The following is a 144,179-nucleotide window of genomic DNA, read 5'->3' on the forward strand; positions in this document are numbered from 1 at the left end:
CCATCATTTTAATCTCTGTCAAACTGGAGGAATTGTGTAAACTATGGGATGGACAGATAGTGCATTGAAATTTTTGCTTTCATCTCACCCTCTTGTCCTATCCTGGGTTGCCATCTTAACAAATTACAGTGTTCTTGGTTATGACAATGTGCAACACTTCATTATCATTTTGTGAGCCTGATGCATGAAGTTTGCATTTTGTTTTAATTCAAACTCAAAGATAATCTAGCCATCAGTGAGACACTGAGGAGAAGTAAGTTTAGTGCTGAAGCCAGGCATATCTTTACAGTTGACCTTGATTGTAAAATGCAGTACAGCTCTTACTGAGTGCATGAACGCTTTAATAGTGCGCAAACTGTTGCTACAAGTGTGTGATAACATATTTACAGTGGCTATCGTCTGTGACGCAACATGCGACCAGTAAAAATCAACACACAGTTCTTGACCAATGAGATAACAGGGTTTTCTCTACCTGTTCATTTATGCATTCACTGCACACACACACGTTGCCATGGTTACAATCTGTATCATCTTGCATCCTGAGCAGTTATCTTGTGATGCGCTTAGAAAACGTCTGTATGAAGCGCTATGTAAGTGTATGATGACGATGATGCGTCCTTCGCAACAATGCACACAAAACATCAAAATAACAAACGTTCAGAAACCAATAATCTTTTGTGTCACAGCACAATCATTTAATGTGCAAATGGTAATCACATTCTATGAAATATATAACTTAGCTATGGACAAAAATATTCACAATCATCTGTAATAAACATAGACTGAATTTTTCTCTTTTCATTACATTTCCAGTACATTCAGTTTGATTTCATCATTCCACAAAGGATCCTGTCATTTCAGGTCACATTAGAAGCACATGATGGATGGAGGGATGAAAAACAAACAAACAAACAACAAACAAACAAACAAACAAACAACAATCAAACGAACAACAATCTAACAAACAACAAACAAACAATGAATAAACAACAATCAAACAAACAAACAAACGATGAACAAACGACAATCAAACAAATATACAGTCAAATTTTTGCAAACGGTCTCTATGATATTACAGCTTGAATATGTTTGAAGATGCATCCAGACTGCAGCAGCTTCACGATGACTGGAAAGCAAGATATTTTCGCAACACAAAATTTTTGCGAAGCACCACTGACATTCAATGCATATAGAGCAGAGAGGGACCTTCATGTGCATTTGAGTCTTGGCTCTAGCAAAACTTGCCTAATCAAAATGCATGTGAACATATCTGGTTTACCAGTAGGTGCATTCATATTGGAATAACCGTGGTATCCTTGCAGCTTACCCCCCCCCCCCCCCCCCCCCCCCAAATCTCATCAGTGTTCATATTTCATGCAGTACAGCTTGTACTACACACAATTGTACACACTATACTTCTTCATATTTTAAATAGCTCAAACAACTTTTTTGGTCTCCCTTTTAATAGTTGGCCCTCACGAGAAATATTGCCATACATGTACGTCCGGGCAACCTCTGCTATCAATACATATTGTAGTCTGAATGTGAAAATCCCTGAAAAGATAATTCTGAGACTCATTACAGTGTACAGTATGTGACCTCCCCAATAATTAAAAACAAAACAAAAACATTTTGAGGTCAGTTTCTTAATGGAATGCAAGGAAAGCACATAATATGGTCATATATCTCACCAAAAGGATACACATACACAAAAATGCTTTACTATAAAAACCTGAATGTATCGACAGCAACTCATGAATGAACTGTGACTAGATCCATGTAGGCCTATATGTATGCTATTGTAAATTCAATGCAGGTACCTACAGTGCTGGTTTCTGCTTACAGTAAACACTTTATCATATAGAAGCTAGAAGTTTACATACAAGCAATGTCTTGTGAATAAAACTTATTCATATTCTACCTTTGAAACAGCACATACTATTTAGAAACATTCCTTCTTTTTTTTAACTAGCAACATTTTCACCTTTTATTCATGGGAAGGGAAGTGATGGTATACTCATCAATCTAAATTAAGAAAATTCTCTGATGAAGGGGAAAATATGTGGGCAAGGTTATTGGTTATTGATCAATGATACCAAAGTTGCCTAAACGAAGATGCCACAAATCTATATGGTATGCCAAGTTACTTTTAATGTCACATTTGAAGAATTCAAATGAATCAGCCAAACTGTAAAAACAGGCAAAAGAATATGATTGACCATTACAGCATTCCAGCAACACATGATCAGTAAAAGGCAGTATTCAAAGAAATCTGTATCCAGCAGTGAATACTTCTCCATTATTTTATGTCTGTGAGATTTGCTTTCCTCACATTAAACAGAGATCTCTAGTGTAAAAAGTGGACATAGATTGCAAGCAGATATGCATTTGCTTAACATTTGATGTTGGAACATCGATATAGAGAATTCTAGTTCTAAAAAAATGCAAAAATGAGGATTGAATGACTAGAAAGCTGTTCAGAATGTTGACTTTTTAACTCTATATGTGCCACGTTCGCACGTCCTGCTCAGTCGACGGCGTGCCAACTTCGCATATTCTGCTCAACAAACAAAGCCGCCAAAACCGATCGATAAATCGCTTATCACTGCTAATCCCGCGGCACAATGAAAGCGTTTTTCGAGCTTTTGTTCCTCTCATATACGGCTTGCATTCTGTGTGGTGATTAACTATCAAGTGGCGTTTCCAACTAGATTTGCTCGTACATTCTAAGCTTCTGTCATGGTTTTATGTGAAAAAATCATGCCTTTACAGTAATGTAGCAACTGGTCATTCGAAAGAGAAATTGAAAATAGATTCGTCATTAAATTCATACCGAAACAAAGTTTGGCATTCCTCTTTAACTTTGCCTACTATTATGCCCATCTTAACAGAAATTTGTAGAGGTTATACAAATTAGAAAAACAGAATTCCTTCCCAAAGCACGACTTCCTTCGTGTCTCGGAATAACGTGGCACACAGGGGGTTTTCACCATGGCACATAAAGAGTTAATCATCCCACCCTATACATGTCTACCAGTGTTGGTAATCAAGGAGATGAACAGAAAATTGGGGTGGGGTGGGGGTCACATCTCAAAAGTCTAAACAGATGTGCACTATGGAACTCTATCGAGAAAAAATATAATAAAGTCTTGAAGCCAGGCTATTCAAGATGAATACACGAGCTGTACACAAGCACAAGCATGATATACATGTAGAGGCTATAATAAGAATTCCATGGTCAGACAAAAGACCTTTACAGCAACACTCGTTTGAAATACCACAACATTAAACTCTCTCAAAAAATCAAATTAAAAGAAATTGACTCCATATGCACAGTAAGGTTGCTCAAAGTACATGTAGTGCTAGACTCAATCAACTGAATGATTCATCATTCATCCCAGCCATTATAACCTCCAAACACATCAATCATTAATCCGTACTCCAAGGAGATGAATTCACTCCTATGGCATTATTCTCCCAGACAAAGATGACCCATTGACCAACTTGCACATTATATGCATTACACCACATACAGTAGAATCTGAAAGTTGATTAAAAGCCATGTCTATCCAATAGACCATTTGATTTTACCATTTAACACATTGAATATTTATGCACACCTGTATACCAAAGCTTGTTCCTGACTACAAGAAAGCTAGCCTGAGACTTCCCCAAGGCTTGTCTGACATAGCAACAAGTAATGCATGCAAACTGCTTTATATGTACCAGCTATTGAAATGCATTGAGTGTGTAAGGGTAGAGGAAGAAATAGCTTGCTTACTAGTTTGGCCTAATCTGAGGAAGAAAAATATTGGCCTAATCTGAGGAAGAAAAATATCATGATAATGGAACTACACGTTTTCACATACATGTACAATGTACATATTAAACTGGATTATTGCTGATAGGCAAGAAGCAATTTAGCACAGAGAGGCCTTTTCTACCCAAAATGTGTAACTATATCAAGCATGACATAACAAAATGGCTGTCATAATGGTTACCATCGTACTTCTCTTTGAAGTTCAACAATAGCTACACGTTCGCACCTACACGTGTAGGTACATGTGTATTGCACATGGATACAGCATATCGTGGATTTGAGACAAGCTATTGTGAACAAACAAGCAAAGAGCATTTGAGGCCTGCTCTCACGTTCACACACTTTGTACCTCTTCAGCAGATAGGAAGTTGACAAAGGAAAGCAAGCTTAGCAAGCAGATGGGCGGGGGCAGATCCAGGGATTCCGTAAAGGAGTGGTGCCTTTACAAAATTAAAGGGAGGATGCATGTGCGCCACCTTTTTTTCTTTTTATTTCTTTTGATAAAAATAAAAAATAAAGGGGGGGGGGGGCGCCTGGGGCGCCCCCTGTGGATCTGCCACTCAATTGGTTGGAAAAGTGGGAGGGACTAACATTATAGATAACAGGAGGAAGAGAGCGTTTGGGGGGGGGGGGGGGGAGGGGGCCGGAGGGAGGGAGCTACTGACGGGGAAGGGAAGGTAAGTGTCGAGGGGAGGAATAATGGGGTGAGGGTGGTAGGACAAGGAAAAAACAAGGGCGATGGGAAGGAAAAGTGGGAAAGAGAGGAAGAAGAAAAAGGGGTGGGGGGATCCTATAGCAGTTGCCAGTCCATTGTACTTTGATACACACTGACAGAGAAGTACAGTTGTACAGGTACAATATAACAGGATCCGAACTCATCATACATGTACATGAACCCTTTAGTGCACCTGTTGATATTCAAACTGCCACCAAGTTGCTGACTAACCCCTCCATAGAAAGATCTCTTTCTCTCATTCTTTCTTTAAATCGCTGGAAACAAAAGATGAAATTACACTATTTACCTCTATCAAAAGACTACGTAAGGCAGGCAGGCTGCAATAAAGTGATTCCCAGGGACAGGTAATGCACTGAGACAATGTGAAACCAGTCATGCATATAGGGTAGGCCCTACAATCAGCTAAGATCAGCATGCATGAATGAAAACTCTTGTGCTCATCCTGAGAAAAACTTGAATGTGAAATTCTGCTGTGAGCCAAAATCGGAAGTCAACATGAATAATAAAGAGCTCTGTTTGGATGTGAGTCCCACTGGGTATAGTAATGAATGCAGCAAATTATGGTGAAATCTCACTCTGGGCCACCTCCGTCAATTTTTAGAAGCAATCGTCTCGGTGGCTTCCACTTCATCTACGATGTACATATTTTTGGCAGTGACTACTTAAAAATTGTTCACAATTGCTTGAATACTAATAAACTGATGCTTATGACTGTACACATGTATAGTATAACAACCCTTCCCGTGTGAAATACCTATGCACCTATGCATGAGAGAGTCACAACTCATGCACACCACTGCTTCATTTATTCATTGCAAAGAGCAGGGTGAAGTGGTGAAGTGGTCCGGCCTGACATCCAACTGGACCCCATGGAAGACCAGTTAGTACAGCTGAATATGGTATATCCAGCCATCTTCTCAGTTGGAAAATGAAACAAACAAACTGACCAACCTCTCTCTTGGGCAATATCACATAATGATATTAGTGCCTGATGACTCTTTATGTCGTAGGTTTATAAACTCAAACAATCGATTCAGTAGATCTCTTTATACACATCCAGTGAAGTTCGGGGGCAATATCCTAGCTCTTCTGTGTAACCCTTTCTGTACTAGGGACTTTAGATAACGAGTACAGTGCTATGGGGTCTTCTGTGCTAATTGGCAGTCAAAGTACACAAAGAGTTAATCAGGCATTCTCTTGACATCTTCTACAATTGAATAGATGCAACAATAAAGACCAGTGTTGCCTCCACTAAAGATGATTTTTCACTATTTTCCAGAAGTCACGGCATAGCACTGAACCAAGTGCCTTGAGATAGTGGTAAGTGACTATGACGTGCTGTTCCGATCAATGATATGATTTATAATGTTAATCTTGAAAGTCGATGGCTTGCTTTATACAGGTGCCTTCAATAATGCTTGAGATCAGTCAGCTAAATCATGAACATCTGCAAGTTGATTAATAGATTTTCTTTTTTGATCATATAAAAAAAATTAGTGCTCAGCTTGTACAAATGTAATTTCTTTTATTTTTCTCTTTCTCTTGCCAGATGTTATTCATCTTCATTTCTGCCTTGCCTGGTGCCACTATTGTTGCGTTTTCACCTTTGTAAACCAGGTCAAAGATTAGAATCACTCGCAAGCAAATTTGCTGTCACAGATCGTCAAGAATAATCACGAGCAAACAAATTCACACCGGGAGACAAAGATGTATATATTCATCCAGGAATAGAATACCACTTCTCAGAGTGCAAGACAAATACAACCTGATACAAGAGCAAAAGAAAAACAGAGAGAAAGAGATGAAGCCAACTGGCACAAGTGCGTCAGACTGTGGACGCTGGGGCGGTATCAGTATCACGTAATTTAGTACAAGGTCTACAGTGACTGTTCATTGATACCTTTATCTAATCTGTGATACAATTGAAGAGTTCTCCGGCATAAGGTTACCAACTCTTTCCCACAGGCGAAGGCTACCATTGTTTTGTTCGGGATTAAAGGCACACAGCTACGAATGGTTTTTGAAAAGCGACCTACGTTGTACATGCTAAAAAGTCTGGTTCACATTTGCTGTATCTATTGCAATGACCTTACAGCAAGTTTCCCTTTCAAAAGAAGACAGGAAAATCTGCATCAAATAACTGCAGTAACAAGTGTGCATATTTAAAAACAAAAAAACAAAAGTCATCCTTTTCTCGTAAACCTCTTCACTGATCTTCACAGCTCACAAATTTAACCACTAGCACTCACAGAATTGTCATGAAGTCCCGATTAGCACAAAAAAATTAGACTTGGTAAAAAATAATGTATGGCGATAGAGTACTCGGCACTCTGTTTTATCCCTATCCAATATTAATAATGCCTTCCTAGAGGTCTACAAAAAAGTGCAGTCAATAAATACACCATAAAATATGGTATTCTGATATCCTACTTACCTATAAACAATCATGATTCACTGCTAGTAGATATTGAGGAACAGAATGTGAGTACACCCAAGGATCTGTTAACTCAATACAGCTGTACTTAGTGCTTTATGAGGGTAACAAGCTGACTCTACATGTCATGTGTATAGTGGCATTTGGAACACATCATAATATGTACACATAATATACCAATCAAGATTTTGATTGGAGCAAGATCACGTAACATGTTTATTCTGTCTATACCACTCTCACAAGCAGATGTGGAAACAACACAGAGCAGAAACAAAACAAAAGCAATTCATGATTGGCTAGTATAAGGCCACTTGAATTACAACAATGACCTTTAGATCTCGAAGACTGCACATGTCTTACTGACGACAGACGTTCATATCTCAAATGAGCACACACACAACACAATGCACATGTATACACACACTGACATCATAGATATGATATTAGGATCACATTTGTGACAGTTGGAAAGCACAGGTATGATAGTTCACTATTCACAGGACGGTTGCCACCACAGGTATAAGAGCAATATCCAAAGCTGCCTTTCATCATTAATTCATGTATGAGTTGACCTACGATAGATTTCATTTTTAAATACAACAGTGTAATGCCATGTACAATTGTAATTGCACAAGACAAAGAATTTACATCACATATCAATAATATATATCTCATCTGGCCCCTGTGTTGTAATAGTGACCAGAACATCAGTCAATGATTGACATAGTAAACGCCTGAATAAAATATTGAAGTATTGTGATCTTGTGAGTTGTGGCATAAACTCACAAAATAAAATGATTGACATAGTAAACACCTCAATAAAATATTGAAATATTGTGATCTGAAGTATGCCACATACATCAAAGGGCTACTACAGATAGCTCTAAATTGTAATTCTTGCCAAAATGCGAGAAACATTTCATTTAATCTAACACCATCTCTAACGTGATTGGACACACAAACAGATTGGCAGCTTCCAAGGAGGCTGCTCCCCATGATTCTAGCAGAACAATTCAGCACCCCCCTCCTTGTGTTTTATCTCTACCATGTAAATTCAACAGCTGGAATGGTAAATCCAACAGCTGGAGTCTGGTCTTGCTTCTTTATGGCATCCCTGGTGTAGTAGATTACAGTTTTAATTGTACATTTAACACCGTAGCACCCCACTAGCACTGAGCAAAACCATCCAGGTATAGGTTTTTACTACATAGCTGCTATAAACAGGAATGAATCACATCAAACATCGAGCACCATTTTGTTCCATCATTTGAATCTTTGCTAAATTCCTGATCCCAAGAGAACTTCAGAGCAGATCCATAGTGGTAAAGGGATTAGGTATATTCATACTTTATGATGCCATATGAGGTGATACAAAGTCACATGGCATATACATGACTATTTTCTTTTCATCTCGATATTCTTTGTTAGCCCCTCTGCATGACTCATTATCCAGACATTCATACGTCTTCTTAAAATATTGAACAAAAGAAAACCAGGTGCTACATGACCGGTCATCCATATCTTCATTTCGTCACAGCTGATTTTCACAGATACATCTGTGTGTATCTCAAGCGCATCACTAGAAATGCGCATTTAGGTCATCAATATTGCTTATTTATAAACCTATTGAAGACGGGCTGATTTTCCTAGAACACACATTTCCCATTCACTCATAAAGCCTGAGAATACTCGGGATTAGTCTCCAATGGGTCAATACTGCCAAAAGTTCAATAACTTCCAACTTTTCTTGACATGTGTGGTGCTGGCCAACACATCGTCAAATATAACCTCACCTTCACTCTGCCATGAATCTTTTTCACACATCTTGAACTTGTGGTTTTGGGGTTTAGTAGCGGCGACTGCGGTCTATTTCACATAGTGCAGACCTTTTCACAGCGGTTTCTTGATAACAAAGAGGAAGAAACACTATCTACAAAATCTACAATGATTCTGTTACAGCAGTGAGAGCTAATATGGACAATGCCACTTGAAAAAAAAAAAAAAAACGAGAAGAAGAAACAAACCACAAAACATACCCTACAACTTCAAACCACTGTATCCATTTTGTAACTGTTTTCAGTTGACTTGCAAGACATTGGAGCTGTTTTCTTGACTACTGCATTGATGATAACTGTCAATCTCTGAAACCCTCTACCAGCAATGATACTTCTGACATTACATCTATTAACATACATGTACTCAAATCAGTTCAACAATATCCCTCCATTACCAAGATTTGACATGACCTAATACCCAAATACTATGGTCTGTCTCCACTCACATAATCTGCTGCTAACTTCCCCATCAGGCTGTGACCTTGTATCACCATTCCTGGCATCACAGTCCGGGTGTCCCACTTTTAGCTAGAAATTGACCATCATTACGTGGCAAGAGGTGCAAGCATTATTCAACAACATGGAATCATCAAATCTTCTCTACCTGAAAGTCTGACCGCCTTCCTGTCTTCTGAATCATAAATCTACAGGCCCGATTCACACTGAAATCTTAATCTTGTTCAATGAGACAATCTCAAAACATGAAAGTTGTGCAAATTTCAGAGTTGTCAGATGTCTGCCTATTACTGTGTACCTTGATAATGTATGAACACACAACAGATTTCACGAACACATACAGTCACAAAATTAGAGCTGAAGATTTGAAATCCCTCTCACACAGACACGAATAAATGAAGGGTGCTTGTCAACAATTACTACGAGTGAGTGATGGATAAATGATGACGTGGACTGAGTGCTAAACTGCGGCATGATTTTTTGCTCTCGACGCCACAGGGGAAATCGACTGTAGGTGCAACACAGGACGTTCAGAGGCCAGTGCTTCCATGGTCACATGATTCTATCATTCCAGCAATCGATCATCGCTGCAGCTATTCCTTCCCACAATGCATCACATCCCAGCTCCACTGGTGGGTGGAGAGGGGGGTCTGGCAATCAATCCAGACGGCAGTGTGGGTGTCGGTCGTCGACAATGGGTCGGCAGGCGACTGATGGCCTCATCACTGCTTTCGCCCGACAAACGTGTCCATCGCCTTGGACGTCTCGAAGAAGTCTTCCATTGAGAAGAGAGCTTTCTGTGGCAGAATGCTGTAGATAGAGAGAGAGAAAGAAAAATAGAAAGAGAGGGGGGAGGGAGAGATGGATTAATTATCATTGCATAGCAGATATTACTTCTGATCACCTATTTCACCTACACTGAATGTCCAACATTTTTTTTTCTCTTGGTGATTGGTGATCAGCAAATCTACAAACTGGTTTGCTCTCTCCAAAAGTGGGTGAAGAAGAAGAAAAGTTTGAAAAAGGGGAAGAGAGAAGAAGGCGAATAGTAAGAGACAAAAGAGATACAGGAGAAGAGGAAAAATGAAAAGAAAAAGAGATAAGTACTAAAGACAAAAAAAAAGAGATAGAGGATAGGAAGGATAGAAAAGGAATGGAAGAAAGACAAGAACAAAGAAGAAGTATTCGTAAAGAGAATAATAAGCACAAAGGAAGGAAAAGAAGGACAATGACAGCAGGAAAGAAAGTGAAACAAGAAAAAGAGTGAAAGATGAACAAGAAAAAAAAGAAAGAAAACAAAAATACGAAGAAAAGGAAGAAAGGGAAAAAGAACAAGAAAAAGAAAAAGTAAATGAAGAAAAAGAAAGAAAGAAGAAGATAAAGAAGAAAAATAAAAAAGAAGAAAATGAAAATGAAGAAGAAAATGAAGAACAACAGTAAGAAAAAGAAAAACAAGAATAACAAGAAGAGAATGCAGAAAAAGAAGAAGAAGAAGAAGAAGAAGACAATGCAGAAGTAGATGAGGAAGAAGAAGATGATGAAGAAGAAGATGATGATGATAAAAATGAAAGAGAAGAAGGAGAAGAGGAGCAAAGCAGGAGGAAAGTGAGAGACAAGATCAAAATGATGGTGATCCCTCACACTTCCTCACTGGTGTGCAGCCTGCAGGCCAAGGGGATGTGACACACACCGAGACAGGGGTGCAGTCACAGCCCCTTGGAGAAGCAAAAGTGAGATGCCAGGCCCACTCGAGGGAGCCTTTGGAGGCTATAGACCTTTCCTCCACATGCTAAAAATATGGGATGATGATGACTAAACTTCTTGGGAAAAACTGATGCAATGTAGAGTCTGAGTTCCCTTTTTTGGTTTTATAATATCAAGTCAGCTTGCCTTGAATTGTTTGTGGGAACTATTATATCATACAGACCTCCCAATCTTTCTGACTGAAAAAAACAGGGGATGATTTGGCTCAAAAGTAGGAAAGAATGAGCAGCTCCCCTAGGAGTGTGTGGTAAAATTATCAAGCAAAATTATAGGAAACTCCTATTGAAACAAGAGCTGGGAATGGTCAAAAATTAGATTCTTTCCTAAATTAAAATTCAGAATGGCTGGCAGGTCTGTATCATACACAGTACTTCCCACAGAAAGTACAGCTCTATCTTGATAATGTATGAGACATCATAAAACCCTGAATGTAGGATCAAAACTTTTTTTCTTATGGATGAAAAAAATGCCCAACTACATTTATTCCTACATTCAAAACTGTTAAAAGACAAAATGGGTTTAAAAGAAAAAGAAGGGTGTTTGTTGGGTAATGAACTCACTCTTTAAGGAGTATTAAGAAGTGAAGGAGAGCCGGCGTTCTCACGAGGGCGGTCTCCGTCTGCACTGCTTCCACGACTTTGGCCGCGACGTAGTCTGGTTCTAACGTCGGCACTATCATATCGTACCTGCAGCACACATTAGGTGTAAAAGGCAACATGAAACGTTGAACTGATGGACGTATGAAGCCTGAAGTGTAGCCATTGCAATTACTTTGTTTTTTTATTGGTTTCATGAGGCAATTACCAGGTTCATAGTTAAACCAATAACTTTGGTCTCAGAAGAATGATGGGGATTTCCCCCCTTTTTTTTGTACAGAGGGAGTGCAGCTTCAGAGGTTTTCCTTGTTTCTATTACTCTCCATTACTTAAATGGAATTGAGTTTAAAGTTACCGAACTGACCCCGAAAAAGAAAAAGATAGATAAACAAATAAAGAAATTATGGATCTGGTTATTGATTAGTATCTTTGTGTGATGTCTCAAAAAGAAATTACAAACTGTACCTGCAACAAGCAAAAGTTTGTAGCATGTGGTACAGTGTATGCATCTGTGGTTAAATACAAATACCTGATAAACAATCATCTGATTACATGAAAGATCAACAATATGTGACCCACCACAACAACAAAAGGATCCTAGAGTCGAGAAAATCGAGTTTGAAGTCAGATTATCAAAATCGATCAAAATCATCAAATTTCTGTTTTTGACATAATTTTGTAATCTAATGTTTCATCTATCATCAGCTGAAATTTTGAAGCTAAATAATCAAAAGAAAGGAAAGAAATCAGCATTTTTCTCGGCCGTGATTTTCAGACTTTCAATGGAACAGAAATATGTCCCAAAATTTGGATTTAAAGCGCCGCAGATAGACTGCACCCCAGCAACGAGGGAGTGATCTTATTGGTCAGTGCGTGGCATCCTGGTTACTGACTGGTCGTGCGTAGACCGCCGGGGCTAAGCTAGAATGAACATCGCGGAGGTTGCTGGAAGCATACATGTACCTTCTATAGTCAAGAGGTATAAACTGTCTTGCCTCCCCTTGATCACGATAGCGTCGGAAGTGACTTTGAAGGTGATTTTCTCGAACGTTGATTTCCCAGACCACTCGATATGCTCTCATAAAATCATTGATATCCCCACAACCGAGTACTTTTATGAGTCGTGTTATATATAAAATTAAAGCGGAAGAGTAAGGGAATAATGTCATGTCATTTTCAGAAAATCAACCTCCCCCGACTTTTGGATCCTTTTGTTGTAGCAGGTCACATATGTTTTAACCCTTGAAGTGCCCAGGCTGTACATACAAGTAGTACCTTGCCATGCTTTTCTCTCAACATTCTCTTTGAATTCCTCCAAATTGTACCTATCATAAACTGTATTTTTCAAAAGTCATCCCACTCAGGACTAACAATGTGCCAAGTCACTCCAACAGGAAGGCCATGGTGACACAATAAGGGTTATGGGGATTGGGAAATCTCTCTTCAGTGGCAATTTTAATACTTTCCAGACATCTGAGCCAATCAGAGAAGAAAGCATTCTAGTTTCAATAATAGATTTTTAGATGCCAATCAGCAATTTGTACCGTAAGTATGAAATGTGTCAAGGAAGTAAGGTGTAGGGCTATGTACTAGATAATTATACAGTACAATACACAAGAAATCAAAATGAAAAAAACAAACAAAAACAAAACAAAACAAAACAAAACAAAACAAAACAAAACAAAACAAAACAAAACACAACAAATCTGCTGTTTTCTTTTTTGTTGTATGTACATGTATGTACACATACATTGTATACTGTACCATCTGAAGAATCACCAAAAGTTCATATGGGTTGAAGTCTTTTGGTGAGATTTTATCATTTATGACAAAATCAAAGCATGTTTAACCCTTTGAATGCCAGGGACTTTAGACAGTGAGTATAACACTGTGGGGTGGGGTGGGGGTGTTCTGCGGCAAGAATCAGCACTCAGGTGTGTATAACACTGAGGGGGGGGGGGGTGGTGTTCTGCGGCAAGAATCAGCACTCAGGTGTGTATAACACTGAGGGGGGGGGGGGGTGGTGTTCTGCGGCAAGAATCAGCACTCAGGTGTGTATAACACTGACGGGGGGGGGGGGGGGGGGGGTTTTCTGTGCCAATCAGCACTCCAAACACACAAAGGGTATAACAGCTCAATCAGTACAGAGCACACAAATCGCTTCTCGTTCTCTATGTCTGTTCTTCTAGCCTCTTCAACTCAAAAGGAAGGACAAATTCCTAATCTCAAGTTTAAGGACAGATTGTTATGGGCTGCATTCAAAAATAGAAAATAGCTGTGGTTATAGCTCATTCAAATTTGCACCCAAATTTATCCAGTTGCAAGCATTTGTTTGAGTTGCACTTTAACACACAAAGTTCTGCAAGAATTCAAATTGACACACGGCATTTACTTGTGATAAATCACTGATAATTAGATAAAACTAAAGCCTCAAGAACTATGACAAAGTTCACTGTAGGGACTTCGGTGCTTTTTTTTTCTAGCTTGGTTTATAACAAAATTTTATGATAGAGAAATACATACAGTGTATTTGTACCACAAATACTGGTTGTATTGGTCTTATGACATTCAAACTTATGGTCCCCCCCCCCCCTCAACAGTGCATGGCCTTGCACTATAATTATGGTAATTTCTTGTGCACCAAAACAACATTAGAGACACAAGTGATCTACTGTGGGAATTTTTGCATGCTCTTTTATACACTATTCTATACAACACACGTTAACATTCAAGAAATCCTCCTGGAATTCCCCGTCACCTCAACAACACTGAAATCAAACTGAACTTGGGCTGATTACAATGCATATGTATGCTGCATATAATCTAATATACCATTGAGCATTCATCAACTAGGCACTTTTCACATCATACATCGGGAATAGGCAACGAGTATGTCTTAATTAATCTAATCAAAAATTTAAATTCCATGACCACCATCACCAATTATATAGATAATCATTTTAATATAGGGGACTACCAAAGAGATGCAGATGTTGCCATGGATGCTGTTTCCATGGGGACAGTCTTTGTTAACTCAATCTGACAGTGAATTACTTCTCTAATCTCTGATAATTGAAACAGAAAGAAAAGTGCTGCCATTGTCATGGCTGCTATTGCCATGGCAATTCATGTCCTCCAGCCATCAGTGCCACACATACGTAATAATTAAACAGCTAGCCAAATAAATGGTCAAGAGTGTCTTGTTATTTGAAGACTGAAAATAAAAACTACACTGTAAGTGGCCAACATCCTCTGGCTGATAACTGTTAGCTGGAAGCAGGCTGGGATCCCCTGTCTCAATTTGGTGATTTTTTAAACAGCATTTCAAGATGTATCCATGCATTATTGACCTTGAAAGAGGAATTGCCCAGAGTCAAAGGGACAGTTTAGTATTGGTGGAGATGAGAATTTGGCTTTTAACTTTTTTTCGAGACACCAGGAAACCACTTATGAAATACTGTAAAACATGAAATATTCGCGGCACAAAATTTTCGCGAATTGGAGCCGACGGCCTTTTTCGTGGCAAGAAATTTTCGCGAATTTCCTCTTGCGTTCAATGCATATAGTGTAGATAAGAAATTTCGTGTGCATTTCAATTTCGCGAATCTTGGCGCTCGCGAAATTCGCGAAATTAAAATGCACGCGAACATTTCTCGTTTTACAGTAGTTAGTACAGCAGATACCATTCTAGAGGAATTCAAAGTTTATTTGATGAAAATCGGTTTTAGTATGACCGAGGCATCCCAAAACAAAGCGAAACAAAGCAATCATAATAAAAGCTGGGTCCCATGTTTTATTGGGATCGCTCTTTTTTGATATCTCAGCCATTTCAAAACCAATTTTTGTCAAATAAACACTGAATTCCTCTTGAAATTAGACGCTCTTTTAGATTTCATAAAAAGTTTCTCATTATCTCACCAAAAAAGGTTAGAATTCTGAAGTAAGGCCTCAACCTAAACTGTACATTCGTTTTAAGGTCTATTTACACCGAGCACAGTATGGCCAATGGGTTGGGTTTTTGCCATGGTGCGCCAAAAGAAACCATGTCTGGTTCTGCTACAATATCACTTCCCCGCTATTCTCCAACTTTGTTACAAAATCAATCTTCTACTGCTGATTGTGTTGCTCTTGATTTTGACATAAAAATAACATTTTGGGTGATTTTATACTGAATTACTGATTCTTTTTGAACAGAACCAGACATGGTTCCTTTTGGTGCACCATAGCAAAAACCCGGACTGTTGCCTGTACAGTGCTCGGCGTATACACGCCCTGACATTACTCTGGATAAAGATGACTGGCATACATCATTAAACTACAGTAATTGACCATTGATGATGGACTGATTTTGCTACAACACGCATTACCCATATACCTGCCCAAGTATACTCGGGACTCGTCCTCAACAGGTTAAAAATCAACCAATTTCAGTTTACATTGAACATAATTATATGCATGAACTAAACCTGCATAGATACTGGTAAGAGTACATATGTGGTTTACAGCATATAAAAGTCACTATAAAAGACAAGTGTGATTCTCTTCTTTTGCCAAGTGCTACAAAATAAAAGCATCAACAGCAGCTTCAATATTTTACGATGCTGACTTCCAGTTTTTGTTTTTGTTTTTGTTATATTCCTCCTTACAAGCATATGCAATTTGATCCCATTGTTTTATGACAATGCTCAACAAGTGTAGGAAGTCTCAAAATGCTCATTTTATGTGAACCTTCCGCCCCCCCCCCATTTTGATAATAAAAATGCCGTTATTTGATATTACAGGAAATATTAAACAGAAAAGAGGACAGAGAAAAAAAAAGAAGAGCGTAGGTGGTGCCTTTTGTCTTGTTTTTCCCAGGCCATAATCTGGCTTTAGAACAATGCATGTAGAGCATGCTCTCAATGACTGCAAGGTTTACACCCACGTAATGGCAGGCACTTAAAACATGTGCAGAGGAGCGTGCATTGATAATCATCCAGAGTTTGAACTTCACTTCTCACTGTCTTGAGCAAGATATATCAAACAACGAAATGTTTGATTTTACGATATTCAAATATTTACCTATATATTTATAGACACAAGATAACATAATTATCAAATTTTTCATCTATCAATTATCTATGATTATGAATAAGATATCTCTCATCTTATCACACAAGCTTTAAGTATTTATAGAATTATTTCATAAGTTTGTATAAAATGGCATCCCATCCCGCCAGGACCCTTGACCGTTATTCTTCGGTTAGGATGCGTCATGCCACCAACTGCACCAGCAAATTCTCACAATGTTATCATTTGGAAGATCAAACATTATCCAAACAATGTGCTAATAATAATTGCAGTGGTTTTCTTTGTCAATGTTGAATCAGTTGTGCTCTGACGAGCTGCAGATGTTTCTCAGAGTGCGCCAAATTGAGTCATTCTTCCGATTTTGGGCAGCTTTTATTTTGTTTTGTTTTTATTAAAACAATCTAGAAGGGTACATCCCACATCTCGGCTGTCCTGGGTCCCATCTCATAAAAGATGTTAGGATAGCAACTCTTGCTGGAATGGCAACTTCCAATAGCAACAGCCAATCAGGAAGCTGGATTCTTGTCATTTGCATGACAATTGCCATTCCAGCTAGAGTTGCTAATATTGTATCAACTTTTGATAAAACTGGACCCTGGAGTTCCAAGTGACTGATAAGTACTAAACGTATCAGAATCAACCAGCCTTCCGTAGAAAATTGAACGGAAAATTAAAGAACCTGAAGAAAGCAAACACACACACACACACACACACACACACACACAAACAAACAAACAAACAAACAAACAAACAAACAAAACTGCACAATGCCAATAAAATATTATCTTACAAGGACAGAAAGCAATATGATCTCAACTCATTACAAGTCAGTTGTTTTGAGATTACTGTAAAAGTAGATATTTTCACGCACAGGCAAGACGAGTTTCTCGTGTTTTTAATTCCGCGCAATCAAGACATCAACTACGGGAACATATGGCAAGGAAAAATACTTGCACGCTTTTATTTTCGCACTAGTTTCTGGTTGCGTGAAATGCGCGAAAATTTCAACACCGCCAAAAATTTCCACTTTTATACAGTAACCAACTGTAGTGTAACTAAAACATGTTGTAACTTTTATAGGAGATGTTGCAGAGACATCTACTAGAACAGGTGGAGACTGGAAAAAAAGCCTCTGAAAAAATCAGCCATGTTCAACTCTCTCACTACTCCCAGGAGACCAGACTAGTCTTCAGGAGATGTCTCCATGACCACTTCACAACCAGTGAGACTCAAGTCGCCACTAGGTCGCCAATGAGATATCCACTTCTAACCAGTTGAGGGCGGTTTGATTTTGCTACAACACGCATTTCCCACAGACACCTGCCCGAGTATCCTCGGGACTCGTCCTCAACGGGTTAATAGTAGATCATACATATGACATCTTTATCTCTTCTTTTTTTTCATGGGAACATTCAATTCATCCTCAGAGAATTCCGTATATGCCATATATTTAGCAAGTCTAAATTTTCTTGAATCAAGACTTCAACATTTTTGTGAGTGGTTAAGAATGTGTAATTGTTGGATAGTACTGTAGAATGGAGAAATGTGTTGTATGTGTGCATTGAATGTATGTATGTAGGCTATGTACTTTACAGTGTACACCTGTATCTGATAGGATTATGGAATTTCAAGGCCAATTATGGAAGAGAAGTAGATAATTTCATCTAAAAAATGTGCAGATTGAGCATTCATCAGGAGTTTGCCTTCACTCCAGCTGCTGCTAAATACCCGGATGTCCAACCATGAGAATACAGAGGTTTTGTCCAGATTCTCTGGCACTACAGGGTGGTTCACAACTTGAAATTTGAGCATGGTGCAAGCTCAGAATCTGAGAATATCGCAGAAATTCTAATAATACACAGAGCGCACTTAACGAGTACATACATGTAGTACGCAATATTTTGCAGCTTATCTCTCTTTTTGCTGCTTACATTCAATGTTCTCTCTCATGTTTTGCACACAAACATCTACAGTACTGTAAAACGAGGAATTTTTGCGTGCATTTGAATTTCGCGAGCGCCAAGATTCGCGAAATTAAAATGCACACGAGAGTTCTTGTCTGCACTATATGCATTGAATGCCAGTGGCAGTTCGCGAAAATTTCATGCCGCAAAAAAGGCTGTCGGCTCAAATTCGCGAAAAATTCATGCCACGAATATATCATGTTTTACAGTAAGTACCAGGTAGTTTGATGTTTCCTTTGTTTTGCATAATATTTTTCACATGTTTGATTACATTTTGTTTTGAGCTCGTTGCAAATTCTTGAGGATGTTGCACATGAGTTGAGGATGTTGCACAAGAATTCGGGCATGTTGCACCGACATGCTGAGACCCATCATGGACCACCCTGTACCATGACGTCCTCTCACCTGATCTTGGTGCCTTCAAACATGCCCGTGCTGATCATGTAAGGATTGACCAGTGTGAAGTGGATGCCGTCCTTGCCGGCCGCCCTCATCTCCCGCACCAGCGACTCGTGCAGGCCAACGGCAGCGAACTTGCTCATGCAGTACTCCGGCATACCGGCGGCGGACAGCTCGCCCATGATGCTGGCGATCGTGACGACGTGGCCGTGATTGTTTTTCATCATGTCTCCCAGGAAAGCCTTGAGAGTCTGTTAAGTTGGAAATTTGAATACTGTTTACTGTAAGAAGAGACACATTCACAGCAAGAAACTTTGAATGAATTGAAATGAATTGAAGTGAATTGGAACCGAGGGCCTGTTTAGCGACATGAAACTTTTGTGAATTGGCAACTGACATTCAATGCATTGTGTAGACAAAACTTGCTCGAATTTTGGCTCCTCGCAAAATTTGCAAAAGGTCCATGCACATGAACATTTCTGGTTTTACAGTACACTGCAAATACATTTTCAATATGAGCATAAAATTTCATGAGTGAAATGGTAAGAACATGATACTGAAGCGTCAACATTACAGTGTAAGTATGTCTTTTTCAGGACTAGGTTTACGCCCAAGAAAGAATACACGGAGAACCGTGAAACCATCAATCACTATAAAGAATTTCCAATTAAGGAAACCTTTAAAGATGCATGAATCAGGACTTGTTGGACTACTTTGAAAGTGGTCGACTAACTCGTGAATGAGAACCACAGCGATGGATTAACCTGTCGAGGATGGACTGATTTTGCTACAACACACATTTCCTACAGACACCTGCCCGAATATACTCGGGACTTGTCCTCAACGGTTTAAGAAACAAGTATCATCCCTATTCAATAAAAAAGTTAGTGATTTCCCATGTTTGAGAAAATGCAAATGGCAACACAGCAGGTAATATTTTCCTAAAGTTGTTGATTTTGTGAATTTGAGCCCAATTCGCAAATACTGCATTATCACTGTATGGCACAGACAAAACATGTACACTTATACAGAGAGAACCAAAATTGTGCACTGTTTTGTTAATCAGGTTATCTTAAATGTGTCTTAGCAAGTCAATGTACATGTCCCTCATAAAACTAACTCTTAACCTGTCGACATACAGCTAAAACTACTATTTACACGTATTTCCCACAGGCACCTGCCGAAGTATTATTGTAGGTACATGTGAAGAGTTTGTTCGCAAAAACCGATAAGTCCAAAATTGTCAAATGGAGATATTTGCGATTAAAGGTCAAGAAAAATAAAGAGAATAATAAGAACATTTTTGCTTCTTTTGACAATAACTCCAAAAATGTACCTTTATATGTAGTGACCAATATATCACTTAAAAGGTATTATTTTGTACTTTATGACAGAGATCGTACTTCAAATTCTTCAAAAATGGACTTATCGGTTTTTGCAAACAAACTCTTCATGTACAGTTGTACATCTACTGTACACTCAGGACTAGTCTTCAACTGGTGTTTATGTTATCATGCCATGTCGCCAAGTGACCACTAACTGCAACCGACAAACTCAAACTGGGAACATCATGACTGAAAGTTCCTGGTGGTATCCAAAGAGCCACAATACTCCATCAAATATCCATATGATGCAATAAAAGAACTTGCAGAAATGAACATCATTTATTATTAGAATATGATTAATTGGACATGGGACATCCAATGGCAAGATAGAGAGAGATTGTTTGTGTACATGGCAAACTTAGTTTCATATCCATGTAAAACATTGTAGCTAAATGTAGATTCTAGAGTGTACATTACCCCACTTGGGGTTTTACCAAGTGGCAATCTTTCTATTTTGTTTGTGTGTTGTTGTTATTGTTGTGTTTTGGTATATCAGTATCTAAAAGGAAATGGTGGAGTAGACACTCAGATGATTGCTTCAAGGCTTGGGGAAATCCTAGGTCTGTGGTTTAGATTTGCCGACAACCAAGTGAAGGTAACAGACCAACAACAAAGCCTACAGATTACATTTGACAATTTATATCAACTCTTTATGTGCCACGGTAGAAACCCCCTGTGTGCCACATTATTCTGAGACACCAGCGTAGTCATGCTTTGGGAAAACATTCTGTTTTTCAAATCAATGTAACCTTCATTAAATAGATTTCTGTTCAGCTGAATATGTAATGAGCAAAGATGTAGAGAAAATGCCAAGCTTTGCTTTGATGTAAAGAGTATGACAAATCTATGTTTGTTTTTCTTTCAAATGACCAGTAGCTTTACTGTATTAAAAGGCATGAATGTGACACAAAAATAAGTGCCAAAAACGTATAATTTACATGCAAATCCAAGATGGGACACTGCTTGCTAGTCAATCACCAAATAAAATGCAAGCTATATGTGAGAGAAGAATAACGAGAAATGGCTTCATTGTACTGTGGTATTTGGCGATTTGTCGATCAGTTTGGGCGGGTTTGTGTGTTTGAGCAGAATATGTGAAGTTCGCATGCAGTCGACTGAGTCGGGCATGCGAACGTGGCACATAAAGAGTTAAAAGCACTGGAGAGATTTGGGCATAGAAGCAGGAGCCCTACACTCTACCACTAAATCAAAATGACTACCTACAGTGTATAATTGTGGGCACGATCCAGTTTTGCTGAGAGCTACACTGTGAGGATGATCTAAATGCATTTTCACAACAGATTTGACATCTAATAATGGAATGAAATACGCTTGTAATTATGAATGAAATAATACATGTTTCCTCAGAATCATATAGGAAGTGACATATTGGGGTTTCACGCATTTTCACAAAACAGTGATATTAGAAGTAACCACATACTGTATGAAAATTAAATGAGGTGATAAAGTCAAGGCCTACAGTATAACAAAGCTCCATTAAACTTGTGAAACAATTAATTTTTTAACTGAGAGAACATGAAATGCTGAGCTCTCACCCAGGCATGGGCTAGCGAATTGACTTCAACCGTCTTGACGATAGCTTCATCTGACAGGTCCATGAACTTCTTCCCCGCGATGATGCCGGCATTGTTGACCAGTATGGTGACCTCTCCGGCCTCCTGCTTGACCTTCTTGGCTACCTCGTAAACCTGCTCTCGCTTGCTGACATCACAGACGTAGTACCAGGCCTTCTGTCCAGTTCTCCTGACCAGCTGGGCAGTCTCTTCAATGCCTATAGGTGGAAGGGTCATAAGAGTATGTTTAACCGGCAATGAAAACACATTGTGACATCACAGACACCTGAAAATAATATCTTTTTTCCCCCACGGATATTATCAAAATCAAAAGCACAGCATCATTTTCTTCACATCCAGTCATTCTACAAAGCAGTTGTAAGGACTTTCATAATTAGCATCAGAGATTTTCATTTTTATCTTTTTTTTTAAAATGTATGAGAAATAAAATGTCCCTCCTTGGAATCCAATGCAAGGGTTATGCACTAATGTCATCTCTACCTCATTATAATTTGCATTACATACAGATATGTGACCCGCTACAACAAAAGGATCCTAAAGTCGCTGACGGGCGAGCCAAGCATGGCCCAGAAAATTTCTATTTTCAGGCCTTTCCTTTGATCCTTTAGCTTCGAAATTTCAGCAGATAATAGAAGATACATTAGACTACAAAATTATGTACAAACAGAAATCCGAACGTTTTGACAGATTTTGGTGATCTGACTTCAAACTTGATTTTCTCGGCTCACCCGTCAGCGACTTTAGGATCCTTTTGTTGTACCGGGTCACATATAGTATCATACATGATTGCGAGGAAAATTGTAACTTACACAGCATTTTACTGCTTTTCTATGAAACTCTCATAGTTCTGCTTGTGCGACTGAAAATTCCTTGTGTTGGAGGCAACTTATACATCAACTTAGTCACCCTTTAACCCATCGAGGACGAGTCCTGAGTATACTCGAGCAAGTGTCTATGGGAAATGAATGTTGTAGCAAAATCAAACCGTCCTCAATGGGTTAAGGAGCCTATACCAACCACACTGGAAAGCTAACCTACAAATTATCCAATTACCACTCAACCATGGGTGAGACCCATTGGCCCATGACAGATAGATGTAACTCTCTCTCTCTCTCGATCTCTCCCCCCCCCCCCCCCATCTCCAGGGTCTATCTCTCTCTTTTTGAACAGATTTACATTTTCTCAATTTTCCGAAGTGTGCAGCTGACTGACTCAGACCACGGCAGTAGCAATGCCTTTGTTTCATCGATCAGATAAATGTGGTATATAATCCATTGTCACAAAGTTTAATACATTGCTAGTCATGATAGTCTCACCTGTGGTTTAGTATGAGTTAGAGCAGGTGTGTGATTTAATCTGTGATTATCTGGTTTTTGCATGCACTCTTTACACATATCAAATCCAAGGGCATGGTTTGGTGCTGATTCTGTTTTATGTATATTACAAACACTGTATTTCATTAATTGCTAGTGTGGTATTGCAATGTGTAGAGTAAAACATATCTTTCATCTGAGCTCCTTTTTTTTATTTATTGATATTACCATTGCTGGTTGTTTTGTTTTTGTTTTTATGCAGATTTATAAAAATCATCTTGACTACTAAATCTGCAACGGGTTGTTGATTTCCTATATCTTTTTCATTGGCAAATTGAGAGTCTATTAACTTTTTATTATCATGTGAAGATAAACTGATTGTAACCAGCTACTAGTATTCAAGTAAAAAGTACATATGATATTTTTTCAATATAACATTTGTAGGAAAATTTAGAGCTGCCAATTTAAAGCTGACTCAACATGATCCCCCTCTCCCACTCAGACCATTCACAACAGCATTACTACTGAGAAGTCAGATCTGACACACTGAGATTGGGAAATGACATCATGGTTCTGTAGGTACAATATGTAACCTGCAAGCATCTTTGTTTCTTTCTTTTTTTCTGTGCATATATTCTTTTGATGAATCAACATCTGTATTGTAATTTAGATAGTCTTCTCTTTGAGTTCCACTGAAGAAGAATATCTACATAAATTACAATAAATTACGTTGATTATGTTCTTCTCTTTTAGGGGAATGACTGGCAATATGGATTGCCAGGTGATGATACAATAAGTTTGATGAGCACTACTTGATATTTAAAGGCATAATGTACCATTTGCAGATGAAACAAAAATCCAGCATTAGTGCTTTAAAATAGTTCTAAAATGTGAGTTAGGGATAGAAACAACCACTGTAGACATTTGAATCTAGGTATAATCGGTTCAAAGTATTGTTAAATGTACAAAATGTGAACAATAGGTATAATAAAATTTTTCCAGACTAAACCGTCTACAGTTATGATTTATTGAGAAAAATACTGATATCTCCTTATATTTTAGGCTTTAATGCGAAAATTTTTATTTGGTAGGACGTTTTGTGATACAACAGACCTACACATGTGCATCAAATGTGATATCTTGAAAAATTTTTAAATCACTTCTCCCAAAGCTAAACAGAAAACCTTCAAGATTATCAATTCTTCCCCCCCCCCCCCCCCAAAAAAAAAAAAGCTGATGTCATGGTCGGGTCACCCAGTGTTTGAAGAACATGCATCCATCTCCAGACAGAATGGTTGAAACATCCCCCCCCCCCCCACTCCCGCCTTTTTGTTCTCTTCTAGCCTTGATCTACTACTGTATACCGCTATCAAAGGTTATCCCACGGCCATTTTGGCAACCTGTTGCGTTCTCCATTCATGAGTCACCAATCCGGTGCAACGCTTCTCTTGTGTTGACATTTTACATGACATTTACATGACATACTCGGCCATCCCATAAGAGAGAATCTCACACGCTACCCTTGGAAAGCCACTGAAGTGAAGAAAACGATGTGATTCGAGACAGAGGGAAATTGATTAATCCTCGCTGTGTTTGTTCCTCAATGATATTGATGAGGGCATACTCGGTCAATCGAAGATTATGCCAAAACTAAATGTCACTCACCTAAGATTCAAGCAAGGGAGGGGGAAGACAAAGATCTTATCTCCCCCCCCCCAAAAAAAAAAAAAAACAAAAGAAGGAAAAAGGGAAGAGAGGAGGATTGAAGATGAAAGAGAAGCAGAACAAAAAGGAAGAATGTAGGAAAGAGAAGGAAAGGATGGAGAAATTGAATATTACATTTAAGAGAAGATGAAGAAAGAAGGATGAGGATTAGAAAGAGGAGGCAGAGGTGGAGGAATGAAAAAAGGAACAGCAAACAGATTAGAACAAAAATGAAGAACAGGAGGTGAAGGAGGATTAGAAGGAGGAGAAGAAAGAGGAGGGAAGAAGAAAGAGAAGGAAGAGGAAGAAGAATCAGGATTTCACAGGACCTAGACCAAGTTTTCAGAAAGATAATTTGATAATCTCACTATAAATACCTCCAGATAACTAATCCCTTGACTACATTTACATTCTGACAACATAGCTCAATGAATGGAGCTAGTTAAACATTGCTCTTCATTATCACTCATACCTGGCAGATAATCAATTGCCTACAATGTTTCCTATTTAACTCTTTATGTGCCATGGTGGAAACCCCCTGTGTGCCACATTATTCTTAGACACCAACATTGTCATGCTTTGGGAAAACATTTTCTTTTTCAAGTCCATATAGCTTTTTATAATTTTCTGTTTAGAAGGACACGTACATGTAGTGAGCAAAATTTTAGAGAAAATACCAAGCTTTGTTTTGATGTAGATTGCATGACAAATCTGTTATTGCTTTTCTTTTAAATGACCAGGAACTACATTATCGTAAAAAGGCATGACTTTTGCACAGAAAAATGGCGCTAGAACTTAGACACATCATGGGCTGGGTACAGTGTAAGTAATTTGTGCTGTCATGATGTTGTACCATGCTCAAATCCATAGTGTGTGTAAACAAAGACTGCATACAAGTTATCCTGTATTACAATTTTTCATTGCCTTCCTTTTCTAGGGGCGGATCCAGGAATTCCGTAAAGAGGGGGCACGTTTACAAAATTAAAGGGGGGCGCACGTACCCCTCCCCCATTTTTTTTCTTTTTATTTCTTTTGTTTCAACAAAAAATAAAGGGGGGGGGGGCATGCGCCGGTTGCGGTCCTCCCTGGATCCGCCCCTGCTTTTCCTTTTCCTCCTCCTCCTCCTTCTTCTTCTTTTACCCTTTTCCTCTTTACTACACTGTACTCTACACTTCCTATTTCTTTTTCGTTTTCCCTTTCCCACTCTCCTTTGTCTTCTTTTCCTATTTCCTCTCTATCCCTTCTTCTTCCTTCCATCTCTTCTTGTCACTCTTCTCCTTATCTGCTGTTCATATTCACCTTCTTCTCCTCCTCCCCTCTTCCTCTTTTTCTTCTAAACTTCTTCTTCTTCTTCTTCCTCCTCCTCCTCCTCCCTTCCTCCTCCTCCTTTTCCTACAGACTGATTCGGGTTCGTTGAGGGCAGCAGACAATTTGTGGCACTGGGCGCAGCCATTAGCTCAAATTGCGGTGTCCCAGCCTACCCCCCCCCCCCCTTTCCCCCACCCCCGGGCAACATGTTTATCGTGCACTTGTAACAAAGGTTCGCGCATTTAGCAAGCGTTCGCGCACTCAGTACGAGACGCCTATTGGCTATCAAAAACAACGATGCATCAGTTTTTCATTCCGCGAGCGTGCTAATGTAGGGAAGGGGTGGGGGAGTGGGGAGGGGGGGTGGTCGGCTGGGACACCGCAGTAAAATGGCGCTGCCCATGCCGATAATACACATAGTGCATCACAGAATCGGTCAATTGTCTTCAGTTTCATCTCGCAACAATCTCTGAAAACTTCTCTTGTCAATGATGAGGTCAATGATATCACACTCAATGCATCCTATTTGCTTCCCCCTTATAAGTAAGCTTGCCCAGAACCCCTCTCAATACAGTCTGACCCCTGTTATCTGGCCATGTCAGAACCGGTGCCTGTCCAGTATTATATGCATTTTGACTGAATATTGTAAAAGGAGAAACAATCTACATTTGAGTACAAAAAAATGATAGGCTGCTGACGCAGTGGCAGTGTAATTCATGCTTGCATACTTAACCCTTTGAGGACGGCCTGATTTTACAACACGCATTTGTTAGACACCTGCCCGAGTATACTCAGGACTCGACCTCGACGGGTTACAATCATAGTCACAAAATTGAAACATTTTACTGCAAAATTCAAAACACGTTTCTGTAGGGAATTGAATGGGTAAATAGAATGAGTTCTGTGGGAGGATAGGAGGTATTGAGTTGAAATCACTTTTTTTTTGTCTTCACTACTTGGAGGTGTCCAGATGAGAGAAATTTGGAAAGAGAGGATCGGGTAATCGAGGTTGGACTGTACTTTACACATATTAAAAGCATTATGTACGAGTATGAGGCATACTTCACACTTGTCAGAACATTAACAGCATTGTGTCACTTGGCACTGTGACAGCTGTGATTTAGTAACATTGTAGTTTGTACACACAGCCAAGACAAGGATGGGCTAGTGTCATGTTCACTGATTTCAGAGGACTGTAATTTGCAGCCGCGCTTGGCCACCGAAGCGTGTGGCAAGCCTGTGTCGTGTGGCACTAATTCATCTTGCAGATATGCATGGAGAAGCGGCACACTATTTTGAGTGGGATAAGCCGCAGTGATTCTCTTTGTCCGCTCCTGTTTGACGGGATGTGCCGCTTCACGAGTTGGCCGCCAGAAATGCTGGCTGGTTGCCATCCGTGGGGTGATCGCTTGATTGGCACATAGAAATGATTGCTTTGCATAAAGAACTAAATGGGGCATCATTCATTTTGCCATTAAATTTTGTGCAGAAGATGAGACTCCATTATCTTGTGTACTACCTAGCTTTGTGTTTTCCCAGGTCTCTGTGGTTTTCTTGTCAATACTTTTTCCAAGTATAATCATCAGCTGCTCCTTCAACAACAGATAATTTGCATGAAGAAGTCATAACTTGGAGCACAAAGTACTTGGACTAAATCCCTCTGATCATATCATAAGATTTAGAGAATAAAATGAAATCCTTGAAGCTTTGCAATTCGTCGGGTGCCCGTGCATTGGCCGCTAACGCAATACAAATTGTATTGCGTTAGCGGCCAATGCACGGGCACCCAACGAAAGTCGTCAAGCAATTATCACAAATGCATTTCAAAGACTAATTTACTGGGCTGCTTGTCTCTTGGGCTGATAAAGATGAGTTTATACAAGGTAGTTCCACAAAATTAGACTGGAGCCAGTGAAACCTAAACTAGTGAATGTCTGTACTTGTGTGTATCTATGTTTCTGTGTGAGTGTGTGTATTCTGCATATATGTGTTCATCAGCATACTGGAACAAGCGAAAACTAATGAAGGTTTTATCTGTATAATGTGAGCATGTGTACAGGCATGTTTTTGTGTGTATGTGTGTGTGTATGGGTACTTTTATATGCGTGTTCATGACACGTACCAATGTGTGTACCAATGTCCATCAGCCATATTTATGAATCATATCAAATATGGAAGATTTGTTTTTGTTTTCTTTTTTTTCTGCAACAATAGCGCAATAAAAAAAATCCAGAATACAAATTCTTCACTGTCATACACTCAATGCAGTTTACTTGTTCTCTTTATCTATGTTTGAAATCTCAAATAGAAAATGCACCATGACCAAGGGATGAACAGAAAAACAAACTATAAAAAAAGATCAATTCAGCAAGATAGTTATGTGTACATTCACAAGTATGTGACAAGTTTGAACATTAAAGTACACTCTAGATGTAAAAGGAGATATGAAAACACTACATTGTTGGCATTGTTTCAATTACAGAATGCTCATAAATGCAAAGTTTCAAGTGCATAAATATTCTCATATACATGTACATGTATTTGATCTCTCATGTTTTATGATGACAATATTTTGTATAGTTTTTTTTTTCTCCCAGCAGAGCCTTGAAATGCCAAATTTAAGATGGAGGAAATTTCAAGGGCAGTAGAAAGTTACCTTCATCAATCAGAATTTATTATATGACTTTCTTTGCAGCTTAAATTACCTTTAAAAGCAATTGATGATGATTGTATTTCGGAATAAACAAAGTATTATATACCACCACCACCAACAACAACAAAAAACAAACCCAAAACAAACAAACAAAAACAAATAAAAACACCCAGCAAGCTCAAATACACTATTTGCATAAAACTATAAAAAGTATTATTACACACTACAATGTATGCATCTCCTGCAATCTCTACATTCTGTTATATACCATTTAATAGTCATTCTAGTCATAATGTGTGACTGACACTCAATGCCCTTGACCTTTGAACCTAAGGATTGACTCTGACAGTAGTGTAGCCCGTCTATATGTCAAAAATTCGACCTTGATTTTTCCGAGAAAATGGGAAAAAATGAGAGTAATAAATATAAAAATAGTATCGCTATGTATTTTGTTGAAAATCAGGTCACGTACTTTGGAGAGGTCAGAGAGCTTATAGTAATAATGTAGCCTTGAAAATAGGGAGGAGCGGGCAAATCAGAAAGTGAGAAAAAGAAAATTATGAATGTATCGATAAATTTATAGTATTGATGCTGAGTTGATAAAAATTTGTTTTGACGGGATAAAGCCCGTAGAGCTGCTGGAGGAACGAGAGCAATGTGAGGAAGAAATGTGCGGGTACGAAGTGTACACTGATGAGCGCCGGACATATCAGACAGTGACCGACGGTCAGAGCAGACAGCGAGTGAAACAGTATATCATGACTGGACGAAGTCTACTGTGAAATGCGAGGGTACGAAGTGTACTCTGATGACCGACGGTCAGAGCAGACAGCGAGTGAAACAGTATATCATGAATGGACGACGTCTACTGTGAAATGCGAGGGTACGAAGTGTACTCTGATGATCGATTTGCATATCAGACAGGGAGTGAAACAGAATATGACATGTAGTATGGAGGCTGTGTCGATGAACATTTGTTTTGACGGGATAAAGCCATAACTGTGAGAGGTACTAGGGTAATTAAGACATGTGAGGGTACGAAGTGTACTCTGATAAGGTCAGAAAACTTACAGTAAGAATATGACATTGAAGAGGACGTAGTTGTACAATAGGAGAGGAAGGAGATGTTTGATAGAAGAGGGATAATTATGCAAGAGTGAGCGAAAAATACTCTGATGAGGTCAGAAAACCGATAGTAAAAATATGTCCTCGAAGAGGAAGGAGTTGTCTGATAGAAGAGGGCTAATATGCAAGAGTGAGCGAAAAGTGCACTGCTGAGGTCAGAAAACTTATGGTAAAAATATAACCTTGAAGCTGTTAAAAATAGAGGAAAACAATGCAAAATAAGCCGATTGTGATGAGCTCTGATACATTTATAAAGAGTGAACATGAACAACATCGATCATTCTACAGGTAAAATCAGTATTGCGATCATTGAGTTAACTGAGAAAATGGCCTCTTACAGTTATTCTGATGCCAGTGCCTATGTGAATGATGAGGGGGATGTTGTTGGTGTTTCCAAGGGACGAAATGAGGACGGTGACAGTTCGGCATCAATGGTGAGTACATTATCGGTTTTTTTTTTATGGATATGTCTAACACAGATGATTTTAGAAAAGTTGATTGTCACAAAATTAAAATACAAATTAAGTATAGTTTATTACGTCTATCACTTAATTACAGTGCCGTAGGGACATACTGCATTATTATGAGTCTACGTTTCAAACGATCCTACGTTTTAGTTATTTCTATTCCTTTCATTGTTATTTTTTTGTAGAATTCCTCCACGAGTGGATATGCTGGAAAGTCAGCGACGTCACCATTTACTTTCGAGGAAGGAGCCATTCCCTTTCACTTGGGTTCAAAACGCTTTGTTGTAGTGAAAATATATCAAGGCACTGTCTACGTGAACATTCGCGATTATTATCAAAATCATCTTGGCAAGATGTGCGCGGCTTTGAGGGGTATAAACCTTACTGTGGAGCAGTGGGAAAAGATGCGTGATGCGATGTTTCCAATTTCGCGTGCGATTAACCAGTTGCAAAAAGAGGCCAAAAAGCAACAACTACAACAACAGCAGAAAAGGAAGAGGGAGAACAGCAACTCCCATTCATATTCTCGCAGCACTTCTTGGCAAGGTCCCGATTATTATCATTGATGGTCTAACAGAACTCGCGCTTCTATTTTTTACCCACCCCCTATAGAATGAATATCCACTATGACTACTTCTACTGCTAATAATAATAATAATAATAATAATAATAATTTTTCGATAGGTCAAAGCTGAACTTACCCACCACAAGGAAATGAGAAGCATAAAACCATTGCCCGCTGCCAAACACGTGTCGGTAGATGAGATTCGGGAGATGGTGACATCGAAGAGGGCCAGTGAGACGAGCGGAAAGGACGAGAAGGAGATGGGAGCAGATCAGGACGGCGAGAAAAGGAGGGAGAGATCAAACCTGATTGATATTCCCAATGATATCCATTGCATCACCCGTACGACCTATGCCGGACCGTTCATCACAGCCACCAAAGTGATCATGAAAAAGATCAATGAACTTGTACTGGAGAAATGCTACGGTTGTCAAACGAATCATCCTAGTCAGAAACACCACGAGTGTCTGTGGTTAGACTGGGAAGCGAAGATAGACACATACATGGATTCAGCAATATCGCAACTGACGGAGTCGGAGTTCATAGAGAACTTGGACGCCGTGTACGACATGGACAATTTGTGGGAGGATGAACGTTTGATAGTCCTGTGCGAGGCTGTGGAGTTTTATCACTTTTACTTGCGTACACCAGAGGTGGTGGAAGAACTATCGCAATACATAAAGTTACACTGCTAGTCACTTTTGGCACGAGTGTATGATAATGTTACATTATCGCGATGCACTATGCATTGAATAACAGCAATAATTCAATTGCCTATCTGATCTGTCAATAACGCATTAAAATTGAAGCCGAGCAATCCAATTGGGATCGAATATGAAGAAGAACTACAGTCTCGACGTGTCATACTGTTGGTATTTTCTCGTCACATGAAAGGTTGAAAGAAAGAGAGAGAGGAGGGGAAGTAGAGAATGATATTTTGTCTTTCGTAAAAAATTGCACATATATATATATATATATTGTTTGCATGTACGAGTGTTCGGTGTGATACGTTCAACTAATTAACCAAACGGGATCTTGTGTGAAACCCTATTACACACACACACACACACACACACACACACAAATAATGATTGATAGAGAGAGAGAGAGAGAGAGATAGAAGGGGAGGAACAGAGATTTAACTAATATATATATATATATATATGTGTATATATATATATATATATCTATATATATATATATATATATATATATAGCTTGCATGTAGGAGTGTACAGTGTGATTTGTTTAATTATCCAAAAGGGATCTTGTGGACATGCCATCCTATTACACACACACACACACACACACACACATACACGCAACCCTGAAAAATTATAAAGTACGATAGCCCAGGGACATCGTCCTTTGCTCCTTCGAAAATACAAAGTTCAAACGTCTCAGAGTGCACAAACAAGTTTTAAAAATAAGGGTACTTCAGTAAGGTGACCGGTGGATATCTCTTTGTCTTTCTTGAAAAACACAGCCCTCAAAAAAAAAATTATAAAGTACGATAGCCCATGGACATCGTCCTTTGCTTCTTCGAAATACGAAATTCAATCGTCTCAGAGTGAACAAACAAGTTTTAAAAATAAGGGTACTTCAGTAAGGTGACCGGCGGATGTCTTTATGTTTTTCTTGAAAAACACATCCCTCAAAAAAAAAACAAAAAAAAAACAAAAAAAAACAAAACACAAATTGTAAAGTACATTAGCCCATGGATAGCGTCCTTTGTTTCTTCGTCGAAATACAGAGTTCATACGTCTCAGATTGAACAAACAAGTTTTAAAAATAAGTGTACTATAGTAAGATGATCGGTGGACGTTCCTTTTCCTTTTTAAAACACAGCCCTAAAAAAAAAAAAAAAGTTTACGCAATATGATGTAAGAAGCTAGTACCATAATCACTGTACATAAAGCCCCTTGCTCTGACCAGTATAAATATAACTTGCGAGAACTGGAGTACGACCGTTCGAAAAAAAAATGGACAGTCAAAGCAGTGACGGAGCTGTTGCTCCAACACCACCACCACCGCCACCTCAGAAGGGGGGGAAAAACGCACCCCCCAAGAAAGAGAAAAAGAAGAAGAAGGAGAAGAAGCCAGACCATATCCCCGCGGGGACTATGGCTTTTTCCTTACCCCCGGGAGTCCAAATACCAATGTTCCAAGGACTGCCCCGTAATGGGGATGGTGACATCATCATCCCCTTAGAGCTGCTAATGGCAGTTCAAACGCCCGATGAAGAAGATTACATTTGGTAACTCTTCTTCTTCATCACACACCACGTGAGTATACCCTTACCTGTGTTTTTTTTTTTCCTAGAACCGTGTACTATTTTTGTACCTTGCATGTTCACTCGAATATAAATTGACAGTCCGTGTTCTGACGTATCATCATTATCATTCTAGCAGCATGGATTCCAATACATTTAACGAGAGACTGACAATATGCAATTCGCTTGACGATTTGAATGCATTGTTAATGGAATATGAACAGTACCAGGGTAAGTGTCATACGTTCATTCATCCCTACAAGAAATGTATGGTTTCCTGCGTGTTTGTGTCTGTGTCTTTGTGTTTTGCCAGTCAGTCTCTATTTTTTTTTATCTTTGTTTTTTCCTTCTTTTTTACCTTCACATATAGACCAACGTCTGCCACCAACACCACCACCACCATCACCATCACAACTCACATCACCCCTAGCGACCGAAGCCGGCCCCCGGACCAGCCAAACACATTTTCCACCGCTTTCCACCGAACCACCACTACCTGACATCTCTGCTGCTCCTGCCCAGCAAGGCGGCACCAACACCACCGCGGAGGAGGAGGAAAAGGAGGAGGAGCAGCAGCAGGAGCAGCAGGAGGAGAAGGAGGAGGAGGAGGAGGAAGCAGATACACCCAGCACTTCTCACGAGTCGCCATCTCCCTCATACTTTCTTCGACGAGTGAGTCAAAGAACCAATAAGAAATTTAAAGCCAATGTTGTTGATTACACCGTCTCTTTTCCTACTCATAACGAACTGACGCCACTGATAGATGCCTTGCCGCGTGCCAGTAGTTTGTTTCAACGTATAGTAGATGATATGATAAGAGATGCTAGTGATCACGACATGATTCGACTCGTTTTTAATACTCCCAAGTTAGACAAGCCCGTAAGTCTTCCTTTTGTGAGAAAAGATCAGCTAAGTCACGATGTGTTCATGCAAAAGTTAGAGGCAACCTTACAGTCCCACGAAGAAATAACCTTGGACGAAACGGTAGCTTTCAACGTGATACATATGGAAATGCCAGTAGGTGGTAAGAGGAATAGGAGAAAATGTTCGGATTACGATGAATTACTGAAAACCATGCGATGTGTGTTGCGCATTAATAATACTGACAATGATAGAATGTGTTGTGCAAGAGCGATCGTGACCATGATAGCCAAAATTGAAAATCACCCCCAAAAGCGATCTATTCAACTCGGTACTAGATTACAGAGACAAATGGCTAGACAGTTGCACGAAGCTGCTGGTATACCCATCGAGCAGTTGTGTGGTATTCCGGAAATTAAACGTTTCGAACAAACTCCCATGATGACCAATTACAGAGTAGTGGTTGTTTCCAGAAGAGCCTGTAACTACATCACCTATATTGGTCCCGAAGATAGAGATCATACGATTTATCTTCTGCAGACAGACGATCACTATGATTTAATCACCTCCATGAAAGCCTTTTTGAACAAAAGCTACTATTGCGAGAAGTGTATGAAAGGCTACGATCACAGGCGCGAACACTCTTGCCAACGCATTTGCAAATTGTGTTACGGTTCGACTTGTCCCGCAGTCAGCCGAGCGGACGAATATGTAGAATGTCACAAATGTAATCGTAGATTTAAGAACGCTACTTGTTTGAAAAATCATGTCGAAAATAAAGTGTGCGAGACCATGTACAGGTGCGTGACGTGTGACAGAAATGTCAGCGTGGAACTCTTAAAAAAACACAAGCGCGAGCATGACTGTAGCAAGAAATTTTGCAAACACTGTCAGGGCTTTTTTCCGTTCAATCATCAGTGTTATGTCTCACCCGAACCCCTCGAGAAAAATAAACAAAACAGTTATATATTTTTTGATTTCGAGTGCACTCAAGAGAGTGGGATACACGTGCCCAATTACTGCGTGGCCCAAATTACCTGTTTTGAATGTCGTGACCAAGCTATCGACACTCCTTGTACGCATTGTGGAGAAAAGAGACAATTCATTTTCAAAGGACCCACGACTGGCGATGATTTTTGTAAATGGTTGATAGACGAGCATTCCAACGTCATAGCAGTGGCCCACAATATGAAAGGGTATGATGGGATGTTTGTTCTTGATTATCTCTATCGCAATTGCATCATTCCCAAGATGATTTTGAACGGTGCAAAGATCATGAGCATTGATATCTCCTTGAATGACATCAAGATCATCGACTCCCTCAATTTCTTACCAATGCCTCTGGCGAACATGCCCAAAACTTTCGGTATTGAAGAACTGCAAAAGGGATACTTTCCTCACTTTTTTAACACGACCAAAAACCAGGCGTACACGGGTCCCCTACCCGATGTCAAATATTATGGTCCCGATAGTATGTCTTGCGCCAAAAGGCAAGAATTTTTGAAATGGTACGAGAGCGAGAAATCCAAGAACAAGGAATTTATCATGGCAGAACAATTACACGCATATTGCGTCAGCGATGTCGACATCCTGCGCAAATGTTGTATGCGCTTTCAGGACCTATTTTTTCAAGCTACCAACGGCGTCATCCCCTTTGAGAAAAGCATCACCATTTCCTCGGCCTGCCACTATGTGTACAGGAGAAATTTTCTCAACGAGAATACCATTGCTGTTCTTCCCCCTAAAGGCTATAATCTCCGTTACAAGCACTCTAAAGTCTCAATAGAATGGCTAACTTACATGAGTGAGAAAGAGAATGCGTACATACGTCATGCGAGGAATGAAGGGGAGGTAACGGTGGGTAGATACAGGGTAGATGGTTTTTGCGAAAGCAACAAAATTATCTATGAATTCTACGGGTGTAAATATCATGGATGTCCCAAGTGTTACCAATTTGATACGCCTAGTCCAGATTATGAAGATAGGATTATGGGTGAATTATTTCTAGACACTCTGGCTAGAGAAGCGTACATTGTACAAATTATGAAGGAGTATCAAGTGGTCACTATGTGGGAATGCGATTGGCAGAGAATGAAAGACGAAAATCAGGTACCGCCCCACATCAAAACACTGCCCGGTATCGATGACTATGTACCACTTGACCCAAGAGAGGCTTTCACGGGAGGTAGAACCAATGCTACTTGTCTTTTGTACGATTGCAACGAACACGAAAAAATCAAGTATGTGGACTTCACCTCTCTATATCCATGGGTGAATAAGTATGGTGTATACCCCTTAGGACATCCCGAGGTAATTACGAGCAATTTCAAACCTGTTTCCAACTATTTTGGTCTTATCCGATGTAAAATACTACCTCCAACTGACCTCTTTCATCCTGTTCTACCTAGTAAGATCAATGGTAAATTAATGTTTCCATTGTGTAGAACGTGCGCTGGAGATTACAATCAGCAAACCTGCCAACATTCTGACGAAGAGAGGATGTTACACGGTACTTGGGTTTCTATCGAACTGAATGAAGCCATAAGAAAAGGTTATGAAGTTAGCTCGATCGAATCTGTCTGGCATTTCCCCCGTAGAACGCAATATCAGAAATGCGCGGAAGAGGAGGAGGAGGAGGAGGTAGAAGAAGAAAGAGAGGTCTGGGTTGGGAAGCCACGCGACGAATCAAAAACTGGTTTATTCCGGTATTACGTAGATCAATTTTTGAAAATTAAACAGGAGTCCTCGGGGTGGCCAGATTGGTGTAAGTCAGAAGCCGATCGAGATAAATATATCGCGGATTATCTTCGTCACGAAGGTATAGCGTTAGATAAAGAAAACATCAAGAGAAATGAAGGCATGCGCGCGCTGGCGAAATTACAATTATGTTCATTTTGGGGTAGGTGGGGTATGAGAAATAACTTGACCAAAATAGAGATAACTCAGGATCCTGCAGTATTATACGAGTTTCTCACAGCGGATGACAAGCAAATATTAGATTTAAACTTCGTTTCTGACGAATTGGTAGAAATAAGATGGCAAGTGGCGGAGGAATTTGAGGAACTATCAAAACAATCTAACGTGGTCATAGCTGCCTTCACTACCGCTCAGGCCAGGCTTAAGTTGTTTCATATCTTAGATCGTCTAGGAGATAGGGTGCTCTATTATGACACGGATAGCATCATTTATGTCGAAAGAGGACATATTCCCGACGAATGGTCGCCTCCCTTGGGAGATTACCTCGGTGATCTTACTGATGAATTGGATGGTCGTTATATTGTGACTTTTGTGGCAGGGGGGCCAAAATCTTACGCTTATCAATTGAACGATGGTAGTACTGTGTGCAAAATCAGAGGGATCACTCTAAATTACAAAAATTCCCAAGCCCTGAATTACAATGTCTTGAATCGCATGGTGAAAAAATTGAATACCAAAGAAACTTACAAAGTAACGGTCACCGATAATCATCACATCACGAGAGATATCAAAAGACAGCGCATTTTGTCTAAACCACTCAGCAAAGACTACCGCATTGTTTACGACAAGAGAGTCATTCAAGATAACCTGTTTACCGTGCCATACGGATGGGTTCCCCACGAATAATAATATAAATCATACCTCTTAACAACAAGAAAGGCCATTTCGGCGTATGCCTCTCAAGAATGATGAACGTGTCTGATTCTCGCGCACGGGTGAACGAGGGGGAGGAGGAGGTAATAGGGGAAGTGGAGTATCCGGTAGAACTCACGGAACGTGACATTTTGACAGTTAAGCGAAATATGCCTTGGAAATCAGTTTTTCTATCTGCTTTCCTAACCCTTCTTTTTGTAGTCACCTTTAGTTTAACTTATCATTCGGAAGAAAAAATCTTAAAACTCCTCCAAAATGGTGTAATTCCAGATACTGACCTCTTTAAGCCTTTACGTTCATTCTTTTTCAACGCATCCAACATCCTGGTTTAGCTATTAAGACGCAACACTAAATAATGTCCATCTCATCAGAGTATAAAATAGACTGCGATGACACTAAACCGCGTTAGTTCAGACGCGATTTCTCGAAAGAAGAGGGGAAAAAACACTGTCATCGTCATGTCGTTAAAATTCATTCATCCATTTACCTGCATAGTGGCAGGACCCACGGGGAGTGGTAAGACAGTATTTGTCCGGAAAATTCTAAACTCTCACCGCGAGATGATCGATCCGCCTCCAGAAAAGATAATATGGTGTTACGGGGTTTATCAAAAAGCTTACGAAGAGATGATGCGAGAAATGCCTTTTGTACAGTTAATAGAAGGCATACCGGGCAATCTGGACGAGCTGATAGATCCGTCATTTTGTAATCTTATTATCATAGATGATTTAATGTCGGAATGCGGTAATGACGCGCGAATCACCAATTTGTTCACTCGCGGTTCTCATCATCGCAACCTCTCCGTCATATTCATAGTACAAAATCTTTTTCACCAGGCCAAAGAACTCAGAACCATCAGTTTAAACAGTCATTATCTGATTGTGTTTAAGAACCCCAGAGATAAATTGCAAATTGCTCATCTAGGTAAACAACTATACCCGGGGCGTGGCAAATACTTGCAAGAAGCGTACCAAGATGCCACTCGTTATCCTTATGGATATTTGTTGATTGATCTAAAGCCCGAAACGCAGGAAGAGTATAGATTACGTAGTAAGATATTTCCTCCCGATTTGACCGTTGTGTACGTTTGTAAAACGTAAGATCAGAGAATTACTCTCTTTTGTGCATCACGATAATACGCGGTGGTTGATTGTGACTGGCAGGTAGCCATAAAATAGACGTTTGTAGCATTTTTGCGTCACTCTTTCAATATGTCTCGTAGATTAAAGAACCACTTGCCGGAGCTGCAAGTCTTGAATAAATGTAATTCTAAACAGAGAAAGGCTCTTTTAGAATACGCCAACAAAGATCTCATTTTATGTCTATCCGAATGTTGCGCAAACTGCTTAAAAGGTAACGTTCAATTAACTAAGAGTCAGAAGAAGGCATTATCGCGGCACAAGAAAGAGCTGCGCTTCGTAGGTAACAAACGCAATGATTATAAAGCTCGAAAATCAATGTTAGTCCAGAGAGGAGGTTTTCTCACATCTCTGCTGGGACCTATTTTGTCAATGTTATTAAAATGATGTATTTTCTAATCAAAGTGATACTAATAGATTAAGTTTAAGGTGTCGAACGAGTGTATGATTGTCAGAATCGATTCTCTTTGTTAAACTTGTTGGTACTTGTCATGGCTAATAGTAGTAGTAGTATGCAAAACACCAAGAAAATGATATTGGTGCCTCACGATTTTGCTAGTTCTTTGCAAAAAGTATCTCCACAGCGTGAAACACCTACGGGTAAAGCTCTGTCTATATTGGACGAGTCTATTCGTGATGTGCTAGAAAATCACACCTTATCGGATAGAGAAAAATTGCAAAGATACAATGACATCTTGTATAGATACTTGCAATTGCAAAAGCAAAACAGTCGGAAGAAGCCGATCGAAGTGCTCTTAGGAGAGCGACACGCAGATACCCATGATCCGACATCTACAAAAGCACAGTCCGACGAATTGTCTGACCATCAATACGCTACCTTGAAGGAGGATGTGTTAAAGATTTTACCCCCCTCGGTAAAACATCGAGGGAGTTTGTTATTAGATCATTTACTGCAAAAGAAAGACAGCACCGACTGGCTGAATAAAAATAGAGAGTTGATCGTTGGTGATTCCATTGTACCAGGCTCAAATGTAGTAGATCTAATATACGATGTCATGAGGGTACGCAATACGCACGAACCAGCGGGTTGGAAAGAATTTCTTAAAATTCTGATCAATAGCAATACGCCCGAATCACTTATTGTCAATACGGCACGACGCAACGCAATGCAAGACATGAAAATTAAAGGGTTCATACCTACGTCTGTAGACAAGAGGGTTACTAAGAAAGGGTCTAAGAGCGCAAGCTCAAGGATGATGATGACTACACGTGCAAAGAAAAAAAAGAAGAGAACTCTACCTTTCAAGTGGGAAAGTCTCTGAATTATTGCGACCTAATGCATTGAGATTTGAGAGAAATGTGTTTATGATAATGAATAGTATAGTATTTTCTTGACGATAAATGTCTAAGCTAATGTTACTGAATACGTTGATACATCAAGACAATTGTTGAATGTGTATTGTGTTATATCATTTTTATATTATCTTTCTCGTCTTAACCCTACCGCGTCTCGGTAGAATAAGAGGAAACGAATGGCCATGATAGGTCACACATATTGATACCATACATGTATCGCAACGTTTTTATGCTCCTTCGCCGTGTATTGTTTGGTGTAATGTTTTGTTATAGGATAGATTACAATTGATGCCTTACATGCATCGAAACGATTTAACGAGAGTACAACGGTACCTATTGACTTTTATGACACTTGTGTACGATCGTCAAGTTTTATGTGAAGACGACTGATTTTTTTTCAGCCTACCCGATGGTATTGTGAAATGACGTTGGTAATGATTATCATAATCATATTTTATGCATTCACTGAATGTTACAATACATAACGAACCTCTACGTAAGACGTGTACACGTGAATTCAAGCAAGATGAAGACAAATGAATATGAATTGTAAACGCTTTATTTATTTATTGAGACCACAATCGTGTATTATAGTCAAACATGTACAGACAATAAATCTACCATGTACAGCGTATAAAACTTTGCAACTGTATCACTCTTGTCCGAGTCTATGCTACACATTCTATAATCTTATAGACTAAGGGAAGGGATATTTATTCTCACTAGCGTTCTACCGCGGGATCCCGCAAATTTGCGGTAGGACGATTTGCCGAACGCGTAATACGCGCTGAACGTTTTTTTCTACGCGCAGCGGCAGGGGAAAAAAATCGTGCGGAGGAACGCGGTAGGACGCTGATCGTCCTGCCGCGGTAGGACGGGCATGATTCATTCTTCGTGTGCACGCAACTACGGGCAGATACTGAAGTGGTGCACGCACATCCTTTCCCCGTCGATCGGATCATATCTCGGTGGCACAACTTTCCTAACGTTTGATGCATGCACGATACACTCGTTACATGTATCATGTTGTAGTGTATTTGGGCGGCTCGTGTGTTTCACGCGGGGTTAGTAACGGTGCGTTTCAATTTTTGAGTTCTCACGATCGTATTAATAAACATTATACACTTTCTTTCGATCTCAACATCAGCAAAACTGCGTTTGACTTGTTTGCACTTTACGAATTCTTTGAGCTCTGTCACAGCACGATCATGACAAATTTTTGTCAAATTCTTTCGAAATCATGCTCAGCAAAACTGCGTGTGATTTGTCTACAAATATACAATCTAGCAAATTCTTTGGGCTCTCTCCAGCACGATCATGACGTTTTTTTGTCTAATTTTATCTTTTTAAAGTTTTTGTTCGATCTCACTTTCAGGAAAATTGCGAGTAAATCTTTTTTCTTTGAGTTTGTACAGTACGATCATGACATGTGAAGCAATCTATCACACACTTTCTCATACTAGTAGTAAAGTTGGGCAAGCGTTTTGGAACAAGGAAAAAAAAATGCTTGACCGAATCGGGCAAGCAAATTATTTTGAAGTCATCCTTTTCCCCCACATTTTCCCTGAGCTCCAATATCAATAAACCTATGAAAATCGAGCATACGGAAGCCCTAAACTAACGACTGTCTAGCGCTGCTACGCAGTTTCAACAACTTTCTAACACTTACTTTTCGATGAAACACGAACACTCGAGAGATCGCTATGATCGGAAGTACGAGTAGTTATACAATGTACTTGAATATTCCATTGCAATTTGTTTGTGAATAGTATTCCGTAGTGACAAAGCCCAATATTTTGGCAGTAAAAGTAACCACCAGCAGAGGACTGGCGTTTTCTGCTCGCCGTAAGTTGTTTGCAGGTGAGTATAGGTGACCCCCCTCGTAAACAGCCATACAGTAACTGTTTGTGCACCACGTGTCTGTAGAGCACGCAGCGAAGTCGGAGAAACAAAACAGAACGCAGTCACGTAGACAAAGTTGTGAACACCAACTTGACCAAGAAGGAAAACATGAAAAATCCCACGATGGCAAGGTGCCAGACTTGGGGAAGGGTGGGGCGGTAGAATAGAGAGCATTCAACAAAGGAAACCGCGCGCACTGGTGCATTCCTGGAGGTTATAAACAGTCTGGAGCCTGGGGGACCCGGGATGGACAGGTAAGGAAAGCAAGTCGAAGACCGAGGGCGAAGACCAAGGATGTTAAACATTTAATACGATTCGTTATCACAGGCTACTAGTATTTTTTTCTTTTTCCTGTCATTTCTTATCTGTATGATCTTTCATTTATCGGTAAAAAGAAAAACAGTAATTTATGTCAGGATTCAAATAACTTGTTTTTTTGTGTGCCTTATTTTCTTTTCTACTAAATTATATCTTACCTGAATTATCACCACTGATCGGGGGAAAACAACAGTAACTGTTCGTTTCTCACAGTTCACAATCCGAAGTTTTTTGTTTTGTTTTTGTTTTGTTTTATTATAAAGAAAAAAAATGAAAGAGAGAAAAAAAGTTTCGGTATCCGAAGGTTCGCTTTACCAAATATGAAAAAAGAAGAAGAAAAGTTAAGTAATTTTGAAGGTTTGTTGATTCGAAAGCGAAACACAATGTGTAATTCTGAAGATTCCGCATTCCCGAAACTAATAGGCCATAAGTTTCGTACCACGCAGACCTATATACATGAGAGTTCGTTCTAAGATTAACAAACTTTTTCTCAGATTTACAAACCCTGGGGATAATGTCACATTAATATTCGTATTAACGAATCCTTACACGTTCTTTAACAAACATCTGGAGATTTTGCGTGTTTCAGATTCGAAATAACGGGGTCATCCTACGAGACCGACACCCACGACTCATACAGCCCACGAGTTCGACATTGAAAACAGGTCTATGAGTTATACAGGTCACGAGTCATAGAGCCCACGAGTTCGACGCTAGGCAAATGAAGTTCATGAGTTCGACACTCGGTAAAAACGGCTCACGAGTTCGACATAAATAAAAACAGCCCACGAGTTCGATGGATATACAACACGGGATTTAATGTGTCGGTCTCGTAGGCCTTTTTTGCTGTAAGTTCCTCGACTTCGTCTCGGCACTTATACCCTCCCTCAATGGCATTTCAAACCCTTCGGATGGAACATTCGGTATTTTCCCTCCCCCGCCAGTGGACATCATCTATGTCGAACTCAGGGCTGTATGACTCGTGAGGTGTATGACTCCTGTAATGGACTGTATATTATGTAAATATGACTCGTGGGTGTCGGTATCGTGACGTACATGCACCCGAAATAACGAAACATCAGAAAATAAAATATAATAATAAAAAAAGAAATAAATATATTAAAAAATGAGAGGAAGAAAGGATCGAAGGTTCGTTCATTTGATAACGAAAATTGATTCGCCTTTACTGCAAGTTCGTTTATCAGAAAAAGTTTCGTACGACGTGATTCATTCTCTGATCAACAAATCTTATTTCATTTCCAGAGAAACGAAACTTCGGAATAATGCCACTAGTCGGATAAACGAACCTTGCTGATTATTTTCGGATTGACAAACTTCTATAGTCGGCAGTGGGAATCTGCGTGTATCGGATTTGCAATAACGAACCATCGGCATAACGAACCTCCTCCTTCTTCTTCTTCTTTTTTTTTTGTCGGAAAATGAACACCACGCCTAGAAATCACCGATAGTGTCGATTAAGAATGAAACTGATTTCTTATACTTCAAAGATTATTCTTTTCTGAACTTTCTCCCAATGCCCGAATAAAAAGAGTTGTTTTAGAGCGTGTTGCTCTGAAAGTGCTTTATTCCAAAGGTTCGTGAATCCGAAAATGATGACTGATATGGCCTATCAAATTCTCCAAAGGTTTGTCAATCCGAAATGAAGGTTCGATTTTCTGATGGTTCGTTTGGTAGTTCATAATATATATATATATATATATATATATATATATATATATATAAGGGTACTGTTCGTTATTCCGAAGGTTCGTTAATTCGAACATTTGTGGCGTTATTTCGAAGGTTCGGTAATCCAAAAATGAAATAGGGTTCGTTATTCCGAAGGTCCGTTGATCCGAAAATGAAATAGGGTCCGTAACGAACCTTCGGAATAACGAGCTTTTATTTCATTTTCGGATTAACGAACCTTATTTCATTTTCGGATTAATGAACCTTCGGAAGAACGAACCTTTGGAATAACGAATCTTCGGAACAACGAATCTTCGGACTAAAGAACCTTCGGAAAACGAATTGTAACCATAATCTTTATGTTGAAAAAATGGTGTTATGTTGAGGCGCATGTAAACACATAATTACAAACACAAGAACACACGATTCACAAACGGGAATACAATCGTAATCTCTATTTGTGGAATTGATGAAAATGAAAAAGGGTTCGTTAATCCGAACATTTGTGGCGGTATTACGAAGGTTCGTTATTCCGAAGGTTCGTTAATCCGAAAATGAAATAGGGTTCGTTGTTCTGAATGTCCGTTTATCCGAAAATGAAATTCCTTCGGGATAACGAGCTTTGTTTTATTTTCTGATTAACGAACCTTATTTCATTTTCGGATTAATGAACCTTCGGAATAACAAACCTTATCACTTTTTCGGATTATCGAACCTTCGGAATAACGAACCTTCGGACTAAAGAACCTTCGGAATAACGAACCTTCGGAATAACGAACTACAGTCGGCAGGCGTAAATTCACACACGAATACACAATATACACCAAGAGACGAACTGGAATATAATCGTAATCTGAATATGTGGAATTGATTTTATCATTATTTTCATTTTTTCTGCTTCTTGTATATAGGTTACTTTATTATTCCACACTTGGGTGCGAAGGTAAGGTGAGGGGTACCGAGTGGTCAAGTGTCGGGGTCATCCAACGAGACATTGGACATTGGAGTAGTGCATACAGATGAGGCTTATAAATATGTCTTACGGTATTTTTTGAAAAAGTGGACCTTCCAGACTTTTATTTCATATTTATGTATTTATTTATTTACAACGTATTTATTTTTTGGGGGTGGCGTATAATGTATACGCACCCTACTTCCACCCCCGCTACAGGCCTGCTGATCCTGATCATCCTCTTTGAAATAATGGGCTGCGTGTTCCCCTTGTCATATCAGCCCCTTCTCATCATCATATAACGATGACCCCCCCCCCCCCCCTCCCCGTCTTCGCCGCAGGTTATTCACTGCTGTATAAGTTTATTTTAATTTGATTAAATGAGTGGTGTAATATATTGGGTGATTTTTTTTTCATAGCAATATACTCACAAACAACCTTTATGAAATGTTGAAGAACATAATACAATTCTACTCTCTAAAAAAAAATAGAGTGAAAATATTCACTCCTAAAAGAGTGAATAAAAAAAAGAGTGAATTTTGAATGAAAATGTTCATTTTCACTCATTTTGGAGTGACCTCAGGGATCACTCGAAGATTTTGGAGTGATCCCTGACGTCACTCTAAAACGAGTGAAAATGAACATTTTCACTCTAAATTCACTCTTTTTTGTATTCACTCTTTTAGGAGTGAATATTTTCACTCGATTTTTTTTTAGAGAGTAAGAGGAATTGAACATTCATGTGAGAAAAATCTGTTTTGAAATGGCTGATATAAAAACAGTGTAAAACAAACGATCGTCAAAGTGGGTCTAACTTTTATTGAACTGCTTTATTCCACCTCCCTGATATCTCAGCCATTTAGAAAACAATTTTCATCAATAAACTTTGAATTCCTCATAGAATTATATGTTCTCTATTATTTCATTAGAGATGTCTCATCTAAAAGGAAAAAAAAAACATCTAGTCCCATCTCAAACAAAACTGTACCATCCCTTTATCGAACCTTTCCCTGTGGAATAATGAACTGTCGGAAAACTCCACAAAGAGTCCGGATAGAATTCCGCAAAATACTAGTACGTGGTGGCCATATTTTACTCTTTTTTTACAGACCGATCTGCAATTCCAAACGGTAAAAACAAATGCCAGTCCCTTCCAGTCAAAATGGGATGATGTTCGTTATTCCGAAGGTTCGTAATTCAAAACAAATTTTCATCAAATACAACTTTGAATTCCTCACAGAATTATGTGCTCGTAAGCAGAAATTAGTAGGGACGTACTCAGCAGCTCCAAAATTCGTATTTTGCCCTAAAGAATAAAGATTCCTATGTTCAGCGTTCATTGATTGCTTTATGTTATACCAAGGACGCAATATACTGATCTCCAAAAGCTTCGGAAGGGGGGGGGGGGGGGCGGGGGGAGGTGCGGAAACTCCAACTGCCTTTCAGGGGAGGGGGATACTTTGATTTTCTCAAGCGAGCTTTTGTGAGAGCGAATGCAAAACTTTGTTGGGTATTTTTAATTATCGTTTACTATAAAACATAGACATGCGTGTCAAGCTTTAACTTTAAACATCACCATTTCCGAAGTATATTATTCCAGTTTCTTTTCCCCTAACTATAATCTGAAAGTCTGCCACATGCATGATCGCTAAACGCCACGCTTTGCGTGGATATGCAGAAGTACGAAACGGTTACAGCTCGTTATTCCGAAGGTTCGTTATTCCGAAAGCTCTTTAGTCCGAAGATTCGTTATTCCGAAGGTTCGTTGCTCCGAATTTCATTTTCGGATTAACGAATCTTCGGAATAACGCCACAAAATGTTCGGATTAACGAACCCTTTTTCATTTTCAGATTAACGAGCCTCTAGGTATAGGGAATTTGCGTGTTTCGGATTAACGAACCTTCGGAATAACGAACCTTCGGAATAACGAACAGTACCCGTACGAAACACGTGGTTTCACTCAATTCAAAGGAATGAGGTTATTGCAAGTTCGATGGATCGAATGCCCCTCATGACTTAGTTGAAGAAATCAAGAAGTCTTTTACGAGCAAAGAAATAGAAATAAGAATGAAGAAAAGGAAAACCCCGAACGAAAGTTGCTAGCCAAAATATCTAAGTAAAATTTAGTGGACATTTACAGTATACACTATATATATATAATTGTATATATATATATTTTTCACAGGTGAAGTTCCTTCGAACTTTGAATAAGGATACGCAGTTTTGAGGGGCATGAAATTGTCATGATTTTGCTGTCTAATCGGGTACATGTAGCTCTCAATAAGCATGCGGCTGCATAACATTCTCGTAGTGAATTTGTCTCGGCATACGAGACCCTTCATACTAGTAATATTTCTGTAATTCCATTTTTGATTGAGTGATTAATCAATCCCTTTTATAGTTCAGTGAGCATTAAAAATACTGGTATTCAAGTATATATAATCGACTGTTCGATGTTGTCTAGTATGGGCCAAAAGAAAGGCTATACACAATCATGATGTGTTAGAATCATGATCTTTGCCAATTACAAGCTGATCGTTGTTCGATCGATATTTCCAGGCTATGTAATACGCTGTTTATTACCAGAAGTGCGCGCATTCTTTCGTCTAGCACCTGGAGTCTGGCAACTGTTTTTGTGGAAATGTCCACAAGTGTGTGTGTGTGTGTGTGTGTGTGTGTGTGTTTGGGGGGGGGGGGGGGGTGTCAAGTTTCTTCTATCCGAAGAGACTGCATACGCACAATCAGCTCTTCGCTTTTATTTTACTGTCAATGTTTTTCCCCTTATTCTTTGCTGGTAATAGCATTCGTAATTCAACCGAAAATAAAAAAGGTCAAACGGTTGGTTATTCGGCAATTCCATCCAAGTTGTAAGTTAGTTTATCATAAAGAGCAATACGTACTAGTATTTGACAATTACAACAGTGAAAGAAATTATCAAATTTGATCCTGAAATTTGATCCTAATGGCGATGTAGAAGAGAGGGAAACGTGGCAGATGGAAGGATTTTTTTTTTATCATTGAATTTTAAGAAAATTACAGATCACCAGTATATTTCATTTCGTCAAAACTATATCGTGTTTTTGTGTTTATGCCAGTGCGTGTATGTGGGCATAATATGTTTACTTGCGTGTTTTAATTCAACTCTCATCGTGTAATATCCCATAATTATAATTACAGCAATCTGCGCATCCCGAGAAAAAAAAACTGAAAGATGTAGCATCTCCTTGCTCAAAGTCTTGCACTACGCCTCCCCCTCCACCACCCCCACCCCTCGAAAACCAACCTAACATAGTGTGTGTGAAAACACCGCTGTGCTTCTCAAAAAAAAAATAATAATAATAATAAATAGAGAAGAAAACAACTGTACATTTCGCGTCGTAACGTGTTGATTGCACGTCGGTCTCCCACCACTCAAAGAACATCTGACACCGTGGGAGCTGAACATGAAAGTTGCGTTCTTCCCCAGGCACCACTCACGCACATGTTGAATGACAGCACGTGGTTATTGCGCACCTCGCATTGGACACATACTGAGTAGACATCTTCTGCAATAGACTGTTCACAGATTCTTGCAGACTGACTTGATTACAGTTGTTCTCATCAACTAGTGTAGTGTACGCGTTTCTCTTCATATTGTTATATTATGCTGTTAATAGCCTGCAGGGAAAACAACAGCGTGTTTGAAATGGAATTGTTGGGAATATATCGCAGGTTACTACTGATTTGAGAAGAATTTGCTTTCCTGTCTTCCAAAGTGGTATGTACAGGCAATCTCCCCGAAAAGCCTAACCAATTTAACGGAAAATCCAGCGGTTTTCTTGGGATTGCAACGGTATTTTAGCACCAGCCAATACTCCTGTACTGTAATGATAGGGAGATCAGGAACGAAATTGCACATCGTTTAATACAACCTTGGGCGTCCTTACTTACACACGGGATGAGTTGCCCGTCGAGGCGTGGTAAATATTCTGTAGGTGTATGTACCATTATATACCAGATTAAGAACTAATTTCCGTAAAACAGTATCCCGACAGTGAAAAGAACTGCCGTGTCGGTAAAATAATGTCAATGTGACGATCAAGCTGTAATAACAATGTACAAAATACAATCTACAAACTAAAAGAAAGACATATTACATTTGTTCATCAGAAGTGAAATTCATCCACCAAAATTTACGTCTAAAGGCGAGTCTAAGCAAGGTGTGTGACCGTGGCACATGCTGTATGTAAATAATCATAACAGTTGTCAAAATGCAGCTTCACGATGTCCTTTTTGTGACTTGTGTTTTGTTTTGTCGGTTTTTTTGTTTGTTTTTTTCTTAACAAAGTAGCTTCGATATTTGAAGCTCACTTTTCCCATTGGCATTTTAACATGTCAAACGTTGCACTCTCGCTATTCAATTGCCTGACAAAGGATACTAGGAGTCACGTGTAGATATTTTTTTTCAGTGATTTCGTTCATTTATATCAACACAAGACTCGCGAATTGTCATGTCACATTATATAGCTCATTTCACTGTCGTTAAATCAGGATTCGGGTACTACTAGTAGACCTACTTAATCATAATCACTTCATCCTTGAATGTAAATTAGGGCCTACACTTTATTTTTTGAGTGATCCCGATAGAATAGTGTCTCAGCTTGAAGGTTGCTCGACGATATTTTTCCACCTCATTTGTGATTAAACTGGCATCCACACGGCCACAAACGATTTCAAGCCGTGTAATTCTAGTCTTTACATTATAAAAATCGCCATACGCATCGTAGTACATGTACACCCAGCTTCTGGCTCTCGTTGGTTGCGTGTGCTGCTCGAATTCTCTCTTCTGTTGATTGGGATCACACGGCGTACGACCAAACCGGGCTCCCACACACACGCACAAAGAAGCATGAGACGTGACCAATACTAGTATGTGGCGGTAGAACGCGGAGGGACGCCAGTCGTCCTACCGCGGTAGGACGATTTCTCTCTTACAGAAAAAAATCACCAGCGCGCACATCATGTCAGATGCGCCTATATACGCGTAAAATCGTCCTCGAGCGTTCCATGCGTCCTCCTGCGGTAGAACGCTAGTGAGAATAAATATCCCTTCCCTAAGCTGCAATAATTCCCACAACCGAGGTTTTGCATGTTTGCGTGTGTGTGTGTGTGTTAGTGTGTGTTGATTAATACGGTTAGACTAATACATTATAAACGTGTAGCTTATGTGAAGTTGTGTGTGCGTGTATGTGTGTGTGTGTGTGTGTGTGTGCTGATGTGGTTAGGTTAATACATTATAGCGTACAAAAATGTACATTTACTATATATATATATATATATATATATATTATTGTTAACATGCAACACCATAAACTCTATAAGATAAAAAATAACTATACAAATAGTCTTCAGGTTATAACATTCACGCCGTAATTCTTAATAATATCAACTATCACAGAGACAGAGCTATACATCATACATTTTGAGCATACAATATCTACGCCTGACTTTATGGCACCTATGTACATAAAAATCTTAGCAATATAATCAGAAGATACATAGCGTAATATACCTACGTGTGTGTGTGTGTGTGTGTATTTGAGATTTTATTTTCTTGACAAGACAGTACGATTTATATTCTACGAATATACTTCTTACTGATACCATCATATCAGACAATGACATTATTCTGCACGCGTGTGACATTGCTAACAGAATGCAAGTTACTATATCGCGGTCAGTTAAATAGGATCAAGTCACGTCACGACATAATCATTACAGTGTACAAGACGACACAGGGAGAGAGAGAGAAAGAGAGAGAGAGAGAGAGAGAGAAAGAGCTATATCTTATACGTACAAACTACGAACATATATGAACAGCTTCGCGGTACTTATGAGGGTACCAAAGACAACACGCTTCGTTAGGTTATTATGTAGCAGTACAGTCAGACATCTAATTACTACGGCATGCTTTGACGTACCACGTTAGAACCAGCATATCTTTCATAGCATAGCATCTATTTCAACATCCACGACTTTGCTATTTGATTGTACAGAAAATTCGCATCTACTAGTGGTGGCGGAGAGTGTAAATAATTGTTGATGTAATGGTACACTCTCTGATCATTCTGCCCCCGTGTGCGAGAATTAAATTCAGACAAAATGCTACTCATCGAATCACCTCTGGCTCTACGTATAAGATAATAAAGACAGTACTGCCCGCACACTGTAGACCAGCTGGATTGTAGCGATTTTCTATTGTACGTCCACACATCGGCATTGGCATTCAAAAACTTGGTAAAGTAGGGCGAACATAAAGTAGGGTGTCTACCATATGAATCAAAAAATTCACCACGCCCTCTACTGTCGATGTAAATAGCAATCCAATGAGAACCTATTTCTCTGTGACCATCTACATTCGCAATCAATGACACGGTTTTTTTCTCAGTCTCTCTTCTTCTTTTTCTTCCATTCCTTCTTCTTCTCGTGGCTAAAACTGGTAATTTATCGGCGGGAAAAACACCAACAAAAGTCCCGTTTAGTTTGGGTTCTTTCTGAACAACTCCCAAGAGTTCACGCGTGTTCATCTCGACAGATATCTAATTACCATAGTCGAGAGTGACATTACGATTACGATCAACTTCTAAGATAGATTCAAATTCGGAATAAACGACGACATTCACAGTTTCGGACAGGGGAGAAGCAAAAGTCAATTCCAGTCGAACTGATCCGGAAGTCTTGGGTTGAAAGTAATCGTCGGTCGACAGATCTGGGGTCAAATCAAAGGCGTAGAGGGCGTATCCCTTTCCGTAGTCGTCTCTAGTGATATGATTTCCCTTGTCGTGAAACATACTATTGGTACCAGAAAACAGAGTCTGATAGGCCAAAATGTAATTGGGGGAAGATCCAGTAAACTGAGGACGGAGCGGTTTCCACGGAACTTGTTCTGAATTAGCATACAACGCTATGTAATTCAGGTCATAATGATGAAAATTGAAGGGATTTCTGGCGTAAGATCCATTGTAAGCCGTGTTACTGACACAACCAATCACCATTCGCTTGGGAATCTGTCCTATAACCAGGCTCTCTCGGGTAAAAGACAACTGTCCTTTAGGAATAGAAAAAGAGGTTGTCACGACTCGTCTGATAGGATACTTGGCCGTTTCCGTTTCCAATGTTTTAGCGTGCAGTAGCGATGTGGTCGGGCTCAATTTCACGCGTCTCACCAAGAGACTGGCTTCGGTGATTTTGATTTTGTAGCTTGCTTCAGGGGTAGACGACATGAGACTAAATGCGTTCTTGCTGCGATGAAGTTTGAATTTAATGTCCACCCCTCCCATAATCAACCGATCTTGGAACGATGCATCCACGTGTAGCCTTCCTACCATGTCTACCGTTTTAGACAATTTGGTAAACTCGTGGCGTTTATTCAGCCCTTCGTTGGTATTACTCGAGGCCAGAGGATCATTGATTTCCATATATCCCGCCGTGTCTTTGTAAAACAAGGACGAAGTTAGCTGCGACAATTTTGCATCGCGACCGTAGGTGAGAAGATTTTCGAACATAGCTCTATAAGGATAGGTGTTCGTGGAAGGGGTGATGAGTGTATCGTTGAACATCACATCTACCTCGCTGAAGAGCGAATGTAGAAAAAGATTGACTGGTGCTACAGAGGATTCATCGGTGAGGGCGGTACCATCCGCATTAACAACTTTCGCCTTGAGATGTAGCAGCGTTTGAGAAAGATCAGTATACTCTTCCGGCGAACTTTGCAGATGAAATTGTATGGGCGTGGCATCGGCTATGCTCGTCACGGGGAAGAACTCGACCCATTTTCCTTGCTCTATGGTCGTCTGAGTCGGGGGGATGCTGAACAGGTCAATTTCCGATTTAGAACAGTCGCACGATAACTTGTGTAGCTTTTCCATTATGCCCTCAACTTTAGCTTTCACTCTCTGTCTTCGGTTAAAAATAGTAATAGAGTGATCAGGACCGATCAAAAATATCGTTGCTTCTTTTCACCGGTCGAGAGCCAGTGTAAATGAATGCCTTCTTCTTACGTCTGGTCTTTTTATTCACTTTCTTGTCATTCTTCTTCTTCGTCTTTCTTTTCACAGGAGGTGCGTCCATACTCTCGACCATCCGACGTTTAATTTTTTTCGCTTGTGCGGCCGAAGCAGTTTTCAAACTTTTTCCCGCCATGACATCTTGAGCTACATTAACACCTGTTTGCAACGCTCTTTTCCCCAAGTACTTTGTACCAGCTTTCAGGAGTGGTACGGCCGATTTCCAGATACCTTTAAGCATACTTCCCAGCCCATATCCCCGTTGCACTCTCGCCCCTCGAAAATAGGGCAGAGATCCACTCCCATACTGGGGATGAGACCACACTTGTTCTCGATGGCGCGGCATTACACCGTTAATGTAGATAACGACAAGCTCTAAAATGGAGTTTAATTACCAACTTTCCGGACTGAAATGGCACTTTTTCCCCAAAGTCACTTCTTATATCAACTTGTATAGTGTCTATGTATTTTGATTTTACGGGCAGATAGTGAGGGGTTTGGTAAGTAAACGTGACGATCTCACCAGCCCTTCTGTGGGGAACGGGAACAATTCTCAGGAGAGGGGCACTGATGTCACCCACGGGCTGATTGCAAATCACGTCCGTATACAGATAAAGTGTATTGATCCCTCCATTCACGTTCGGAGAAAAAGGCGCCTGTGCGTGACCGCGAATGATGCCGCGGGGAAATCCCAACAGGTAACCTAATCCCTCGCTTAACTGTATGGCGCTGACTTGATCGAAATCAAAAATAACTTTGCCCGAGCTCGAATCGCGTTGTACAGTGAAGTTGTTACGAAATCGTTCAGGTAGAGCAGCTGTCAGTGCCTCGCATATACTACCTATATCTTTGTAATGTCCTTCAGGTATAACGCAATGGCTGACCACCTCTTCGGACAGTAGAAATTGAAATGTGTTGTTCGTAATATTCACGTTATACCAAGAATAGGGATAAATTATTTCCACCAATGCCACCTCCCACTGCGCGTGAAATATGAGCGGCGCGGCTAATTTAGTCTTAAAACTGGTGACTGTATTATCCGGAAAATAATCGAACGAACTATTACTGGGTAGAGTCACGTAAAATTGTTCCTCGCCTTCCATACTGATTCTTTCGTCAAAATGATGCCCTCCCTCAATTGCGATAGGTTTTATCGATGTTATCTACCCAAGCATTAAACGTGTCTGGATAGCCTAGAAATTTCACGAAATATTCGGTTTTACCCCCTCGCTTTCGCCGTCTCAGTATCTTTTCCACCCTATACATGTCCGCCTTGTCCTTACGCACCCTCTGCAATTCAGGTTCGTAAAATGTACCTTTCAATTGTTCGTTATTATCATCGGTTAAATGATAGACGGGTAAATCACGATGTTTACGACCAGACACTGTGTACACTTCCTCTGTCCAGTTGGGGAGGTACCCCTTTTCAAAAGTTCGTTTCATCTTACTGATGCGTACTCTTTCACCTTTTTCGTAGCGAGGTCTGTTTTGTTTACGTAATGCCCATGATTGATCACCATACAATCGCTGCCAGATGATACCTTCATTTTTCTTGGTGACGAGCACGGGTTTTGTTTTGATCGAACGGTGCTGGGCATTATTGTAGGCTCGGAGGAGTTTCGGGAGTATGCGGGTATACTTCAACGTGTTGGAGTGAGTAAAATATTTCCACATCTTTTCTTTCAACGTTCTGTTAAAACGTTCGACGACACTAGCCTTGGTTTCGTTTTCAGTTGTAAAAAACTCAATGTCTTTCTCTTTCAAGAAGGCTTGAAATATTCTGTTGGTAAATTCAGTGCCTTTGTCCGTTTGAATCTTTAGCGGAGACCTCTGCGTTTTGAAGATAATTTTCAGAGCACTGACCAAGCTTTTGCCACGTTTGTCTTTGATGGGCACTACCCAGGCAAATTTAGACAAAATGTCTATACATGTAAGGAGATACCTATACCCCGAATTGTAACGGGAGAGCGCAGACATATCTACCAAATCCATTTGCCACTGATCATCCATACCGCCAACAATGACTCTGCTTCTACTAAACCGACGTCTGGCCGGTTTGTGCAACGTGTAGGTGTCAATACCCTCTAACCATTCTCGTATTTGTTTCCTACTTAAGCGATATCGACCATCTTCTCGCACGAACTTGTACAATTTTTCTACCCCGCCAAAACTGGCTTCGTGTTCTGGATTGAAATAAATGTCATTCAGATATCGATTCATGTTCTCTCGTGTCACTCTTAACGTGTCAGTGCGAGCACGTCCACAATACCTATATACTCCCTCAAAAACAAATGTTTATCAACTCTGCCTCAATACTACGTATTTATCGTGACAGTCATATTCTGTATTCACTCGCTGTCTCATATGCCCGTCGGTCATCAGAGTACACCTCTTACCCTCACATTTTACAGTAGACGATACTGTTTCACTCGCTTAGACTTCGTCCAGTCATATGATATACTGTTTCACTGGCTGTCTGCTATGACCGTCGGTCACTGTCTGATATGTCCGGCGCTCATCAGTGCACACTTCGTACCCGCACATTTCTTCATCACATTGCTCTCGTTCCTCCAGCAGACGATACTGTTTCACTCGCTTAGACTTCGTCCATTCATGATATACTGTTTCACTGGCTGTCTGCTCTGACCGTCGGTCACTGTCTGATATGTCCAGCGCTCATCAGTGTACACTTCGTACCCGCACATTTCTTCCTCACATTGCTCTCGTTCCTCCAGCAGCTCTACGGGCTTTATCCCGTCAAAACAAATTTTTATCAACTCAGCATCAATACTATAAATTTATCGATACATTCATAATTTTCTTTTTCTCACTTTCTGATTTGCCCGCTCCTCCCTATTTTCAAGGCTACATTATTACTATAAGCTCTCTGACCTCTCCAAAGTACGTGACCTGATTTTCAACAAAATACATAGCGATACTATTTTTATATTTATTACTCTCATTTTTTCCCATTTTCTCGGAAAAATCAAGGTCGAATTTTTGACATATAGACGGGCTACACTACTTCTGACCAAGTTTTTCATTCTGAAGGAAGTCACTACAGGGCAGGGTATGAGGAGGTAGTGCAGAGAAAAATATGAGTGGTATTATTATTTCTGGTGTCTGCATCATTAGGTTGTGAGCATTACATTCATTCTATATTTGTCATGTTTTGAAGAAACAAAATGTGCGGAATGTGTTTGTAGTCCTTGAAAGAACTACTGTTGTGAACAAGAAGACCCTAGAAAGATGAGGATGGGGAAGGGAAGCAATATACGGAGTGTGTAAGGAAAGCAAATAGTGATCTCGACAGTCAAAGGAAAGCATTATAAAAGTTTGTCACTTCAAATCTTCTTCATTCTTTGGAAGCTATAAATTTGGGGCAGTTAACAGGAGGAGCACGCAGTGGTATAATGGATAAAGTGCCCAAGAGACATACATTTGTTTCATTACCTCTTCCAGGGATGCCAACTTTGTAAGCAGCATTGCAGTGTTATTCCGTGGGCTGGAAGACTACTGACTCGACATAACAAAAGGATCCTAAAGTCGCTGACAGCTGAGCCGAGAAAATCGAGTTTGAAGTCAGTTTTTGGCATAATTTTGGCGTAAGTTTGTAGTCTAATGTACACGCTACAATGTATCATCTGCCAAAATTTTGAAGCTAAATGACTGAAGGAAAGGAAAGAAATTAGCATTTTTCTGGGCCATGATTTTCCGACTTTCAACGGAACAGAAACATGTCCGAAGATTTGATTTAGTGCTGCGGATAGACTCCGCTCCTAGCAACGAGGGAGTGATCTTATTGGTCAGCGCGTGGCATCCTGGTTACTGATTGGTCATGCATAGACCGCTGGGGCTAAGCTTGAATGAACATCGCGGAGGTTGCCAGGAGCATACCTTCTATTGTCAAGAGGTGAAAACTGTCCTGCCTTCCCTTGATTGCGTTGGAAGGAAATTTTTTCAGGTGGTTTTCTTGAAGTATTGATTTCCACTCGACATGCTCTCATGAAATCATCGATATCTCAGTAACCGAGTACTTTTATGAGTCATGTTCCATATGAAATTAAGGCTGAAGAGTATAAAGGGAATAATGTCATGTCATTTTCAGAAAATCGACCTCCCCCCAACTTTTGGATCCTTTTGTTGTAGTGGGTCACATACTTTATGAAGAAAAACAGTACTTTTACGCCTCCTGCAATACACTGAGTACTACAATGTGTGCGCACTCCCTACCTTGAATGTTGATGTCCCAAAGGACCAGGTTGCAGCCCGCGGCCGCAAATCGGATGGCCTGGAGTCGACCGATGCCGCTCCCGGCTCCCGTGATGAGTACCAGCTCTCTTTCTAGAGACTTCTTGCGAAAGTAAGCGGGCACCACGAGGCGGAACAGGGCCTCCCCCACATAGAACAGGACCAGGTACATCATCTGCACCAGGTCCACGATGAAGTCAACCACGATCATGACTGCTGAGGAATGGATTCTTGGTCGTTGATATTCTTGCTATTGGTGATGCTGTGGATTGGCAGTGGTGGTGATGTTTCTGGTGCTGTTGCTGGTGGTGTTGGTGATGTTGCTGCAGGGTGTGCGATGTTGTAGGTAGAGGTGGTGGTGGTTATCTTTGGATCTTGCTGGCAGCAATATGCTGGGATGAAATTTAGAAAACATAACAAAGAGATGACTTGCTATCACACTGAACTCAAGGATAATCCTTATAAATAATTAACCTGTTGAAGACAATTTCCGAGTATACTCGGGCAGGTGCCTATGGGAAACATGTGTTTATAGAAAAATCAGCTCGTCCTCAATGGGTTAAGAGAGTATTTGTGACCATGTATCAAAAAACCAACAAAATGGCATACAACCTGATTTTGCATGAGGACTCAAAATAGGGATATAGGTAAACCCAGTCAATCTTTAGTTCTTACATTTTCTAAAAGAGCAACAAACTTCTGCATTTAATTCCAATGTTTGGGATTCTAAAGAAAAATCCATGTCTGTTGACTTTTTGGTGGTTTTGCGATGCAAGGTCACATGCATTCGGATGATCTTTGCAACTGAACACATTCCTGTGATGACTACAAAGAAAGAAACAGAGCACAACATACAACAACAACAACAACAAGACCCAAAAGTAATCAGCATTAAAGGGTGTGTACAGTTCTGGTCGAAGTGAAGATTTAGCTTTGAAGGTTTTGTGAGATATTCAGAAACCACTCTATGAGATGTCAAAGAGCATGCAGTTCTAAGGGGTATCAAAAGTTTATTCGATGAAAATTGGTTTTGAAATGGCTGAGATATCCAAAAACAAGGTGAAACAAAGAGATACTAATAAAGTTGGGGCATGTCGCCTTTTATTATTAGCACTTTTTGGGATATCTCAGCCATTTGAAAACCAATTTTTATCAAATAAACGTTGAATCCTTCTTAAAATTACATGCTCTTTCATATTTCATAAGAGGCTTTTCATTATCTCACATAGGAATGTTCAAAACATGAATCCCTACCTCAACCAGTACTGTACAGGCCCTTTAACCCCTATATTGCACTTCATTTACGCACTTGCATGCATACTGGAGTGCTTTCTTTTCTGATTGGGACATAAGTCTAAAAATAGAGATGACCTAATCCCCTAATCCCATCTATTGTGTCAGCATGGCCTTCCTGTTGGACTGAGGCACATTGTTACACCTGAGTGGGTGTGGCAAATTCACAACCAGGTCAAGATTGGATGGTTTTCATACTGAATACTGATGAAAAAGCTTAGCAAGTTGTTAGAGTTACTAAGATTAAAAAACAAAACAGTACTTTGAATATCAGCCTATGCAGTGTCATGAAGGAGACAAGGCTAAAGTCCACATAATTGTCTTCAAGCATCAGCTTATCTTGAAAACAAAAGAGATTAAAAAACACTCGACAATCACCCTTTACCAAGATTACATACCACTGCTGCAGGCCCTTACAAAAAGTAACCATGAAATTTATGGTATTACCATTGTAAAACCGCAATTGCCATAGTACAATTATGGTATCCATGGTATTACTACTTGTACCACAGAAAAACCATGGTGATGCATGGTGATACCACAGAAAAACCATGGTAAACTATCATTACCATGGCAAGACCATGGTACTGATACATTTACTATAGAATAACCATGAAGTCTATGGTATTTCCATGGTCTTACTTCAGGTGCCACAAAATAATCATGGTAATAATATTATAATTTTTATACCATAGCATGACCACGGTATTACTACTTGTACCATGGAAAAACCATGCCATCTACTGCATTTCCTTGGTATTACTACAGGTACAATTAGATAACTATGGTGATGCCATATGTTTTGACCATCATACCATAGCATGACCATCAGGCGCGCCGGAACCAGTTTTGGATTGGGGGGGCAAATATTGGAGGGGGCTCACGATAGACCATACATATGTTACACAATATACACATACACACACATACACACACACACACACACACACACACATATAATTATATATATATATATATATATATATATATATATATATATATATATATTATGTACAGTGGCGTACCGATGGTCGAGACATGGGGGGGGGCACCTTGTGGAAAAGTAATTTTGAGGGTATGTATGCTTGTGCGTGTGTGCGTGCGCTGTCAGTCTGCAAACTTAATGGGACTACAATACATTACGGAATGTGATACGTGTATTCAACAACGCAGTTATTGAGCAACACTGTAAGTTTTCCTTACATCGATTATGGAATGACGGTGTGAAATGACATATTACTGTCAGCAACATCAGGAGAATTGCATAACAATAAAATGCGAGCGAGCGGAGCGAGCGAGCTTGAAAATTTTGACATTTTACAGTCCAAAAACTGCCGTTTGTAGCTATACCTTTCGCTTTGGAAATTAAGGGGGGCGCACCAGGCGCAACTGCTGGCAATTACTGGCAGCAACATTAGGAGAATGGCATAACGATTCAATGCGAGCGAGCGAAGAGAGCGAGCTTGAAAAATTTGACATTCTACAGTTCAAAAACTGCCGTTTGTAGCTATGTTTTTCGCTTTGGAAATTAAGGGGGAGGCGCACCGGGCTCAACTGCTGGCAATTACTGGCAACAACGTTGGGAGAATGGCATAGCGATTAAATGCGAGCGAGCTTGAAAATTTTGACATTTTACAGTCCCCAACTACCGTTTGTAGCTACATTTTTTTTTTTCGCTTTGGAAATCAAGGGGGGGGGGGACGCACCGGGCGCAACTGCTGGCAATTACTGGCAGCAACATCAGGAGAATGGCATAGCGATTGAATGCGAGCAAGTGGAGTGAACGAGCTTGAAAATTTTGACATTTTACAGTCCAAAAACTGCCGTTTGTAGCTCTATTTTTTCGCTTTGGAAATGAAGAAAGGGGGGGGGGGGGCGGTGCGGGCGGGGGTTACAACTATTTTCCAGGAGCGCTATCTACGTCAGGTGTCACGTTAGTAACAACTAGCGGTGGAAGAGGGACGTATGGCAGATTTTTTTTTTCCTCGGGGGGGGGGGGGGGGGGGGGGCACACGTATAAAAATTACAAAACAAAGAAGAATTTTTAAAAAGTTGCTTCAAAAGGAGGGTTGGCATGGGCCAGTTGTGCCCGCCTCTAAATCCGCCAGTGCTTCAATCTAACATTTTGATATTTATACGATTTTCCATGGCCAAAGGCCTCTAAAAACTGCAACGGTTACCGTTGAATGCGGTTGAGATAATCTGCTCACACGCAACGAAAAATGAATGTCTAAACATTTATGAGAGTTAGAATTACTAGTCTTAGCTAATAAATTTCCCTATTTGTATTTCATATATATATATATATATTTATTCTATTTCATTATTTTACCTATTTATTTTTTTATTTTTTATTTATTTATCTATTTTTTTTTTTTTGGGGGGGGCTTTTTGGGGGGGCAAAAATGCGTTTTGCCCCCCCCCCCCACTTTTTGGATTGGGGGGGCGGCCGCCCCCCCTGCCCCCCCCCCCCCCCCCACTTCCAGCGCCTATGATGACCATGGTATAACCACTTGTACCATAAAATAACCATGGTACATTGTATCTATGGCATACCCCCAGTATCGCTGCAGGTACCATAAATTAACCATGGATATACGATGTAATAGCCATTATACCATAGCACGGCTGTGGCACTACTACTGTACTTGTACCATAGAATAACCATGGAGATACCATGCATGTAATAACCATCATACCATGTACTACAACCACAGGGTCTTTAATTGTACTGCAGCATTATAATCATAGTTCTTATGGTATCTTCTGTACTTCTATAGGTACACAAAAATATCCATGGTGATACTGTGGTTCAACAGCAACATATCAATTATGATAACAATGTTACTTTGTTTTTAGATATCTCAGTCAAGAATATCAATTATGATATTCTTATAGGTTATAGGGATTTATTGTACAGTAGTAGGCACTGGTTGAGATGAGGATTCAGGTTTGTAATTTTTTTTTTCTGTCAGATGAGAAACCTCTTATAAAATTTGAAAGAGCATGTAATTTCAAAAAGGATTCAACGTTTATTGGTGAAAATTGGTCTTGAAGTGGCTGAGATTTCAAAAAAGAAAGCATTCCTAATAAAATTGACAGGCCCTGACTTTTATTAGAAGATCTTTATTTTATTTTGTTTTTAGATATCTCAGTCATTTCACAGCCTGCTTTCATCAAATAAACGTTTGAATCCTCTTAGAATATTGTATGCTCTTTATCATTTCAAAGAGTGGTTTCTCAATATCTCTCAAAACATTACAAGCTGAATCCTCACCTCAACCAGTACTGAACAGTCCCTTTAAATGTCATATAGCAAAAAAAGTTAATTCTCTACTGGTATCACATGGAAAAAAATGGTCTCATTTTAGCAATCTGTTTGACCCAACTTGTGAAAATAGTTGCAAACTGGAAGTAGGTCGATACTCGTTCACATTACCATGGTGTGATTTACCATACAATTAAAGATAAAAAATAATACCAACTCACACCATTCCAGTTGAAACTAGATTGAATGAGCTGGCACACTCTGAAAAACACTGATCAATTCCAGTTGAATATAGGCCCTCAATTGAATACTGTATGAAGTTTTATGTGTACCAATTGGAAACCATGCCACTCAACTGGCAGATTCACTAGCTAACTCCACTGTAATAGACAAGTTGACTGACCTTATAAATACTTCAAACTAACATTTCATTCCAACTGAAACAAATAAGATAAAGTAGGCAATTGTCTATGGAATATACCAATTAAAATTCCTTGTCATAACTGACAGATTCACCACTTGATTCCAATTGCCAGAAACGGAATAAAGTGTCATACTGAAATATCAAACGCCTGATTCCTGTATAGAAACAGCTAGACATAAATGGGCCCTTAACAATTGCATTGAAAATGACAAGACGCAACTGGCAGAATTATCATTGATTCCACTGGAAAGCGATGGATTGGACTGGTACGGTGAGAAAACATACAAGCTGACTTCAGTTTGAACAAATGTACCAAACTGAGTGAGTTGATAATAATACACGTAATAGTAATAATAATAATGAAAATAATAATACAAATAATAATAACAACAACAACAACAATGATAATAATGATAATAATAATAATAATAATAATAATAATAATAATAATAATAATAATAATAATAATAATAATAATGTCTTATCCAGGGAAGCCTCTCCAGAGTTGCCACTGCTCTACCACAGGGCCCTGCCATACAACTACCAGTTGAACTGTTCTGGTGAAAATGACAGATAAAAAAAAAATACAAGTAGGCCTATCGTGTAAATTTGAACATTAAAACATATTGGTTGATCCTAGTAGAAAAAACAAAACAAATAGACCAAAGTATGCCCTTTGACAAAGTGAGAGTTGATTCCACTTTTTATTAAAACGATTATAAACGTACCAATACTTTCCAGTTAACACCATTGGACCAATATGAGTACTTGCAACAAATGGGAAAAATCAAAATATGTATCAACTGATCCTAAAGTAGTAGAGCAGTGAAGCCCTCAAATTCATGAGAATTGTGCAAAATTTGACTATAAAAGCATGAAACTTTCACAAGTGTTAGTAAAATACCATATTAATATTCATTTTAAGATCGGGAGGTAAGTCTGATTTGACCTCTGATGACCTCCAGTTTTGTAAAGAATAGAATAGAATAGGATAGAGAGTAAAAGAAAACAGAACACTGCATTCGTTTTCCTAGTCACCCTGTGACGTCAATATGCTCAGTATTTTCCCCTTCTTGGAGTTAATGAAAACGTTCATCTTCCTTCCAGCTACTTCCTTTTGTTGTTGTTGTTGTTGTCAAAAACCCCTCTTTGGAGAGGGGTTTTTGAAAACAAACAAAAAAATATTCTTTTGGTATTCTATGGTCATAGGAATTTATAAGTTAGACATTGGCTACTTTCCCCGCTAGTGATCAGTTCCAATGGCTCTCCATCCCCAAAGTCCCGCGCCAAATTACGGGGAATGACATGATGGCGAGTTTTTACCCTTTGATCCCCAAACATATGATCTTCTGAGCTGGAAGGTCGCCCTCCTGCGAGAATTTATCCCTATAAAGGGCTTTTTATACTTGCCATTTTTTGCTTGGTCCCGCATATATATATCTATATATAATGACAATTGTCATTGTCGACCCTGAGGAAGACGAATGTATTCGTCGAAAATTTGGTCTGAATAAACAGCACTGTTGGACTGAAATGCATTATCACCCTACTTCGTCATCTTTTCTGTACTGGTACCAACATGCGGACTACAAGTATCATATATGTATATATATATATATATATATATAAGAGAAATCGTTTAAGATGAATGACTTTAATTTATGTTTGAAGACATTTCAAGAGATGTAGTCTGATTTGTTAAGGGGTAAATCATTCTGCTGTTTGCAGTCTTGTAAACATACTTGTATCTTTAGCGAAAACTGCTCGATCGAGTACGTGGACGGTGATAAGTAGGCCCCTTTAATAATCAAATTATGTATGAACCAAATGGTTTCTGTTGAACATGTATTGTGTTGAAAAGTTTTTGGCAAAATTCCAGGGAAAATTTGTACATAAAAATTCTGATGTTAAATGCATGTGATGGGAAATGTAAACAGTATGTGCGAATGTTTCTATGTTTCTTGCTAAACTTTAATTTGTTAGTGAGGAAAAGAAAAGAAAAGAGAAGTCTCGCTCTATTGACCAAGTCTACACCACAACGCCTACCAAAGCTTGAGGTGGGTTGGAATGTCTTGTTTAGAGCACCAACCGAAGTACAGATTAATTGGCACGCTATCTTTTGAAGAGAAACAAGAGTTTGTTTCACATTGTTAGTGGGAAAAGAACAGAGAAGTCTCTCTTCGTTAGAGATGTTCAGATCCCGCTCTATACCACAACGCCTACGGATGACTTTGCCATATGCCTGTTCTTAAGCATCAACCCAAAATATGGTACTCCTCTCCCCACCTTCCATGTTTAAGCGTACAAATCAGGTGCAAATTAGATAATGTTGCACATAATTTCATGCAAGCTAGGCTGCATTACTAACCCAAACATAAATATAATATTTGACGTCACTGCCATCACTGAAGACACGTAAGCTTCATTTCTGAAGTAATTGACCGCTCACATTCCTGAGAATTTTTACTATGAACCAATGCTCTGTGGAATATACGTACATGCTTTGATTATAATGTCAAGGCGTGATTTGTACATGATTTAATCATCTTTTAGGATTACACCAATGAAGCCAAACATCAATATTTGTAATCCTAAACAAATTTTGATATTCTAAAAGTCTGACCTCACATTGTCCTTAGGCCGCGTTCATGCAAATTTCGTAGCCAGAATCACAAACATGAATCATGATTCAAAACGGCGTTTCAAATCACGGTCTCAGCGGAAGAGCGTTCATGCGGGCTTTCGCAATGCTGATTCTGGCTCAGCTCATCCTTTGCCATTGCGCAGCGCACTGCGCAGTTTGATCTTGTCTCTGCAACTCGAGCCAGACCTCCTTATTTCAGCTGCACAGGCCTTTACGTTTTTATTTCGGTGAATACTTTCCGATAAGCTGTGGCATTCAGGCTCTGCCCACAGATCGAGGAACAGATCGAGGAATAATCCTAATTCTTCGTCTCTCCAATTGTTTCCCTTGGTAGACACAGCGCTGCAGCTATTACTTTTATCAACTCAATCGGAGAGTATATTACGTGTATTATTATATTATACAGTTAACGTTAGATACTAGCATAAAATCGGTGTATGGCGTTGATGTAAACAAACAAGTGCAAGTATGGTACCAAAACACACGATTCATAAGACGTACACAAGCGCGCGAACAGAACTAGAAGCTGTGCATGGGATACCCCATGAGACACGCATGCGCACAGCGCACAATGACGTCATAGAATCATGATTGAAATCACGGTTGCGTTCATGCGGTTTCTGCGATCGTGATTCTGGCAGAATCATGATTCAAAACGCCCTTTTTTCCGCGTTTCAGATCGGCGTTTTGAAACGCGTTTAAATGGAAAAATCGCATGAACGCAACGCAACTAAACACGTTTAGCGACTAAACGTGTTTAGAAACGCAGTTCTAGTTTCGCATGAACGCAGCCTTAGATGTCAAAGTCGGATATACACAGGGTAATGACCAATGTTCTGTGGATAAGCAGACACTTCTATTGTAGCATAAATGCTAATAGCATAATGCATGATTGCACACCAGGTATACGGTTAACCATTGAATATACGTCAAATATCAATATTCTGATATTTTGAGGTCATTGACCTGTCACAGTCCTCAGAGGTCAAAGGCAGAGACATGTAAATAATTTCCCTTGATCTGATGGATAGGAAAACAATTCAGTTGTAACACAAATGAATTTTAAGACATCGTTATCATGTTTATTATCAACCAATTGCACCAAATATCAAAATCTGATAATTTGAGGTCATTGACCTCTGAAGATCATCAGAGGTCAAAGGTAGAAACTGTTAAGGATTGGTGGAACAAATCAGTCGAAAGAAGTGCATTTTCACGTTGCTTACGCAAAAATGTGCGGACGGACGCGTACGCGTGGAATTGTTTGAAACGCTTAAAATTGTCTGAAACTTCGAGATTTCCCATTGGGAAGTTGTTTTGAGCCTTTTAAAATTTTGACGTGCATGCATGATGACCTGGGTAATTAGCATCAAAAAGTAAGATCAAACGTGACCTGAACTTTATGTCCACCGAAAATGATGAAAAAATGACATTTAGTTATGAAGTTATGTACGATCATGTGAGAGTGTCCGAAAATCACAAAATGGCGCCTAGATGACGTCAGAGATATGTCATTGTCATGAAAATGTTATTTTGAGTAGATATTGTCATGACATATGTTGACTGAAAATTTCATGTTATTTCGTCATGTCATTGTTAAGATGAATATACATGACACAAAATGTGGCAGAAAGAAAGAAGAATAAAAAAAAGAAATAAAGAGAGAATTTGACAATCACAATAGGTGATACGCTGATAGCGTATCACCTAAATATCAACCTTGCAACACTCTATTTAATTCTATCTTTATATGTGACTACTACATACAATGTACCTAACACTTTTAATAATTACCAGTATGCGAGATCCCCGTTTGCATGCATCGTTTCTTGCTCTGTTGGGCAAGCCTCACACCTCATTTATACATGCATTTACAGGGCATTTAGATAGAGTGCTCTAGGAGCATTCCTGAAACCCTCCAAAATCTGTGAACAGACAATCAGGCTCTGGAGGTCTCTTAGCCCGTTGAAGATGAGTCCCAAGTATACTTACGCAAGTGTCTAGATTGGAAATGTATGTTGTCGCAAAATCAGCCCGTCCTCAAAGGGTTAAGTTATGCCCCTCTGGAGGCTAGGTTCAGGAGCACTCCTGAAGCACTCTAAAGGGCTTTTTACACTTGGTCATTTTCAAACGTGAGTGACACGACAATCTGAGAGTTAGAAGGGCACATATCTTCCCACCTGGAGGTTACGAATGGATCATGACTACCATTTTAGGCTCAGTGTAGGACTGGCACGTACCATTACCAGTTGGATTTGAATTCTCCAATTAACAAGTAAATTATGATTAAAAAACGATGCGTGAGTGACACGACAAATTTCGGACATGGGTTTCTGACCATTAATGGTTACAGCTGGATTCGTGCCAAAGTAGTACTCCAAGAGAACCATGAGTACTAGTGCATGTACATCAATAGTATACCTATCTCACATATATAGTCACAATCAATCCCTCCATCTCTGTTGTAAATGGTTCACCCTTACGTGCCGTGAGTGACACGACATCCAAAACGTGAGTGACACGACAAGTGCAAAAATTCCACAATTATCTCAACAATGTAACTTTTTTTGGCATTATGTTCATGGTAACTCTGCACTAATAAACAATTTCTATTCTAATAAAAACTAATGCACACATTGTAAGACTTCAACAAATGTTCAGTACTTAATTTTGCACTGTGAAGGATTTGTTTTACTTTATTTCTTCTACACAATCCATTCTAGGATGAGAAAAGTCTGTTTAGAAAAAATGATTTGTTTGCTTACACATCGGCTTGAAGCTGCTAAAAGTGTTTAGTTGTTTTTTCTTGCTGTTGGTTCATTGTGGGAGAAGGACTACTGCTGTGACTTCATTCTGTTCTAAGAATGGCTCTCCTTTGCTGCACTCAAAGCAATTTTGATGGATTCTTGTCTTTTCAGAAATTTCATACTCCAAGCACTAGCCTCTTTACAGATCACTTAGTAAAGTCTGACCACAGTTATCACTTTTCTGGATTGCTCAAAAATCAAGACAATAGACTGCATGGCACAAGAATGTCTTTGCTTGTTCAGTACAAAATGATTTCTAAAAGTACAAAACACTTGATTCTTTTGCAAAGTAATAGTAATTCAGGATGTGTACTAAAATGTTGCTATGATACAACATTATATTTCTACAAACCAAAATACAGTTGCTAGAAGGAACAAACTGTAGACTCTGAGGAAGGGGTATTTCCAGTCACATTCCTTTTCATTTCCATATTATTTGAATGATGAAACATAAAATCATCATGTAAATAACTGGATTGAATAGTAAATTGATAATGTCTTTTGTATGCCCCTCTAAAACAAAACTTGCACAGAGTGTCATGTTTGAGCACATCTCTCTTATCTGACAAAATGTGTCGAGATGGCTACCAGTCGTGACATGGTCAGATATTCACAATGTAAGTTGGAATGTGTTTCACAGACAAGTCAGACAGCAACTGACCATAACAGGGATGTTTCTATTTCTCTTCTCAAACAATGTTTCAACTCACAATATACTTGCCAATTAACACAGTGTAATTGCTCAGCATGATACATGCTGTTGCTGTTGCATACAGAGTTGTAGGTTACATCAATTGCCTGAGAGCAGCATGGCAATGTAATGTCCATAGCACTTTTTTTTTAAATTGAATTATGCAGGTTTTTAAAGAACTGTGTGGATGTGTTGTGTGACATCACATTTTAGCTTTGCATTTGAATTTAGAACAAAATTTGACCAAAACACTGTTTTCTACCAAAACTTGTATGTCAAAAACAGTATGGACATGGCACTTTGAAAGAGGTTGAAATTTGAATGTATATAAATATTATATTTTATCAGATACCAAGGAGGATTAATCAGCTGAAAGTCAGTTTATAGTGAAATTTTTTACTTCAGAAGATCTACCTTGTACATGCAAATTTTGCCAAATATGAATATTTTCAGCAAAAGACACACTATGTCAATAGCTGAAAAATTTTTTTTTTTTCAAAATTGGACCAAAAATTGTTATATCAGTTTGCTATGACCCTTCCTAAATACTATCCACTGTGAAACAAAGTTGTTTCTGGATATTTGTTTATTTTTGTTTTTTATTCTTGTTTTCTTTTTTAGTGGAATGCCCACATGTAAAAGATTTGGTGCAGATTTCAAACACAAACACGCTGTAACATGCAGATGAACTCATCATAACCAGACTATTCCTCTTGCAATGGGCAAATTGGAAAATAAATAGGGAAAGCTAAAGGAGGCCTACTCTTACCAGGGATGACATTTGATTATATTCATTGTTTCCATTTAGTATAATGTTTTAATGATTAGTCTCTGTCCCGATTTGTGTACAATATGATATCTTGAGTGACACGACATATCGTGAGTGACACGACATTGCGAGTGACACGACAGAACTTTGACTGTAGATTCGGGCTTTACATATTACAAATTGGACAAAGTTACTACACATGAAATAAGGCATAGTGAAACTGTATTTGCTCCTGTATTGGGGTGATTTGATTTTCAAAATACACAGCTCTAGAAAACTTTTTATGTTTAAAACGTGAGTGACACGACAACCATTTTTGAAAACTTTGAAGCCCTCATTTGTTCTGAATATGATTTCTGAGAATATGTAATGCTATTCAGGGGATAAATACAATACTAAGGTTTTATCTTATCAACAAATACTCTTCAAATACAAATATTTTATCATGATTTGCAGTATGTGAATTTTGCAGCAAAAATACACATTTTATGACATTAAATTACCCAAGTACTAAATTTGCTGTATTACGAGATATAATAGATTATTTTACGTAATCTTTATGGAAGAATATGGTCTAAGATATCTAGTTTCAAAAAATATTGAAGCCTACTGATTTCTTCCAAGTTTTGATTTTCACCCTCATGTCCACTTTTGTTTGAAAATGGCCACTTGTGTTTCTTAACCCCGGACTTTCTCTGACCCAGGACTATCGTTAGTCCCGTACCAATTTTTTCAGCTTTTACACTCGCCAATTAGTCCCGTACTATCTCTTGTCCGGGGCTAAGGAGAAAACTGACCTTTTTACACTCGTATTTCTTAGCCCCGGACTTTCCAAACCCCATGAATATTCATAATTACGCTGTGTACTGTACACGTACACGCACGCACCGGCAGCACTTGATTACCTCGTTTCTGATTGGTCAGTGAGGGTCGGACTTCGTCTCCGTCGCTTAGCCCAGGATTATTTTTTTGTTCTGTTTACACTCACTTGCTTGGCACCGCAATTGCGGTGCTAACCCCTGCTATTTTGCAGGGCCAGATAGTACCGTACTATCGGTGGGGCTAGCCCACTTTGGCAAAAACGAGTGTAAACAGAAAGTGGGCTAAGGATAGTCCCGTACCAACGGTGGGGCTAAGGCCCCCCCCCCCCCCCCCCCCCTTAGCCCCACCGTTGGTCCGGGGCTAAGCAAAAATTTACAAGTGTAAAAAGCCCTTATACCCTGTATAAAGGGTCATCAATATTTAGAGTGCTCCAGAAGTGGTATGTGGTGGGTGCTGTGCATAAAGTTTATATGCTAAAAGTTCATGCACACTTTAAAAGGCCGCCATGACACTAACTCCACTCTTTAATAGCCACTCCAAAAACATCAACAGGCCATGCAAATACTATCCAATCTACTCCTTTTTTTTCAGTCGTATTCAACAGCTTGTAGACAGCCATCTAAAAAGAATAAATTAAACCTTGATACTAGGATTATGCGCGATATTAACTGATCTGCATGGAAAATTCCACCTTTGTAGTATGATACGGTCAATTACCTCCCAAAAGTTAAACTCGCACAGGTCAAAAACATTAGGTAAGTCCAAGGAAAATTTTACCCATAACAGATACAAATTAATGTATGTTTATTCTATTTTGTCAAGGTCAAAATACCTATTTACTAATTTTGCCAATTTCAATAGGATTAGACCTTAATAGGCGAGGTTGACTGGTTTATTTTGTACAGACTGACATATCACTACACATAAAAGAAATATCTCTGTAGGAGATCATTGCATTGCCTCTGTTCACTCTCTTTTTCAATCTTTTGTCTTACAGATTCATATCATATGATATATTCCTCTCTAATCTCACAATCCACAACATCTGTTTTTTCCTCAATGAGTAATCTGCTACTGGATAGCTACTGTATCCTGAAAGGGGGTGTTTCCCTCTCTGACCTGGGGAGGAGATTGAAACTGTTGATATACTACAACCTCTTCTATGATGGTGTTTGTGATGATGTTGATGATGATTATGATGATAAATTTGAGGATAATGGTAGCCTCTGGGTATCAATCACACCCACTGCTCAACTACATGTATAAGCATCACTTAGAATGCTATTGACGGAGAAAAGACAAAGGGAAATAGTTTATTTTTGAATGACATTGAAATTTATTCCTGCTCAATACACTGAGCACAGAATTATCACTGGGGTCATCTGAAAAGTAGATTGAGCATAGTTCTCTCTGGATTCCTGAAACACAATCGCATCACAATCCCAGGAGAGACGAACTGTCTGATGAAGTAGCCGTCTCCTTCAGTAAAACCCCAGAAATTTTCTTTGACAACGACCAAAACAGAGGAAAGGTGTGTACGACAGTTTGTTGATGATGTCATATCCAATCATATAGAACCCATGATCAAATTCTGGATCAACTCCTAACATCAAAATTTGCACTGGTTAGGCAGGAACTGATATGAGTGTCGGAACTATTTTTCCCCCTTTTTTTTTACAGTTGAGAATATTGTATCACTTTTGTCGTTTTTGTGACATAATATGGCTAAATATAGATAACCGTATCTACTGATATACTTTGTAAACCAATTTGTGCTGATGGAAAAAACAATTCAATCAGGCAGTGTGATCAATTCATAATAACAGCAAAATTGGTGCCTACAGAAACGATCCATATCTATGAGATAGAGACCAACCAAAAGACTACTGTAAAACATGATATATTCGCGGCATGAATTTTTCGCGAATTGGAGCCGACGGCCTTTTTTGCGGCATGGAATTTTCGCGAACTGCCACTGGCATTCAATGCATATAGTGTAGACAAGAACTTTTGCGTGCATTTTAATTTCGCGAATCTTGGCACTCGCGAAATTCGCAAAATTAAAATGCACGCAAAAATTCCTTGTTTTACAGTATTTTGTGGTCGCAGGAAAGGAAAATGAAAGTATTCTTTAGCAGGTTGGGTGAGACTGAGCGATATCTCTACAAAGCTAGTTTGCGATAGTGAAAGCTCATGTACATATTTTCCAAATAACCTTTTGGTTTTTCCCCAGTTGATTTGGCATTTCACTTGTTTTCAAAGTGACATATTAAGAGTGACAGGAATTCCTGTTCATGCAAACAATGAATTTGCAAGACCATGGTGACTGCAATAACCCATGATCAACGCTTGGGAAGAATGCTTTTCATTATTTCGTATTGAATGCCTGAATAAACTTGTTCTAAGTATTGTTTAATACTGTCACATAGGCCTAGTAGGCTTCAATGAACATTTTGTTGCTGTCAGGTGGATGTGCTGGCAAGCACCATACTACATTGTACATGGTTACATGAATAATCATTTCATCACAGACGCTTTTATAATTATCGCAGTGAATTATAAAACCAACATGTCGGTTATAAAAAACAAACTTTTATCCCAGTGAATTTCAAAACCAACGTGCCTGTTATCACACAGGACCCTTTTCTGCTCATGTGTTAAAAGTGGAACCCGAAACTGGCTTACTCTCTACATTAGTTAGACTAGCATTAGCATTAATATGGCAAATTCACTTTTGTGTACGTGCATCCTTGCTCAAGGCCATGCCCAATACTGAACTGACTTTGAATGTAATTTAGAGAAAAAGACCTCCAGGTGCCATTGCAGGTGTCATGAACACCAGTATCTACAAACTGGCCAGGACTCAGGGGCACTGTTAATAATACATGAGTGCAAGTGGAGCAAATGTAATACACCAAGTACACACAGTTCCGGTATCTGTCATTTCTAATGGTCGTCTAGGCCTTGAAGCTGACACTATACATAGCAATGGGTTCATTAATCTTTATGTTGTTGGTATGTAAACCTCCAAAAACAACTACATGAATTATGACAGGTGTATTATATGCCTACTTGTGTCTAGTCAATGCTGATGATTTTGGAAGGAAATGGCATTAACCACAAACCAAGGTACTGACTGACAAAAAGACTGTAAAATCAAACAAGCTATGTACAGTAAATTTGAAGTCAAATCACTTACATACAGAAGCCTCATAAGTTTAACGTTCAGACGGTGACCCTTTAAACCCGATGAGGATGGACTGATTTTGTTACACCACGCATTTCCCATAGACACCTGCCCGAGAATAACCTCACTTTGAGGATAAGTTCTAGGGGTGTGAAGTGTGGCACGGTCAATTTTTAAAAATAAAAAAACTGTCATTTCATTGACAGTACTAATAAATACAGTCTGTAAAGCAAGACATTTTCTCCACATGAAATTTTTACGAATTCGAGCTGACTGCCTTTTTTTGCAACATGAAATTTTCACGAATTGCCACTGGCATTCTATACATATAGTGTAGAAGCAACCTTCACATGCATTTCATTTCAAGAATCTTGGCTCTCATGAAATTAGCAAGATTAAAATGTATACAGACATTTTTTTTTTCTGGTTTCTAGGTTACACAAATTGAAGATTGTTTATAGCGACAGCACAAATGTAACAGCTCTGTCTTTTGAGCAGTGAAGTTATTGAAAAGTTATGGCAGGGTGTTACAAATCCACTCATCCACTTGCACAGGGTACTGTAAAACATGATATATTCGCGGCATGAAATTTTCGCGAATTGGAGCTGACAGCCTTTTTCGTGGCATGAAATTTTCGTGAAGTGCCACTGGCGTTTAAAGCATATAGTGTAAACAAGAACTTTTGCGTGCATTTTAATTTCGCGAATCTTGGCACTCACGAAATTCGCAAAATTAAAGCGCACGCAAAAATTCCTCGTTTTACAGTATCTTAACTCCACTTTTTGGCAAGTATGGCCTACAGGTATGGACATTTACCTGCTTGAAGTAAGAGAGCTTTGCCCAATTCTCTCCACCCCCCCCCCCCCAAAAAAAAAAAAAAATCCTTAAGCTGATCAGAAAAATACATGTACCTTGTATAGTTTGCTATTCCCTGTTAGGGCTACTGGTTCTAATGTCACACATAAAAAGTATGCTGTTTTGGCTCTGAACACGCAGGATAGTAGATGGAATGCCACCTGTCATATTGTCTGGTCTTTTGTCATCACATTGAATTGAAGCCAAAACTTGAGCCTTTCAACCATTGACTCACCATGACCAAAAGAAAGTGCAAGTCAATACATGTGCCACAGGCATAAAGTTAGAGCCTGCAGAATGTTTTTGAAAGTGTATGTGTGTTGGTGTGTATGTGTATTGGTGTGTGTGTGTTGGGGGGGGGGGGGGTAACCCCCCCCCCCCCCTTCAAGGGGAAGAATCTACAGGTGAAACCCTTCATGAGTCTTGTTGTGCTACTTTACAAGTATAGAATAACACCTTTTTCACGAGAAAAAATGCATTTTTTGTCAACCCAACCAACTACATGTACAACATGGTGATATTACTGTCCTCCTTTGTTGAACTTGAATCTACAAATTATGTAAATTTTAATGTCACTACAACCAAATTTTGTTGTCATTTGTCATACCTTTTTCTTTGAAACATATGCTCTGAGGTGGTAATAAGCACACACAAAAAATGATATGTCCTTGAAGTGACATTAACCTTTTCAGGATGGTTTGATTTTGCTATACAACATGCATTGTATAGATACCTGCCCAAGTATACTTGGGTCTCGTCCTCAACAAGTTAATTAAATGGAACCAAGTGCAAAACCGACTGGAAACTAGACTACACATGAGGAGCACCTGGCCTCCTACAGTGTGTTCTCTCTCTCCTTCTCTCTCCTTCTCTCTCCCTCTCTCTCTTTCCATTCTCTGTTTGTCTCTCCCTCCTTTCTGTGAAACTTAGCCAAGATATTATTTGAGCATGTTTGTGATTTCCTGGCTAGTTTGCTGAATCACACATCATTCCCATCCTTGGTACATGTACACAGGGATGCATTATACAGTACCTAGTGTTGTTGCTCAATTTGGGGATAAACACCAAAGCAGGGTGCCACATAAGCCAGGGCTCGACATTAACGGTGGCCCGGGGCCACCAAAAATGCAAGTCGGGCCACCAAAACTTCCGAAATGAAGAATGTGGTAGCCTGATCGGCCCACCAAAAAAGGTCGGATATTTGCCTTTGGGCCACCAAAAATAAAAGTTAGTGTGGAGCCGTGCATAAGCACTTGCCCGATTGTCCGAGGCAAGTAAAAAAAATCAAAATCGGGCAAGCATTTTGGAACAATGAGAAAAAATGCTTGCCCAAATTGGGCAAGCAAAATGTTTTGTAGCCACCTTTACTTCCCACCACACACATGGAGAAGTCTCAATGCAATCCAACACCAACACTCTACTGAACCAAGTTTGTTTACTGTAAAACGAGGAATTTTCGCGTGCATTTTAATTTCGCGAATTTCGCAGGCGCCAAGATTCGCGAAATTAAAAGGAACGCGAAAGTTCTTGTCTACACTATATGCATTGAATGCCAGTGGCAGTTCGCGAAAATTTCATGCCACAAAAAAAGGCCGTCGGCTCCAATTTGCGAAAAATTCAAGCCGCGAATATATCATGTTTAACAGTAATACTTCGCACATGTGCTGTTTATTCAAATGATTGTGTTTTATAAGCCTTGACTTTTGAAGTGATTCTCTATATCTCTATTTTCTTATACTTTGGACTTTCTTTTTAGGCACATACAATTCATGTTTGGGCAAGTGTTCTGCAACACTTTGAAACTGCTTGCCCGAATGAACAAGTGGTAAAGAAAAGTTATGTACAACCCTGCAAAGTAAAAAACAAAAACAAAAACAAAAACCCAACAAAAAAACATTACAGGTATGATATGTGCTTTATGTGGCACTAGACAGAACTGCTGTGACATTAGTTATGCTCAAACGACAAGCCTTAACCTCGAGGTTAGAGCTTGTAGTTAGGGACCGTGAAGACGCATTCGTAGTTAGCTAACCTTGAGGTTTGCTCAATGTTAGAGCCACGAGAAATCTTATGGTTAGCGCTCTAACCACGAGCCGCGGGGGGTCCCCACTCGTAGCACTGTGTGGACACAAAAATCAATGCACTCAAAGGGGCAGGAATTTGACCTCAAGGTTTCGTAACCTCGAGGCTAAGATTCGCCGTGTGGACGCACTTCGTAGTTAGGGGGCAAGAGCTTAACCTCAAGGTTTCCTAACCTAGAGGTTAGGGCCTGTCGTCTGAACATAACTAACGACAAACATTCAAGCTATACATGCTGTACCTAGGGCAAATATATACAATCATATCAAGGGGGGGGGGGGGCAGTATGAGATTGGAGCCAATATATGACGCCATCTATATTCAATAGAAAGCCATATCAATGATTCTTTTTGTACAAATACCATGTTTAGTTCTCACAATGATATAAAAAAAATACGTCAAGAATAGATTCTACTAACATAACAGTCTGGTTCTACGGTAGCTCAACCAACAACGTTTAGAAGATGTACCAGTACTTACATTGTAACACAAGGACACTATTAAGCACGTACAGTATTCATATGTATGAAACCGGCATATTTGTGATTCACAAATACGGAAACAATATCATTTGATTGAATTGATCAATGCCAAACACAAACTGTAAACACACACAACACAGAGTGTACTACATGTATCACTTAGTCTTTTTTTATTCTAATGTTCTACACTGATACTAAGTAACAGTAACAAGACACATGAAAGATCTTTGTAACAAATACTACAATTCATTCTTTTAGCAGTGTTTCTGCTGGTACTATCCAATATCTCTCAACCACCTGATGCTACGTAAAAGTTCTATATGTGACCATGCACCTCAAAACGAACATAAAGTCGCACACACTGATTTTGCGTGAGGACTGAAAATAAGTGAAATGGGTCAACCTAGCCGAACTTGACTTTTTCATATTTTCTGAAAGAGCGGGTCTTCTTTTACATTATGCTAAAATTTGGTATCATAAAATGGGCAGGAAAGTGTGTTTTTTAGCAGTGTATCTCGAACATTTTTGGTAGAATACTGTGATTAGGTGTGTCTTTAGAATCCCTTTTTCATTTCTGAAAAACCTTGTCCACACTCTTCACTTTCAACTCTAATAACTTTTGAAAGAATAGTGATACTGCTTTGAAAGTTGGCATTAATCATGGACAGAATGTGTTAATGAGGCAGGCCTAATTTCAGTTTAATCTGATAATCCCTTCATCGTTGTTACTCTGGTGGTTTACTTCCTGTTTTTTGTCCCATTCATCGCACAGCCAGCACGGTTTGGTAAAGATTAAACGCTTGAATAGACACTGTACTTCAGATCCTCTTTTCTCAGTTCACACTTTTCCTGAGTTTGTGCTTTCTTTCCAATATTTAGAAAGGTTAGGTGAGTCCATTTGATTTGAGTTATACATCATTTTACAGCTTAAAGTCTGCTCTTTCAGAATATGGTCTTAACTAAAAATTCATGTCTGGCGACTTTTTGTTTGTTTTGAGGTGCAGGGTCACATATATGTGGGTCAAGAGCTGCAGTGTAAATACTGTAAATTGTGCCAAACGTCTTGATACTGTGATAAATTCTTCAAGATAAAGCAATTGTACTGCCATGGACTTATCTGTGAGCTGGTTGTGTGTGTCCAAGGGCCAGAACTGCTATGTTTGGGTTCTGTTAATATTTACGATTGAGGTGTTTTCTGAAGTATACATACTGCCTACCCCCGGTCGTGCCCCGACCACTCCCACATGAGGTGTACCAAATCCTTTTAGATACCGGTTGTATCACATCAGTACCCTTTAGAAACAATACTATGCTTATCTCTTTTATACCCCTTCCCCCACTATATCTCATACACACGATCTAGATAAAAAAAATTAAATTAATCTCCCTCTTGCACATTGTCAAAAATGTCAAATGGCGGCGGCGTTACTAATTTCTTTATTTAAACAATGTGTCTACAATGTGCCAGTGTATAGTACAAGCTCTATTTCACTGTACACACACAAAAAAGGAACACTGTCGAGCTATCTCCATACTTCCATAGTTTTGTAAATTTTCTATGCAATTGCTACATTGGTAAAAGAAATATCAAGTTAAGCTCTGAAAATGCATAGTTGGAATTGACAATGTTTTAGTCATCATAAATATTGGAAAAATTAGCTGCGATTACAGCATATAATTTGCTCTGCCCATGCCTGATGTAATATTGCCAGAAGGGCATGGAACAAATGAACACTGAAAGTGTAACTCTGCTTGACCTCGCATGTTGCTCATGGATGCGAATGATCATGTCATTCATCTGCATGTAGTATACAGCCATCGTACAATACTATGGACCCTACCGCCAATGACTAAATGTTTACATGTGATATATGCGATTGATAGGGACAACTAATGGATAGAATCAGGCTCAGTTTGTTGAAGACAAACAGCCCAAGGTGTAACAATGCTTCATTGTGATACATCCAGAGATTAAAAAGATTACATAATCTCTTGTTTCTCTTTCTCTTTTCTCTCATCTTATTTTGTCTGTGTGTGTGTGTGTGTGTGTGTGTGTGTGTGTGTTTTGTTCTTTTCTCTTTTTTTAAGCTGCAGTCATCTCAACAAAGAACAAAGCAAACTGAGCGAAAGAAGGGTTAAAATATCTGGGGACCATGATACTGTTAAAATGCTTAAACTTAAGAAAAACATAAATGCATACTTTACACATGAATGAAGAGTTGACTATAAATTGGAAACCATCAATATTGTCACACTTTACAAGATACAAAGTAGTCCAATTCAGAGTGATCTGATATATTTCATATTATCCAGAATTTATCAGTCACAACTGTGTTTCAATAGTAGAGGCTATGGTGTCTTCAAATCAGAACTTTCCCAAACTGGTCACGGTGTACATTGTATACCAGAATATCATTAAAAATTGATTTTGGTTCAATTGATATAATATCAACTCTATCCCTTATTATTGCTATTATGTTTGGTTCATTGAAAAAAAAAAATGGATGGTGAAGATTTGTGTTCAGGCAGATGGGAAACTTTGGAGGTGTTGACATCATCATCTCCTAATTTGCATACAATTATGTGACCATGCATTTAAACAAAATCAACAAAAAGCAGAGTGGGAATCCCCCAATATTCCCCATTTTTTTCTCTCTTTTTTTTTTTTCGTGAAGACCCAACACAGGTGAAATGCAAAATCTAACTAGTAATTTAATGTTGTCTGAAAATGCACATTAAGCCATTTCACTTCAGAATCATTGTCCGACTTTAAAAAAAAAAGAACTATAATTTTGCCAATGGCAATGCAAGGATAGTTTATGAGTCTGATTTAAGCTGAACTTTCTCTTCACTTCCAGGACTCTGAAAAAGAGATGTAATTCAACAAATTTGAATGCCATGAAACAAATTCAAAGCCTTTGATGAGGAATCTGTTTGGTTCACTCTCCATGCTTTTCAGCGAAAGGTCTTGGCAAGATCAGCTTTATGTACAAGCCCCATTTTAACACAGCCATTCAAGCCAGGTACTGTGAAACGTCCATCCAATTATTTTTTGTTTTGTTTTTGTCTTACCCTGCATCTCAAAATGGCCATAGTGGTAACATTCCTTTTGATACACTCAACATGCATTAAATTTATGTGCAATTCGTACCATACACAGTCCAAACAGAATGACTCAGTGCAACCCGCAGAATTGCATTTTAGTCGCAGATGCAGTGTCATGTAGTTCACTCAGTTTTGGTGATACAGGTTGATCAGTTAGTCTATATTTAAAGAACATAGAATTCAATGTGTGTACTTAGAGGTAGTCTAGACTACGTCATTTGCCTCAAAATGTGAAACTTACTTACGACTTTTTACATCATTAGAAATTTTGAATTCATTTTGAACTTTGATTGTGTATCCAATGTTTATAACTTGGAAAGGCAATAGCAAATTTACTGCATGGTTGTATAACTTTTCTACCGTTATTGTGATTAGAGATTCTAGGTCAAGCTAGCATCTGAGCAAAGAATTAAACAAGCATACAAACAAATCCCCCCGAACTGTAGATGATTTGCCTACCTACCATACATCAAATTCAGCATATGGGGCTTTCCCCGGCCTCAAGACATACAGGTACAGCAGTCCAGGCGACGAACACTCTCCCGCGCCCCCAGCTCGCCCCAAGGTTAGGAAATCACTTTCGGCAAGTTTTCGCACGGGGCCCAGCCCGAGGGATCGGCGCGGATATACGCTCGCGTACACCTACTCCTAACAGTGAGCTCAGCAGAAACCAGCAAAGCAGCAAATGATTAACGACAATGATGATGCTAAATTCGATAACATTCACTAGTGTCCAAATTTAAGAAAGTTTCAAGCATTTCATTTATACTCACAGAGCTTTAGCTTCAATGTTTGATGAGGTACGGTCCTTCTTCACACGCGTTGTGCCAGCAGACAGCTTGCTGTGTCGATTCACAACTGTCATCAGAACACAAGTTCAGCAGTTAACGCGGCTGAGGAGGTAACCGCATATGGTATGCTATGCAATACACGCAATCAAAAGTACCAAACACACACAAGTCAACATGTGTGTTTTGATGATGCGTGTGTCTCGTGCGTACTCTGATCTCGCAGCCCCTCCCCCGTTATTGAAGATTCGCTTACAGGTTGATTGACTGAACTGCTGTGAAATATTCAGCTGGTATCAGGTATGCACTTGATAATTATGCTAATTCCGTGTTAGTTGGAACAACAAAACGCAGGTAGCGAGCACGGGTGAGGGGCGTGGTTAGCTGATCTTCACCTGCGAATACTAACTACACGTGTAGTACGGTAGATTGTTTCTGTAATTTCTATTCAAATTCTATGAATGTTTTCTTCACAAAAGTTGCCAACAACGCTTTGCAAACTGACTGAATTCCTGAAGGTAACAGGTGAATGAAATGCTTCGTTCCTACACACACTAGGCCTAGACTGTAGGAAAAGAAACATCGTCGTGGATTTTAATACGCCTCCATTACACAACGGTCTACTAGTATTGTTCACAAATGATATCATTGCTTTGCGAAAGGATTCTACAGAGATCGCTGCAAACCCGAAAAATACAAACTGGTTTGCTTACATCGATGCACCTTTTCTGTAATGTGGTAATATTAATGGTGTTTCTTCTTTTTATTGCCTAGTAAGCAGGGGCCGCGGAACCCAAGGGGATAGGGGCCTAAGCACCCCCCCTTCCGCTTAATTTTTATAAAAAAAGAAAGAAAAAGAATCCTGGAAAGAAAATCTGACAAAGAAATCACAATATTCATTAGTTTCTCTGAAGGTTCCGTGTCAGCTCAGTAGTGGGTGGGGGGGGGGGGGGGGGAGGAGGTACCATTGATCCTTTGCCCAGCCCCTTCTGCCCCCAGCCCACCCCCAGTCCATTCACTTGCCACCTCAATTAAGTTTCTTATGAAAGAATTCACCGTATAGCGTTTATCAGCTGTTGCTAGGCAGGGCAAGCCTTCGGAAAGATTTGTGGTTGTCACGGCAATATTTTGTGAACCAAGCATGGGTATAGAATATGAATACATCATACAGAAACGGCCTATTTCGAGCACATCGTTTTAAAGTGGGTGGGGGACGCACCCTATACAAGCTTTTCTTCTCAGCATTCCTTCCAATCTCCATCTGTATTTCCGTATACTTCCCATAGTTTGCAAACTTATACATTTCGTCCACTTGCATTGTAGGCCTAAAGTAATTCTGCATTCAACTTCTTTAATATCTCTCTCTCTCTCTCTCTCTCTCTCTCTCTCTCTCTCTCTCTATATATATATATATATATATATATATATATATATATATACTTGAGACTCTTTCTTTTTATATATATAATATGTTTTATATATATTATATATATATACATATATATATATATATGTATGTATATATATATGTATATATATATATATATATATATATATATATATATATATATATATATGTTTCTGTTGGAAATGGAAAATAAATGAATAAATGAATAAAAGCAAAGTTCGTTTGTTTATAATACTGTTCTAGGTTTTCTGATAACTAGAAAGCTCACTCGAAGTTGCCCGACATTGCAACGTTACAGCAGGCAAATTGAATTCCCCTGGTTCAAAGGTAAACAGGTGAACTGAATGATTCGCGCTACTATATACTAGTAACATATACAATCATTTATGCCACCAGTTTGATGATATGTGTATAACACAGAGAAAACTGTGATTGATAAAATTATATTGCAGGCATACCGCACATTCATGAACGTTATAGCTGTTAGTTTTACCCTGCTGTTAAACTTCCCTATTTTAGGTTCTTTCATCTCACTTGCAAGGGGGCCATTATTTTATAACATAATTTCTTTTATTTATGCTGTCGTCTGAACCCTGACGTATTCTGAGCAATTGGTTTACAGGTGCAGGTGGCGTGGGGGCCTTCCAGGAGACATGTATCATCACATTGGGTATGATGAGTCATCATTTGCTCTTTTAACCTGTGTTAACCTATGTTTGCTCCAAGTAAGACGAGTACTGAGTATATTATAGAAAAATACTTTTATTTTCGTTGCATGTTAGTTGCTCTGGGGGGGGGGGGTGTTTCATCAATTTAGTCAGCGCTGACAAGTTGTGAGTCTTTGACAATTTCAGCAAAATCTGTAGATTTGATTAGCTGAGAAGCTCTGGTCACTGACTGTTACCATGATGATTGTCAGAGACTGACAACTTGTCAGGGCCGACAACTTTCATGAAACGGTCCCCTGTTGTTGCGCTGTCCCTCATTTTGTTTCTGCACATATTCTCCTCCTTAACCTTCTCCGTTGAGTAGTGTAGGCCGACATAATAACTTTTATCCTGCGGAAATAGAATCAATCAATCAATCAATCAATCAATCAATCAATCAACCAATCAATCAATCAATCGATCGATCGATCAATCAATCAATCAATCAATTAATTAATCAATTAATCAATCAATCAATCAATCAATCCATCGATCGATCAATCAATCAAACAAACTTTCTCCTTCTTCTCCTTCTTCTTTTCTTCTTCCTCTTTTTTTCTGTGTCATTCCTCTTTCTCTTCCCTTTCTTCTGTTTTTTGTTTTCTTTTTCTACGGGATTTTAGGTACGCAGGGCTTGTAGGAACATGTTAGAAAATCTCTATGGAAATTAAGTTCGGCTCAAAAGAGAGAGAGAGAGAAAAAAAAGGACAGACATAATCGGGATTTAAAACTGAACCGTTCAATGTGAGGTGTGAATCAGTATCCCCTCCTCCGTCCCCTCCTTCATTCGTCCCTCTATCATTAACTTCTCTTTCTCTCGATCTCTCCTAACTCCTTGCTACCCCTCCCCCTCCAAGGACTGGTTTTGATAGCATCGTAATTCGATAGGAATTATGGGGGCCGAGAAGATAAAAAGCGGACGCGTACTTTACCTTGGCGACGCGTTACCGCCACTGGTTTCCATGGGAACAGTGATGCTGCCGACAACCCGGATTGACCTCTCGGGTAATTTTTTCCCCAGTCTCGATTTCCTTGGACTTCCTCCCTCTCTCGGTAGTTTAAGGCCAAGGTGCACCTTGACAAAGTCAAGGATGATCTGCCGATGATCTTACGTTCTTCCGCTGAGGCTTTCCTTATTTTTTGATGCGCGGTGGGGTCGGTTTCAGGAGTCTGAATTATTTCCAGAGTCGACATTCATGGATGAATCAGGGCTGTTTCCTTCCTAGATTTTCACCCTGCGAACAGACAAAACCTCAATTGAACAGACGGTAACCAGTCAATACGACATACAAAGAATAAAAACAAACTATAATTAAGACCATGACATCAAGAAAAGAAATAAATATATAAAGAATATTATTTGAATATTAGGAGTCGAATGAACATTAATTACCGTGCAGATCCATATCTGCACGGTCTTTTGAACTAGACGTAATGTTTTGATTTCAGTTGAATTGTGTAAGGGAGTTATCAATGCACTTCTTCTAGAAGAGTGATGTAACATCAGGAATCATATACAAAAAGTAAAGATATTTGTACTTATGATAATAGTAACAGTGATGGTGATGAGGGTGATGATGCTAATAACATTTATGATACTGGTGATAATAATGATGTTGATGATGATAATACTACTGATGATAAATCATCATAATTATTATCATTAGTACTAATACTATTACAGTACAATAATAAAAATGACGTAACATCCTGATGATGACAGTTAACAGATAACTATGATAATTATGCTGTCAAAGACAACAAAAATACGAGCCTTTAAGTTGGAGGTTTAAAGTTGTTGGTATGAGATCATTGTGTGGACGGTCCGGAACGAAGCCCCAATGAAAGTGAATGTCTAAATTGGGCCCGCAAAGATGTCAGGACTAGATTAGATTGCATTTAAATTGACATGATCTTTACATCCAACATTACAGACTCCTGGTGATTTTCCATATTTGATATCTATATTTTGTGGATTAGTGATGATGGGGGATCTGTGGTGTCCGTTGATAAGACTTGACTTTCAAACGGATGTCCCAACTTCTAGTCCTGCAAAGTACTTTCACATTTTTGGACGGCATGTTTTCAACCGTGAATCCCTCTCGACCGCCGTGCATGAATTGATTGGTACCTGGTAATGCTGGGGTTGCAGAGCAGAGCTAACACTGAATAGGCGTTATTAGCATTATTTTCTCCAATTACTATCGTTATGATCAACAACTTCAAACCGGCTTACCAATCGGTTTCCCCCGTCATTCAACAAGGAACTTTTGCAGTGATGTATTTACCTCTAGCGCCCTCTGTCGCTGTACTTCACAAAGCCCACTCTTTTCACTCAGTTATCCAGCAATGGCCGCGCCGATCAAAAAAAAAAAAAATGTTTGAGGCCTCTTTGATCCTATAGTTATTCATGATCTCCGATAAGAATTGATCGAATAAAGAGAAGAAGTCATTCTCAACATTATTCTTATCCGAGTTTGCCACTTCACTCAGATTACGTGAAGTTTGTGAGAGTTTGATTTCATCTCATCAGGCATTGAATAGAAAAGTCGTGACTCTCAGTGATGTGGATAGGCCCCACTCATTTTGGATGTAAAGGGGAAAATCATTTTGTTGCTATTAACAAACACACAAGAAGCTCATTTGACAGTTTTGTTGACACACTTGAAAGGAGACAACAAATCTGTTGTTTCAAACGTCCCCATTTTCTGCACTATGTCATGCCGCAGGAATAATGCTGCAAAATGAATTTGTGGTCATGCTCAATAAGGTTATAGAATCATATTTCATATCATATTGAACCTATTGTCAAGCGGATATATTTTCTATAATGGATGGGATAATGAATGAAGAAAAAAAAAATCACAATCAAATTGAATGGTAACGACATAGGTCATTGAGAACGGATGAAAGATTTTCCCCAGCTCTGTAAAGCACTTACAGGGGCAATTTTTGACATGTTCGTGTGGCCCACCTTGATTCCGAAATCATTATTACTCCGCCCGAGGGACGCAGCGATTCGATATTAAGATTTGAAAGACTGGTTGAATAAAAGTAAGAGACTCCCCGTAGCTCCGGCCCATTTGGGCGAAATTTCGCTTGGAAATGATTAACTCTTTTTTGCTTCTTTTTGTAAGTCAAAAGTCGGCTCATTCCCCGGATTCTTGTGTACACTTGCACTTTGACCCCTTTTAGGCTACCAGCGTAAGGACGGACGTTCAAGGCTGAAATGCGAGACGGTCTCACTATCGTAGTGAGTAGCTGGCGGTGATACGGGGTACATGCTTGCCTAGCACCTGTACCTCTTTGGTATAGTGAGAAGTACAGATACAACATTACATGTGTATGTGTTAAAGGGACACATCACTCCGTATCTGAGGTTGCTTTTGATATGATAAAGAGTGAAAAAATAGGAACAACAAGAGAATGAACACTTTTTTCTTTCCAAATTGGCAAAAAACGTGAGATAGTTAAGGATTTTTTGACGGTTCGAGTGTTTTCCCGAAACGGTCATCCGTCATAATCACAAAGTCAAATTATTTGATGCGGTGATTGCATGCTTTTTCTTTAATCTCCGTCACTTTTTATTGTAAAATAAAATTCATTAAATTGCTTTTTTTCCCTCCTACAATTGTAGTTCATAAACCGGAAACCACATTACCTTTATCCTCAATCGTTTCCAGTCTATAACAAATTTAATGCGAAGGAAATGAGTTGTTTAGCCAATAAATGATGTAGATTTGCATAAGCAAGCGACTGAAAGAATACCGGTATAGACGTCACAAACACCACATCTGATTTGCCTAATGTGACCGATAATCATATCACTGCAACTTGAAGTATCGTTTTGAAAATTATGCATTTCATAACTTTCTTCTTGTCAAATTTTAATTACACATTCACAGCTCTGTCTGTTGGAAATCTATTCTATCGAATCACATCAATGTGCGCATAGGGCTTCGCTTTAAAGGGATGGTATAGTTTTGGTTGAGACCTAATTTCAGGTTTCTAACATTTCTTTGGTGAGATAATGAGAAACCTTTTATGAAATATGAAATACCATGTAATTCTACGAGGAAATCAACGTTTATTTGATAAAAAAAAAAATCGGTTTTGAAATAGCTGAAATATCCAAAAAGAGCGATTCTAATAAAGTGTGGGACCCACACTTTATTACGATCGCTTTGTTTTACTTTGTTTTTGGATTTTTCAGCCATTCCAAAACTGGTTGTCATCAAATAGACTTTGAATTCCTCATAGAATGGTATGCTCTCTACTATTTTATAAGTGTTATTTTATAAGTAATTTCTTGATATCTTGCAGAAAGTTAAAAGCCCAATTCTCAACTCCACCAACACTGTACCGTCCCTTTAAAACATGAAACTGATGGGGCGGCCATACGGTAGGTTGTTATATAGGCAGCATAAGACATGGTACATGCTTTGATGGAATGTGAAACTTCAACAGCACGCAAGGGAGACATTACTCGAGTTTACGTGCATCACGCGCATAAAAGGGAAAGAAAAATTATATGGTCGTGATCTGTGTCCCAGAAATATAATATTACACAGCCGCTCCCTCTCATCTTCCTCAAGTCGTACCATTGTTGTTGTTAATTCCCAAAGAAAGTTGAAAACTTATTTGCTGTCGGACTTGGTTCGAGTTATATAGCCCATGGTATGTCCGGAGCCGGCAGAAATCAGACGGGGTGAAGTCACCGTGAAATGAAACCGATTTTCCAGTCACACAGACGAACAATTTCCCCTCTGTTTACACATAATTCGATTATAATCCGCCTAAATCTATATCTGCACAAATAAAAAAGAAAGCGTTTCCAAGCTGGATTTCAAGCTCTTCATTTCTGATGAGATTATTGAATGGTCGTTCTGCATGGATCAACCCACCGATGAAGAACTGACACGTTGTTGTCGTTGCTGTTGTATTATTAGGTATCGCCTGAACGCATCCTAAAATTACCCCATTTTTTAAAACTTTGCGCCAGCTCTGACAGCTAGATGTATGGGAAGGGGCCACTAGCATGATTTGTCTGTCTATGCCAGAGAAATAAGGGTGAGTGATTATTAGGAGTGGCGCCGTGCATACGAGGAACAAAAATGATGTGTGTGAATTTCGACCTCCAATCTTGTTCACTTTGATGTTAGGCCTATGTCTGTACTTCTCAGCACTATGCCCCACGACATGCATGAAACCATCACTCAATGATGGATACATCATCGATGTACTGCTCATCGATGGTAGATACCGGGGGGGGGGGGGGATCCAGGAATTCCGTAAAGAGGGGGCGCTTTTACAAAATTAAAGGGAGGGGGGGTTGCACGCACCCCTCCCCCAATCATTTTCTTTTTATTTCTTTTTTTGAAGAAAAAAAATGAAGGGGGGGGGGGGCGCCCGGTGCCCTCCCCCTGGATCCACCACTGATACCTAAAACATCACGTCGAAATCGTCGAAGAGTAGGCCTCTTTACCGTCATAACTTGCCGCTCCGTCCCCAACTGTCGCTATGGAAACGACTACGTCATTATACTCCATGCCAACATCTCCAACACTTGGCGATTCCCAATACGAGACAAACGTCTAGAATCGATAGAGAGAAGAGAAGAGATGAGAAGATACACACACACACACACACACACACACAAACACACACACACACAGAGGGGAGAGAGAGATAGTTAGAGAGAGAGAATAGATAGAGAGAGAGAGATGAGAAATTATTGAAATACTTTCATGTTAAATTATGAATATGGACATTAAGCCTATATCGGTCGCAATCAATTCGACATTTTTTTGTTTTCATTCGTATGAATAGATTATATCTTTGACGTCAATGGTAAACATGCTATAAAGTTGTCGCGTATTGCTCAACCAGAAATATATAACTACCAAATTTCGTTATCATATGAAAGTTTTTGTACTGTTGGCACTGAACGGCTACGATGATCATGACTAAAATGAGAGTGAATAACACAAGAATTATTTTGTCAACTTAAGACGAAAAGTCATTAAATCCCTCTGAGGCAAATATGCTGAATACTATTTTTTTTTCTACACACGTAACGGAACTTTCATACACTTTGCGAACTTTTCATGGTTGAAAATCGGGATATTTCTTCCTTTTTTTCAGTGGGAGTGCATTTTCCTATCTCAAAAGATGTAAGGAAGGATTTTTCGAATAGCAATTCCAACATCTAGCTTGTAATGCTACCAAACGACGCATCATACTCCCCGGATAATTGCAGAGGTATGAGACGATTGTGCGTGGCGTTCACACCCGGCGGAGCGCTTGAAAATGTGTTTTTACAGCTGACTAGACCTTACTTCCCTCGAGCAAGGTGCAGCGGTACGTCATCACTGTTCACACTGTTTGTTATTCGCTGGAATCTGCGCCAGGCACGCCGCACACACCAACCCTCGAGATCATTCGAGCGGTGCTCCCAGTGCAAGCCGGTGGAATTATATTCTGGCGGGAGAATCCTCCAAATCATATTCGGATTCGGATGGAAATTCATGACTGACAACTACGTAAGGTAGGAGACACGCCAAGAACTAAGCTCTTCCGCGAATTCAAACATTTTTCTTTATTTCATCTACATTTTTTAAATTATTATCAAGCAGTGTTATGAAGTGTAGCTTTTAACCCGTTGAGGACGAACTGAATTTGCTACAACACGCATTTCCCATAGACACTTGCCCGAGTATACTCGGGACTCGTCCTCAACGGGTTAATAACGAGATATCAAGAGTTCAAGTTATAAACGTTTCGAGTTGACTAGGAGCCTGTCAGACAATTAGGTGTGTGACTAGCTGAGTCTTACAATCTGCGCTTCTTTGCTGAATGTTTCTGAGCTGAAATAATTCGACATCGCAGGTAGGCCTAGGTGTATACGGACACTGTGGTTCTATATATATTCAGGTGAAACTCTCCTTAATAATTGCGAATAACATACTGATGCTCATGATCATGATGATGTGTTATTATCACCTTTAGCGGTTGGCGTGCATCCGTTTAGCACTTCCAACGAGGCTGACAAACACGTAACATCGCTTGTAGTTAATAATCACCTGTTTTGGGTAGTTTTTTTTTATTTTGTTGTTGTCGGTTCTACAGACTCCAGCTGCAGTGCTTTCCCTGTGCACTATTACTCACTCCGATAGAGAGGCCAACCCGCTGATACGTCATCGGATAGGGCGCCTCGCATTATCTTTGACCAAAATGTGATAGCGTGCACCCATCACCAGGCGGAATGTAAAACATTAAACCTACATCTCTCCAATAACGTGCCTTATCTGTGTCAAACGCTTTGCAATGAACATGTTATTATGAAAGTAAATTGACCCCAGGGCATTAATAGCCCTATACAGACCGTAAATTAATGATGCGTAAACGTTTGTCGTTGTTATTGTATTCGATCAGTGAACATGACTAATGTAGACGGTTGTATGATGGCCATCTGTTACGATCACATACTGTATGCTTTTCATGTAACACGTTTTCTTTGTTACGTGATGTAATGTTACGTAATTGGTAGACAAAACTTTGGGGATACCTGGATCTTGATACTGGGACAAGCGACATATGGACAAAGTCTCATAAAGATTAAACACACATAATGCACATGCACCCAGACGAACATATAAGCCTACTATATGTTCAATAACACTTGTCATTATCAACATATAATACACGCATCATAATAAAACATAGTAATATGATATATGTAGGCCTATAGGCCCTATATCATTTCATTCATAACAAATGAAACAGGGAAAGAAGAAAGAGAGCTAGAGAGGGAGTCCTTTGAACTACAACACCATAAATGATACAAGCTGTACATACTGCAAGTTCATTCAGGGTGAGCTTTGTGCAAGCAGGGAGGTGTGAGTCTCACCTCTCTTGTAAAAGGACCATGTATTGACCCGCCAGTCGATCTCGCACCCAAACTATATTTTTCCCGCTGAAGGATCGATTCGATCACACGCCACATAACAATCATCATCCGGAGTATTGACTTTGAGAGCGCCCTGCTCTTCAAGCTCCGCCTAGTGACCCCTCCCCTATGAAGTACGCCGATATCTACACTGTCTACGAAGTTACTCTCTCACACCTCCCTGCTCTGAGCATGATGTAAGGACATCTTATGAAGAATGAACCAGGGAGGTGGAACCCCCTCCCTGAATGGACGTAGCCTTAGACTGAAGAGAGCAGCGACATGTTTTTGGCGAATATTGGTTAAAGGGATGGTATACCCAGTTTTGGTTGAGATGGGGCTTGAGGTTTCCAACTTTTTTTTTTTTGGATGATTATTATTTGAGGTAACGAGAAACCTCGTATGAAATATGAAAGAGCATATAATTCTAAGAGGAATTCCAGTTTATGTGATGAAGATGGATGAGATATCAAAAACAAAACAATCCTAATATAAAAAGGTGGGACCCATCTTTTATTAGGATCGCTTTGTTGTACTTTGTTTTTGGATATCTCAGCCATTTTAAAACCGATTTTCATCAAATAAACGTTGAATTCCTCCTAGAATTGTATCCTTTTAACATGTCATACAGTTGTTTCTGAGTATTTCGCAAAAAGTTTAAGTTGAAATCTCACCTCAATCGATACTATACTATTCATTTAAATAATTACATAACAGGACATGACGTCAGATAGAATAAGTAACCACTTTACGTAAATATGATACAAAACATCTATAGATGTGAAGCCAAATAATATCATATTCCCATCAAATTAATCTTTGAAGTTGTTTCTTTAATCTCGACCTGCTGACGCTATGCCGTGTGAAGATGTGAACACTTTCCTAAGATACTATTCTGACTGACTCTATAGATGTGGGCGAAAAGGACACCTGTTCGTTGTGAAACTGAGCGTGACGACTGTGTATACCAACTGTCTGTGGTTGCAATCTTCCGTTATTTTTACTTCTTTGTTTTCTAAAAAGGGGCAATATTTGCTGATCATAATGTGATCGGAGCTCCGATAAGTTTGCTCAAAGAGAACACCGGAGTTGTGCTCTTCTTACCTTTTTAGCCAAGAGCTTATAATACTTTATCAAAGCATTCGAAGTCAGTGATCCAACCAATGAGATATTCTTTCTCTATGTTCCATCTGCTCATATACTTCCTTTGCTTGAATTGTTTTGTCTCAAGCTGGCCTTGTCATAGTGGGTAAAGCCTTGCTTTTTTTTGTTAAGGCTTCATGCGCAAAATTTGAATGAATTGATTTGCTAGTCTTGTGCAAACATGCAAGGAAAAATTATTTTCTTCTTCCCGTTTGGGGTTCGGATCCACCAAAAGGAAATAAAACCGTGTATTATAATACCTCTTGTCTAGACAGTGCGTGAGTGGGAATCCTCTATTCATGAACCCATGCTACACTTTTACTGTCTCATGGGCTAATTATAGTGACGTAAGCCTAATTAAAGTGAAATGTAGGTGACAACGCAACCCTCTGAATGATTCATTCGATGACGTAAGAAAACGGCTTGCGAGAGTCTGGTTAGCATGAAAGTGCAGTGCACTGACCGAGGACAAGCAGGAACTCCGGAATCGATATTGAATATTCACCTCAAAGGCAACCTAGTACTTATATTGCTAGAATGAGGTGGGATTTTCTTCAATCTGTCTCCCTCTACAAATGAAATTTGTAAGATCGCAACTGCTGATCTGTGATTTAACAAACGTGTCGGAAAGAATGAACCACGGAACTCGAACCTGTCATCTACTGCTATCCGGGCAGCGACACTATCACCAGGCTATCCCTGGTTGCCCGCAGCAGTGACACGATGAACTTGGAACTAATACCCGATCTTCGAAATTCCAACATTGTTAGGTTAAGTAGGCCAAGGGGGACAAGGCATGAATGAAAGCAAGAGAATGTTGAATTACAGATCTTACAAATTTCATTTGTAGAGGGAGACAAATAAAGAGAAAATTTGCATCTCAGCCTTCATCCCTCTGAAATCTCTTGCTTTCATGATATTACTATTGTTAATATTTATATGAAAAACCCCTTCAAGACAGAACATGGGACGTTACACTTACATAGGATGTCTCTCGAAACAAGTGATATGCGTCACCCCCGCATGCCAATGAGACGAGATTGTGTTAATACGAATTAACAAACTGCAATCCGCGTGCATACCAATATTCACTCACCTGACTTTCTTCGTTTAACAGCTATTTAAGAAAGTGAAATTATGATTATCAATTCGCATCTCATTGTTTCAACGTCCTGACAATCATTAGCGATGATGAGAATGTAAAGAGGAAGATAAACATTTTTGTCATATATAGAAATGTGATAATTTATGTCATGGCGTACGAACCAATATGACAGACCGAGGCGACCGCTATACCATCGCAGTGTCCACTTCGCGTCTTTCATTGAGACTTTTGAAACAACAACAAAAACAACAAAAACAACGACAACAACAGCAACAACGACAACGACAGCAATACTAATTATAGCAACAACAACAACAGAACGTGTTGAATTAAAAGCCCTACAATATTTTACTGTTGGTCAAATTTCTTGTGAACTACACTGCATGCTGCGATGCATGTTTCATAATCTACCCCCCCAAAAAAAAAATCAACGTGTAGTAGGAGTTTCCAAGATTGGTGGCTCATTAATCCTACAAATGAACTGAATGAATTAAAAAAAAAATTATTAGACCTCTAATAAATATATATCTCTCTTTCTCTCTCTTTCGTTACTCTCCTCTCGTAACCTCCGAGCCAGATTCATCATTTGTTATTTAATTGATTAACCGACATCAAGGCTGTGTCTCTCGGTCATGTGGCGGGAACTAGTCCAGTACACCTGTCAGACACCTGTCAGACTGACCTCGTAGCGTCAATCGAGGAAGTTTCCTTTGTCAAAACTTTTTTTTTTCTCAAGCAGTCTTTTACTGACTATCGGTAGGTATTCCTACACCTTCGATTTACACACTTCCACAATGATAACGTCGATTTTATCACAAAGAGAAATATTTCGAATGTAGGATTAACATTTTTGTTCTGCTACTTATGTACGTCACACTTTGGGTACTTTTCACAAACAATGAGCTAATTCCTTTCTGACAACTCAGCTCACGCTTCCCCTCCACTTTTTCCAACCAATATTCAATTGCGCGCGAAATTTCAAGGATGTTCCTTTCTCAAACCACTGTGCAATGAGCTACTGAGTATCACTTTTATATATAGGTTTCGCTTATTGTATTCCATTTCTAAAGTTAACAGTGTCGTCAAGCGTTTATTTTGATGTACTACAGGACGACCGAACCAATTTTCCGTTGCCATGAATAGATTTAAGTTATCAAAAACGTGATACAAGTGAATGCTTCAGTGACATTATATTTTCAGATGAAACACAAGCCCAGCTTTAGTGCTTCAAAATAGCTCTAATAATGTGAGTTTGGGATAGAAACAACCAGTGTAAAGAAGCTGATGAGTGTAATCAATGTTAAGTGTCGTTAGATAAGATATAGTATACAAAATGTGAACACTAGTTATACTAAATTTGTCTCTAGACTAAATCGTCCACAGTTATGGTTTAGTGAAGAAAATAGTGATATCTCGTTATTCATATTTTAGGCTTTATTGCAAAATTTTTGTATGGTAGGATGTTTTGTGATACAACTGACCTACACAATGCATCACATTTGATAGCTTGAACATCTTTAAAATCACTGCTTCCAAAGGAAAGCAGTACCGTAAAGGGTTACGTTCCATTTTGATCACTCGTAAGGACGACTCTGCTACTAAAATACAGTAGTCATCGACGTCATCGACGAACCATTTCATAGATAATCAAATCCTCAAACCCTGGACATAACTTCGTCTGAAAATTAGTAATGAGCACGTTGCAGTCATGATAGGGATAATCGTGATACTAACAAGACTAGTAATAAAGTTTTATTGTATGGTCCTATAAACCTACCAGGGAAGCTTTTCCGGTGCGTGTAATGTGCTTGTCAATTTTGTCCTGTAAATCGTTGTTATTATTTTGATCACCTCTGCTTGGTCATGCGGGGACCCGTTTTATTACGCCTGGGTCAAGGGAATTGTTATACAATTTTATATGTGAAATATTTTAAGAGAGTCCAAGAATGTTAACACTTGAAGGAATTCTATCTCAGGATCTATATGATTCTCAGGCCGTACACAAAATCTACCGCAATGCGTGTCACCGCTCAGATAAAAACCGGAACGAAATGAAAAAAAAAAGGCAATAAAAACTGGATAAACGGAAAGTTTCGTCATTATTGTTACCGGTGACAAACGCTCTCACACATTCTGCGCAGAACCCTGCACAATCATGACGTCACAAAAGAACTTGGAGGACAGTCGCCGCCGAGTGTAGTCTCGTAGGTCAAGATCACCCCATGGTTGTGTCGGGAAATAGGAATACTACACACAGGAATAATAAACCCAGTCGCCATGACAAGCGAGTGTATTGAACTATACTGGCAAATACCCGCATAACAAGCATGTTTTGCTCATAGCGTTATGCAACATGTCTGACGTTGTTACTAAGTATAGAGCCACGTACACACGGAATTCAATCGCATTGTCCATTGACAAAATGTTATTAATTATTGTATCACTGTATCACATGTATTTTTTCTCTTCTTCTTTTGTTACTGCTATGCTAGTTTTGCTAATGTTATTGTGTTTTCTAGGGTTTTTTTTTTGCATGAATAGCACCAGTGCGCTTAGGAACACCAGTATGAAGAGCCATATAAATGCAATTATTATTATTGTAGGAGTCACAACTTGATCATGAGGTAAACATTGATAGCGACAATGATGTCGGAGAAGACGCTACCCAATAGGACCTAGATCAGTTCTGTATTAAATCTATTCGATGTTATGCATGTTCTGTTCACAAAGTTGCCCTTGACAACCACAAAGCTTACCGGAGGCTTGCCCGAACTAGCAACAACTATGTAAATTCCTGCCAGAGGAACTTAATGGAGGGAGCAAGTGAAAGAAATGATTCGCTACTGTAAATAGGCTGTAGGAGAAGAAACATCCATAAATTGTAATGAATTACAGAAACAGTCTATGGTGGCGACTGCTCGTCACGTGACGTTGGGCAACAACTATTATTATAGTTTTCACATTCAAAATGGTGTCAAGACTAGACCCTGGATGTAGGCCTATATAAAATCATACAACTGATTTTGCTTTTTTTTCCCACTCTCACGCTATATGTTTACGCATTGAGCAGATAAGAGCGACCGAAATTCACTCTTTTTCATGAGTACGAATACTGAACGGTCTTCATAGTATATTTCAAGTTTGAGAAAAGAATATAGTCATTTTCCAGGCATTTTTTCCGAAAACACTTTGGTCATTTTCATGTATTACGACTGTGTGTATACATTGCAAGCGACATAATTTGTTGACAGGAAGTAAACGCCTCAAAAAGGTGAACGACAAAACGACGACATTTTCTGATTGAGTTAAACATGGCCTCTGGTCTTTTCTTCCCTAAGTTGCTAGTTTAATTTCGGTCCAATCTCGACTTGATAAGCATAGGTATTCAAAGTTCAAAAACTATCTGATAATAAATAAGCTGAAGCTTGGATTCCTAGGTGCAAATGTTTATTCTTAGGGCATCACAAATGCGACCTTTGCATAATTATACTGGGCATCTGTCCAATAGACGTCAAAGAATTAAACTAAACTGAACACAGTTGCTGTAGTATTTATCAGACATTTGTGAGATAATGTACTGCGTGCATTCGTCCTTCAATCTTTGTCCTACTTCTCGGGCCATAGTACGTATATCATGGTATAGGATGATAATCGATCTGAAAGTTTCCCTGCAACAACTACAATGTAACCAGTGGCGAATCATCTGTGTTTATATAGAGATAATCATTAATTGTTATAGAAACAGAGCAGATCTAAACCTTGGCTGGTGTGATGTATTGGAAATTACCACGCTGCTCACTATTCACAAATTATGTAGGCCTACCTATTACATGTATATAGATAAATAGATAGATAGATATATAGATAGATAGATAGATAGATAGATAGATAGATAGATAGATATAGATAGATAGAGAGATAGATAGATAAAAATATAGATCTAGAAAGATAGGTAAATAGATAGATAGATAGATAGACAGTTAGATAGATAGATAATGGATAGATAGATAGATAGATAGATAGATAAATAGATAGATAGATATAGGCCTATAGATACAGGTAATCGTGTAGATAGATGCATACCACACAGACCTAAATGAAGTTAGATATTATGCATGTGTGTGATTCTTGGATATCGTTCTTTGTCTGGGAATATTCTTACACCGGTTGTGTAGGCTACTTAAATGTCGACTTTCATCATCGCACAAAGCTATAGTAATCCACATTATACGTCGGGTGTATAAGAACAAGCCGAAACTTTGCTGGGGGTCGCTACCTTGGGGGAAATGTTTGTATTAAGAAACGACAAATAGTGCAAGATTAGCTTAACATGATTAGCTGTTAAATCTATCACACTTTATTCGTCACTCTCTATGAAAAATTTAAGCTTTGTATTTGTTTACAATCATCTCATGGGTTTTTTTTCGCATGACAAAAGTTAAACCTATACTAGACCTGTAATCAGATAGTACAAAGCCACTTAACTCTCCTTGAGCTTTCGTCCCAAGCATCTGAGCATTGGAGTGTTCTTTGGAATCTGTGTCAATTTGTTATCTATCGTATCGCTATAAAGCGCAAAAAAGAGCACCTGATTATTTTGTTCTCAAGAGCAAAAGCTCTAATCAACTATGTGGATATGAAGTTTAAATAACCAAACAAACAAACCGAAAAACTCAAACCACACAATTAGACATTTTACTTGTCCCTTGAGGTCAGTTATCCCAAATGTCAATACTTCCCTATGATATCTCCCCCGCTATTTTGTTACATAAAATAAATCAAAAACATATCATGATCGTTATTTTAGTTTGTAGCTGAGGAATTGCCATTACCACGACGATGTCTTTTGACATTTGATTGCGGAAATGATCAACGGGAAAAACGACAAACATTGTAAAGAATAACATGTGCGTATGTTGTGTGTCCACCATCGATACATGGTAAAATAGCTGATCCTCCCGGACCGACTTCGGCGGAAAAATGGCGCCTTTAACTTCCTACGGTGAAGGTCTGAGTGTTTCAGTTGTTGATGATGTTGTTTATGCTTTTGCCGTGATCAAGCGGAGAATACCAGCTGATTTGCGAGATCTATACTTAGCGACAAGCTATGACGTAGTCATGGTATAGTGTGTGTGGCTTGGGTTAGTTGCTGAGCGATCCGACGCACATATAGGGCGTGGAGATTTGCTGAGAGTTATATGCACCTATAATGCCACGAGTATCCAGCATACAAGGTTGCCTATCATAATGCATGTTGTCGGTTGGTGATTTGTTTGTGACACATTAATGTTCCAAGGCTCTTTCATTGACGGAGATTTATATAGCTTTGGTGTATTAGTATATAGTATCGTATTCTCACATCTCCAGCCTTGCTATGCATGGTGAATCCTTTGAAACTGTATCAAGCCAAGTATCTATTTACACACTCATCAGTGTGATGAAGAGATAGGCCTATTAACCCTCTTCCGTATTGTACTCTTTGAGATTATTATATTGCACATCATATCGAACACTGAAATAAGAATTTTGAATTTTAATCAGTGATGACGACAGTTCTCGAAGAGTGCATTATCACTCCGACAATAACCAGGTTCTTGTATTGATTGATTTGAGTTTATTTCGACTTTGTGTTCACAAAAAAATAGGAACAAACAGAACTGAGTTACAATGATTATTACGTACTATACAATCGATCGTTTTATTAAACGTATAGTGAAATAATCGAAATGTATATTCTAATAACACATACGTTTGCATCTATGCGCCCTGCCAGATAGAATCCCGTGCCAAAGATATCAATGGCCTCTGTGTCTATCAATAATATTGTCACCTACTTCTCTGGCTAATTTTATGTATTTGATTGGCGTCTACATGATATGTCACACGGTATAATTATGTACCTTTCGGAATCGTCCTCAGGCATGGGCATGGCCCTTTTTTGGTATCGAACGAGTTCGGATTTCCTTCGGCCTACATAAATTAGCGGTGCGACTCGCCACATATGAATCTGTAGAAGTGGCGATGTGATTAACACTCGCCCTACATTCCTTTCTAGGTCTATCCTAGGTACCTGGAGAACACGTTCTCCTATCCTATACCGCGGTCGAAGTGGAGATGCGAATTCCGATGTCGGTGGCGCGTTTCTAGGGCAGGCGTCAATGACAAGTCCATCCGTGTAGTTGACGTAGGCCAAATATCTTCCCTGCCCTAATCAAAGTTTGCTCTCGGTCATAGCACGAGTGTACCCGGTAAATATTTAGGTGCTTACCACGCTGTCAATTTACAGTGCACGATCAAGTGATGATGAGCAGGGGGCATGTTGGGGGTATGGTGTTGTGAAGGCGGTAGAAGGGAGACCCCATGTCCTGTTCTTTTCCAAGTGCAGAATTCTGTGTTGAAGATTTTTCGCTGCCATGGTATGCACTGTATCTTAATTGTGTGTTCACTTTCAAACTCTTAATCATGATTGCTGAATTTGTTCACACATTACATGTAGAATATCGTATTTCTTTGGTACTCTGTAGGTGTTTCAGGTATAAATACAATTAGCATCTGTGCACTATCAACATATGTGAATGACAAGCAATATACCTTGAACAAAGATCATTATTATATGTACATCCGTAACACGCATTACCTCGCCATTAATTAACCCACCAACACCCGCTGCCATGCCAGGAATATCATAAGCAACAACGATCTCCATTTTGAAACAGTTATGTTAAGAAGCTTTAGCAGCTATATCAAGGACATAAGCCCGAATTCGCGAAGGTGGTACAATCTTTTTTTTCATGGTTGAAACCATGGGCAAAGACCGTACTTTTTTTTATGGGGCGCCAAGTGTCGCACGGCCTATTTCGTTACGAAATCAGTCATTTCGTCGACGAAATGACTGACTAAGGGCCGTTCGTAGTAAAACAATGGTCTCATTGAAGCGACTGTGTTTGCTAACATCGTACTATTGTTTTATTAGATCACAATCATCATTATCACTGGTACACTGCACTCTGATATGTGTCATTATCATCCACATTATCAGCGGGGGCACCAGCATCATACGGTCTGAATTCTAGTGGCAGCTTACTGAAGACTTAACCCTATAGTATAAAGATGCTTGAATACTCAATAATATACCAGTGCAGGTATTCTGTAATCTCAAAATAGCACAACGGTTGGAAATGTATTTACATCTTTGCAGTCCACTACATAGCAGATAAGTACACTATGATTAGTTCTGAATGTGTCATTGCATGGATAAAACAATATTATGCAGAGAGGCCTGGAAAACAATATTGCGTCTATGTTTTTACATAATTGAAATGGTGCACAGGACTTTATGGATTAAGAAAACTTCAGGAGTAATGAATTAGGAATTATGATCAATAAAATGCTACTTGTTGCCATTAATTTTTGACATCTTTAAATCATCTATAGAAATTAATGTGTACTGAATCAATGAAGAAATCTTGAGTCATGTTCTGTATCCTACATGTACTGTATAATCATCTTAGGGACCTAATTCCAGGGAACCCCTTGATAATGCAAAGTTTGTATTTAAGTTCTAGTTGTGTCGAAAATCAGTATCGTTATTGTCTCTAAAAATTAGTGGTAATCAAGACGTGAACTTCGTGTTTGTATAAATGTGGGAGTGTTTGTGTTTACCAAACTGAGCACCATAGAACCAAATATCTGCAGGCTCACTTTTGAATACCCAGTAGGCCTATAACGACCTTTTATGTATAATAGCATCATACCTGGTGCACACCTGGTACATACCTGGGACATAGGCCCCAGTCAGGGAACAGAAACAAAAATCAAGGAGCATGAAAAGCAATAATAACAACAATAATAATAACAACAACACACAAACACAAACGCGAAGAAACTACCGAGCAGACGACAAAAAGGCGGCAAATTCTTTCGGGTGAATCTGCAGGTAGTTGGCATTCCACGAGTCATGTGTCAACAACATGTCATATCTGGCAACAATACAGGCTAATGTTCGGAAGTCTTGGGCACTGCCCCTCACAAAAGGTCAATACATTGTACATCTAAAATGTACGTGATGGAATCTAATGCGCTGAAGAGAGCAAAACGTGACTGTAAAAAAAAAATACCGACTACAAAACAACAAGATACCTTCCAACACAACAAAAACGTTTCTCAGGCAAAACGAAGATTGTCATACACGAACACCTCTGGGCCTAAGATTTTTAGGGAATTCAGACATTCATCCTTGGAGATTAACTGGAATCCTTTCTTGAGGGCTTCGAAAAAAGCCCCAACAAAAAACAGGTGCAGAAAAATCAGAATACACCTGCACCTGCCACGTCGATTATTGCAAAGTTGAACGTCACGACACATGACGTTTTGTTCGCCCCGACGGCATTATTTTACGGTATTCCATCCACGAAAACATAAATCATACAATCTCGCGTTTGTGAAAGATTTGAATTGAAATTCCAGTTCCTCCATTTCCTTAGGATACGATGTGCAACTCTATTGTACTGCTACACGACTATTCAGGATTTTCCCATGCAGATGGCTTTAGATGTAAAAGAAGGTGTGATGAAATGACGATAAAATTGCTCGAATCAACAGACAACTGACAACGAAAGAACTAGATTACAAGGATTAAATACTTTCTTCCAAACACGGATGATTGATAAGAATCGTAAAATAGATTTCACAGTTGTTCGTCTGTGATTTAATGGGGAAACCATGCTAGCAAGTTGAACTTTGATTAATGATGATATAGATCTGGATTAGAATGAGTCTAAGCATCCCTGTTCTTAGTTTTGTCTTATTTCTGTAACATGCTTTTCTTATCTATTACTGGACTTACCCGTTCACATGAAAACATTATTGGTGTGATGTTAGTGACATAATTATTATAAGAGAATGCTTATAAAAGACATTCAAACGTTCCTTTGTTGTCGAGAGCTATATGCTTGCCGTTAATATCGTACAAATTTTGTGTTCCCATGGTATAGACTACGAACACGCTTGCACTTGTGATTAACCTAATGTAACGGGTAATCTAAGAAAAAAAAAACCCGCCAGAGGCAGAAATGCCAGCTCTAAACTTGTCAAAGTGATGAACGTCAGAAATAATCATATACCAGTGGTAAAAAAATATTAGGACAAAAGAATGTCAGAGGTAACAGGCAGAAAAATACCAGAGATTAAAACACACACACACACACACACACACACACACACACACACACACACACACACACACACACACAGACAGACAGACAGACACACACACACACACACACACACACACGCTGGAGGTATTGATTCAGACACAAAAGTGTCAGAGGTAATAACGTGAGAAAAGGGGGACGGGGAATGCCAGCGGTGCTAATTTGTTATAAGAAATTGAACTAAATGTCAGAGGTAAAGGTGCTTGGGGTAATACATTTTGTAGTCAAAAGTGTCAGAGGTAAAATGCCTTGGGATTAAATGATAAAAGCACCCAATATTGTGCTAATATCTCTGCTAATGTGAAGATTATCAACATGCATGAGAGAGAAGGCAACACATATATCAAAATGTACATATAAACAATTCAAATGTTTAACTATTTCAAGTTCAATTCACATCCACGAATAGATAATGATGAATAATGAGAAACCAATATTGTAATAATGACAAAAAAGAAATATAGCATTGGAAAAGTGTATCATGATCTGCTGAGAAGAGGAGCTTGTAAGACGTGGACTTCTTGAAAACAATATTCCAATAACATATTATAGGCCTACCAGAAATTGATCTATGTACAGTTAGGGCATTTGATAACTTATATGACAACGTATATAATAATAAAAATAGAATAATAATAATTATACTACTACTACGACTAATAATAATAACAATAGATAAAATGATTATAGTTTTATACACTCAGCAAAAAAAGAAAGTAAACACTTTTTCAAGTTTATCTTTCTCATAGACTATATGGCTACAAATGGTGTTTTATATACCATGTTAAAGGTAATTTAATTAGCTATCAACCTAGTAGGTCAATGAACATGTCAACTTTACTCATGAGTGAACACATTCGCTTTTCTCTTCCAAGGCAAAAAAAGTAAAAATTGCAAAATGGACAAGTTGTTATTCAAACGTATTTGCTCTTCCATATAATAATGAGAACAAAAGACAAATTCAACACAATAGTAATGCACATTAATTTGCAGACATCAACCTATGATCTCAATAATGTCTCTGTAACCCTCCAAAGATAAAGAAAAAGGCAAAAAATAATGGAGGAAAATCAAACAATTTTTATCAAATCCGCAGTCAAAACACATGAGGGAAAATTATGGTAACAAGGAAACGTAAATTTTAAACGCTATTCCAAATTAAGAAAATTTGAAATAATATTTGGTTCTTGAATTTGTCTCAAGCATTCTTAAATTTTTTAATTAAAAGGTAAAATGAAGAAATTCTGTCGATTTTAACACCTTTACGGCTTACTCCCTATGTCATTTAAAGTTTGAATTGATGGAAAATGCTTATGTTCCACCTTCAGTTTCCCAATAATGTTTTTGTTTTGAATATAAAGGGAAACAAGGGAACGGAAACTTATTTCTGCTGTTTCATTCATGTCTCTCATTGCGTTGAATTGGTCTTTTGTTATTATTTGCTATCTTTGAGGGCATTTGCAAATGAATTTTGATACACTGTGTATGTCCAATTCTGCAATTTTTACTTTTCTGCCTTGGAGGACAAAGACGAATGTGTTCACTCATGCGTAAAATTTCCCTTTGTTTAAACCTACCAGGTTGATAGCCAATTAAATAATCTTTGATATGGTATATGACACATTGATATTTATCAAAATCTTCTATGAAAAATATCAACTGGAAAAAGTGTTTACTTTTTTTTTTTGCTGAGTGTATATTCTTAAATTTATCCTTCAGTTCAATGGTACCAAGCTGTTACCTATCTGTATCTTGTCTTTGGCCAACTACCAGTAGTTGCTATCTGGTATACGGTCAGTGATCATCATGGGATGACACATTAAAAAGGTGTAAATACATGGACAAGGCTCCCAGCAGGCAGAAGGAACCGCTGCCTTGAGCGCATGTTTGGCCTACCTGAAGTCAAATGAAATTGGAGTCCCCTTTACGATCTTGGCTTCAAAATTCTAGCAAGAGAAATAGATAGATGGATAGATATAAGAAAGAAAGGTAAAGGGGAGAAAAGGGATAAAGGGGAGAGAAGTGAAAGAATATGTAGTTGTCATATTTGAATGATAGAATATTTAAAGGGAAACGTCCCTGAGTCTACTGAGAGTAATGTCTTATCATAAATTTCGTGTAAAGAAGAGTTGCTTTATGCTACAAATATTTGGAAACTACTTTATTGTCTTTAAGTAACTATTTTTGAAATACGACCTTCAAATTGCTATATGCGATATAGCATTTCCTTCATGACCGATTTGAAGTCAAAGGGTTAATCTTATAGAATATATTATCATCATGTTGAACTCGAGTGAATCTACGCCGTACTGCCATAATTTCAAAGAGAGTGACTTGAGATATAAGATATTATTATGCACTGGCAGGCATCGAGCGTGCAGTATCCAGTTTTCACATGTGGAGGATGTTCGCTGTGCGAGGCCTACACTCACGAATTTTAAAGGGACGCACGACTCAGTGCTACGATACTCTTCTGATATATATATGTGTGTGTGTGTGTATTAGTTAATGTTTAACAGGGATCATTGAAATTTCATTCAAAATCATCATGTCATTCAAAAAATAAAAGAACAAGAATATCGTGAAACATTTTATGATGGCGTCACTCGTTATCACGAAACAGAGTTAAAAAGTAACGCCCCGACCCTCTCGCAAAAATGTAATAAGGTGATCACTGTTCCTCAAGTCTCGTACTAGTTTGCACACAAACTTTCACTAAATCTTTCTCTTTCTTTATAAATTTAAGAGTGAGTTATGTATGCTTCACTTAATTTTCATTTACAGAGGATATTTTCTTTCCAAATCATTGATGGAAATATCATTGTCATGACGTTCGTCTACCGAGGGAGAAATCGGATGCATTTCCCGTGATGTGTTTATACCTTTAAATTGTCCTCCCCATAAAAGTTAAATATTGATTTTGTACTAAGTATATCTTTAGAATATAATTCAGCAGGTTTATTATGAATGTATTTGTAAAGTAGAATGACGGAGGATGGTGTGTAATATCCATAGTTCTGTATTTTTGGTAAAATATGTGGTAATATTTTTGTGCTGTGTAATCATATTTAATTGTGATTTCTGATGTGGATGTTATGCTATATAATAATAATGATAATGATAATAATAATAATAATAATAATAACTGTAAACTGAACATGAGGTGGAGTTTCCCTTTAAGGGGGTGCGATATGCACGCTATTCACTTTCACTCTGAGGTGAATGATGGGATGACCTTCGGCATTAGCCTGCCGATTGTTTCTAGTATACTCGTGGCCGTGTATGTGGGCATAAATATTTCACGGCTACTTAGCATTTGTATTGATCACCTCGAGTGTTTTTGCAGGGTACAGAGTGTGAAATATATAATGGTGTCTGCATACAGTATTCGAAGTTCATGTCGCGGCCGGGTTTTTCCAATGGAGATCTCGTCGTGACCCATCGGGCTAACGTCATTATTAGTAATGACTTATTTTCCTCGAAGAGATAAAACGTTTTTACGCAGATACGCAACAAGACATTGTGGGAGGCGGTACTGTTTGCCATATAATATGTAGACCTATATATATCATTTTATATACCATATATTATATGGTGATCTGCTGACTTTTAAGAGGTCGTTATAATCATATAGGGCCTACAGATTATACAAGTCTTGATAAAGACAGTTGTAGTTATCGTGGGATAATGCCACCGGTATTAAAAATGAAAAAGGAGAATGATTGTAAGGCCTCCTGACAGCAGTATAGCATGCTTATGTCTTGATGAGAAGAAAATTTTACTGATTGTCCGAATAACGTATGAGAAGGGACAAATTATCACAGATTTGCTAAATGCTATGTTCTTCAACGACAACAATCAGTACTATCATTAACATAATCATTATTATCACTATCATCATTATGCATATTTAATAATGTTATCTTTGTCATAAATTCGTATTAGATTTTCTGCTTTTAATGCTACTACCAGTACTTCACTTTTTTTAAACTTGATTTTCTTAGTCCGTGTCCGAAAGAATCACTGGTATAGACTTGTAGTGTCGTGTTTGCTTTCTTTATCAAGATTGGTTATGATACACTGCAAAAAGTCCGGTGTTAAATAGTGAACACCGAGCTGGTGTTAGATTTTCGGTGCTCATTTATGGTGTTAAATTAACACCTCTGGGTGTCATTTCCAAATTTTAAACTGTTTTTTGAAGAGTTTCTCAGTAACTGCACTTCTTGTTGATTTTTAATTTAAACAAGACGATCAAGAATTTTACATTAAAATACTAGATTTTTGAAAAAATGTGAAAATAGATTTACACCAAAGTAACACCAGCTGGTGTGGTCTCTTATTGAAGCTGGACGGGTGTTAAACCATTGATATTAACACCAACAAATATCAAATCAACACCATGTGGTGTCATTTTTGAATTAACACCAGTACAGTGTCAAAATAACACCAAGTACAGTGTCAAATTAACACCACGAAGTGTCAGGTGAACACTTTTCAACACCATCACAGTGCATTTTTAACATCTGTGGGTGTGGTCCTTTATTGAAGTTTGATCGGTGTTAGATTTAACACCCGTGGTGTTAAATCTAACACCGATGTTTTTACAGTGTATAACACAGAATGAAAGGACCAGAGTCTATAACGATGTTTCGTACGTTTTCACAGTCGTTCCCCTAGGAAATATTTAGCAATGATAAACGGGTAAAAATGCATGACCTTGCAGTTTGAACATAGACTAGGCCTACATGAAGGAATACCTCCCCCGCTACCCATTTCGACAAGTTGATGTTCACTTGTTCCCACGTTTAGTCGTCTGCAGTCTGTCACCTACGCACAAAATTTCCATCATACGATTCCAGCAAGCCAAGCCAAGTTTAAAGCGATACACCACTTCTCCATAACAAAATAAACTCTGTCAAGTCAAGCACGGGATCCGCTTCAAAAAACAATCAAGCGAAGGAAAGAAAAACAGAGTAGTACAAGCTTTCGCAAAATCTAACATGGAAGAGGCAGAAAGTTGCATATGAAATTGTAGTAGAGTTTTCAGGAAAACTGATTGTTCACAATTATATATCTGTGAACGTGATTAGGTGAAGACTCCATGGCCAGAAAATCTCCAAAGTATTCCCCTCTTGATAATAACTTGATGATAAACAAGACAATGTTTCCTGCACAATGGGCACCTGGTTAGTTAGATATATATCCCATAGCACTGAATACATGATGAACATGACGTGTCCCTATAGTCATGATTGCTATTATCTTTGACATTAAAAAAAAAAAAAAAATTATTAGAGTTGTAGTAGCATTGCAATGTTGACTCTAAAGACGGGGGAGGAGACAATTACAGTTCCTGAATTGCTGAACGAAACATGACTCTCACTGTATTTTTCCGGAACATTATATTATTAGGTAACTTTAAAAGAGATGATATAATCATTATACCTGTCAAGGTCATCTGGAATACGGAGAGGTGTAAAATTCGAGAGCAATCCCACGCTCAAATTGACTCTGGCAAATATAGTTTAATCACAGAAACAGAATGATAGCAATAACCTATCGCAAGCTTGGCTTATAATTTAAAGGGGAAAAGAGGTTGCTTTTCTTATCATCGATTCAAAACTATTTTGTACACTATATAACCAATGGTAAAGAGTTGTGAGATGACAACAGCATCGCCCCTTCTATTTTGCTTATATTACCCTATTGGAAAGAACACAGTGTACCACAGTGTGTTCAAATAGTCAACTATGTGAAAACGCTGGAATTTAACAGTGTGAAGATGATTTCACACTGTGGTATGGTTTTCACAGTGTTCACATAGTAATGCTTTGTTTTACACTGTGACTTGATGACTCACATTGTGTTGACATTGTTAATACGCTCAAATTCAATAGTGTGAAGAGATTTCACACTGTGTTCACACTATGGTTCTCACACTGTGAGACATTATGTTCTTTCAAGCAGGGTATGGATGGTTGCAACTAATGTGAAAGAATGCGAAAGAATGCACAAGAATTTCATGAATTTGAATAATGTGAAATGTTTGAAAACTTTCAATTTCCGTAACGTTCCTACTTTGGGGTCGATCTTGAAGAAAACGTCTACATCACTCTGTTCGATCTAATACTCCATATTTTTACAGGCCAGCTGACAGATCATGTCTTACTAAGTGCACTTTAAAATCGTTCGGCTCAGTGTGACATCAACGGTGCATATCAACCTTTATTTATGTATTACTGTGTTGCTAACGGATAATATAAATCATATCGAAATGCTGCCACAGTGCAGGAAGGATACTGGACTACCGGTGTTGTTTTTTCTCCCACTTTCTCTCCTTCCTCCTCCTCCTCCTCTCAGCTCTTCCCTTCTCCGTTATCTTTTTGTCTTACCATCTGTACAGTTTATTTATCATTTTCGTCTGTCAACGGAAAAGTAGGCAGACATTACAAACCCTTTAGATTACTTGCCCAGGAAGGGGTGAGTTTGGTCAATATGACAGAGACATTTCCTCAGTCTACACGAGTGCAAACAGAGTTCAAAGTCAAGCGTGTTGTTGAAACCGACATTGCAGCAATAATAAGAGCCAAATTATCTGATCATTTCGGTCATGATATTGTCTATTCTATATGCACTGGACTTGTACTGTCACTGCCTGGCAATTTGTATGTATTTTATCTCTTATGGCGACCAGGGATGACATCTCACAGCGCTTTGAATCCAGTAGAAAGGCGCTCTAAAAATATCAACCACACTGTATTATCATTATTAAACTTTGTAGAATATGAACTCAATATCAACACGATAATCGGCAGCTGCAAGAAGTGATACTGCAGAATGTTGTCTACTTTTCATTAATTGATTGGTAATTTTTTTTTATACTGATCAGTTTATTTTTCCTATTTTGTTTCTTGTAAAGACGAAAACTCAAACACGTGTTTTTTGTGGACTAACACTGAGTTGAGAAGGGGAAGTTACATGGTTTTAGTTTACATCATGTTTCCGCCAGGAAAACTATAAAACTATTAGTACACTGCAAAAAGTCCGGTGTTAAATAGTGAACACCGAGCTGGTGTTAAATTTTCGGTGCTCATTTCTGGTGTTAAATTAACACCTCCGGGTGTCATTTCCAAATTCTAAACTGTTTTTTGAAGAGTTTCTTAGTAACTGCACTTCTTGTTGATTTTTAATTTAAACAAGACGATCAAGAATTTTACATTAAAGTACTAGATTTTTGAAAAAATGTGAAAATAAATTTACACCACAGTAACACCAGCTGGTGTGGTCTCTTATTGAAGCTGGACGGGTGTTAAACCATTGATATTAACACCAACAAATATCAAATCAACACCATGTGGTGTCATTTTTTAATTAACACCAGTACAGTGTCAAAATAACACCAGGTACAGTGTCAAATTAACACCACGAAGTGTCAGGTGAACACTTTTCAACACCATCACAGTGCATTTTCAACACCTGTGGGTGTGGTCCTTTATTGAAGTTTGATCGGTGTTAGATTTAACACCCGTGGTGTTAAATCTAACACCGATGTTTTTACAGTATAAGCTCCCGAGTCATTCGTATGTTCTCCGAGTTGAGCGTATAGTACCCAAGTTGTACATAAAGTCGTTCGTAAAGTTGCGAGTAAAGTTACAAACAACTCTTTTGGAAACAGGGCCCAGGTAAAAAAAAATGGAGAGAAAGCTGAGATTTCTTCGGAATTACATTTTAGAATTTAGAATGACAGTGGGAAACATTTGCTAGTAAAACATTCACCACGCTAATGGTAATATATTGGTAATGGTAATGGTAATATTGTTGAGGACAACAAAAGAACACAATCACATGCAACGACTAAACGAGGTCAGGTAAGCTGAAAGGTGTCGATCTGCTTCTAAACGAGTGGTATGACATTGAGCGGTTCGTGAACAACGCTTATACCACTATCGAATCTAATCTGCATTACACACTCTCTCCTCTCTCTTTTTTCTGCATGCCCACTCCGAACAGATTATCTGGTTTAATAATGGGCTAATAGTAACCGCAAAGTTACCCCCCCCCCCCCCCCCCCCTCGTGTGCGGTTTACGTGGGGAGGCGCGAGTCATAAATGTAAATATATCATGCGTGGTAGAAAATGTAGTATTCCTCCACACGCCGTTCGACTATACTCATGTATTTGTATTTGATTCTCCGGTCATCGTTTGTATCCTCCACACGCCGTTCGACTATACATGTATTTGTATTTGATTCTCCGGTCATCGTTTGTTCGTATCGTCATTAAGAATGCTGATGTCATAAAACAACAACAACAACAACAAAACTTACATCACACCCACCAGAACATTATGGAAAAAGTATATGCTTATAATTTAAAGGTAGGAACAAAATCAGACAGGTGATCGCACCAAACAGAACATTGTTTTCTTTCTCTGTTTTGTATACAAGCGTTGATATTTTCCGAGGTCGTTAGGCGTTGTGTATAATATAGTATGATTATTTTGATGGCAAAACGAGGTATATCCATTCTTGTTAAGTTAAGATATTTTCGACTAAGGCTTTTAAAGAAAGGGAAATAATAAGAAAATGAAGGATATTTTAATTATAACTTTAAGGATATTCGTTTTAATGCATCATGTGAGGTATCAGTTGAAAGGTTTCAATCTGTTCTAGCTGATGATGAAATTACTATTGAAATGCTTCAAAATCACCGTCAAAAACTGTGATCAGTCTTTTTATGAAGACCCTGATTATCATAATGGATATGCAGGGTGTTAATGAAGTAGTAACCGAAGTTCATGGTCAATTAAAAAAATGTAAAATTTGATACCGAATTAATTAAGAAAAGGGGGTAACTCTTATTTTTTGCTTTTGTTTCTTGATACCTTGTATGCATATCGTTACCGCAACGGATCACTGTAATACACGCTCCTGTAAATGAGAGGTAGGCCTACAGTACAAGATCCATTATTATTACGAAAGTTTTCCTCTCAGCTAGATACAAACTTTTAGATCATGGCTTTAGCTCAAGTTTGTCCAAATCTTCAGTCTAGGAAGCTGCGAAGTTATGCCTATCAGACTTTGAGGAGAGAAGATAAGGTACATCTGTAAGTCTTGTTATTCTGCTAGAAAGAATATCCCTCGACACATGGTCATTATTGCCATGGCAACACCACACCCCTCTTCCACCTTCTTCCTGTAAATTATATCCTCTGATTTCCTTTTTTTTTTTTTTTTTTTTTTTTTTTGAGCGCACGTTTCTTGGGTTGAAAGAGGGAGCCTGACTATCGCTTATAATTTAAGGGTTTGATACACAAATTTGACAGATACGCTTTATACCGAAATCAACAGCCAAAGCAACGAAATGAAACCATGGTGATGTGTTGTGGATACAATGTGTTCTAAAGAGTGCAGACACAAACTAATTTCTTTATAGCGCTAGACTGACCATTTCGTTGTTCCCAAAAACTAAGTATAGTGTTTTAAATTCCATAGTTGAAATATTGATCTGCTCGAATGCTTCAATGAAAATTGAAGATCTTAACATCATGACGGCTCCAGTTCATATTTGTCATCTTTGGAGACCCTTAATTATGGAGCAATCTAAATATAGATAATCCTTTATATGGCGATTAAGATTCCAATCAGTATACAAATAGTAGGTCTATACATGTCCATAATTGTACATACAGTATACTTGACATAAATGTTAGGTGGTGTTTTTTTTGTGTGTATTTTCGAAATTCTTTTTCAGTGGACTTCCATATTTCCTATATTCAGTTAATAATCATCAAACTGTTCTGTATACAGTGTCTAATGAAAGGGAGAAAGGGAGAAATTACTAACAAGTTTATCGATGAGCTGCATTTCGTCTTGCTGTTTCCAAAGGCATATTACCTATGCTCCTTAAGTAATGATACTTATCGATGTGATGGGTCGGTTTGCCTTCTTCTTCATGCCAGGGAGCCAGTTGCATTTTATGAAACCAAGATTTTTGTTGTCCCGCTGAACTTTTATTGGATTGTCTCCTGCCCTGGAACAAAGGCATTTTTTTTTTGGGGGGGGGGGGGGGGAGGGGGAGGAGGGGGTGATGGGGGAGATGTTTTAGTAGTATCTCAAGTGTATATATATATATATATATATATATATATATATATATGCTAAAGCAAAATGTCTCCTAATATCAGTATTTGTTTTACGTGTGGGGATTTGTTGAAAAACAGTGTCTATAGAACTGCACAGGTCATGAGTGTTTTTATGTGACCTGAGAAACAATACTTCAGTAATCTAACTATGGGCTTGAAAGGCCTCGTATGCGATAAGCAAAATCGTAATACCGATAGTAATAACACTGATGATAATAGCATATCATTTATCCCGAGTAGTATAGGCTGCTTATGATATATCATATCCCTAGAACTGCTTTCCCGAAGGGCCTTTTCGTCGTTTCAGCCCGGCATTGTCCGGGTAGCCTTTGTATTGTGAGGACAAGGTGAACGGAGTGAGTGAGAAGCCCTTAAAAACCCCATTACTCCTGAATTGCATGAATGGATCCTAAGACTTTCTTGCACGAATAGGATTCCAGATTTTAAAGGGATGTATGGTTTTTGGTCGAGATGGGAGCTTCAGGTTTCCAACTCTATTCTTGAGTTATGCAATGAGATACGTTTCATATAATATGAAAGAGTATATTATGATTCTAAGAGGAATTGAAAGTTTGTTTGATATAAATTGGTTTTGAAATGGCTGAGATATCAAAAACAAAGTGATAAAAAATGGGATGCAACATTTATCCGGCTCGTTCTGTTTTATTTTGTTTTAGGATATCTCAGTCATTTCATAACCAATTTTCATCAAATAAATTTTGAATTCTTCTTAGAATGGTATATTTCATGAAATGGTTTTTAAGTATCTCTCAAAAGAAAAAAAAAATAAAAGCTGAATCCTTATCTCAAATGATTTTCATCAAATAAACTTTGAATTTCTAAGTATCTCGCAAAAATATAAAGCTGAATCCTCATATCATTCTTTTCGGAAAGAGATGGAGATAGATAGTAGATATTAGAGGGACAGGGAGAGAGAGAGAGAGAGAGAGAGAGAGAGAGAGAGAGAGGGAGAGAGTGGAAGATAGAGAGATGGAGGGGAGAGAGAGATGGAGATAAAGAAAAGGAGGTGTACACTAAGAGAGGATGAACAGTGTTTGACAGCAACCGCCGATGATATCTTCGTAAAGGCCATGTTATATAGTTGTCCATTTGACACTTCATTCGAAACATTCCGTGGGAAAATTACCAGCACGAAGGACCGGACACTAATATCGCGCGAAATCTCATTATACTTAAAGTACCCAATATACAGTGGCTATTACCGGTGATGATGCTATAGCTATATAGCTGAGTGACACTGCGTGGATAACCAGGGTGGATGCGTCGGTTCGGTAGTTTCGAGTGCCAATAACCTTGACTTTAAGTGGTGGAGCCGATTTCTATCTGACTATACACGCCACGCCGTGGATCGTGATACTATAATTACACCATCAGCAGGGTTAAAAACAACAACAACAACAACAACAAAACTATATCGGACCTCAGTGTTATATTCTGAAGGTAATGGCAGTCATGGTCTTAGTCGTTTATGGTTACTCATGTTTGTTATGATTCAAGTTCTGTTGGCAGTTAGTAACAGCAGTGATAATGATATTAATGGTGGCGTTTGCATTGTATATGAATTATATACGTCACTCAGAGTGGCCACTCTAGTATTAAAGGGATAATATAGTATTGGTTGATGTGAGGATTCAGCTTTTAATTCATTGTGAGATACTTAGAAACCAATTTATGAAATGTTGAAGAGCTTACAATTCAAGAGGTATTTAATTTTGTTTGATGCAAATCGATTTTGCATGAAATGGCTGAGATATCCAAAAACAAAGTAACAAAAAGCGATCAGATTAAAAGGTGGGACCACTTTTTGTTGTGATTGCTTTGTTTTCTGATATCTCACCAATTTCAACAGCGATTTTCATCAAATAAACTTTGAATTCCTTTAAGAATTATATACTCTTTCATATTTCTTAGAGGTTTCTCATTATCTAAAAGAATAATCACCAAAAAGAATTGGAAACCTGAAGCCCCATCTCATTACATCCCTTTAATGCATTGTATTCCTAGGTTGAACAGTTCCTGTATTATCGAAGCACTGCCAGAGACTCGTTACCTCACCTTGCTCCAAGTGGACAAGGAAGTGGTTGGCGTATTAAGATCTTTAGCAGGGAGATAAAACGCACCGAGCAGGATTCGAACCGATGATCTCCTGTTATACAAGTCCCATTACTCTTACAGCTAATGCTCCAACGGAAATCCAGATTGAGCCTCGAGGACGACATGTGTTTGCCAGGGGTAGTTCTATTGTTCTAGTCCCCAACCTGCGTTGAACCAGGGAGGTGACTCTCACCTCCCTGGTTGAACACAGAACTATTAGCTGTCACCCCACACGCTTGGCTTGTCTTCCCTGTACAAGCCTAGCATGTCTAGAATCTATTTGTAAAAATCCACTTACATGTTTCCTTGTTTTGGGTTTTCCTTTTCTTCTTCTTCTTTTGCCTCATGTGGAAAGTATTATTTTGATGAAAAATATAACTACGAAGGCCCTCAAATACTTTTCTAGGCCATTAGTTATTTAGTCTGATACCTATCTGTGAAGAAGAAGATTTACTTTCGAATTTGCAAGACTAATTTCTTTGAAAATACTGCTAGAAGGCCATCATAACAGACGCGTCCTTGTTGGAGAAGTAAACCTTTAGTTAAAAAAAAAGAATTGTCGTGATTCCTTACAAGGATTGAAGTTGTCAGGCTATGTATTCTAGCACCCATAAAATGAAGCAAACCTGCAAATTATGCCTAAGTATTGACAGGATTAGATGCAGTCAAAGCCAAACAATAATACCAAATCTATAGGGTTTGTTCGATTTTAATGAAATCCTTCCAAATGAGTAATGACTCCTAACATCAACAGAGACTATCTGTTTGCGAGTGTGTCGACCGTCGTAAACCCTGAAGCAACCTATAGTTTTGTGGCGCACTTCTTGAGCTTTCAATCGCCCTGACGGGATCGCAATACCTTTGTCCTCGTTCGTTTCGAAGAAGCTTCATCTCGACAATAAGAATCAAGGTCTCAGAGCTGTAAACACAATTATTTTTTCCGAGTCATCTTTTCTTTCTTATTACATTGCTTCCTTGGTACCAAGGATAGTGGAGTCAATTGGCTATGTTCATGAAGATGAATGTACGCATGACATTGCATTATTGGGTCCATAGGATCTGAGGCTGTGTGGTTGATATAGTAGAATAAAACATAGTACTTGTCTATCTCTTTTTTTTTTCTCGGGTGTAAATATTGCCCCCATGAAGCGAAATTCACGTGTTATACCACTGGTTATTTTTCTAATCATTAAAGATATTACTTACCATTGGAACAGTGATTTTTAAAAATGTTCGATTTATCTCATATGACGAATATATGTACGTCATTTGTATAGCAAAATCCCACTAATGAATATTTCGAAATAAAGCCTAGAATATAAGGAGTTATCGCTATTTTTCTCATTAAACCTAACTGTACATGGTTTAGTCTGGAAATACTTTTATTATAACTATTGTTTACATTTTTTACAGTTAATAACACTTAACATTGATTATACTGAATAACAATTTCACATTGCTTGTTTCTATAAAAGTATTTTGAAGCATTAAAACAGGGTTTTTGTTTCATCTGCAAACGGTAAATAATACCTTTAAGGCCTTTAGTAATCGCTATTGGAAACACCAATATAGGCCTACCAGAACGGTCGACAATTCATTAATCGTAAATGAAACTGAACATACGGAATGTCTATAGCGCTTAAACATTTCAAATGATTTTATGGGAAAAAGGTGCCAGTGGCGACCACATTATCAAATTCGAAAGAGGTCGATATTGTACAATATAAAACCTATTTTGAATTCATCTGTTTTCATTATGATAAAACCCACCCAAACAAGATCAATATGATACAAATAAAATGAAGATATTTCCATACAAACGGAGAAACATGCTATTGTCAGTTTAATATTGAGCCTACACGACACATAAAGCCGATCTACCTTGGTTCTATAATTATACAGATGGGTTCATGTAAAAATATGGAGTAAATAGCAATGGACATAAAGAATAAAAAAAAAATCATTGCAAAAGCTTGAGACTTTCATGAACCAGAGAGGGGAAACCACGTAAAATTGGTATTTTGGTAATAGATGTTGGCAATTGGTATTTGGAATTATAAGAGCGTCTCAGATATTCTCTCCTATAAGGAATTATATCAGGATAAATACAGACGTATACTCCCATATTTAAAGTCAATTCTTAGCAATCGTGCCCCCTCACAATCCATTATTGGTAATACATGAAATATGATATGTTACGTTATCATCAATATATTTGTTATGATATATGATATGATATGATATGATATGATATTATATTACATTATATAATTATTATATCATGTTATATTATGTTATATTATATCATATTTTTTATTATAACATATTATTCTATTTCATTTCATATTTCGTCTTATCGTATCGTTATGATTTTGTTTCATTATGAAAAAAAATAAATTCAGAGATTCATATGTAGATTAGTAAGAGATATGAAAGGAGGTGAAATGGCATCACCAACTCATTCTATATTCATCCTATTTCGATCTTTATTCCGCCGCGAAACATAATAATGAGACCTAAAGGTTCCATAACTTTTATTCCCATATCAGTATGTCACTCTCAGAGAAAGTGTGTTTCTTATTATGGTTTGACGTGCTACGACTCTCCGAAGACTTTTGATTTGTTTTGTTTTGTTGTTTGTTTGTCTGTTTTTCGGATGGTTTTTCAATGGCTATGTAATCGCTTTCTATCCCACCTAATGAAGTCGTTGAAAGGATCGTTAAGTCCGTCGTAGCATGTTGAATCACACCAGAATTCCAGAAGGTGATATTGTAAAGTTGCACTTTATCCACCCAATATCAACAGATAAACTGCCATCAATTTTTGAAGGATGTGTGATATCGTAGCTATATCTTAAACTGAGTGCCGTTTATTTTTTGAAGAGTACTTAGAATAAACAAGGCCAATGTTCAAGTTAATTTACATATTCGAAAGCTTCGGTAAAGGTTAAATAGTTCTCTTTATCTTGACATCACTATCGTGTAAGTTCAATTTCCCTGACACACAAACACACACACACACACACACACACACACACCCACACACACAAACATACACACACAGACCTGCTGACAAGAAGAACACAGTGTCCCACAGAGTGAAACAAAATGTGAAACACAGTGTGAAACATAGTGTGACACAGTGTGGAAACATAGTGTGACACAGTGTGGAAACATAGTGTGACACAGTGTGAACACATTGCGGACTCAGTGTGAAATCTCTTTTTCATTGTTACATTCAAACATTTTAACATTGCGACCACACTGTGAGTCATCAATTCACAGTGTGAAACAGAACATCTCTATGTGAACACTATGTAACATCACACCACAGTAATGTGAAATCATCTTCAGATTCTTTACACTGTTAAGTTCGAGCGATTTCATATAGCCGATCTTTATTTTGACACATTGCGAACACACTGTGGGACGTGGGACACTGTGTTCTTTTCAGCAGGGAAAATCACCTGTCTTGTCATCATCATTTTTAGTCTTATGGCGCTTTCAAACTCTGGTATCGATGTGTGTGACGGAATGAATGTGATTGACAAGATCACGTGTATGTAAGAATGTGTATGCTAATTTACGTATCATACGTTTGTGGTACTGCGTGTTATTCACTGGATGGATGTATTCTGTGTTTGTATAAGAGTTGAATTCTGGGTCTTATTGTATTGGATCCAAGCAAGTTAGCTTCATGGTATAAGAAATCCTCAAGGATATTTGCTCCTTGCACACTCACTCTGTTTGCGTAGAACAATCGAACAGTCAAAAGGTTGGTTCATTCTCTTGTCATCGAGACATGCGCACTGGGGCGAACGGTCTGAGCAAACCAACCGACGTTGATGAGAGGGAGAAGGCGACCTTCATCCGTAAATTACAGGTCACTCTGACCGTATGGTGCACTTTGTTGCTACTTTTCCCGCCATTTCATTCAGCTCGAGGAGATTATGCTCCTGAAAGGATGACAGATCCTCAACGTTTATTGAAGATGCATTTTCTCAATTTGTTTCCCATAGGATGATAATATTCAAACGGAGTCATGCCTTTACAATGTGTGAATGAAAGATGAGAAATAAGAAAAGCCCATGGGAAATAGATGGGGGAGAGGTGGAGAGTCGTGTGTATGATTTATCAGTCAGAAGTGCGAAGTGACTTGATGCTGGACATTCTTTCACCAGAGAGAATGACCGACTTTTATTTATTTTTGTTTCCTTTGCGAGAATATATATATTTTTTTGCTACTCCATTTTCCTGTCAGTGTGATTGATACAAAACGTTTGATTTGATTCGTGCTGGCAGCACTAATACGTCCAGGCACGACGAGGGAAATCTGTCCATGGAATATGATGGTCGTTATGCGAGACAGAAAAAAAAAGAAGAAGGAAGGAAAGCGAAAAATAAACAAAGTATTTTCCACTGCTTTGGTTTCCCATTGTTGTCTAATCCTATCGCAGCTAAAGAATGCCCAGTTTGGCCTTTCAGGAAATCCTATAGAAGGCCCACTGCGCCCTGCAATGCCCTGCATCCCAAATGGGATTGCGGCATAGATGAAGCGTGTGTGCTTTTTGTCCCGACGAATGGGTCCATCTACTCTCGCGTCGGCTCACATTGAATGCATGTGGTCTGAAGGTATACACAACCTGAGTCCTTTCACTGCTAATCCTGAGGTCTTACTGGTGTGGTGGTATAATTTACTCTGTCCTCGATCGAGGTTTCCTTCTCCGTCGATCTGACATTTCCATGGTTCCTGTGGATACATTCAGATGCTGTGATCACAGAGAAAGTCAAGGAGGTGTGAGTTTTTGTCCATGTTCTCATCACATATCGCTTTTCTTCCTTGGAAACACTCATGGATACAAGTGTTAATGTCGTATAATATAATTATCATTATGGATAATTCTGTAGACTTCTCTTTTCGATGCAGTGGTTGAGAATGCACATTTACTAACTCGCAATACCGATTCCTGTGAATCTGAAGTTGCCAGGCAAAAGATAGGCAATTCTTCACTGAAGATCAATTTCTAGCAATTCTGTCTGTGAACTATTTATTTATTTTGTTAATCTATTGATTTGTTTATTTGTTTGTATTTGATATGGGCACGGTCGATCAAGGAGGCAACATCTGCATGATGGCTGACTGAATTCTAATCACTTTTTAAATTGTCAAGATAGTGAAACTGGCGGTGTATGTAGCAGTCTAACCACATTTTTTATTTTACTTCGAGGCAACACGATATTTTTGAAGGGAAGTTCCTTTAAGAAAAAAGAAGCCAGATATATCTGATTTTTTTTTCATTCACTTTGATTGCAAACACTGTTGTCTTCAAGGCGTGTTGTGATTCTTGTAACTTTTGTAGTTGGAACACATGATACGATTTTTCATACAGGAACTGAGAATATTTCAAGCGATTCAATTTCCAAATAATACACTTTCGCTTTCTCTTGCTGTGTGTGTGTTTTTTTTTTCCTTTTCCTTTCTGCTTGTATTTAGGGAGTCGAAGTTTGGTGTGAAGGGCTAATTGGGAATGATAATCTATACAATAGGCCTGTAGTACATGCCAGTATCGCCACGCTGGCTATATATATTTTGTGCTAATTTTACAAGATAGGATGGTAGCACCTTCCTATAAAGAGCGACTTGGTTGTATAAAACTCTTTTCGGAGACGAGACAACGCCCGATCGGACAATGCGACATCACTTGTATTTCTTCCCCCCCCCCCAAAAAAAAAAGTAGTCTACATGGTCTAGAAAGCATGATTTTACCCGACCACCCAACTTTTCAATGTCTCTTGGCTTCCTCTCTTCCCCCCGCCCCCCTGTAACTTGCATCCACCATGATGTTGCAAGTAGCTTTGGTATTCAGCTCATTCAGAATACAGTACTATTATACAGTATTATACAGTACTTTGATACGCCTTCCCTTTCCAAAATGACAAGCCAATTTTGCGACAATCATTTAATGATTAGACTTAATGGTCCCAAAAAGTACGACTGCTTTTGTAGGCCTATGTATTAAGAGGCCAACCCCATCTTACCCTATTCCCTGTTTCTTCTCGAGCGCCTCTGTCGATTAGTCGCTTCACGACGATTCTTCAATGGTCCTCACAAGGATCCAAGTCAGGCGTAGAGAATGAAGTCAGTTAGAAGTCGCCCCATTGTTCCTTTCACGGCGAATTTGGTAAGGCTTTTTGACTTACGAGGCGTCGAAAAGGGTCCCAATTGTAGAATGTGACACCGTGCATCTTGTAGAACTGCGCTGTTTAACGGTGCAAGGAACCGTTGAAATACAGATAGGCTTACAGTATAGTACAAAGAGAAAGAGAGAGGGAGAGAGAGAGAGAGAGGAAGGGAGAGAGAGAAAGAGGGAGAGTGTGTATATGTCACATGATATCTTATGACATTAACTGCTCTTTTTAATTTTTTTTTTCTCTCTCTCATGTTGGCAGAAACGATACATTCCATTTTATCACTGATCGTCATTAATGAAAGAAACGGCTGTTAACGGAAACCAAAGACCAAATGTCAATGTGGATTGAGTAAAAATAACATTTAGTAGAACACATCAGTGAAAATTTCAGGAAAATCGGACAATCGGTTCAAAAGTTATGAGCTTTGAAAGCTTCCGTGACGTCATTGCTGGATATCAAAGAAGACTTCTACAGTTCATGACGTCATTTTGGACAACACTAAAAAGAAAATATGCTCGTGTTTAGGGCAGGATTTTCCACAGATCCTCCAAGTCCAATTAAGACATTTCGATTCTCTATCACGGACGATGGCGACTTCGTCTGCAAAGAGAATCAAGAAAACATGTTTTTTTTTGTTTTGTTTTTTTGCTCGACCTATGGGATATTGTCTATATATAAATTGTCAAAATATAATGAACAAAATGTATGAACCACTGGTATTCTGACCTAAACAAAACAAGATGTTACCGGCCTTTTCTCTTATGCAAATGCAAGCATTGCACAATTACACATAAAAGGTTTCTTTGGCGGATTGCCATCGCCAAATAAAGGGAACATATTTAAAACTTCGTTTCCACTTATGTAGTCCTTAGTCTGGTTATCTGTGGTTGGATAATCTGATAAGTAAAGATTTTGTTGAGATGCTATAAAGTCTGTAGTTTTATACTATCAGCTCCACAGAACATGAAATCGTATCGATGAAAACGGAATAAAAAAGCGTACATTCCAATGGCAGTGGCCGACCATTCCTTGATGTTATACGATGAATTTGAATACCTCTTAAACCACTTTCTCTCTTCTGTTCTTCTCCATCAGGTTTTAACTGTGTGTAAAGTCCGTAGCAAGACAGCGGGAAAACTAAAGCTCTGATTGGTGACACGAGAAGAAACAACTAGTAGAGATATCCCATTCCAGAAAATTGGGCCACCATACCGCTCCAGTACGAGATTGATCCGAGAAGCAGCTAATTATGGTCACGTGGGAATTCATAGGAGACTTTTTGCTCTTGAACTTGCAAGTCCTGCTTACGACCATCGAATCCATGATAAAATGGTTGATTCCACTGAGCATGCGCACGAAATCTCTGGAAGGGGAAACGATGCTCATCACGGGAGCCGGAAGCGGCATCGGTCGTCTCTTCGCGCAGCGGTTCTCCGCCCTCGGCGTGCGCGTCGTTCTGTGGGATATCAACGCATCCGGCGTGGAGGAGACTGCGCGTATGGTGCGCGCAACGGGCGGAAAGGCTTGGTGGTTCGTCTGTGACGTCAGCAAACGGGAAAAGGTCAACGAGGCGGCGGAGGAGGTCAAGCGGGAAGTTGGTGACGTCACGATGCTCGTTAACAATGCCGGGATTGTGACTGGGAAAAAGTTTTTCGACCTCACGGAGGAGGATTGTCAAAGAACTCTCGGAGTCAATTCAATGGCGCATATCTGGGTGGGCATTGTACTGTTTTGATAATCTTCAACCTAAAGCATTTAGCGTCATTAAAATGTCAACTCTCTTACCGCCTGAAATCCGTATGCCTTGAATTGTCAGTATCATGTTCACTGGAAGTAATCACTTATGTCACTATAGGGGACCAAACAATGTGCCTTCAATACTATTACAAAGTATAGCGCCTATCCTAACAATATCATCGTGAAAAAAGAACCATCATGTTCTTTTTCTTTCTAACCAACTTAAATACAAGCAAATGAATACCGATAGCACACTTTTATTCTATGCTTTGTTACTCCAATTTTCTCACACAATTTAGATCTTATAAATTATTTGTTCTCACTTTGAGGATCGCTACTTTAAAATCGCGAAGGTGGAACATAACAATACTCCTGCGGAGGTCAATGTTCTTGTCTAGATAAGCATAACTTGAGAAATCTTCGTTTTATTATCTCTGCACGTAATTCACTTTCTTCCCCTGTCACTCCGCCTGCAGACGCTGAAGGCGTTTCTTCCGCAGATGCTGGAGAAGAACCACGGGCACGTCGTGACTATCGCCAGCATCATGGGGGAGCTCGTCATCCCGGGCCTGTCGGATTACTGCATGAGCAAATTCGCTACTGTCGGCCTGCACGAATGCGTCATGCGCGAGGTGCGCGCATTGGGCAAGGACGGCGTGCACTTTACGCTCGTCAACCCGTACAAGATCGACACAGGAATGTTTGAAGGGGCGCACATCAGAAAATCGTAAGTAGTGACCCTGCTGGAAAGAAGACAGTTTCCCACAGTGTGAACACAATGTCAGTCATAAATTCAGAGTGTGAAACAAAGCATAATTAGGGACCCTACTAAGTGAACACTCTGTGAAAACCACACCACAGTTTGAAATCATCTTCACATTGTTAAATTTGAGCGTTTTCGCAGAGTGCTCTATATTATGTGAACACACTTTGAACACACTTGGGACACTGTATGCTTTCCAGTAGTGGATTTATGTGCTTTACGTAATAACCCGGTTGCACCTTACAGTTTGCTCCAAGAAAAGGAGCCGAATGAAGCAAGTAGAAAGGTGAACATTAGTTAATCAAAAGCGGGATAAAGAATACGTTAATATCTCATGGCATTCGGAGTTTTAAATGTCACGAGCAAAGACGAGTTCTGTAATGTTTTATATATTAAGATCTTACGCATGCTTTGTTCACCAAAGCTGTTCCTAACAACCACCGAGCTTGCCCTGCATAGCAACAGCTATGTGAATTCCTGCCTATTGCGCTTCATAGGTTCGATTAGGTGAATAAGGTGCGTCGTTACAAGGCTGTAGAACAAAAAAAACAAAACATATATATATATATATATATATATATATATATATCCAGAAATTGAAATAAATTAAAGAACCGTCTATTGTAATCGGTGGTACCACAGTGATATATTTCAAAATCGTTCACTTCACTTTCGAACTTTCAGTCATGTTCTCACGTGACATGACATAGATGTCCTTTCGTCAACGAAAAGACGGATTTCGTAATGAAATTCATGTTCGACACTTGGCGCCCCATAGAAATTGTATGCTCGAGATTAGAGCTATCGTCGAAGATGAGGATCACCGTCTACACAAAGCTAATGTGTCTTGCTACCAGACCTGATATTCAAGTTCTGTTATATAGGGCCTACGGGACACTTTCTCAAACTTCAGGTGTTCATTTATTCTGATGGGAATGATTTGATTATTATCAGAGAGAAATTCCGTGTGCTGAAATGCATCATTCAGATACGTTACAAAGGCAAACAGTTTCCTTTTAACGTTTGCAGGAAGAGGATGGTATAACGAGTATCGATCGGTGGTTATGGATATAACTACGCACTTTCAAAACTGACCAGTATAGCACGCTGTGATACAATTATGAGGGGTGTTTCTCTGAAGTCTATTTACAGTCATCTGCAGTGGAAGGACGAACGTATATTTTTAACTGGCGATTAGACAATAAACAATTTATGACCGCGTAAATGAGGGTATACTCTGGGAGGTCATGTCTTTGATTCAACGAGGAAACGGGGGGGGGGGGGGGGGGGAGGAATGACCTTTGTTCCAGTAAAAACATCAACACTATCCCTAACAAACCCCAACATATTGAAAAGCAAAGCAAAATCAAAATCAAAACAAAATCACTTCGTGACTCCTGGTGTAATATGACCCTTATGAAATATTGTTTGGCGGTCAGATATTCCTGGGCTTACGTCTGTGCTCAATATAGTGTATACAAATCGATCTATTCACCATTCAGGATTTATGTAGGCCTATTTGATTGTCGTATGTAAAATCACCGCACACACATATTTCGTAAGGGCAAAGTTTAGCTTAAAGAGACAGTACAGTATTGGTGGAGATGAAAATTGGGCTTTTAACTTTTTGCGAGATACTCAGAAAACACTTATGATAAAGTACAGAGCATACCATTTCAAAAGGAATTCAAAGTTTATTTGATGAAAATCGGGTTTGGAATGACTGAAACATCCAAAAACAAAGTAAAACAAAGCGATCGTAATAAAGTGTGGGTCCCACACTTTATAAGAATCACTCTTTTTTGGATATCTCAGCCATTTTAAAACCAATTTTTATCAAATAAACGTTGAATTCCTCGTAGAATTACATGCTCTTTCATATTTCATAAGAGGTTTCTCATTATCTCACCAAAAAAAGTTAGAAACTTGAAATTAGGTCTCAACCAAAACTGTACGATCCCTTTAACTGTCCCGTTTGGATCCTTTTGATTTAATAGTCGAAAAAGTTATGATTTCCTTCGTAGACCAAACTAAATTCATTCAACATCACCGTGATTATAGTGTCATTATTGTGACTGTGAGCACAATGATCATCATTGTCATCGGGAATATCGTTAATAGTTATCAGCTGTGAGAGGATCTTGAGTAATGATATGGTTCATTCCCTTTCATTTCATTTCGTTTCATTTGTCTAAACATATCGTAGCTTTAACTAAGGCTAGGATGATAATATAATTCACTTTCCATATACATGGTATACGTAGCTTGCAAGAATTATTTTCCCCTTTAACTTTTCCATCACCATATCTTAGTATTGGTTGATAAACTTGAATGCGGAAACCCTTTCTGCAGATTAGATTGTGAATATCAGTTAATCCAATATCAATGGCCTTTTCGTTCGGACAGCTGAATTAATCAGAAACACATTCAAATAACCCGGATTTCACAGGGCTCCAAGTCAGCCTGATATCCTCAAAAACCGGAAGGTGTTCATGTTTACTTGTCCAGAGACATTCATGAAGCTTTTAACAGGTTTCCCGCGAGATTTTGAGATTCCCATAGAGGTTACACAAGACCAGTCAGGACCACATATTCAGAGAATAAAACCCAGCAACAACAGCAGGTTGTCACTTACTGGAACCTGCAATGACATGGCGCATTTGATGTAATCGTTCCAGAGTATTGACACCGGATTATTGAAAATTGAAGATAATACGTTAGGACAAAACCTATAAAATCATGCAACAAAATAACCGGTTTCCATCAATCATGCCAATATTTGTGTTGTCTCAAAACTTTGCTTCTGAAATAATGATTTCCCAACCTCTACAATTTGGCTCTCGGGTAAACAATTTGGTTTATGACTTCAGTCGTCACTCGTGTTGCAAAATTAACCTTAGTGCAATTCTCCGACTCTTGCCCTTTGTTTCAGCCCCTCCCACCTCTCTCCCCCTTTCTTAGATGTTTGTGAAGTATTAAACAATTATTGATACCGTCATATAGCTATACTATGGGCTGGATTGTTATTGACTATACAATGATTGTAATCTCACTACCATCCTGCATATCGAACAATCAACGGTCCTGAATTCAGTCATCATCAGTCTGTCTATGTGTCGTATTCTGATAGAAAATACAGCATTCCCGTGTACACTGTAAAAACATCGGTGTTAGATTTAACACCACGGGTGTTAAATCTAACACGGATCAAACTTCAATAGAGGACCACACCCACAGGTGTTAAAATGCACTGTGATGGTGTTGAAAAGTGTTCACCTGACACTTCGTGGTGTTAATTGACACTGTACCTGGTGTTATTTTGACACTGTACTGGTGTTAATTAAAAAATGACACCACATGGTGTTGATTTGATATTTGTTGGTGTTAATATCAATGGTTTAACACCCGTCCAGCTTCAATAAGAGACCACACCAGCTGGTGTTACTTTGGTGTAAATTTATTTTCACATTTTTTCAAAAATCTAGTATTTTAATGTAAAATTCTTGATCGTCTTGTTTGAATTAAAAATCAACAAGAAGTGCAGTTACTAAGAAACTCTTCAAAAAACAGTTTAAAATTTGGAAATGACACCCGGAGGTGTTAATTTAACACCATAAATGAGCACCGAAAATTTAACGCCAGCTCGGTGTTCACTATTTAACACCGGACTTTTTGCAGTGTATACTGCTGCTGCCATGCTAGTCAAAGGGGGAAGGGATTCTTTACGTACAAGTAATTCTTGAGTGATATCATGACTCATCCTGCGTAAATTTTCCATCATTTTCATAACGTTGTACATTCATGCACTGTGCAAAATAATGCGATATCTTTATACATAATGCCTACAGGTGTGAGATACTTATACCGACGTTGAAGCCAGAGTTTGTGGTCAAGAAAGTGGTAGAGGCCGTCCAGACGAACCAAGACGTGGTCAGAGCACCCGCCATTTTTAACACCGTCGTTTGGTTACAAAAGTAAGTCTGGGTGCGCTTAATTGAAGGTAAGGAATACTGTCAGTTGAAGCGCCACCGGCTACGTGTTGAATCTCTCTAAAGCTCCTTTGAAGACAAAAGGGCGAAAACCCTTGAAACAAAATGGTCTCATGCGAATCTATGTGAAAGTCACCTTCTCGCTACACAAGATTAAGCAAAGTGACAAAACAGAGAGAGCAAACAGCAATAAAAACAACAACAAAAAAGCACGAAAACAACAAGAAAAAAAAAACTTATTAGTCAAAAAAAGTAGTGTCAAGGGGGCAATTTTGTAAGGGTTTCGGTGTGTTGAACGATGCCAAATAAATGACTGAGATATTTGTATAGAAGATGAATAGGTAGCAAAGACAATGATATGTAAAAGAAAAAATAATGTTAATCGGTAGTCTTAAAAGAGGGTAGGTTTGGGATAGTAAATTTTGTTTGTGTACGTAGGTCATTACTGTTGCTGTAAGAACTGCATTTTCTATAATATACAGACAAAACTATGACATTAATGGTTTGAGCTCTAGCGTTAAGCATTCATTAGCACAAAGTGATAAGGCAATGGCTTGCATGAATATGTTATTTTGTTAGTAAGGGACCTATTCGATTTTGATTTTCTTTTCTTAATCTATCCCCCCTCCCCCTTTTCTTCCTCTCCGTCTCTTATGTCCTTCCTCCAGGATGCTTCCTCAACAAGCGCTCTTTCAGCTGGAAGATTTTCTGGAGAACGACAAGGCAATGAATGACTTTGTCGGCCGTAGGGGGCAGAAGACAGAAGTCGCCATCGAGGATAAAGGTGCACAAATAGTGGAGTAGCCTACGTAATGTGTGTCTACAGGCGGGTCGGGCTTTCCCTTTGTCGAAAAGACCTTACGCTGTTAGCAACCCTGAGATTAGAGAGCCAATTAGAGCGCGAGGGTATGTGAGATCTGTCATTTATTCATAAGCTGAAGAAAATCTGACCCCTGCATCACTCCCACAGAAAAATTACCTGAACTAGTCAGTCGGTGAATAATTCAGTTAGTCACTTTGACTAATGACACTGCTCGATTCTCCTATGGGCAGGTCAGTGGGAAAAGTGTGTGAATGATCCTCTTTTGCTCTGCTGATTATTCGTCATTGTTTCACGACCAAACCACTGTGGTGATAACATCCCACAATTCAGACGAGTAAGTTTAGAAATTCGGGCAGATTTCCCAAATTCGGTAATTCAGATGCAGACAGATTTCCAAAAGGACCTCAAGCTCGCCCTCCTCGCTGGTCCTTGGTTCTCGCTGGTGGCTTTACTAGTCTCAAGTAACGACCCTTTCCTTGCTGCAGCTCTTGAATTCATTATACAACGAGTGGGCCTTGGACAAAGGCTAGGCTTTCCTGAGTGCGCTTTTCAAATCAACCAGTCCTGCTGATTGTTAGTCAATGATTTGTGACGTTACGTTATTAGTTCTGCTGGGTTCTTATTATTTTGTGTGAAACACCTTGACAAAAACAGCCGACAGAGCCAAAAATTCTTCCAGATTGTTGTAGCTCGGTCTACTGCCTTTAACCCTTCTTTCAACCTCCCCCCCCCCCCCACACACACGCACATATATACACACATACTCATACACTCGCCTCCAAAAATGATAAATGAACGGATGTCCTAAAACGGAGACAAAATTTAAATTTCGCCGTACATTGAGCAGGTTTGCTTTAGAATCGCAATAGTACGGCCTTAACGACTGTCTTGGAGGATTTTTGGTGATGTCGACAATCTTTACTAGTAATTACTGTATGATCAATTCATCTCTGGGATTAATTTTCGATATCATGATTGCAAAGTACATTACAAAGCAAATATTGTTCCAGGAAAGTACTAATATGTGTGTATCTTTGTTATGCCGTCGATATTTGTACTTTTGGATCTTGAGTCATTTTCATTCTATGTACAGCTCTTTGTGCTGTGTTGGTGTTGATGTTCTGGTCGACAAGTACGTAGAAATAAGATACCAGGATAATCTTGGCGTATTCTACAGGAGATGGTAGCATTTAAACCGAAATGTGTCTGAATCAAAACATTCGTCTCAATTAGGACTGTGAAGACAAGTGAGCTTCTCTGTTTTTTAACGTATATTGCTTTGAGAAGGATTTGAGCAATTTGTCACACATTATTTATAATTATGTGCATGGATGATATGATTATTGCTGTTTTTAAATTGAGAGGTGTTCCTTTCCAGGAAGGATGAAATTAATGGCAAAGCATGGATTGCGCAATACGCTCTTATTGATTAAGATCGCGTGAGTAGGGTGGTCACTTTAAAATGGACGTACCAACTGGACACTACTTCAGTTCACCCACTCGCTCACTGAACTCTTCACTTTTCTTTCTTGTCAGATTGTCTTCAATTATATCCTCGAAGGTCGTTGCGTTCCTTTTCATTGCTTGCAGTAGAAATAGCCCTACTTTTGTACCATGAACAAAAATACTAATTCTTCCTCTTACACCACGATGTTTCCTCGTCATATTCTCTGATAATGATCAAGTTAAGAAACTGGGTACGTATGCTATTATGCTAAGTCAATACTATTCCCAAAGGTAGGAAAGTACTATGAGAGCACAGACCTTTGCCAAGCAGCTCAATTCCACCTATACTGTGATTTCCACCCTGTATTATAGACCTATGTTCAAATCATCTCTAGGCCTGTTGTTAGTTTCCTTGACCATCTAAACATAAACATCACTGCCGACCAGCCTTCCCTGCCTCCGCTGCACTTTTTGGCCATCTGTACGGCGCAATGATTCTGAGGGTCGCAAAAGCAAGGGCGCCATCTAGTGTTCATGATGAACCCAGCCTACTCGCAATGCTACCCTGCCCTACCCCCCCCCCCCAAAAAAAGAAAAATAGATGGAAATAATGATACAGACTGTAATAATAATTCGTTTCTCCAGATGGTGATCCAGATCATTATCAAAATTTAATAGTCTGTTCTTTTTGTCATTATAAACCTTTCCTGAAAATTTCAAGTAATCCGTTCTCAACTTTTTGAGTTACATCGCCTAACAAACATAATATTACAAACAAGCAATCGAACGCTGGAAAATAACATAACTTTGGCGGAGGTAATGCGCGAAAGCAACATCATACTCTTTCCATTCAATCTGGAATGGTATCATGACGTGTCTTTCCTGTTTTTTCACTGACTTACCGAACTTCGTGGAGAAAGAAAAGTGCGTTGTGATGGAACCCATATAATTAATATAGATGTTTTATTTTCTTTCGAAATAAGTCCATGTTAAATTGCAGTATTTCTCAAGTACCGTACCTCTGTTGTTGTCTGATACTTACGACTGCTGTAATGCTGTAGAAGATCATATCAAATAATGTATTACCAGTTATGTATTCTGCTTTGATGTACTTACAGTTTGATATATCATGTCGTAGTTTTGTTCAATTGTTCAATTGTCCCAACATTTCTTTTTTTTTCTTTTTTTTTTTTAGTGTGGAACATCGGACAAAACATAAGAGCAATAATAATATTTTCACTACGATCCTACAGCAGTTTTATTACCACTTTTAACGAGTTCATTACTCAAAAACTTGTAGTGGAACGAAGAAACCCTCTTTATGTTCAATCTATTAGCCAATACAGTTTCAAATAGTATAGGACAATTGAATACGGTGATGAGAAGACATATACTGCATCACAATCTGCTAGCGTTTAATCTGCAGTGTAATGTGATAACCTACCTATCTCATAGATATTACGTCATTGATATTGACAATGATTGTACGCTACTTGTTCGTAATTTATGAAGAAAACAATGCTTGTACATTTCATTTTAAATTATATCTGTGTATCATAATCGATGAGTGATATTTATTCTATCAATATTACGTGATGATAAACGTGTGTTGTCTTATTGATTTGTTCAACATATTTTTAATAAATCTATACAATGCTGCATTGCAAAAAATAATCTTTGGTCCATGATGTATTGTACTCTGTGTATGATGAGAGTACGGTGCCACTACTCTCTATAATAGTTGTTAAAACATAGGAAAAAGTAATGAAATAAACAAACAACAGAACAACAAACAAACAAAGTAAGCTATTTAAACGCACACAAAAACAAAAATACACAGACACTCACTATGCACAACCAGTGGACTAGTGTGTATACATTCGCCGAAGATGGCGCTAGTTAACATGGTCCTCGGTAAAAGATAAAGAGGCGTAGGTCTAATGCAAAGCTTCTCACAGTTCAGGGTACATGTATTCTATTTTTAATTTCCAGTTCAATTCGTGTTGTGACAACCTCATAAAAGAGAGTTCTATCAGGAGGTCTCCCAGTTTACACTTGGTAGAAACACTTTAAGACGATAATACCTCGTTTCATCATGTTCATTGTCATTTCCTTGATTTCAAAACAAAATTAGATTCCAAATTTCGGATTAAGATACCGGGTAATATCTGAGTCATATATCTTGGTAAAAAAAAAAATAGAAGACCCATTAATTGATTCACGTGTAACGTTTGTACGCTTTTGATTGGATGACCACACAGTTTAACGAAACACTCGAATGGGGGCATCTTCCCCCCCCCCACCCCCGTCGATTCAATCATGACATACCTTGTTGTCGCAAAAAATCTTGCATGTAACCAGCCTGCGACATATATTACCGAAGTTCCATACATAATAATATCTATATTACCTCTGGTATAAACCCCAATGATCTGAATAAGAATCTAAAGATAATATGTCCACCATTACTACCCAGGTGACTCTCAAAGCCGAAACAAAGTACATGTATCAGGGCCGGCGCAGTGTTTTCAAAAGTGTGGGGGCCCATTTCTTGTTTCATGAGCTAACAAGCAAAAAAGAAAAAGAAAAAAGAAAAAAGAAAAAAAAAACGTCGGCTCATCTCTTCTCCCCGTCCACTTCCGGGTTTCTTCACCTGACAAGCAAAAAAAAAAAAAAAAAAAAAAAGAAAGAGTCCTCAGCTCATTATTTTCTCCTCGTCAACTTCCGGGTTTCTTCAGCTGACAAGCTTAAAAAAAAAGGGTCCTCAGCTCAGTACTTCAAGATCTCTGTCTATTTCTATTTTAGTGCCATTTACGTACTTCCGGGTTAAAAAAAAAGTGTGGGGGCCCAAAGTGATGACACCTTATGTATTCCTTTGTATGGTGCACAAAAAGTGTGGGGGCCCGAGCCCCCACGGCCCCCACGGCTTCGCCGACCATGTGTATTCCTGTCTGCACCTCCCAGTTTAAAGTAATCTGTCATTTCACCTCTGACATATTCACTTTCGGTATGTTACCTCGGACATATCCACTCCAGGTATTGTTACCTCTGACATTATTTACTTCTTGTATTGTTACCTCTCACACCCTCCCCCTTCACCATTATACAGGCTGATGAATAAACATAAATACATTTTGTATAAGTTGAACAACAATCACATAATCAGATAGGAATCTACACTATGCAGTGCTATATATGACGGGTTGTGTTAATACCCGGTTCACGACTTGCAGCTCATAGCTGCAACTCCCCCTAAACTCAAAATATATTGAGGAACAAGGGCAAAGACTACATCAGAATTTCCCATCTCTGGTTGGAAATCTAAACATTCCTTCGATTTACATTTCTAAAGAACGATCTCGGCAGTAAAGGAGTGAATATGAAGTTTGCATTCGCCTTTTTGAGCACGTTCTAACACACGACCTTTACCCACGTTTTACTACCATCATGACTCTACAGATTTGCATTTTCGTTTTATCCAGCGTAAGATATCACTCTCCTGATGAGTCACATTCGTTTTTTATAAATCGTGGTGCAGATGTAATTAATTGCCTTTTTATCATGTTTATGACGCTTCATTATTGATGATCACACAAAAGCCCGGAGGTGGGGATTAGCAGGGGCGGATCCAGGAATTCCGTAAAGAGGGGACGACTTTACAAAATCAAAGGGGGAGGGGGAGGGGAAGGACGCACCCCACTCCTCTATCTTTTCTTTTTATTTCTTTTGTTAAAAAAATAAAGGGGGGGGGGGAGCGCCCGATGCTCCCCCGCATGGATCCGCCACTGATCAGGGAACTCGGGGACAGAGAGAAAAAAGGGGGAAGGGGTGGAGGGGGAGAGAGAGGAAGAGGGGGAAGGGGGGGGGGGGAGAGGAGGTAGAACACAAAACGAATAATTTAATCATTATTTATTTTCTTTCTCACAATCACAAAGACAACAGCATTTTGTTTTTTTTTAACACTACATTCACAACTTTTCTGTCCGGAAAAGAAACTCACTTTCACATCCGCCAATTCATACGCCCGCATTAACATTTGCGTCATTCCGTTTTAATCAATGAAATGAAAACATGTGTTTAGTCCCATTTCCCTTGTGTTTAGTTGTAGTGTGCATAATGACGTGATTTATTGCATACATAATTTCGACTGTACAAATGTGCATCTTGCACCTTTCAGTCAAAACATTAACGAGTTTTAGCCATCTGGTCGCCGCCAAAGCTATACAAACTGCTGGCAAACCTATTGGCAATAACAGCAGAAAGGATCTGCGTCATCATCTGAAAAAAAAAAAAAATGTGAAAAATTTATACACGACTTGTGCTGTTCAAAACACATTCATTTTGGGCATACCTTTAAAGGAGACCTCCGGATGATTTTTAAACTTTTACATATGAACAACTTTAAATTAGTTGTAGCCATGTACTGAGTACAGAGTTTCCAAATTTATAGTGATTGGGATGAGGAATACGAATGTTTTCAATCCAGGCATCTTCACAGATGGAAATGAACAACAACAACAACAACAACAACAACAAAATTTATAACAAATCACAAGGAGCAAGGATGATGACTTGGCAGCCTCACTATAAGAATGCATGAGTTGGGGCTCAAGGAAGCAGAACAAAAGAAGAAGGCATGAATAGGTTCTGCACACATGAACATGTTGAGCACGCGGTATTGTGATGAAATTACACTGCTACATTTCTGAAATATGTGAGGCTCTGTGTCATCAGCACTGTTCAGTGTAATTTGTTTAAGATTTTTCAGAGTATTAGTTTTTCTGCTTAAAGACCACAATAAATTCCACAAACTGTACATGGAGTTGTTGATTTATGTACTACGTGATGTGAAATTATGATAATCGTCTGGAATGCCCCTTTGAAAAGCCCTCTTGAAGCAGTTGTGGGATTTGTTTGTTTGTTTTTTTTAATCTTCCACAGAGCGTTTTATTCAGGGAGGAAAGGGACGCCAGCTGTATACCTACCGGCAAATTTCGCCGGTGAGTGATTAGCATAACTGTAATGATAATATGTTTTATCAGAGTACATCATTAGATCATCGGAACAGATGTCAATTTTTTTTTTTCTGAATGAGTCATTAACCCTTTCCGTACCAGGGACTTTAGACAGTGTGTACAATGCTATGGGTTTTTTCTGTATCAGTCGGCACTCTAATCACACAGAGAGTTAATAATCGTCAAAACTGAGCAGACTGTCGAATCATACTTGCAGATTACTGTATACATTACACGCAATCTGTTTTATGATAGAATACTTGCTATAGATATAGAGGTTTGGTCGAGAAGTATGCCCCACGTTATTTCAGTAGACTTAATTGTCCAAAAGCGTGCAATAAGAATTATTACACATCATAGATGCAGTTGAATTTTTCTCATTTCGTGAAACAACTTAGTCTTTTGAAATGAAATATCTAATATTCATAAACGGTCAAACGGTTTGTTTCATGTATTCATAAGAGGCCAGCCGTTTTATCCACTAGATCTTATCCCGTTATCCGCGATGTACGACAGCAAATATTCAGTGCTGTACTGCTGACTGGCTCAACAAGTCTAGGGATTATGTCATTGTTCAGCATACATTTACACGTACTGTAGATAGAAAAAATTGGGCTTTCATTTGCTTAAGGTACGTTTCCTGTATTAAAGTTTACCCGAATGTAACAACAAATATAGCAACAACACTGGTAACAATAATGATAATGATAGCAGTGATAATGACGGTGGTAATAATCACATTAATGATACAAGTGGATGTAATAATGACAGAAATGATAATAACGACAAAGTGATGATGATGATAATACCAGATGACAATAACGGAAGTTGATTTTATGCTTATTATCCATCAGGAAACTTCTGACATGTGAAGTCAGAACCTGATCAGAGTACAGCCAAGGAGGTTCGAGAGATGGCGTTACAACTGACTATAATTATTCAATCAGCTGTCAATTTTCTATGGATGGACAAAAGAATTCCACAGGTGCATTTGCGCCTTTGATGTTCGATGCTTGAAGCCGCTATCTTTCTGAGCAATCTGAAGATTCATTTTTAACGCTAACATAACATCGGGTATATGCTGCTAGTTTATTTATCAAATGTAATGAAATTTCACTTAATGATAAAGCATATAAAACAAAAGTCAATTCCGTTCGAAAATATGTGCAAAAGTGTAAATCTGAGCTGTATTTTATGAAAGTGTTTGAAATTTTACCCTCATGGAAAACTGGTTTTATCACTTTTCTCCTTATTTCCGCAAAATGAAAGTAAAATGGTATCATCTTCAAGTATAGTTCTTTATAAATTAATATGTCAGATTAGCGTACAATCACGTACATTCGAGTAATTTTGATATCTATTTCAGCAATATTTGAGCAATTTCTATTCGCGCACCCCCATGCCTTTACCATTGTCTACCGCCCATCGTTTGTAAGTAGGGATAGCGAAAAGCAATTACCATCACAAAGACATATCCTCCTTGGAAAGTGGCTGGTGATTACGCAATGAGACACGAGTCAATTGTCTTCGCATCTGAGCGGCAGATCCAGTTAGACACATACTTCAAATATTTTTGAGTGGCGGCTTCGAGCATGGGATCAAAGCAAATAAGACTGTTGTGACTCCATTTCTCGAACCTCCTTGGTACAGTCTTGGGAGTTACCGGCATCCACGTCAGTTTACAATCATGATAAATGTTATGATGGTCCTCTGCATTATCTGGCTGTAAATGTTCCGTATTTCTTCGTCAGCTTTATATCAATCATGCGTAATTCAGGGCCGGCGGAGCCCCCCCCCCCCCCGCCACACGCACACACACACACACACACACACACACACACACACACATTTTGTGCACCATACAAAGGAAAACATAAGGTGTCACCACTTGCCCCCCCCCCCACACTTTTTTTTTTTACCCCGGAAGTGCGTGAGAAACCTGGAAGTGGCACCCTCTGCTGCGCTGAAGACCCCCCTTTTTGTTTTTGTTTTTGTTTTTGCTTGTTAGCTGATGAAACCTTGAAGTGGCACCAGTAGTCTGAAGTGGGCCCCCATCCCCACTTTTGAATACGTTGCACCGGCCATGTACTTCACTCGGGCATTGCTATGACCTGCGTTCTATTTTTTTCTTCTATTGGTCCTCAAGCCATGTAGTGGGGCAGATATGTGAAAAAGATGCTCACATCCGGCGGAAAGTATGAAATTTTGCATATAGGGGTATTTTGAGGCGCTGATTTCAAAAATTGCCGGATCCAAGAGATCTGATCACGGGGTCGGCCGCCATTTTGAATTCCAATATGGCCGCCGTCAAAGATCCCTATCTTCAGTTATGAATGACATTTGCCATTGGAATTTGATATATAAAAGCATGAAGATATGATGACTTCAATAACAGACTTATTTGATATGTCTGACAAGCTGCACGGCAGCCAATTTGAATTTGATACAAATTTGCCATTTTGGAGTGTTGAAAATCTCTATCTCGGGTTTGTAAATTAGGCTACCTTATTGAGCGCGCGTTTGTAACTGATAGAGTGCGCGCTGATGTATTTACATTGTGACGTCAGTGAAAGGTGCATTATGCTTCCTTTTTGCTGCACTTTTTGACATGCCCGTGAATGTTAGTCGTGATGTTTGTCTTCGTAGCCACATTGGAATTCAAAATAGCAGGCATTGCGTTTGTCAGACACATCACATCAGTTAATATTTTAACTCAGTATGTTAAAATACTTGTTTACACCTAATTTCAGGGTCACTCACCACTTAGAAATCGAGATAGGGATTTTGAATATTTCGTCGAGGCGGCCATATTGGAATTCAAAATGGCGACCATTCGATGTTTGTCAGACACTCAATCTGTCATCAAATTCAATGTGTCAAAACGCTCATGTGTACCAAATTTTGTTGCCACAGGTCATTCAGAACTGAAGATAGGGATCTTTGAATTTGTTTTGTGATGGCGGCCATATTGGAATTCAAAATGGCGACCGACCCCGTGGTCAAATCTCTTGGATCCGGCAAGATTTGAAATCAGCGCCCCAAAATACCCCTATATGCAAAATTTCATACTTTCCGCCGGATGTGAGCATTTCGACCAATTTTTGTTACATATCTGCCCTACTAATGATACCTTGACCTGTTGATCAGACTCTTTTCAGATATACAGCCCGAGTGTCATAATGTAAGATAGCAGATCAATTAATATCTCAATCTTCTCTCTCTTACTTTCTTTTTCTCTTCCATTGTCTGTCTGTTTCTGTTTCGGTCTATCTGTCTATCTCTCTCTACATTGTTATATACACTAATTACATCAATACTTGTCGTTATACAATCTATATACTATTCATATCTCCTTCTATCTATCTATCTATCTATCTATCTATCTATCTATCTGTCTGTCTGTCTATCTACATATCTATCTATATCTGTCTATCTATTCATTCATCTATATATCTATCTATTTACTCATCTATCTATCTATCTATCTATCTATCTATCTATCTATCTGTCTGTCTATCTACATATCTATCTATATCTGTCTATCTATTCATTCATCTATATATCTATCTATTTACCAATCTATCTATCTATCTATCTATCTATCTATCTATCTATCTATCTATCTATCTACATATCTATCTATCTGTCTATTTATTCATTAATCTATGTATCTATCCACCAGGCTCTATCTATCTATCTATCTATCTATCTATCTATCTATCTCTATCTATCTACCTATCTATCTATCTATCTATCTATCTATCTATCCACCCACAGTTCTCTTTATCCGAATCTCTATCTCAATCTGTCAACTCTCATGCCCCTCCCCCTCAGCACACACCAGCACAGACACGTGTAATGAAGAGCGGACTTTAGCGTTTAGAAAGCCATCAAGAAGTCAAATACGCCAATAGTCTGGGTGCCAAAGCCACTTTTTGGGCCTAACCTTGCTTTACCGTCCACCCAATGTTTTTTGATGGTTTTACCCTATTTCGGGGGTGCTGAATCCGAATCTGGATGATGCAACTCTTGCATCCTTGAGGGTTTTGAGATATTCAAGATGGCCGCCAAAATGGCCGCCCGAACTGGAAATTCCCACGTATTTCCTTCTAAATGGTGTGAAATTGAAAATAATTGATGATCCTACCCTATTTGGAAGGTGCTGAATCCGAATCTGGATGATGCAACTCATGCATCCATGAAGTTTTTGAGATATTCAAGATGGCCGCCAATTAAAACCGGAAATTCCCATGTATTTCCTTCTAAATGGTGAGAAATTGAAAACAATTGATGGTTCTACCCTTTCTCTAGGGTGCTGAATCCGAGTCTGGATGATGCAAACCTTGCATCCTTGAGGGTATTGAGATATTCAAGATGACCGCCAATATGGCCGCCAAAATGGCCGCCAGTTAAAACCGGAAATTTCTATGTATTAGCTTTTAAATGGTGAGAAATAGAAAACAATTGATGGTTTTACCCTATTTCGAGGGTGCTGAATCCAAATCTGGATGATGCACCTCGAGATAGTCAAGATGGCCGCCAAAATGGCCGCCAAAACGGAAACTCTTATGTATTTCCTTCTTATAATTGGTGAGAACATGATAACAATTGATGGTTTTACCCTATTTTTTTTTGACTGAAAGATTTCAGGTTTTCGTCAATGGCACAGTTTGAACTTGCTGTATATACAGTGAGACCAGCTCTACACCGGATATCTTTTGAGTTGGTACGATACAAGTGTGCCAGCAATGAACCTTTCAAGACTACAGATACTTTTGAATAATTGCAAGATTACACTGTTTCCTCTACATATAATGGATAAGTTTTGAACACTAACAATCAATGGACAAGACATTTTCATCTAAATCATATTGTGATAGTGATGTAGTGTACTGAAATTACCCAACATTACCTGTCTTAATCCATGAGTAGTTTTAATCTCTTCATCCATGAACACTCAAATTGGTTATTTGGTTTACATTTGTGGTCTTGATGACATTGTTGAAGACACGAGTGGGACATTTTTATAGTTATGCTTTAATTTTTTTCGGCAATATGATGTACCACAGGTAACGCGCTGTGGAAAAAAATGAAAAAAAAAAAACAACATGGAAGGTAATAGTTGATAATCCTGTTCTTACGAATATCATAATCGCGCAGAGTGGTTTTGAAATTACCCTTATTAATATCTACTATAGTGGTCATGGATGCAACCATTTCCAATGACGTAATCAGAATATGCGACAAGTTTCACAAGAATACGAGGCGAGACTCGTCAGAATGCAAAACAAGTTTCAACACCAAATACCAACATGCCATAATTTAATTTTACTATATTGATAGCCGAAAAGGATTAACTTCAAATCTGTGGAGCCATATTATTGGCGACCACAAGCATTATTTTCTAACAATTATGCATAAAGACATTTTCAGTTGTGTGTTTGTGTTTGTACGTTTCAGTATGATGTCAATATCACTTCTTTTTTTTTTTCTTTTTTTTTGCAGTACGTGTTAAAGTTCCGTTTGAGACATATCGGAATATCTCAGTATATTACAATACCACTGTGACAGTCATTTTAGATGTCAATAACTTTTGGCTGATTTGACAAATTCGCTCAACTGAGTTGAATTTAAGAATGCGAATTATTGCTTTTCACCCTGCATGGTTTTAATCCCCCGCTTCGCGTTCATTTCATTTCATTTTTATTTCATTTCCGACCAAAGCATATAATATGACAATTGCATATAAACAAATTAAGTACAATGTAACTTTTACATTCCCAAATGAAATTTAGATACACGTCATATGTTTACCTGAATCAATAAACATACTTAAGTTGAAGAAATACATGGACAAAATGTGATTGAATCATAACAAAGAAAAGGTCGGAAATGGAGGGGACTGCTAAAAAGCGTTAGAGCACAGTACTTCATCATTTAAGTATAAGCAAATGTTAAGGAGTTTCCGTTCATGCAGGACATTTATAGATGTCCCAAAACCTTCAAAGACCTTCAGCACCCTCGAAATAAGGTAAGACCATCAATTTATTTTGAAATATTTGCCATTAAGAAAAAATATATTAACATTGGAATTTCTGCCACTTATTTTGGCTGTCATCTTGGACGTCTAAAAACCCTAAAGAATGGACGAATTTCAGCAACCAAGTTTCGAGGGTGCTGAATAGGGTCTAAAATTTTCCAATTTTTGACAGTTATTTTGGCGGTCATCTTGGACATCTCAAAACCCTTAAAAAAGAACACCAAAGTTGCATCAACCAGGTTCGGATTCAGCACCCTCGAAATAGAGTAAAACCGCCAATTGTTTTCAATTTTACACTACTTAGAAGGTAATATAGGGCTTACATGGAAATTTTCGTTTTTGACGGCCATTTAGGGGCCATTCTGGCGGCCATCTTTATTATCTCAAAACCCTCAAGGAAGCAAGAGCTGTATCCTGGAGCTTCAAATTCAGAAAACTCAAAATAGTGTAAAACCACCAACTGTTTTATATTCTACACCATTTAGAAGGAAATAGGGGGTCTACGTATGAATTTCCGTTTTTGGCGGTCATTTCTGGCGACCATCTTTATCATCTCAAAACGCCTAAGGATGCAAGAGGTGTATCCTGAGCTTCGAATTCAGCATACTCAAAATAAGACCACCAATTGCTTTCAAATTGTCACCATTTAGAAGGAAAAACATGGGAACTTCCGTTGTGGGCGGCAAATTTTAACGGCCATATTGAATATCTCAAAATCTTAATCAATTCAGGAGTTGCATCAGCCGGATTCTGTTTCAGCACCCTCGAAATAGGGTAAAACCATCATTTTTTTTCAATTTCTCACCATTTAGAAGGAAATACATGGGAAGTTCCGGTTTTAATCGGTGGCCATTTTGGCGGCCATCTTGAATATCTCAAAAACGTCACGGATGCAAGAGTTGCATCATCCAGATTTGGATTCAGCACCTTCCAAATAGGGTGCAATCATCATTTATTTTCAATTTCACACCATTCAGAAGGAAATTCGTGGGAATTTTCGGTTTTAATTGGCGGCCATTTTGGCGGCCATCTTGAATAGCCCAAAACTTCATGGATGCAAGAATTGCATCATCCAGATTCGGATTCAGCACCCTCGAAATAGAGTAAATCCATCAATTGTTTTTAACTTCTCACCATTCAAAAGGAAATACATGGGAATTTCCGGTTTTAATTGACAGCCATTTTGGCGGCCATCTTTAATATCTCAAAACCTTCATGGATGCATGAGTTGCATCATCCAGATTCGGATTCAGCACCTTCCAAATAGGGTAGAATCATCAATTATTTCCAATTTCACACCATTTAGAAGGAAATACATGGGAATTTTCGGTTTTAGCGGCCATTTTGGCGGCCATCTTGAATATCTCAAAATCCTCGAGGATGCAAGGGTTGCATCATCCAGATTCGGATTCAGCACCCTCGAAATAGGGTAAAACCATAAATTGTTTTCAATATCTCACCATTTAGAAGGAAAAACGTGGGAATGTCCGGTTTTGGCTGCCATTTTGGCGGCCATCTTGAATATCTCAAAACCCTCAAGGATGCAAGAGTTGCATCATCCAGATTCGGATTCAGCACCCCCGAAATAGGGTTAAACCATCAAGAAACATTGGGTGGACGGTAAAACAAGGTTCAGCCTCTGGCACCCAGACTACAAGGGGCCTGTGTAAAAAGGCTTGTATATAAAACGGCAATGTCAAGTCCATTGTCAGATAGGTATAACCACAAACATTTATAGGAGAAACCGTCACACAGGAATTAGGGCAGTGCATTACCTTGTCATATGCTCTTGTGAGTCAAATTCTTTTCCCCCTCGAGATCAGGAGGTACGTCTCGGTCGTATTGAGCGATGCTGCATTTACTCACCCCGTTCCGGTTAGACTAGGAAATCAAACCAGCACCAATGCTTGACCTCTGATTTTCAGTTTGCACTTATCCGTATTTCACCAACCAAGGAGCTTTGGGTGCTGATTGCCACTCTTTCTATGCCAATTTGGCTGAAAAGTTAAAAGTGAGGTGATAATTTGACTGGAAAACATTAGCAGGAGAAGGAGGAGGAGAAGGAGGTAGGTGGAAGGGAAGAAGAAGGCCCAGGCGGACGGAGAAGGGGACGATGCCATCGAAGGAACACCTCGAGGGGTCCTTTGACCAGGCTGATCTTTTGATGGGAAGGTCCTTCGAGATGTCAGACTCGACTGACGGGACGAATCTTCTGGCCACGACGTCCCACGCAGCGTTCTCCGGGATGCCCACCACCACTACCTCTAAGCCAAGGGACTCTGAATCAGTTGGTGCAGGGGCCGAAACGGAGTTGCCCTCCCGAGATGACACCGATGACAGTGAATACTCGCCTTTACTGTCACGAGATGTGAGAGATCGTTCAGGTGAGGTTAACTATTATGACTGATTCTGGTACCCACTCACCATTATTGTAATCAGTAGATAGAATCTACATCTGTTCTATCGCCCGAGCGGCATTATCAATCAGCTCGATCGATTACCCTCTTAAGACCACATAGACAGGGAAATAGAAATCCATTGTACGATCCACGTAAAGTACAATTCCACAATTATGTTCAATGTGCCTTTGATGAATGAAGTAAAATCAAGCATCAAAATGGTTAAGGTTTCAGGAGAATCGAATCTAAAATAAGAAACATTCGTTGAAACGTTAGTTTTCCCCCTTTTCACACAGCAGCGGTAATAACCAAAACTACATGAATTGCCAGATGTGATGATGATAATGATGATGATAATAGTAATAGTAATAGTAATAGTAATAGTAATAGTGATAGTGATAGTATTAGTAATAGTAATAGTAATAGTAATAGTAATAGTAACAATGATAATGATAATTATCGTAGTAATAACAATACTGATAATGATCATAATACTAATGATAATACTTGCATTTTTAAGGCGCTTTATGGTGTTTCTAAGAGCACAAACACAGTCTCCTGCTAAACTCTGCAGAAAATCTTCACTTAGTTGTCTTCTTGTACGACATTATACCATCAGCATAACTTTAATCTTTTCTGCATGTTCAAGTGTCGAGGAATTTAATCGACAGTGTGAACAATGCTATATATCATTAACCAGTCGTCTCTATGAAAGCACACAAATGGTTACGTAAGGATACCGATGATTTTTGACAATTCTAATGTTGATCATTTCGCTTATATACATGTATTTAATATATGATAAATAGTATATTACATATAATATGTAATATGTAATATAAAATATATGATATTATAATATTTATGATATAATATGAAATAATATAATATGATATAATATAATGTAATGTAAAATGATATAATATAATATAATATAATTTATATGTATATTATATAATATAAAATATATATTTTATTACATAACACAACTGCAGTTTCAGTGTCACAGATTAAACAGGTTGCACGAGGCAGTCTCATAAACAGGACATCGAATAAGGTGTCATTATAGTCTATGTCCATTCATAATCTTAAAATAATCTCTACCCAGAACCACTCGGGATCTTTATGAAGTGTTAGATGGATCTACTCAACTGACACACCTCATCCATGATAATGTAGTACAAATTCATTGAGTGTTAAAGGATCAGCTACGA

General features: G+C 38.8%; 2 protein-coding genes across 2 annotated transcripts; one reads left to right on the plus strand and one right to left on the minus strand.

Annotated features, from left to right (window-relative positions):
• Positions 1-10,003: 10,003 nt before the first annotated feature.
• Positions 10,004-80,838, minus strand: LOC139716019 (retinol dehydrogenase 10-B-like). The gene is made up of 6 exons (XM_071627575.1): positions 80,767-80,838; positions 57,549-57,958; positions 22,016-22,251; positions 19,081-19,325; positions 11,606-11,731; positions 10,004-10,091 (listed from the first exon to the last, which is right to left on the minus strand). The coding sequence occupies exons 2-6, from the start codon at positions 57,775-57,777 to the stop codon at positions 10,004-10,006; spliced, it is 924 nt and encodes a 307-aa protein (XP_071483676.1). The 5' UTR covers positions 57,778-57,958; positions 80,767-80,838.
• Positions 80,839-121,879: 41,041 nt separating this feature from the next.
• LOC139716020 (retinol dehydrogenase 10-like) lies at positions 121,880-128,046 on the plus strand. The gene is made up of 4 exons (XM_071627576.1): positions 121,880-122,467; positions 122,967-123,217; positions 127,102-127,227; positions 127,911-128,046. The coding sequence occupies exons 1-4, from the start codon at positions 122,003-122,005 to the stop codon at positions 128,044-128,046; spliced, it is 978 nt and encodes a 325-aa protein (XP_071483677.1). The 5' UTR covers positions 121,880-122,002.
• The last annotated feature ends 16,133 nt before the right edge of the window (positions 128,047-144,179 follow it).

This window comes from Diadema antillarum, unplaced genomic scaffold, assembly GCF_040938485.1.
Source record: "Diadema antillarum isolate AM-2024a unplaced genomic scaffold, OU_Dant_1.0 scf00000060, whole genome shotgun sequence".
NCBI classification, from domain to species: domain Eukaryota; kingdom Metazoa; phylum Echinodermata; class Echinoidea; order Diadematoida; family Diadematidae; genus Diadema; species Diadema antillarum.

Excerpts from the sequence above, each read along its gene's own strand:
- LOC139716019 (XM_071627575.1), bottom strand. The coding sequence starts at position 57,777 with ATGATCGTGGTTGACTTCATCGTGGACCTGGTGCAGATGATGTACCTG. Across the intron at positions 19,326-22,015 it reads ATTCGCTAGCCCATGCCTGG|ACTCTCAAGGCTTTCCTGGG; the intron begins GTGAGAGCTCAG and ends CCAACTTAACAG. Across the intron at positions 10,092-11,605 it reads TTCTTAATACTCCTTAAAGA|CATTCTGCCACAGAAAGCTC; the intron begins GTGAGTTCATTA and ends CTCTATCTACAG.
- LOC139716020 (XM_071627576.1), top strand. The coding sequence starts at position 122,003 with ATGGTCACGTGGGAATTCATAGGAGACTTTTTGCTCTTGAACTTGCAA. Across the intron at positions 122,468-122,966 it reads ATTCAATGGCGCATATCTGG|ACGCTGAAGGCGTTTCTTCC; the intron begins GTGGGCATTGTA and ends CTCCGCCTGCAG. Across the intron at positions 123,218-127,101 it reads GGGGCGCACATCAGAAAATC|GTGTGAGATACTTATACCGA; the intron begins GTAAGTAGTGAC and ends TAATGCCTACAG.